This window comes from Schistocerca cancellata, chromosome 4 (genome assembly GCF_023864275.1).
Source record: "Schistocerca cancellata isolate TAMUIC-IGC-003103 chromosome 4, iqSchCanc2.1, whole genome shotgun sequence".
Taxonomy (NCBI): Eukaryota; Metazoa; Arthropoda; class Insecta; order Orthoptera; family Acrididae; genus Schistocerca; species Schistocerca cancellata.
In genome coordinates, this window is record NC_064629.1 from 462,066,351 (window position 1) to 462,210,529 (window position 144,179).

A 144,179-nucleotide genomic window follows, 5' to 3' on the forward strand; every position below is an offset into this window, starting at 1 on the left:
TTGCCTGGCGAAAGGATTTACCGAGCTTAGGGTGAGCACAATAACACAATTAATAAACATTAAAATTATATTTATTATTGGTAGCTATAGATTTCAACAAATTTTTGTTGCCTTTAATTTTTTGATAAGAGTCGTTACATGTTGTAAACTTAAAATTACAGCGAATAAATCATTCTGCGTTTACCATTTAGATACTCAGTATATTTCGAGCGCCAGACCATAAATGATATATTTGACATTCTTTCCACGTAGGTGCCTCTGCATGTAACCGCCAGTATCGTTTGATAATTTTTTATATGTTAGGCATGTATGTTGATTTTGCAAATCAATAAATAGAGAAATAAATGGAATTCGTAGAATACCGAACCACTCATACTTCACTACCGAACACGGGACTGAAATACCAAACAATTTGGTAAAAAAACCGAACACCTGGCAACCCAACTTACGACCCATCCTCAGTTTTAACTGAAAATACTGAAACATTAAAGTAACTACCCTAAGAGAAAAACAAGATTACTGCACTATCCCATGTCATGAATTCGGTGAGAATCATGCAAATACTCTATATCATAATTAAAACGGTATGAAATCATCGTTCCAATGATACGAGATAATGTTATGGAACTGCCCTGATTAAGAACAAAAAGTGAAATATTTAGTTTGAGAAAAGTGTTCAACAAAAAAGTTAACTTGCTCTTTCATAAAGAGGAACTTGAACACTTCTATCTGAAAACAACCTGCGGAAATGGTTCTGAATACGACAAATACTTATGTCTATTTCTGAAGTAGGAGCTGCACTGGGCTTCTGAGGGAAAGCATTACATATTTGATCAGTAAGTCCGAAACCTGGGAGGAATATACTGGCAGAAAAATGTAAATCTTTTAGACATGTCAACACTGTCACACGAAACAGCAAACACTGTCGTCATTGTGCAACTTCCTCTGAGATCCCCTAAGTTATCTTTCTTGCTGGAAAATACTGGCTGTTTCGAATAATGCTCAGAGGATGATGTGAGAAAATCTTAAGCTAATAGGAATATTACTTTCCTTGCAGAAACTAACGCTGAAGTAAGAATTGAAAGTTCCGCGGATGTCAGTAGTACTCCTAACAATACTGCAATATTGTGAGCTTCGAATGGCAGTCAGAATTCTGGTTTGTCATCATGTTGGGTGAAATGTGTGTTAATTATCCTGCCGAAATAATTGACTTTGTAGAAGTAATAAATGAAATAGTTCTTTTAAAAGAATGTGCCTAACAATTGAAGAACTTAGTTGTCATGGGTGCTGTCTTTTTTTCCCTACTAATATTCTAAATGTAGAATGTAGCACTGCGTCAATTCACTCGATACAATGATTTTACGAAACATTCCGATCAGTTTCCGCATTTGTTTTCAGATCTCTGCACTAATTTGCCTGTGCTGACAAGAGAGCAAGAAACCGTAGCAAGTTTAAAGCAGCGTTTTAATGTATCACGATAGCGAGAAAAATGTCTTATCTCGTAACGACGATACGCTTTCTTTGTGTTTAGCACCTGATTAGAAACAGAGTACATACTAGCGTAGACTGTGTGAGGCATATGTAGGGGATTATCCATACAGTTTGTACGAATTTGTTAGAAACCATCGCAGCATAGTGTAAGAAAGCTACACAAACCACCAAAGTAAGGCTCTTCTTATTCTTCTCGATAAGTTACCGGGTTATCATCTAATGTTCTCGGTGTCTTCCATAAATACGTAAGAGTATAAATCGTTGCCACTTGATCGATCATTCGACCAGAAAAAGAGCTCTTTACCCATATTACAATCCATTGAATTGAAACCTTACGCGTAGGCCAATGCTTAACATTTTACCGACACACGTGGGTCTGTACCTCATTTTTTAGAACGAGCGAGAAATTACTTCAGGTATATAACCATTCGTCATACAGCAATCACTACCTCGTAAATATGACGCTGTTGTAGTTCATATGAGAGATGCTCCTTCGGTTATACGTCTGCAGATACAGACTCAAGTAGTTTATAAACTTCAAGTAAGAGGATGCAAAAGTTTTGCAACCATGTAAAATATGTTGAAAGGGAGAAAGGGTTCTGAAAGTAGCTTTGTGTAGAATAAAGTAAAGAGGAATAAAGAACGTAATTATTTTGAAATGACACCATGTAACAAGCGGGCAAGATTGTCATCTGTCATACTGCGCGGTTCGCAAGGATTGCGTCGAAAGCCAGACAAGGTCGTGGCTTCCCCATGTACAGGATACTGTTAGTATCTGGCGGTTGTCTTCCGATCTCATACTTCTTATGCAACAATGGTGTGTGTGTGTGTGTGTGTGTGTGTGTGTGTGTGTGTGTGTGTGTGTGTGTGTAGCCTCACCATTCTCACTCAAACAGCGTCATGAGTAGCCGTGGGGCTTAACGTCCTTTACTGTAGAAATTGAGCAGTGCTTGGGAATTGGGACTAGGATTTTTGTGCGCACTCTGATTATCTTAGCCACCTGCATCCGAATACTCGACGAAGCAGCACAGGGTCTTACAGTGGAGATCGTGTGTTCGACTCTCATCTTGGGTGTAGATCTTCGTATTTCGAATGCGCTGTTTTAGCACATTTTTTCGCAAAAAGCTAGTAAGCATGTGTGTCCATTTGCCAAAAAGAGAAAAAAAGATAAATGCATTGAAACAAGAACATGTAACGTTAATGCGTAAAACTGATAAGTGACTGTATGGCAGTTCTCAGATAACATTCTAAAAATGAAAAATAGCTTCACGCACTACATCTTATCCGTTCGCAAGATACGTTCTCGCGAAGAAAACTACTTCCATTAGCTACCACTGGATTGATTTCTTAGCAGGATGGTAGAATTCTGACAATTTGCTAGTTTGGAATTTTAATGTTAAATTGAACCCGAATTATCTTAACACAAAGGTGTCGTGTTACCAAGAGAAAACTTATTTATATAATTTTATTAAAAAAAAAAAGCAGCCCGGAACTTGTATTCATTGTAGCGAGTGGTTTCAGCTGAATTAGATCACTTAAGGTCCAAAATGATGGCTTATGATAACCTATTTCGGCTGAACAGGTCACAACAATATAAGTGTGTGTTCTGGACTTCAGTTTATGTATAAACTCGAAGAATATGCGTTATTCGGAACCGCGCGACTGCTACGGTCGCAGGTTCGAATCCTGCCTCGGGCATGGATGTGTGTGATGTCCTTAGGTTAGTTAGGTTTAAGTAGTTCTAAGTTCTAGGGGACTGATGAGCACAGATGTTAAGTCCCATAGTGCTCAGAGCCATTTGAACCATTTGAATATGCGTTATTACACACGAGGTCAGCAAGGGGGCGCAACGCTCACGATGGATCCGTCCGCAGATTTTGCCTCCAGTGGCAGAGGAATTGACAGTGGCACTGAACATCTTGCATTTCACCCACATTAAGGACCAGGGACGTAAATCACAATGGCACTCTTCCGGCTTTAACTCACATATTCGGAAGTAAGACGAATTTCACCACTGGCTCATCATGACATCCTCTGATGGATAACAATACCTTTCCTAGAATTTTTCTCTAATTAGTCTTGAGCTGAATCCATTCACGTTGCTCTTCAGTGTTCTGTCACCTGTCCATCAACCATTACGCGGTCTTGATCTTTCTCTATCGATATGCAGCAGAGAACTTCCTTGGTCCATCTGCAGTCGATAAGTTTGCGAATAAATGCTTTTCACATTCACAATCCATGTCTCACTGTAGCAAGTGAAAATTGGTAATACACACTCATTGTAAACTTTCTAATTCATACACATCGGAACCTTCATTTTGAAAACTCATTTTAGTTCACCAAAATAACTCTAGGCCATGATTACTGTTTATTTTTTCTGCCCATCTAATCGTCCATAACATACTAAATAAAACAACTCAAGGAAATTTCAGTAATTCCAGTCACTGATCGCAGTGTCGTCAGACTATAGATTTCGCTCCATAATTACCACCTTCAGACGAAAAATATTACTTCTAAAAGCATTGCAGAGTACCGCTTAGTTGGTTTATCTCCCTCCCTCCCACCCTCCCTCCCTGAATATCGAAAGTCCTTGTGTTGGGTCATGAAGCTGTGGAGAACTTCAGCAAGTTCTCTGGCCTGTCTCTGCTGACTTGCAGACCAAACAACCAAGAATTTACGCCTGCAGTACTGCTTGAAATCTCCTTAGCACTCCAATATGTATGTGAAGTTGTCAGAATACCACTCGTATCACGTCAGCAGTGAAAATGTAGCATGTATAGGGACTTTACAGCTATACGAACCAACAAGACAATAACTTTACATATGCGAAAGGAGATAACCGCTAACTAAGCATTACCCGGGAATGCTTTTGCAAACATGTTTTTGTCTGAATATGGTGATATGAATCGAAACAGTCTAACGGCACTTTGTGGTCATTGACTATAATTTTTAAAAAAATGATAAGTCCTGGATAACGGTATTCGTTCGTGACAATGTTGCACCTTGTAACGACTTACCACATGTCTGAGAGACTTCATTGTCGATCTGCGCAGTTTTCATTGCGTTGACTATATATAATGTTAATACACTACGGCGCCCTTACAGTACAGAAGTACGTCGATGACCTTCTACGCCCCGTTTTGTTGCTCCTCATGGCAAGCCATCCTGGGCTTACATTTCCGCAAGATAATGCCGTCCGCACACGGCGGGAGTTTCTACCACCTGTATCCGTGCTTGCCAAACGCTGCCTTGGCCAACAAGGTCGCTGGATCTCTTCCCAACAGAAAACATTTGGAGCATTATGGGCAGGACTCTCCAACCAGCTCGGGTTTAGACGATCTTACCCGCGTGTTGGACAGAATTTGGCACGACATCCCTCAGGATGGCACCTAACAACTGTCAGTGAATGCCAAGCCGAAAAACCGCTTGCAGGAGGGCCAGAAGTGGACCAACGCTATAGACTGGATCAGTTTGTGAAACTGTTTCTCTTGAATAAATCATCCAATTTTTCTGAAATTGTAATCATTTGTTTGAATATGTACATCACATCTATAGATTTCTGTCCTATTATGGTAATTTCTTCGTGGTGCGTCTTCTTTCTTAACTTAGAGTGTACGTTGTAAGGCCTACTTGGAACTTCATCTGTTGAGTTGTTTCAGTCGCTGATCATCTGGTGGCGCTATAAATGGCACACAAGCGCTAGTCCTTTGCAAAGCAATGGCGAAACTGACAGTTTTCGTAATCGTAAACTGATATTGTGGCTGAAAAAATGCATTTTTTTTATCGAAAGTAGTAGTTAACGTGTCCGCAGTGTGTCCCGTACTTGCAGGAAAAGGCTATAATAATAGAGAGAAATATTGCAAGGCACTAAAATAATATGGTGAAGAACGAGGATGCTAGTATGAATTGAATGTCGACAAAAAGTCTCTACAGAAATAGGAACAATGTAATGACCTCGAGCAGAAAACTTCAGTGAATATTTCTCAGAGAATAATGGAATTAATTTGAGGAGACTGACGCTGCACGAGTAACTTCAGAGCGCAAATTGTGGTGCAGGCAACGAGTAGAATCAAACCTACCTACATACTTACTCACTCACGCTGTACTGTTCTACACAGGTACGGGTACTGGCAGTTTTCCTTGACCACACTGTCGAATGTCGGCGTGATTCCCGTCTCCACCTCAGAAAACCAACACTTAAATGTTTAAATATAGATTTTACACCTTCAGGTAACTGACATACGTGACGTTATTCGTGAATAGTAGAGAAATTTTAGTTGTCGACCATGTTACAATGGGATAACGCCTTGGAGAAGGAAGCGGCAGGGGCACGAGTGGCTCCATCTGGTATCACGCTCCCGAAGTGAATAAGAGGGATGGCAAAAACGGCTAAAGAAGTAAAACAAAATCAACCAGCTTCCGAAGTTCGGTAAAATTACGGTTATTTGCAACAGAGAAATGAGTGTTTCTTACACCTCTAAGTAGACTGAGATAAGTAAGACGTAAACAAATAAGATGGATAATCTAATTTGTCGTCGTCACGTCTTGTTCGTCGTCTTCATTCCGAAGACGAGTTTGATGCACCTCTCCAAGCTACTCCATACTGTGCATTTCTCTTCATAGCCGAATATTACTGCAACCTACATCAACTGGAACATGTTCATTGTATTCGTCTCTTGAGCTACCTCTACAATTTTATCTTTCCCCTCCCCCCATTTCTCTCCAATACTAAATGTGTAATCTTTGATGTCTCAGAATGTTTCCCCTTAACCTATCCTTTCTTACAATCAATTTGTGCCGCAAATTTTTTCCCTCCTATTCGGTACCCCCTCATTAGTTCGGAGATCTATCTATCTAATTTTCAGCATTCTTCTGTAGCATCGAATTTCAAAGCCGTCTCTTTTCTTATCGTCTCAACTGCTTACCGACCACCTTTCACTACCATATAAGGGTATACTACATACACTTTTAGAAAAGACATCGTAACACTTATTTCTCATTTTTAGAAAGCCATCTTTTGTCATTGTCAGTCTACATTTTATATTCTCTCAACTTCGGGGTCATTAGTTATTCACTGCTGAAATAGCAAAACTTACGTACTTGTCCTAGTGTCTCATTTCCTAATCTAATTCTCTCAGCATCGTCTAATTTAATTCTGCTACATTCTATTAACCTTGTTTTGCTTTAGTTAATGTTCGTGTTACAGCCTCCTTTGAAGACACTGTCCATTCCGCTCCAGCTGTTCCTCAAAGTCCTTTGCTGCCCCTGGCAAAATTACAATGTCATGGACAAACATCAAAGTTCTTATTTATTCTCCCTGAACTTTAATTCGTTCTCCAAATTTTCCTTTGGTTTCCTTTACTGCTTGCTCAATGTACCAATTTAATAAAATTGGGGATAGGCTGCAAACGTGGCTCACTCCCTTCTCATGTCCTCCGTCTCTTTTAACTGCCGTCTGCTTTGTGTAAAAGTTATAAACAGCCTTTTAGTTCCTGTATTTTACCACTGCTACTTTTAGAACTTCAAAGACAGTGTTCCAGTCAACATCGTCAAAAGGTTTCTCTACAAACGATTATATATATATAATCTGCCTTTCCTCAAAAAGTCTTCTAGGAGAAGTCGTAGGGCCAAAATTGCCTTGCGTGTTCCTACATTTCTCCGCAACAGAAACTGATTTTCCGGAGGTCAGTTTCTACCAGTTTTCCATTCTTCTGCAAGTAACTCGTGTCAGTATTTTACGATTCACAGTTGGATAATAGTCACACCCCTCAGTAACTCCTCTAGAATTGGAATTGCTACATTCTTCTTAAAATCTGAGGGTATTTCCCCGGTCTCCTAAATCTAGCACACCAGGTGGAAAAGTTTTGTTATGGCTAGCTCTTCGAAGTATAAGAATAGTTCTGAGGGTATGTGGTCTACACCTGGAGCTTTGTTTCGGCTTTTGTCTTCCAGTGCTGTCAAAGTTTTCTAGCAGTATCATATCTCCCATCTCATATGCATCTACTTCCCTTACCGTAACATTGCCTTCATGTTCAATTTATTACCACTGGGTTACCATCTGGATTCTAAATATTCATGCAACTGCTCCTCTTGCCTCCAAAGACCACCTTAATTTTCCTATTGATGGTATCGACATTTTCCCCTAGTCATACATGGATCTATTTTGTCCTGTAGCAATTTTGCACTTACTGTCTCTCATGTTTTAGAGTTCTCTATTCCCTTTCTCCTGCTTCACTTGCTGCGTTTTTATAATTTCTCCTTTCGTCAGTTAAATTCAGTATCAGAGTTTTTCAAGGATTTATACTAGCCTTGTCTTTTTTTAGCTATTTTATCACCTGCTGTCCTCCTTATTTAATCTCTGAAAGCTACCCATTCTTCTCGTACTGTATTCCTTTCCTACGGTGTCAATCGTTACTAAATGTTTCCTTACAGACCCTCAGAAACCTCTGGTTTCTTCAATGTATCCAAGTGTGCTCCCTGCCGCCGTTGGATAAGCAGCTGCAGCAGCAAGTCGTATACTCCTAGCTCACTCATTTGTTACATAGTTTAATTCTTAATTTCTTTGCGTGTTTTTGGTACTTGCATTGTTTAATTCATAAATTTCGGGCGTATTATAGTATTTGAGAGTTGTAGCATCGCGTTTTAGTACCTGAATAGTGTAAATTCGCGTAGTCGTCTGTCATCTGTTTTTGTTTTGAACGGCCAGTGTCGGTTGGTCAGTCAGTGTGCTCCCTGGCGCCGTTGGATAAGCAGCTGCAGCAGCAAGTCGTATACTCCTAGCTCACTCATTTGTTACATGGTTTAATTCTTAATTTCTTTGCGTGTTTTTGGTACTTGCATTGTTTAATTCATAAATTTCGGGCGTATTATAGTATTTGAGAGTTGTAGCATCACGTTTTAGTACTCGAATAGTGTTAAATCGCGTAGTCTCCTTCCGCCGCCGAGCAGTGTGTCAGCAGTGCACAAGTGACAGCATTACTGCATTTACTAGGCAATCTTGTATTTTAATAACCGCTTCAATTTTGTGTCGTTTTGTTTGCGCTCTCTGTAGATTAGTTCAGACGTTCTTTGCACAAGTTTTTAGCATGGATAGGGACTGCAACTGCTGTGTTCGGATGCAGGCTGAGTTGGCATCCCTTCGCTCCCAGCTTCAGGCAGTGTTGGCTTCGGTCACACAGCTTGAGGCTGTTGCCAATGGGCATCACTGTGGGGGTCCGGATGGGGGTTTGTCGGGGACGGCCAGCTCCTCCCACGCATCCCCCGATCGGACTACGACTGTGGTTGCCCGGGATACTGCCCGCATTGAGGCTGATCCCTCACCTGTGGTAGAGTGGGAGGTCGTCTCAAGGTGTGGCAGGGGGCGAAAGACATTCCGGAGGGCTGAACGGAAGGCCTCTCCAGTTTGTCTGACGAACCGGTTTCAGGCTCTGTCTCAGGCTGATACTGATCTTCAGCCTGACATGGCTGCTTGTCCTGTTCCAGAGGTTGCCCCTCAGTCTGCAAGATCCGGGCAGTCGCAGAGGGTGGGCTTACTGGTAGTTGGGAGCTCCAACGTCAGGCGCGTAATGGGGCCCCTTAGGGATATGGCAGCAAGGGAGGGGAAGAAAACCAAAGTGCACTCCGTGTGCATACCGGGGGGAGTCATTCCAGATGTGGAAAGGGTCCTTCCGGATGCCATGAAGGGTACAGGGTGCACCCATCTGCAGGTGGTCGCTCATGTCGGCACCAATGATGTGTGTCGCTATGGATCGGAGGAAATCCTCTCTGGCTTCCGGCGGCTATCTGATTTGGTGAAGACTGCCAGTCTCGCTAGCGGGATGAAAGCAGAGCTCACCATCTGCAGCATCGTCGACAGGACTGACTGCGGACCTTTGGTACAGAGCCGAGTGGAGGGTCTGAATCAGAGGCTGAGACGGTTCTGCGACCAAGTGGGCTGCAGATTCCTCGACTTGCGCCATAGGGTGGTGGGGTTTCGGGTTCCGCTGGATAGGTCAGGAGTCCACTACACGCAACAAGCGGCTACACGGGTAGCAGGGGTTGTGTGGCGTGGGCTGGGCGGTTTTTTTAGGTTAGATGGCCTCGGGCAAGTGCAGAAAGGGCAACAGCCTCAACGGGTGCGGGGCAAAGTCAGGACATGCGGGGACCAAGCAGCAATCGGTATTGTAATTGTAAACTGTCGAAGCTGCGTTGGTAAAGTACCGGAACTTCAAGCGCTGATAGAAAGCACCGAAGCTGAAATCGTTATAGGTACAGAAAGCTGGCTGAAGCCAGAGATAAATTCTGCCGAAATTTTTACAAAGGCACAGACGGTGTTTAGAAAGGATAGATTGCATGCAACCGGTGGTGGAGTGTTCGTCGCTGTTAGTAGTAGTTTATCCTGTAGTGAAGTAGAAGTGGATAGTTCCTGTGAATTATTATGGGTGGAGGTTACACTCAACAACCGAGCTAGGTTAATAATTGGCTCCTTTTACCGACCCCCCGACTCAGCAGCATTAGTGGCAGAACAACTGAGAGAAAATTTGGAATACATTTCACATAAATTTTCTCAGCATGTTATGGTCTTAGGTGGAGATTTCAATTTACCAGATATAGACTGGGACACTCAGATGTTTAGGACGGGTGGTAGGGACAGAGCATCGAGTGACACTATACTGAGTGCACTATCCGAAAATTACCTCGAGCAATTAAACAGAGAACCGACTCGTGGAGATAACATCTTGGACCTACTGATAACAAACAGACCCGAACTTTTCGACTCTGTAAGTGCAGAACAGGGAATCAGTGATCATAAGGCCGTTGCAGCATCCCTGAATATGGAAGTTAATAGGAATATAAAAAAAGGGAGGAAGGTTTATCTGTTTAGCAAGAGTAATAGAAGGCAGATTTCAGACTACCTAACAGATCAAAACGAAAATTTCTGTTTCGACACTGACAATGTTGAGTGTTTATGGAAAAAGTTCAAGGCAATCGTAAAATGCGTTTTAGACAGGTACGTGCCGAGCAAAACTGTGAGGGACGGGAAAAACCCACCGTGGTACAACAACAAAGTTAGGAAACTACTGCGAAAGCAAAGAGAGCTTCACTCCAAGTTTAAACGCAGCCAAAACCTCTCAGACAAACAGAAGCTAAACGATGTCAAAGTTAGCGTAAGGAGGGCTATGCGTGAAGCGTTCAGTGAATTCGAAAGTAAAATACTAGGTACCGACTTGACAGAAAATCCTAGGAAGTTCTGGTCTTACGTTAAATCAGTAAGTGGCTCGAAACATCATGTCCAGACACTCCGGGATGATGATGGCATTGAAACAGAGGATGACAAGCGTAAAGCTGAAATACTAAACACCTTTTTCCAAAGCTGTTTCACAGAGGAAGACCGCACTGCAGTTCCTTCTCTAAATCCTCGCACCAACGAAAAAATGGCTGACATTGAAATAAGTGTCCAAGGAATAGAAAAGCAACTGGAATCACTCAACAGAGGAAAGTCCACTGGACCTGACGGGATACCAATTCGATTCTACACAGAGTACGCGAAAGAACTTGCCCCCCTTCTAACAGCCGTGTACCGCAAGTCTCTAGAGGAACAGAAGGTTCCAAATGATTGGAAAAGAGCACAGGTAGTCCCAGTCTTCAAGAAGGGTCGTCGAGCAGATGCGCAAAACTATAGACCTATCTCTCTGACGTCGATCTGTTGTAGAATTTTAGAACATGTCTTTTGCTCGAGTATCATGTCGTTTTTGGAAACTCAGAATCTACTATGTAGGAATCAACATGGATTCCGGAAACAGCGATCGTGTGAAACCCAACTCGCTTTATTTGTTCATGAGACCCAGAAAATATTAGATACAGGCTCCCAGGTAGATGCCATTTTCCTTGACTTCCGGAAGGCGTTCGATACAGTTCCGCACTGTCGCCTGATAAACAAAGTAAGAGCCTACGGAATATCAGACCAGCTGTGTGGCTGGATTGAAGAGTTTTTAGCAAACAGAACACAGCATGTTGTTCTCAATGGAGACACATCTACAGACGTTAAAGTAACCTCTGGCGTGCCACAGGGGAGTGTTATGGGACCATTGCTTTTCACAATATATATAAATGACCTAGTAGATAGTGTCGGAAGTTCCATGCGGCTTTTCGCGGATGATGCTGTAGTATACAGAGAAGTTGCAGCATTAGAAAATTGTAGCGAAATGCAGGAAGATCTGCAGCGGATAGGCACTTGGTGCAGGGAGTGGCAACTGACCCTTAACATAGACAAATGTAATGTATTGCGAATACATAGAAAGAAGGATCCTTTATTGTATGATTATATGATAGCGGAACAAACACTGGTAGCAGTTACTTCTGTAAAATATCTGGGAGTATGCGTGCGGAACGATTTGAAGTGGAATGATCATATAAAATTAATTGTTGGTAAGGCGGGTACCAGGTTGAGATTCATTGGGAGAGTCCTTAGAAAATGTAGTCCATCAACAAAGGAGGTGGCTTACAAAACACTCGTTCGACCTATACTTGAGTATTGCTCATCAGTGTGGGATCCGTACCAGATCGGGTTGACGGAGGAGATAGAGAAGATCCAAAGAAGAGCGGCGCGTTTCGTCACAGGGTTATTTGGTAACCGTGATAGCGTTACGGAGATGTTTAACAAACTCAAGTGGCAGACTCTGCAAGAGAGGCGCTCTGCATCGCGGTGTAGCTTGCTCTCCAGGTTTCGAGAGGGTGCGTTTCTGGATTAGGTATCGAATATATTGCTTCCCCCTACTTATACCTCCCGAGGAGATCACGAATGTAAAATTAGAGAGATTAGAGCGCGCACAGAGGCTTTCAGACAGTCGTTCTTCCCGCGAACCATACGCGACTGGAACAGGAAAGGGAGATACTGACAGTGGCACGTAAAGTGCCCTCCGCCACACACCGTTGGGTGGCTTGCGGAGTATAAATGTAGATGTAGATGTAGATGTAGCCTGTCGCCTTAAGTATGTACCTTCTTCTTTGTTTCTTCAATTTTAATCTACAGTTCATAAATCTACCAATAAAGTGTGGTAGTCCACATCTGCTGCTGAAAATTTCTTACACTTTAAAATCTGGTTCTGAACTCTATCTTACCTTTATGTAATCAGCCTGAAACCTTCCAGTGTCCCCATGTGTCTTCCACGTATACAACATCTTAGCAATGTTTAAATTCTGCTCTGATCAAAATTCTACCAGTCTGTTTCGCTTTTCATTCCTGTCCCCAGGTCCATATTTTCCTACTATTTTTTACTTCTCGTCCTCTTCATACTATAGAATTCCAGTCCCTCATCACAATTAAATTTTCTTCTCCTTTATCCTTTATTAATACTGACAAATGTCCTATTCAGGTATCGGTCGAAGGTGACTGAGTTTGAAAGTGTCGGTAATGATCAGTCTGCCTCGTAATGGTTCGCAATCATCAGTTAAAAAAAACCTACCCAAAAGAAGTATCCTTCTTGCAGCATGTTTTAACAACACTGCATTAACTAGCCCACTTAATCTTCACTTTGGCTTTAGTCCTGCGATTTCAGCTATTCAGGCTCGACTTGAGGCCTACTTCAGAGTTCCTCTACCAGGTTTCGGAGATGAAATAGAAGAGAGATTAAAATACTGAAGTTATGAACTGGGACATGAGACGTTTCTGGATAGCTCAAGTTTTAGGAGAGTTCCTAGCCAGAAACAAGATTCTCGGCTGGTGTCCCATTTCTATCTTGTTGTACCCTGTGTATTTTTTACTTGGCTTTTCATCCTCGCCTGTCCTCTTCATTAGTTGTTGTCTCAGAATTTAAGACAATAAAGCAGAAAGGAGCAATTATAATTTCTTTATTCTTTATTAATAAATAATTTTTCATCAAATAGGTTTGTGTTGTACTAGGATTGATCTAAATATTTGTAGAGATAATACTCATTCCTGCGAATTTTTTGCCACAAGTCATATAATGGGAAACTATGTTAACCATCGATGTACTCTAAGCCACTGGAGTCAAATAGCTAACTTCTTGTCGAAGATAATACTTTCTCTGTTCCTAGAAGGCCATGCGCTGGAATGTTCGCGACAGTATTTCTATATTGGTGCTATCGCGAAGCGAGTTACGGGCGGCTAGAACAAGTGTAGCAAACAGCAGACGTGTAAGTTAGTTGCGAGAGCAGGATTACGCGAGGCCGTGAATATTATCGTCTCGCTTGGTGTATCAGTGTCAGCGTGTCGCAACTCTACGCAGTTATCGGGGTGAAAGTCAAATGAAGATCATCACGGACTTTTTATATCCATGCATATCAATAGCTTTTTATATCCTCGGAGACTCGCTTCTGCAACTATGTACAGCGTAAGAGTATGTATTAGAAACGTGAAATTGAAATTGGCGAATATAAAAAAAGACAGTTGCAATAATACACTGGAAGAACCATGTCTTGTGTAGAATCTTTCAACTGATAGTCCGAACACCGGGATTGTCCCTTTCAAAGGCTGCAGTCATTTTCTCCCCCCATTCTTATCCAGTCCGTGATTACTGATACTGAGTAATGACCTAAATGTCGACGACATGTAAAATTCTAAACTTAAGTCCTACGTAGTCATCTCCAAAATTAAGGTTTCCGGGAAGTTCTCGCATAATTAAAACGGACTGTTTGGTTTTACCTTTCTAGCGACCACATCAGACAGACAAAATGCAAGTTTGTGTCGCAGAGGAGTGTGGGAATGAAATCGGCCGTGTCCTATTCAAACGAGCCACCCAGCTATTCGGCTTACGTGAACAAGAGGGGATCACGGAAAACCTAAATCTAGATGATCTGACTAAGATTTTAACCGCCTTCCTTCTGAACAAGAGTCACGACTTAATCACTGCACATCATCTCTCGATGTATTATTAGTATCTGGGCTAAGGGCAGTCAAAATACGTCAAAGTAACGTATCATACGGTAACATGGAAAACTTCAGTTTATAATAAAACCGTATCCGAAATTTGACACCGTTGTACTATTAAATACCTTGAGTGTCATCATGAGTGGAAAAAAAGTTAGCGAAATAATCATTGTCGCCTGCGCCCAATGCAAACTGAATTAACAGTTTTTGCTGAGGGGTATTTTAAACTTTGTCCTGCAGAAATAGAATCTCATGGAAAGTTAACACAGATAGCCATAACAAATAGGGCTCGATCTGATAGTTCTGAGTTACTGTCTGATCAAATGTATCTGGACACCTATTAGTGGTCATTAATATAGAGGTGTATCCACCCTTCACCTTCATGACAGCACTTTTTTTTTAAGTGTCTGAGTGTATGTGAAGGAACTGCAGCCCATTGGTCATCAAAAGCCGAAACCAGAGAACGTAGTGATGTTTCACACTGGGGTCTGGAGCGAAGTTCACGCTCTCACTCATACCAAAGGTGTTCCGTTGGGTTCGGGTCGTGACTCGTTACCTCACAGATTTACGACAGCGTGCAGTGTCGTGATATACAGTCATCTTATCCGAACTGTTCCTTTACGCAGTACGCAAGTCTGTAAAATGTGTTCATATCCTTCCGTATATAGCATTTTCTTAAGCGCAATAAGAGGAGCACACCTTGCCCATGAAACGCTACCATACCGTAACATTACCTCTTCCTTGCTTCACTGTGGGGACTACACGTTCTGGCAGGAAACGTTCTTCAGGTATTCGCCAACCCCCAAATAGTTCCACTGGATTGCCGCAGGATACAGCATACTTCACCACTCCACTGGACAGTGGCGTCGCTCTTTACACCACATCAGGCGCCGCTGATTGAGTGTACAGCAAAATGTTATACAAAGAGCTGCTCAGCCACTGTACACCAGTCTTTTCTAGATCCCTAGATTCCTTCCGCTGATTTCATTAGATTTTTTACAACCACCCTCCAAAATTTTAGGCGCTTCAGTCCGGAACCGCGTTGTTGCGACCGTCGCAGATTCGAATCCTGCCTCGGGCATGGATACGTGTGATGTCCTTAGGTTAGTTAGGTTTAAGTAGTTGTAAGTCTGGGTACTGATGACCTCAGAAGTTGAGTCTCATAGTGCTCAGAGCCATTTGAACCAAAATTTTAGACGGTCCCTGTCCATCAGCACTGGTACATGGGTCAGCCTTGTCTTGGTTTAGCTGTGGTTGCTTCTTCGCGTTTCTAATTCACAATCCCATCACCAGCAGTCGTGATAAGCAGCTGTAAAAGGTTGGTAATGTCACTAATGGATTTGTCACTTGGGTGACATCCAATAAGTGATATACGTTCGAAGTCACTGAGCTCTCGTGACCGACCCATTCTGCTGTTACTGAGAGTCTACTGAAAACATAATATATCCCGCCTCATTTTATGCTGGTGGATCAGCCTCTCGTGACATCTAGTGGCCAATTCAGAGTTACATACGGGTCCTGGATACTTTCGATCAGATGGTGTTTGCGAAAAACATGATGCGTTATTAAACTTCTTAATCTGTATTAAAAATAAGGAACCAGTATTTAATTTTGATTTTCCAGATCATATGTATTCTAGAGCTATGTTTGAGTTCCTTGTCACTTCACATAACTCCCGTCGACTCTTTGCAACAAGAGTTCCTGGAACTAGCAGCACTGCTATCTATATAAATAAAAATGTAAATTTTCGCTTGTTCAGAATCCTAAATTTCTGAAAGGTCTTCACTGATTGCTTCGAAATTTTGACAACGTTGCTTTCGTATATTATGAGGATAAAGTGCACTCTGTAAATGATGATTAATTATTAAAATACGTTACAGAAATGAATGATAAGCTGTACAACTAACTATTCGCATATTACCGCAAGTTGCTATGACCAAGTGAATACAGAAATAGCGCGCTTTTCTCGTTACAGTGATAAAACAGTGACGTTTCTCTGTATCCAGTTTTCGTTTGACGCAGCTCGTGTTTTTTCTCATTGTGGAGTAGGAGTGAACAAGAATAAAACCATTTTGTTTGCATTGGACGAAATTTGTATGTTTTTCGTCTGAAGCATGAACTACAGCGTGAAATTTGTTACAAATATCGCATCTCCTATAATAGAACATACATGCAATTCTGTACTTCGCATCAATTAATTTGTCTTACACCTTCCCAGTCTCGCAAAACACAGCTTCGTTAAAGGTTACCTGATCTCGAAAATCTGTCATTTCGCCTTGTCAGTGCTTCATTACAGCAGCAGGACAGAATGGAGTCAAATAAATGGGTAACATGTTTTCAACAACCTACCAGAACATATTAAATATGTTGTAGGTAATATGTTAGAGTTTAAGTGAATTAAGAAACTTTCTGTTGAGTATCTAATTCTAATCCTTTGAACAGTATTTTTACAGAACTTCTAAAATTGCCGTGGGTATTTTATAATTACCAATAGTACTGTAGTACAATAATCTTTGGTAATGTTCTTTCGTTGCATTTCACTTAAATAAAATGCAAATCTTTGACTTCCACATCCAGAAAAAACCCTCAGAACTGGACGTATTTGGTGTGACTTATGCAAAGTGAAAATGTAATGTGCTGATGAACGTACGAAAAAGAGGAACTCACTAAGGACCCTCATGCTGAATCTAAATTATTCGAAGTCAGTTAGGGTACTGTTTTATTTATTGTGTAAAGTGAACACAACCTGCAGAGGAACTTACCAGCCTAACGTTAGTTTTAGGTTAAATAGTTACTCGACTTGTCAGCATTACCCTGAACTGACTGACCTGAAACAAGCACTTAAACATAAAGACGCACCTACAGTACCCACTCAACAAGCCAGGAAACGTCGAACTCCATTGGCAGCTACAGGGACGATTGTGCGGCTACTTTGACAGAACGTCAATACATAACTTCATAAGACTGATTGATGAATACGTTGCTGCCCTCTGGAAAGTACGACTAAACCAGTGGCAACCAACCACCTCTAACGCCAAGAAAAGATGTGACTTACATGACATAAGTGTCCCCTCCGTACAGACTTGGAAAACTAATAGCAAGATACGAAAATCACATCATCCTCAATAGACCAGTCATTGACACACTTTCCACGATCTTAGATTAACTACACGACTGAATTATAAATACATCTACAAGGCGCGTGCAGTAGCACAAAATCTTACCAAAGAATGTCCTGCACTCGGATTGACCGTGACAAATAATGCAAAACGAGAAAACTGTCACGCTTATATAAGTGTGTGACAGCCAACACTACGACATTGGCCTCCCAGCGACAAGAATAAGCAGTTAGGATTAATTAAATTTAAATAATATTAAAAACAAAAAACTTTTATAGTCTTTGAATTAACGATTTCCTAGTACTGCGCTGGCAGGAAGCGAGTAGCGTGTAAAAGTAACATTAGATTTATTAACACTATTTGTCCGTATATATCTAAAACACCGACTGAAAAGCAAATTTCACACATCAGGTCTTTGTTGTTGTTATTATTATTATTATTATTATTATTATTATTATTATTATTATTTCTTTCTTTTCTCAGACGTTATGTCTGGTCAAAAATGGAAAGTGACGCGGACCTTGATCAAGCGTGACTTACTTTTAACTGTACGGTATATGTTACATTGCATTTAGGAGCTTTCGGGTAATTGAACATGTATCAATAATTACGGATTTCTGTAGTTGTATATATAAGTTTGGATGTAGCTGTATTGCATTGATGTACTGGTGGATATTGTGTGGTATGACTCCTGTAGTTGATAGTATAATTGGTATAATGTCAAATTTATCCTGATGCCACATGTCCTTGACTTCCTCAGCCAGTTGGATGTATTTTTCAATTTTTTCTCCTGTTTTCTTTTGTATATTTGTTGTATTGGGTATGGATATTTCGATTAGTTGTGTTAATTTCTTCTTTTTATTGGTGAGTGTGATATCAGGTTTGTTATGTGGTGTTTTATCTGCTACAATGGTTCTGTTCCAGTATAATTTGTATTCATCATTCTCAAGTACATTTTGTGGTCCATACTTGTATGTGGGAACGTGTTGTTTTATAAGGTTATGTTGTAAGGCAAGCTGTTGATGTATTATTTTTGCTACATTGTCATGTATTCTGAGATATTCTGTATTTGCTAGTATTGTACATCCGCTTGTGATGTGATCTACTGTTTCTATTTGTTGTTTGCAAAGTCTGCATTTATCTGTTGTGGTTTTGGGATCTTTAATAATATGCTTGCTATAATATCTGGTGTTTGTTTGATCCTGTATTGCAATCATGAATCCTTCCGTCTCACTGTATATATTGCCTTTTCTTAGCCATGTGTTGGATGCGTCTTGATCGATGTGTGGCTGAGTTAAATGATACGGGTGCTTGCCATGTAGTGTTTTCTTTTTCCAATTTACATTCTTCGTATCTGTTGATGTTATGTGATCTAAATGGTTGTAGAAGTGTTTATTAAATTTCAGTGGTGTAGCCGATGTATTTGAGTGATTACTTTGTGTATTTTGCTAGTTTCTGCTCGTTCTAGAAAGAATTTTCTTAAATTGTCTACCTGTCCATAATGCAGGTTTTTTATATCGATAAATCCCCTTCCTTTCTGCTTAATGTGAATCTTTCTGTTGCTGAATGTATGTGATGTATTCTATCTTTGTGGCATTGTAATCGTGTAAGTGTATTGAGTGCTTCTAGGTCTGTGTTACTCCATTTCACTACTCCAAATGAGTAGGTCAATATTGGTATAGCATAAGTATTTATAGCTTTTGTCTTGTTTCTTGCTGTCAATTCTGTTTCCAGTATTTTTGTTAGCCTTTGTCTATATTTTTCTTTTAGTTCTTCTTTAATATTTGCATTATCTATTCCTATTTTTTGTCTGTATCCTAGATGTTTATAGGCATGTTTTTTCCATCGCTTCTATGCAGTCGCTGTGGTTATCCAATATGTAATCTTCTTGTTTAGTGTGTTTTCCCTTGACAATGCTATTTTTCTTACATTTGTCTGTTCCAAAAGCCATCTTTATATCATTGCTGAATACTTCGGTTATCTTTAGTAATTGGTTGAGTTGTTGATTTGTTGTTGCCAGTAGTTTTAGATCATTCATGTATAGCAAATGTGTGATTTTGTGTGGGTATGTTCCAGTAATATTGTATCCATAATTTGTATTATTTAGCATGTTGGATATTGGGTTCAGAGCAAGGCAGAACCAGAAAGGACTTAATGAGTCTCCTTGGTATATTCCACGCTTAATCTGTATTGGCTGTGATGTGATATTATTTGAATTTGTTTGGATATTAAGTGTGGTTTTCCAATTTTTCATTACTATGCTTAGGAATTGTATCAATTTAGGATCTACAGGGCTATTACAAATGATTGAAGCGATATCATAAATTCACTGTAGCTCCATTCATTGACATATGGTCACGACACACTACAGATACGTAGAAAAACTCATAAAGTTTTGTTCGGCTGAAGCCGCACTTCAGGTTTCTGCCGCCAGAGCGCTCGAGAGCGCAGTGAGACAAAATGGCGACAGGAGCCGAGAAAGCGTATGTCGTGCTTGAAATGCACTCACATCAGTCAGTCATAACGGTGCAACGACACTTCAGGACGAAGTTCAACAAAGATCCACCAACTGCTAACTCCATTCGGCGATGGTATGCGCAGTTTAAAGCTTCTGGATGCCTCTGTAAGGGGAAATCAACGGGTCGGCCTACAGTGAGCGAAGAAACGGTTGAACGCGTGTGGGCAAGTTTCACGCGTAGCCCGCGGAAGTCTACGAATAAAGCAAGCAGGGAGCTAAACGTACCACAGCCGACGGTTTGGAAAATCTTACGGAAAAGGCTAAAGCAGAAGCCTTACCGTTTACAATTGCTACAAGCCCTGACACCCGAAGACAGTCATGTCGGTCGTGGTGGAGATCGTGATCAGCAATTCATGTCATGGCCTCCACGCTCTCCCGACTTAACCCCATGCGATTTCTTTCTGTGGGGTTATGTGAAAGATTCAGTGTTTAAACCTCCTCTACCAAGAAACGTGCCAGAACTGCGAGCTCGCATCAACGATGCTTTCGAACTTATTGATGGGGACATGCTGCGCTGAGTGTGGGAGGAACTTGATTATCGGCTTGATGTCTGCCGAATCACTAAAGGGGCACATATCGAACATTTGTGAATGCCTAAAAGAACTTTTTGAGTTTTTGTATGTGTGTGCAAAGCATTGTGAAAATATCTCAAATAATAAAGTTATTGTAGAGCTGTGAAATCGCTTCAATCATTTGTAATAACCCTGTACTTTGTATATTTCCAATATTCGTAGTAACCTTGAGTGGGATACACTATCAAAAGCTTCCTTCTCATAGACAGAGACCACTTTTCTTCCAATGTCGACGTACATCTGATTCAGTGCTGTCACTAATGATCTTGCTGTCGATGGGAGGTTAAACGCTGACCTTTTTCTTCGATGCGTAACGAACCCTTTACATTCATGTAAATGAAACACTAGGACATTAGAAGCAAAGTTCATGCAGATTTAGCCACATTGTCACAACTTAGTCACGTGTAGACCACAGTAAGAACAACTTCAATACGTTTTTGTCATAAGTGCCGTGTGCAGTGCCCACCGACATAAGCATTCGCACCCAGAACGAACTTCAGTTCCGCGCAGTGCTGTATCGTCCTCGTGGTTTGAAGATCGAGTTCGGAAAAACCGACCGGTTAAAACCGATGCCGGTATTTTAGATCTGAGTAAACGGTATTTTTCGATATTTGTTTGATCACTGTTATAACAGGTGTTCTTATTTTTATTAGTAATAGGGTAAAAAGTCAAAATACTGATTAGCCGTAGCAGCAGTGCTAAAATTTTTAGTTTTTAAATAAACATTTTTAAATAAAGAGTGAGTTTTATTCGTAACGTTTCAATTTCTTTAAAATATTGCGTTATTATAGAGAATGGGAAAACCGGTCAGTGCTACTTAAATAACAATTCCGACCGAAAGGAGCAACAAACACATGGCTGGGACAATAATGTACCTGTTACGATGTGGCGTGGCGTATTAGATGGTACGCGTGTACATGCAATGTGCAAGACTTGCTCCTTCCGGGTTATATGGTCGATTGTCACTGTTGGTGTCAAACATCAGCTGTAATATAGAACGGCACCATCCCTAGTCTGGAAGCACACTAGTGTCTAAAATTAAAGTGACAAGCGGAAATATTGCAAGATTGCGTGTATTTTGCCACAAAACAGTATAAACAGGTGACAAAAAGGTAAACACAATGTAAAGAATACAGAGCTTAAACAAGTGCAAAACGCATAATAGTAGACAAAAAGGTTCTTCGTTTGTCCCAACTTACGGATTTACACACACATTCAAACAACTGGTTAATGTGCTCAGTATTGGGTGGGACCACATCTGGCAGCGATACAGACCTTTCAACGACGGGGCATGCTGTGAATGATGCCATCAATCTCATATTGAGGCAATAATGCCCATTCTTCCTGCAGAGCTGCTCACTAGTCTTAGAGAGTGGTTGGTGGACGCTAACGTGATGCAACCAGTCTCCTTAGTGCATCCCAGACATACCGTGTGCGATTCCAATTGGGAGACCAAGCAGGCAACGCCATGTGTACGTTATCTTCAGTTTCCCACGAAACGTCAACCACCCGTGCTCTATGAGGTCAAACAGTCTATCGTTACGAATTATGGGCCAACAGCAACCGCTCATGAGGGCTAAAGATCTCTTCACAATACCTGACAGCAGTTAAACCCTGCCGATTCACCTGTAAGGTTTCCTGAAGAGATGATTGAATGGTCAACGCAATCCTTGCCCACACCATTATGGGTCCTCCTCGATCTCGGTCTCTTTCCACAAAGTCTGGGTCCCCAAATCTTGTTCTGCGTTCCCTCCAGATGCGAATCCGTCGAGAATGACTCTCCAGATCAAATTGGGACTCATCTGCGAAAAGCAGATTGGCGCCCTGCTAGACCGTCCAGGTGACATGTTGAAGACTCCAGTCTAGACGTGCCCTTCTGTGAAGACGCGTCAAAGGTACACATACAGCAGCAGGTCTTAGACAGTAAAGGCCACTCTGCAGAAGCCTTCTGCACACAGTTTGCCTCGCTGTAACAGAACCATTGGATGCTGCTAGGTGATACGCCAGCTGCCATGCAGTACTAAGGCGGTACCGTCGTACCCTTAAGCCAAAAGACGGTTCACTCTTCTGATGTCAGACGTGGTCGGCCCTACCCTGGCGTTCAGGATACAGTTTCGGTCTCTATATATCGTCACCACATTCGACAAACAGAACGATTCACATTAAGCCATCAGGCCACATAAGTTTGCAACTGTTCTGCTTCCATTCTTCTTATGGCCCTCCATATTCTCTGCGCCATATTGCAGCATTTGTGACAGTGCATACAGCGATTGTGGATGTGGGACTATCGGGCAAACATTATCCAATTTTATAGTGCCATGGCATCATCTTCGGCGTGGTTTTCGCTTGACAGGAATACCGTCTTCCGTGCAGAACACGACCGTACGGACATCTGTTGACAGTTTGTATGATTATATCATGAATTATATACAGGAGAGCGAAATAGCTGTTCGTTGCTTTAACTTTGGATACAAGTGTATTTTATATAGTGCATCAATTAAGTACAATTCTCCATTTGCTTCACAAGGTTAAAAACTGGAGAAACCAAAATAAACTTGTGACATAATATAGGGGGAAAACGTAAGAGTTCATTATAGTTACAATAAAAATAGAAAGTAGCTAATCTGTTGCATGTGTCTACATAACGTGCCTTTTTTGCTAGTAGCCCATGAAAAACGGGCAACACGGAAAATACACTCCTGGAAATGGAAAAAAGAACACATTGACACCGGTGTGTCAGACCCACCATACTTGCTCCGGACACTGCGAGAGGGCTGTACAAGCAATGATCACACGCACGGCACAGCGGACACACCAGGAACCGCGGTGTTGGCCGTCGAATGGCGCTAGCTGCGCAGCATTTGTGCACCGCCGCCGTCAGTGTCAGCCAGTTTGCCGTGGCATACGGAGCTCCATCGCAGTCTTCAACACTGGTAGCATGCCGCGACAGCGTGGACGTGAACCGTATGTGCGGTTGACGGACTTTGAGCGAGGGCGTATAGTGGGCATGCGGGAGGCCGGGTGGACGTACCGCCGACTTGCTCAACACGTGGGGCGTGAGGTCTCCACAGTACATCGAAGTTGTCGCCAGTGGTCGGCGGAAGGTGCACGTGCCCGTCGACCTGGGACCGGACCGCAGCGACGCACGGATGCACGCCAAGACCGTAGGATCCTACGCAGTGCCGTAGGGGACCGCACCGCCACTTCCCAGCAAATTAGGGACACTGTTGCTCCTGGGGTATCGGCGATGACCATTCGCAACCGTCTCCATGAAGCTGGGCTACGGTCCCGCACACCGTTAGGCCGTCTTCCGCTCACGCCCCAACATCGTGCAGCCCGCCTCCAGTGGTGTCGCGACAGGCGTGAATGGAGGGACGAATGGAGACGTGTCGTCTTCAGCGATGAGAGTCGCTTCTGCCTTGGTGCCAATGATGGTCGTATGCGTGTTTGGCGCCGTGCAGGTGAGCGCCACAATCAGGACTGCATACGACCGAGGCACACAGGGCCAACACCCGGCATCATGGTGTGGGGAGCGATCTCCTACACTGGCCGTACACCACTGGTGATCGTCAAGGGGACACTGAATAGTGCACGGTACATCCAAACCGTCATCGAACCCATCATTCTACCATTCCTAGACCGGCAAGGGAACTTGCTGTTCCAACAGGACAATGCACGTCCGCATGTATCCCGTGCCACCCAACGTGCTCTAGAAGGTGTAAGTCAACTACCCTGGCCAGCAAGATCTCCGGATCTGTCCCCCATTGAGCATGTTTGGGACTGGATGAAGCGTCGTCTCACGCGGTCTGCACGTCCAGCACGAACGCTGGTCCAACTGAGGCACCAGGTGCAAATGGCATGGCAAGCCGTTCCACAGGACTACATCCAGCATCTCTACGATCGTCTCCATGGGAGAATAGCAGCCTGCATTGCTGCGAAAGTTGGATATACACTGTACTAGTGCCGACATTGTGCATGCTCTGTTGCCTGTGTCTATGTGCCTGTGGTTCTGTCAGTGTGATCATGTGATGTATCTGACCCCAGGAATGTGTCAATAAAGTTTCCCCTTCCTGGGACAATGAATTCACGGTGTTCTTATTTCAATTTCCAGGAGTGTAGTTCAACCTCAGCTTTCACGCTTTAGCACTCACTACTTGTAATGTCCAAATAGTGATATGATCCCCAATTAAAACAAGATTTTTGCGCAGAGTTTAAAAAAATTAGTATCAGTAGGAGAATTCTGGTGGATTTTTTTTTAGTCAACCACTTATCACTATTCAAGAAGAGCAGCGAACGGTGGACGGACCAAGTTTTCTATTATTTGCATGTTTAATTTTTTGATCCTATTTATCTCGAAACTGAAAGAGTCAAAATTTCTCAATCTCTTTTCGATTTCTAAGTTTCTTACAGGAAATAATAGGAATAAACCGAAAATAGGCTATTTCAGAAACCGTTATTTTACGCAGCTTTGTCTGGTTAAGCTGGCGTTGAAGAAAAAAAAAGAGAGAACTGGTTTCAGCAATAACCTCTTTACCTCTCTGAAGGTATAGACCGGTGTCAGCTAAAGGCAAAGATCTTGATTTAGTTCCCAGTTCAGCTCATTGTACACATAATCTCCCTAAATTTCCATCGAGCGATGCAGCGCAGTGGTTAACATACTGGACTCGCTTTGGGATAGACAACGGTTCAGATCCCCCAGCTGGTCTTCCTGATTGAGGTTTTCCGGCGGTTTTCTTAAATGAAGGCGAATGCTGTGATGGTAACTTAGGGAAGGACATGAGCTATTTCCTTCCCCACCTTTGTCCGATCCTAGCTTGTGGTCGGTTTCTGATAACGTCACGATCGGTGGAGGTTAAACTAATATTCTGTCCTAGCAAATCTTATTGCAAGGGGACTCATCTGTCGTGACGGGTACGACGATGAAAGACATGGTAGATTAATCCATTTCCGTCTTCTCAACTCTGTGAGTCGGCGCAGTGGTAAGCCACTGGACTCCCTTCTGGGTGAACGGCGCTTCAAATCACCGTTCGGCCATCCGGATTTAGGTTTTTCGTATTTTTAATAAATAGCTCATGGAAAGAATCCAGGATGGTTCACCGAGCGAGGTGGCGCAGTGGTTAGCACGCTGGACTCTCATTCGGGAGGAAGACGGTTCAAACCCGCCTCCGGCCATCATGATCTATGTTTTCCGTAATTTCCCTAAATCACTTCTGGCAAAGTGCACGGCACACTTCCTTTCCCATCCTTCCCTAATCTGATCGGACTGATGACCACGCTGTTTGGTCCCCTCTCCCGAATCAACCAACCAGGATGGTTTCTTCGGATAGGACATGACCGATTTCTTTAACCATCTTCTCCAATTCGTGAGCTTGCGCTCCGCCTCTGTTTAGTACGTCGTCTACGGTACGTCATATTCTAATCTCTCTTTCTTATACCGTCGATATTTCGCACGGAATGACTTCATCTTGTCTCCAGACTCCAAGTAACACCGGGTTGTGAAGACTAAGACAGTAACATAATAAACGCTGAATGATCTTGACTCCCAGATAACCTTAAATACGTATTGAAATGACAGTTTTAATTTATATGTTTCTCAAACTTCAGAAAAAATACTTGGCGACGAACTTGATCGTTCGTGATTTTTAAAAAAAAGTGAGTGGTTTTACATGGAATGAAGTAAATTGAACCGCGTGTTTCGGTAGTTTACTACCGCCTTCAAGAAGTTTGTGAACATAAGTCATTTGGTATGCGAAAAATTAAGCTCCAGACGGAAAGTCATAAGACCGACAAATTACATTTTAATTGCCTTGTGATGTTACTTCTAAACTCCCTTGAAAGTTTTTGACGTCTAAACGACACCAGATAGACAATGATCTGATCTGAAGCCAATTTTCAGAGACGAACCATTTCCATCTTCCAGGAGCAAACATGTAAAACATGTTCTCTACTATCCCGAGACTGCTGGACGATAGCAATTTACTGAGAGTCTAGGAACTGCTAAATTTGTTCCTTACCTACAGTAATTGGGTACATACAAAACGTGCAATCTTCACTGCCGCGTTACAAATTCGATGTAGTTTTCTTTAACCGATTGTCCCAATCTCAGCATCTTGTTACACTACTAAAATAGCCACAGCATTGGTCATTTTTATATCGAATTAGTTGATTACAAATGTAATAAACACCAGCAGATTATTATTGCCTTCATACAAAACACACAGAAAAGTTGAACGCGTTGCTTTATTTCTGTCTGAGGCTGGAAAACGGAACGTGTCAGTTTCCTGTTCGACCTGTTATCCACCAAGCGCCCTCTATTTCCTAAATATTTATAAGAAGCTAGTGAATCCAACATGGATAAAGTAGCATTTATAAGATGATTTTAGAAACATCCTGCCGGCCGCGGTGGTCTCGCGGTTCTAGGCGCGCAGTCCGGAACCGCGCGACTGCTACGGTCGCAGGTTCGAATCCTGCCTCGGGCATGGATGTGTGTGATGTCCTTAGGTTAGTTAGGTTTAAGTAGTTCTAAGTTCTAGGGGACTGATGACCACAGCTGTTAAGTCCCATAGTGCTCAGAGCCATTTTAGAAACACCCTGTATTTGTTATAGATATGTGGCACATACATAGAGAAAGTTACCGCAGTAGTTAGCACATTGTACTCATTAAAGAGGGTCTAAAATCCACGGGTGACCATTTAGATTTGTCGTTTCTCTTTCAAAAAGAAAAGGCTAATTCCATTTCCCAATCAGAGCTTATAATATCCCTAATGTTCTCGTCACTGATGAGTCATTAAACTCTAGTCTTACTTTGCCCATTGTAGGACCTGCAGCGTAATATAGATAGAAGTATAACATTTTAATGAATAGTTATTTCCTGTTAGCAGCTTAAATTTTATTATTTTTTCGTACCTAAGCTTATGGGAAATACGTACTCTCATGATCTGCCAGCAAGAAAATAGCAACCAGACACAGATGGAGTGTGTACATACATTATGAACAGCTTAACTTACTAGAAAACAGCAACGACGCTGAAATAAGCTTCTAGTAGGGAAAAATGATAGTTTTAGCAGGTAACAGGAAATAACTCTTCATTTAAAAGACGTACTTTAGTTTGCTCTTGTCTTGGAATCCAACGAATATAATTTCACAACAGAAACCAAAAAAGATACTCCTGCAAAATTTGTTTTTGAGGCTGACATAATAATCGCGATTACACAAATGAAGATAACCGTGGGCGGCCGGATGATTTCTGAATTTGTGTGAATCTGATTGTCATGATATAATGGTTATTATTTGTTACTTTCGTCCTAGTGGAACGCGGAAGGGCATCTTTAAAGTCATTTGATTATTGTAATGGCTTCAACGAGGCAAGACCCCCATCTTCGGCCGACTGAGTCGTTAGGACTAGTCCTGACAGATAAGCGAAAGAGAGTCGTGGGGATTTTCAGATGACTTAAGTACACACACACTTCCCGTTACGGCGACCACACAATCGTTCAATAATAGCGACGCTCGGGTCTGCGGGAGGGGATGGAAGCCGCACAAGGCAGGTAAAGTCGTTAGCGACAGTGGCTCAGTGAGTGCATGGCAGCTGGGTGGACAGCAGCACGGGGACCACACGCTAGCCATGTCGCAAGCGCCGTTGCTCACCAGGTACCGTACCGGCGTTCCAGCTCCCTGACGAATGCACGCCACAAGCTCGACAGTTGGGCATAGGCCATTAATATTGTTTTGCCGCGGCTTTACGATACTTCGCATTTCGAGCACGCGCTGTTGTTCGGAAAGTTTTTTGGGAACAGTGAGAAGATATTGGTCAGGTAACAGTTTTATACGGGTAACAAATAATTTATTTTAGTACATTACAGAAAGAGAACAGCATAGAAACATACCAAACTCGAAGTATATGTAATAATCATCTTAGTTAATTTTTAGTGTTGGGTCTTTTCTTCTCATTTATCATCAGACGAATTAGGCTTTGTTGCACCAAAGCATCATCGGGTATGTAGATAGTTTAAGATATGCATTATATTGTCGCGGTGTTATTATTATTATTATTTTCGATTTTTCCCTATTGAGAGAGCGATTGAACTTGAGTAGTCATGATTTCTTCTTCTTCTTTCTTCGTTCTTCCCAAATTCTCTTCATACGTTCACTGTTCTCTCTTGCGTTCTTCCGACCATCTTTTTCCCGTTCTGTTCTCCGTATGTTCTTGTTTGTGTGTTTCTGTATTATGTTTCTAAACTGTTCTCTATTGTTTGTTGTCTTGTGTGATCCCCAGTTCTTTGTCTTCTGCTTCAGTGAACCACTTTTTCTTGTTTTTGGTCTTTTTTACTGTCTCAAAGATTTGTCTTGTGAGCCTGCTTTAATTCATCCTGCTGATAGGTCCATAAAATTTCACCCTTCTCTTTCTAATGGTGTCTGTTACTGTTTCAGTGTCTTTGTAAATCTCTCTAGTTGGCCTCCTCATCAAAATTCCTTCAAGAAACCCTGGTCCATATATTTTCCTCAGAATTTTTCTTTCCTTTTCAATCTCTGATCTTCGTATGACCATGAATCAGTGTATTTTCTGTAGCATAAAGTGCTTCTGGTAGGACTACTGTGTTGTAATGCCTCAGTTTCACATTGACAGAAATAGATTTCTTATTATAGTGATTCCAAGTGAGCTTATATGCTTTTTGTAATCTGGAGATTCTATCTTTATTGGCTATTGAGTTCAGGCCTGATTGTTGGATTATCTCTTCCAGATATCTTAAGTGGGCAACTTGTGCCACTTCCCCATATTGAGTAGTAATGGGGAGCTTATCTACAGGTTTGTTTTCCATATACTGTGTTTTCTCGTAGGAGATTTGTAGCCCAGTTTTGAGAGATTTCGTGAAGTTTTTACAATGCAAGTTTGGCTTCCTCTCTTGTTCGTTAGAATAGCAAGATCGTCCATGAAAGCCAGACACTTCACCCTAATTCTCAGCTTTTTTTTAGTCTCAAGCTGAATTCCTTTTATTTCCTTTTCCCATGTCACAATTTTTTCCAGAACCATGTTAAACAGAAGGGGGCACATTCCATCTCCTTGGCGAACACCAGTATGGATATGAAACGCTTCTGATCTTTCTCCCATGAATTTAATTTTGGAGGTTGTATCTGTTAATTCCTGTTGAATAATTCACCTTGTTTTCCTGTCAATCCTGAACTCGCGGTGGTATATTATTGACTATTCCCGGCTGGGTCGGAGATGTTCTCCGCTCAGGGACTGGGTGTTGTGTTGTCCTAATCATCATCATCATTTCATCCCCATCGACGCGCAAGTCGCCGAAGTGGCGTCAAATCGAAAGACTTGCACCAGGCGAACGGTCTACCCGACGGGAGGCCCTCGTCACACGACATTGCATTTCAGCAGTTCGTGGGCTCACATACCTATTCTGGAAGTTAATGAAGGCTATTCGCGTTCTGTTGGTATGTGATCACTGACCGTTTCAGGTCCAATAGCACAGAATCACGAAATAATACGATCCACGATAGGACGAAACAGCAAAGCGAAACGCGCGTGATAAGTTACCTGAAAGCGAATTTGTTAAATCATTGCAGACGGAAGCGTCATACAGTTCCAACCTTCCGTAGTTTGATTGATATATTGTTTTACTGCACGTACAACTTGGAATTTCTCATATCCACAGCCGGAAATTATACAGAGTCCAGGCGTGGTTTGAGTATTTCGCTTTCGTAGTATCAAACAAAGCCTCATAAGAACATTTCAGTAGTAGACAGAATTCTTACATTTTCAGGTCCAATTTTTATGCATTTCTGACAGCTTATATGCCTATCCCCGAACCTTTAACATTGTTTAGTCTATACGTTATAATAATTGCTCATAACACCTTTCTACCGTGAAAGGCAGACAAAGTTTGGCATGTCTTCACATTACCTTACATCAGTTAAGACATGTTCGCTCTCCATATTTAAGCAAGAAATTGTAACTGTGTTTCTCGCTCTTCCGTACAGGTTTTTTTCCACGAGTCCCGCGTAATCAGTTTGAAAGGGTTCGCTATCCATTCACTAATGCTGAGTACGAGAAATATTGAACGTTTTTAACTCGTTCCCATATTTATTTTATTGTGAAAACTCATTGGTGACTGGTTTTCAGATGATAAAACTAAGATATTTTTATTCGTCCCCGATATATGCTGTTATTCCGAGATAAGCGTTTAGAATTTTGCATGCGTCTAAACCAATTCTCTAAGATACTCTTCCTCCTAATCTGCCGTCTTTTTATAAAAGTCATAGTAACAACGCTGACTAGTCGGTAAATGGTTTCACTAGCATTCTATGTGCAAGACTGTAACTCCATTCCGGCACGACTCAGTATGTGACATAGCTCTGAACTCGTAACTAGCGTATACAAGTGTCTTAGCTCCTGCAGTCCTTAATTTGGAAACTTTAGCTGCGCTCAGTCAGTGTAATTCGATTTACGTTATGAGAAATGTTTGGTCACGAGTGTGATACCATGTCCCCAGGAAAACTGACCAATACATCAAGGGGGCGCAAGAGTCAAGTTGTGAAAAAGCGTTCCTTCGATGCTGTATTAATACTGGTAACAGTAAGCTGTTTAAGATACTGTGAGCAGGATCCGAACGCAAGTTAGTTTCGTGATACATAACTACTTCGGGCACACTTGTTGCTACTCTACTTTCATTGTCTTTTTTTCAAACTGATGCTGAATTTATACATCTGACGGGCGGAGTAGGATGCGAGTTAGCTTGGCGCGCGCGGGTGTGTGGGGGGGTGTGTGTGTGGGGGTGTGTGTGTGTGTGTCTCCTCTGTCCATCTTGAGTACGCCCGCCTTTGCCAGCTACTTCTGTTCAGCTGAAAAATACTCGCATCAAAAAAAGTTCTGCATCACCTCAGTTCCGAGAGTTGCGGAACCTGTACTGAAAATTCGAGTTGAGATCAACATAAACATCATTTCCACCCTTCTTATTGCTCATGAAAACCACACATTGCATGTTGTTCCACCATACAGTGAGACCTTCAGAGGTCGTGGTCCAGATTTCTGTACACACCGGTACCTCAAATACGCAGTAGCACGTCCTCTTACAGCACTGAAGCATGCCTGTAATCGTCGTGGCATTCTATACACAATTTCATCAAGGCACTGTTGGTCCAGATTGTCCCACTCCTCAAGGGCGATTCGGCGTTGACCCCCCATAGTGGTTGGTGGGTCAACGTCGTCCATAAACAGCCCTTTTCAATTTATCCCAGACAAGTTCGAAAGGGTTCGTGTCTGGACAGCATGCTGGCCACTCTAGTCGAGCCATGTCGCTATCCTGTAGGAAGTCATTCACAAGATGTGCACGATGGGGGGTGCGAATTGTCATCCTTGATGACGAATGCCTCGCCAATATACTGCCGATATGGTTGCGCTATCTGTCAGATGATCGCATTCACGTACTGCACAGCCGATAAGCCGCCTTCCATGACCACCAGCGGCGTACGTCGGCCTCACATAATACCACCCCAAAACAGCAGGGAACCTCCACCTTGCTGCACTCGCTGGACAACGTGACTAAGGCGTTCAGCCTGACCTGGTTGGCTCCTAACCCGTCTCCAACGACTGTCTGGTTGAAGGCATATGCGATACTCATCGTTGAAGAGAACGTGATGCCAATCCTGAGCGGTCAATTCAGAATGTTATTGGGCCCATCTGTACCGAGCTGCATGGTGTCAAAGATGAACCTCGCTATGGACGTCGCGAATGAAGTTGCGCATAATGCAGCCTATTGCGCACAGTTTGAGTCGTAACTCGACATCATGCACGAAAAGTATTATTCGACATGGTGGCGTTGCTGTCAGCTTTCCTCTGAGCCATAATCCGTAGTAGTGGTCATCCAGTGCAGTAGTAGCACTTTGGCGTCCTGAGCGAGGTATGTCATCGACAGTTCCTGTCTCTCTGTATCTCCTCCATGCCAGAACAACGTCGCTTTGGTTCACTTCGAGACGCCTGGACACTTCCTTTTTGAGAGCCCTTCCTGGCACAAGGTAACAATGCGGACGCGATCGAACCGCGGTGTTGACCGTCAAGGCATGGTTCAACTACAGACAACACGAGCCGTGTACCTCCTTCCCGGTGGAATGACTGGAACTGATCGGCTGTCAGACCCCCTCCGTCTAATAGTCGCTGCTCATGCATGGTTGTTTACATCTTTGGACGGGTTTAGTGACATCTCTGAACAGTCAAAGGGACTATGTTTGTGATAAAATATCCACAATCAACGTTTATCTTCCAGAGTTTGGGGGAACTGGGGCGATGCAATAATTCATATGAGTAATTTTGTGTTGGAATCCTACTAGGAAAACAGCATTCATTTGTACTCATATAGGTGCTTAATGGAGCTGAAAATAAACTGTAGGTTTATAATGAATACTGTCGAAGTGGATCCACCTCATAGATATACTAATAACTCAGCAAGCACCTGGCGTCTCAGATAAGTTCAAGTACGTAAAAAACATGCGACAGACCATCTAAGGGGTGTAAACATTTTTCCAGTAATACCTGTTTAAAAAAAGTTTTTATGTATATTGAAGTCTAGTACCATTTTTGTTGTAAAAAGAGCGTGTAGAGGCTGACAAAACAAACCCCAGGCAGAGAAAAAAGTACATAAGGCATCAGTTGCCACTACGGGGCTAAATTTTCGTCTATTGACAGGAGGAGAGACTCTAGATGTTCACTGAAACTGTTGAAAAACTTCTCAGGATAAATCAAGGCAGTGATTTTGATCATACAACTAATGCATAGAGTTGAAAACGATGGTCCTGACTTCAAAACTGTATTGAGATGTCCTGACTTCTGTCTTGTCGATATTGTAGTAAGTATGTAATGCAGAAATTTTCATCACATCCTGATACTGTTTTAACGGAGAATAGTGGCTATATACCAGAAAATATTCCAGCACTCTATACCCGTTTCCTTTGTGCTTTCACGAACCTGCATATGAAACGCACGTCAAATTCCTCTACCAAACTATGAACATTGACCTGATATGTCTACCAGGAGTTGTTATTCTGTTATTACATGGAATGTTTCTAACCGAATAACCGAAAGTAATTTGTGTGCATCAGTAATTTGGTTCGCTACACGAGTCCCATGAGCTTTAAACTTAAACTAAAGCATGCTGAATCAAATCTGGTGTATCTAAAGAGGCGCACATCAAATGTATTTCATACTAGTGCGAAGTAAGATAACAGACCTGCCAACTGCAGCATCAAAACTGTTGTTAGTAAGAGCAAATTGTAAAGCTAAAAAAATTTATGTAAAATTTCTATCAAACTATAGTTTACGGTAATGAAAACTCCACGTGAACATTCCACACCTGTGAAATGAGTTCCCAGTTTTCCGCCTATAGCTGTTACGGCGACCACATTCTATACTAAAGGAGTAATATTCACATTTCATATAGATATCGCTTGAAAAAAAATGCCATAGTGAAATTATATGACCAATACATTTCTTCCTTCACAATCACTCAAGAAGGAACCAAGCGAGATATCTTTGTAGTATACAGTTCACCCGCATTTAGAAACAGCTGAAGTCGAGGACCCAGTCTTCCATATTTAGGTTCATACGCTCATTCACTAGATAGTTTCAGTGACGTTTGAGATGGTTCCTTCAATAAGTGACAGACATTGCACTGCATCTTTATCTAGCTGCGCTGAGGCCTCACCTCTAGTGACGCAAACTTCCCTTAACTTAGTGCGGTGTCTCTACCCAGTCATACGACGTCATTATAACGCAGCGATTCTGTTTTTCATTATTTGTAGCGAAAAACAGATTTTATCAACGTGAATTAAACTCTTTATAAAAAACAATCGCAGTTAGATTATATGGAGAAGGGACAAAGTTACTTACACTTGTTAAACAATTTTTCCATCACTCGTTCAGCGTGGATTGTACGCAGTCATGTTTAAATCTATTGAAAGCTGTTAGATTATGCAGATTAGATTTTTTCTCAAAAAAATCTACACCGTTACACTGCTGTGACCTCTTTGCACCTTTGTACAAACCATATCTCCCAAACGGAATAATGGCACTGAAATGTTGATGTCCTGAAAGCAGAGTTCTGTGAGAGCCGAACTTTATTCTATAGAGAATTAGTATTCTCGGTACAGGAAAAACAGCTCTCACATAGCACCTTTATGCAGATCCACAATAAAATTTTGAAGCTTCTCAGAAATCCGTTGTTCTTTTGATAATCAGTGAACATGAACAATAGACCATCGCGCACATACGGGAAAATATATCAATACGCTGAAGTATAGTAACCAGCGAGGCTGTTCCTCATCTAATGACCTAACTAGGTTCTTTGAACGGCAGGGAGATCACTTACAAGGGGACCACATGGCAACCTTTTTTGTGTTTGTGTTTTTATTATATTGTAGGTGAAGTTCAGAACTCAATCATAAATCAGCAAAAGCAGTTAGATAAAATTCTCAAAATTTCTCGAGGCAATCGGCTTTGAAGCTTTCAGACAGTCTTAAATATGCTAAAGCATGGTAAATGTTTCTCGACCGGCCGTTTGGCTATTCGGTATGTTCGCCGACCACGTGTGTGGCACAGGTTCGATTCCCAGCCCTGGCCATAATTTTAAAGAAAGGTGCATGTTCCACGAACATTCCCATGAAGCATATTGTTTTTTTTTCATTTCAGAATCTTTTTTATAAAAGATCAGTAATTAAGAATGTATATCAGCAATAAACACTGGATTTTTGTGTGAGATACGTAACTAGAACATGAAGACCAGCAGTTTTTCATCAAAAATTACTGTTAGATAAGTTACGTAGCATATATTTGATGAATTTCACATTCAAGGTAGGTATTCGAACTGAACGAAAAAAAAAAATGTAATGACCGAAAGGAGTCTAGAACCATCGATTACCAGTCTCGAGCGCAACTGGTTTTTCAATATTTAGGCATATGAAACTTCACGAAATTGCTATGCACCTCTGTTTAAAAAGTAGCATCAGCCAGTAATTTAACCTGAAAACACTACGTTGTAGACGAGCGTTCTACCACACAGCATGTGTAGAAAAACCGACGTTGCTTTAGCATATTGAATATTGCCGGAAAACTTTAAAAAGTCTATTTTCTTGAAAATTTTTAAGAGCTATATCGGACTATTTCAGGTAAATAATATTATAGTTCTGAACTTCACGTGCTATAAATATAAGAAATTACAAAAATTCGATTGCCGTGTGGTCCCCTTCTTCGATTTGTCGAGTGGTACTCCAATACAAGTCAGAATTAAAACAGAAGTAATGATAGTGATGTAGCGCAGTGGTGAAACACTGTACTCGTATTAGACAGACAGCCGTTCATATCCCCATCCGGCATAAAGACTAGAGTTTTTTGTGATTTCTCGAAGCAAATCGCGACGAATGCCAGAATGGTTCCTGCAAAAAGAACACGGCCCAATTCCCTACACATCTTACCCTATTTGGACGTTGTGCTCAGTCACTTAAGACTTCATCGACGGCACGTTAAACCCTTATCTTCCTTCCTGATAAATGGCTTTTTCAGATTTTCGCAGGGTTTGGGAGACATTGGCTCATACCGTGTGTGCCAAATGGCGCTTGCGCAGGTCGGGACGTACGCATTCAGCTGGGTCGCGCTCCAGAGGAGTCTGGCCCTAAACACGGGTGCTGCGGAAGCCGCAACTAAAGGCCAATTACAGCTGACGGGTAGGTTGCACACAACTCGAGGGGAGACTGGGTGGGTGCGTAATTGAGTAATGGTAGCTAAAGTGCCCTCTCGCTAGGGACACAGGAAAAGCTGTTTGTGTCTCTAGACTCCAGCTACGTGCTGAGAGTTGGCTACACAAAGCTGGATGCTGTCGACATGCTGTTCTCGTGCTATTGCTTCCAGGTAGCTGTGAAATACGAGCGCGAATTAGATCGATATTTTTGTGGAGAGAGGTCCATTTATATAACAATGACACGGATTTCAGCGAAGCATTGACACAAACACTTCTTCGTGTAAATGCTAAAAGCGACCTGAAAGTCATTGTTTTATTCCCACTGTCAATATGCCATTAAGCAATTTTAAAATTGTTTATCAACACTCTTTGATTACGTAACCAGCTTCGGAATTCCCTACGCAGTATTTTATGTTACATGTTACTGTAAAGCTTCTATCAACGTGAAGTATTGGTTGGACACAGCAGGGCTTCAGTAGACATGACCCCCACTAGAGATGGTATGCGTTTGCCATCCTCATATCTTTGGACTGACTTACCCAGCCAGTTAAAAAGCGTATGAAATCTTATGGGACTTAACTGCTAAAGTCATCAGTCCCTAAGCTTACACATCACTTAACCTAAATTATCCTAAGGACAAACACACACACCAATGCCCGAGGGAGGATTCGAACCCCCGCCGGGAACAGCCGCACAGTCCATGACTGCAGCGCCATAGACCAGCCTCCACCAGCTTGCACAATGCCTTGTTGACAACTTGGGTCCATGACTTCGTGGGGCTGCGCCACACTCGAAACATACCTTCAGGTATTGCCAACTGAAATCGGAAGTCATCCGACCAGGTCACGGTTTTCCAATCCTCTAAGAGTCCAACCGATATTTCGACGAACCCAGAACAGGCGCTACAGGTGATGTCGTGCTGTTAGCAAAGGTACACACTCGCATCGGTCGTCTGCTGCCATAGCCCATTAACACTAAATTTCGCCGCACTGTCCTAACGCATACGATCGTCGTACATCCGACATGGATTTCTAAGGTTATTTCTCGCAATGTTGCTCATCTGTTAGCATTGCATACCTCCATGCGATGAAGCTTCTTAGTGTGTGAGAGGTGCTTTACATTATGTGCATACATATACATAAAATAAAAAAAAACATCATACAGTTTTCGCTGGTGCAAGATCATAAGCAGTCTGCACTGGAACATAATAGCGCGGATTTTTCATCGGTACCACCAACCCAAGGGAGTTACAGTAGTTGGGAAAACAAAAGGCGAAAGCTAATGCAAAATGTGAACGAGCCGTCTGAAGATAAACCTGTCAGTTCGAAACCGGCAAGCGCGATATTTAAACAAATAAATAGCATTGTAAAAAGTGGCTGGTTGCTATTATCTTCTGTATGAAAGTCAACCTATATTGGAATATTGAATTCCCTAATGCTTTCCGAAATGGAATGTCCCATGCGTCTAGCTCCAGCTACCATTGCGCGTTTATAGTCTGTTAATTCGTCTCTTGCGGCCATAATGAGGTCGGAAACCTTTTGATATGAATCACCTGATTACAAATGATAGCTCCACCAATACACTACTTTCTGTACGCCATACTACTGCCATCTATATAAGTGCATATCGCTGTCCCATGACTTTCATCACCTCAGTGTAATGACAGATACATACAATACTGGTAAAGAAATGTTCATAATTTTTGTCGAAATGAACACTGAACAGTTGTATCATAAAGCCACAAATTAAGAAAATAAACTAATAGCACATTTCTCATTCGGACGTGCAAGGAAGGGTGTGTTGGCGCACTGTTTGAGACATACATCCGCTCAAGTGTAATGTCTTTCTAATACGTTTACCCTTGTAGAATCCAAAATGTCTGTGCGCTTGCAACCCGTCGCTGGTAAGCAGTTGCCGAGTTTTGGTCAACATATAAACTTAACTTACGTCTACAGTCCTTTAGAACTAACGAATCTTCATTTTTATGCTGTTCATTACAGCTTGACACCACAGCCTTTAGGTGAGTTACAGAAATGGTTCAAATGGCTTTGAGCACTATGGGACTCAACTGCTGTGGTCATCAGTCGCCTAGAACTTAGAACTACTTAAACCTAACTAACCTAAGAACATCACTCACATCCATGCCCGAGGCAGGATTCGAACCTGCGACCGTAGCGGTCACGCGGTTCCTGACCGTTACGCCTAGAACCGCACGGCCACTCCGGCCGGCAGGTGAGTTACAGGAAGATTTTAGAAAGGCACGCTGCAAGATCTATACCAAATAACTAAAGAAACTGGTACACATACCTAACATCGTGTAGGACCCCCGCGAGCACGCAGAAGAGCTACAACACGACGTGGCATGGGCTCGACTAATGGCTGAATTAACACCAGGAATTCTGCAGGGATGTCCATAAATCCGTAAGAGTACGAGGGGTGGAGATCTCTTCTGAACAGCACGTTCCAGGGCATCCCAGATGTGCTCAGTGATGTTGTCTGGGGAGTTTGGTGGGCAGCGGAAGTGTTTAAACTCAGAAGAGTGTTCCTGGAGCCGTTCTGTAGTAATTTTGGACGTGTGGGGTGTCGCATTGTCCTGCTGGAATTGCCCAAGTCAGTCGGAGTACACAATGGACTTGAATAGATGCAGGTGGTCAGACAGGATGCTTATGTACGTGTCACCTGTCAGAGTCGTATCTAGAGGCGTCAGGGGTCGCATATCGCTCAAAGTGCACGCCCCCACACCATTACGGAGCCTGTCCCCTGCTGACATGCGGGGTCCATAGATTCATGAGGTTGTCTCCATACCCGTACACGTCCATCCGCTCGATACAATTTGAAACGAGACTCCTCCGACCAGGCAACATGTTTCCAGTCATTGACAGTCCAATGTCTTTGTTGACGGGCCCAGGCAAGGCGTAAAGATTCGTGTGGTGCAGCCAACTGTACGAGAGTGGGTCTTTTGTTCCGAAAGCCCTTATCGATGATGTTTCGTTGAATGGGTCGCACGCTGACACTTGTTGATGGTACAGAATTGATATCTGCAGCAATCTGCGCAAGGGTTGCATTTGTCATGTTGAACGATTCTCTTCAGTCGTCATTGGTCCCGTTCTTGCAGGATCTCTTTCCGCCCGCAGCGATGTCGGAGATTTGATGTTTCGGCGGATTCCTGATACTCACGGGGCACTCGTGGAATGGTTTTACGGGAAAATCCCCACTTCATCGCTATCTCGAAAATGCTGTAAACCACCGCTCGTGCGCCGACTATAACACCGCTTTCAAACGCACTTAAATCTTGATAACCGGCGATTGTAGGAACAGTAACCGATCTAACTGCGCCAGGCACCTGTCTTATGTAGGTGTTGCTGACCACAGCGCCATATTCTACCTGTTTTTCTCTGTATTTGAATACGCATGACTATATCAGTTTCTTTGGCGCTTCAGTGTATGTGCGGCAGATTTCGAGACTAGCGGTTTGCCCTCTGTAAGATGAAGGGCCAAAAGTCCACCTCTTCCGTATAGTAAGGAAGCACAGCAGTAACATGTTATAGCTAAGAGGTCTGTCAGCAATGTCAACGTTAACTTAAATTTTAACACTGTCCATTATTTATTTTTCATTTATTTCCTCATTACTTTTATTAGATATTTCCTTAACGTAGTCAGATGTGCTGGTCTTTATATAAAACAGTTTTGCTTTACGATAACCTGTAATAATATCGTGTTATGCAGTCTAATCGCGCAGTTTCTCCTTATAATGTACTAATAAAACTCTTGACACTCAAAAATAAATGTTCTGAATCTATCAAAAACAGACGAGCACCCTTAAGCTCCTGAATGTATCAAACTGTTGCTCAACAAGTGAGGGTAGCTGCAACCTCTCTCTAGTTACACAATGTTGGTGGATACAGGTATTTGGAAAGCAACATTTGCAAAATACCCCGTACAAAGTGAATTTTCTCGTGTTATGGGTGCCTAACAGTTTACGGTTTATAAAATGTAGATAAATGTCCCGGACAAAGGCCGCCGCTACCGGATGTTGCCGCACGAACTTTGAACGTGAACAACACATGCACTTACGACATCGTGTTTTCAGTTAAATAATAGTGTCATACCTCTCTGTTCGTAAGATCTAGAACTTACAGTAGAAAAATGGTCCAGTTACACTTTCACAAACTAAGATCTTCGATCAAATAAGAGGTGTTAACATGGAAACCAGATTAGAGGCAAGGCGACATATTTTGTAAGCTATACTGTCACGAACTAACTTTTTACCAACGGTAGTGATATATTTACTAATGGTTTCTGTATTTCAGTATTCACGCACATTAAAGGAATAGCTGTGAAAACGTTTAACGCAATGCAGAATTATTTTTCAATGGTTGGGACAAGGGGAGTTTAGTCCGCAGCTCGTGGTCGTGCGGTAGCGTTCTCGCTTCCCACACCCGGGTTCCCCGGTTCGATTCCCGGCGGGGTCAGGGATTTTCTCTGCCTCGTGATGACTGGGTGATGTGTACTGTCCTTAGGTTAGTTAGGTTTAAGTAGTTATAAGTTCTAGGGGACTGATGACCATAGCTGTTAAGTCCCATAGTGCTCAGAGCCATTTGACCCAAGGGGAGTTTAAAACCTTAGACGAAAAGTGCCATTAAATATTGGAAACATACCACACAATAAATGTACTTTCACTCTCCTTCAAAGTAATCCCCATAGGCTAGTAACACAACTGGCAGCGCTTATCAAGCTGCGAGGAACTATCTGAGAACGGAGGAATGGGATGAATGCTGGAGGAAAGCTCAGGGATCACAGCGTGCTGAGACATCAGTTTCCATCCCTGTAGAGTACGTATAAGATGAGAGCTTGTTGCCGAAAAAATTATTAACACACGCATTAAGGAAATCATCAGCTCCTAGTAAATTGGTTTCACTAATGTGGATCTTCCTCTTAAGAAAACGTTTATGTACAATAGCGTTGACATTGTCCTTCTAATCCCTGACACCCCTTGTATGAATCTTAGAAACAGACGCCAGTTCTATGCCATCTGTCGTACTAGCTCGAAGTTGTTTATTTCGTTTCTTGGTAGTCAACCCGAACATAGCAAATAAACTGAATTCTGTCCGTCCCGTAAGACGTTTGTTTTTTAAACGCATTTTATTTTTATGGCATATTTTCAGTATACTTACCTCAATAACACTTGCGTCGGTGTCGCAGTTACTCGCAGCTTGTAAGACAACTTTGTCAGTGCGTTGCTCCATTGTGTATTGTGTTCTGACAAGAGTCATTACGTTAGACTGACCACTGGCCGTAACTGAGAAATCTTAGTGTTCTGACGCTACACGTCTCTCTCTCTCTCTCTCTCTCTCTCTCTCTCTCTCTCTCTCTCTCTCTCTCTCCCCCTCTCTGTTGTCAGAATTTCTTGCTCGTGTGGTTTCACGCCGCATAGTTACACTAGAGGCAATGTCTCTCAGAGACAAGGGTCAACTTGTATAATTTGACTAAAAACGGACTTTAGTTGTGTTAACATTCCTGCGACATCTTCGCCTATTTGACACAAAGGGGAGTCTTTATCTCCCCCTCCCTCCCCCCCCCCCCCGCCTTTCTTTAATTCATTACAATTCTTCTCAGGAGACGAACGTACAGTATGGTAAATTGTATAACTGAAAAATTCTTCAAACGCAGCAACTTGATACAGAGCGTACCATGCCTGTTAGCGTTTGATCAGCCATTCCATTTGGAACAGAGATTATGTTCTTTGTTCTTCACCTGACCGTAACGAATGGCAAACAGCAGCAGTCAAAGGTAAGAGGACAGTCTGGGTACTGATAAATGGATGATAACAGTAAAGTTAAACATTTACAGTTCGTAGCCTTATCTAAAGGAACATCATGACAATTACTTAAAGTGATTCAGAAAAATCCGAGAAGTCCCTGGTCGGAATGAGCGGATGGAGACGTAAAACAATAATTCTCTCAGTAAGACTACAGCGCCTAACAAAATAAGTCATCACACTCGGCCGGGCGTCGTCGCTGCCCTCATGTAACACCTGCCCAGAGTAGCTGTGATTCAGCTAATTGTCTGCCGCACAGATGGGTCGGCTCGTTCTCCACCCAGCGTCTATCTGGTTATATCCGGCTAGCGAGAGGACGCCTGCTGATAAGCTGAGTCAATAGTTGCGCTCTGGCTGTCAACTTCAAGGCGAGTGCTTACGCTCTTCCCGCGGGGTCTTCGCAGGCGACACGCTGGTGCAATGCCCCCTTTTTCGGCTATTGCGCTCTTCCCATCTTCCCTCCCCACCACACGCATCTCATCCCTTCATGTGAAAACAGATAACAGCTTCGTGTTACGTGGTCTCACTATTCGATACTCTCGGAGACAGCAAAATATGTTCCTAGTTTCCACAAAAATACCGTCAAATCGTTTTCGAAAGAAACAAGACATGGCGTCGCATTCCCTTCCGTATGATTATTGCGTCTGCCGTATTCAGACATTGCTTCCGCCCGTCTTCAAAGTTATTGTGGCCTGACGCGAAGTCACACTCACCGTCACGGCCAAATGCCAGTGTCCTCTTAGCGATATGCGGCACGCGAAACCAGTGGACGCGACATACAACTCGGCGGATTTGGTCGGAAACATTTTTGGATTAACTGTCCGCTGTGTCACACCATCCAATCAGCTTAAATAAGGGTTGCCAGCGTCTCTTTGACCCGCGATATAGGATTACAGTTTTCTCAGCTCCACAGGCAAAAGCCCCGACTACTTTCAGGCAAGATCCTTAGATCCTACCACTGGAATGTTTCAAAGCTAATAGTTTAACAAATCACCTTCAGTTGACAATTATCAACTACTTTTGGTAATTACCCAAACAAGCAGACGGGAACACTGTTAAATGTCTACAGGGAAAAGGGCACTGAAAACCTTTTCTCATATTTGCACAGAAAACAGTGACATTCATTGACTAGAATTAGCCCCAGCCAAGTTCGTCTAGTTCACTAAACCGTACCACCCAGCTAACTGTTAGCTCCATGCTTCCTCTGAGCTCTTAACTCACCGAAAAAGTCCACACTCATTTCTCCGTAGCACTCACAGAGAACAGAAAAATGCCTGAGCGGTAATTGGCACCCGCGCACAGGAACACTCTTTCAAATAACCTGTCGGCTTTCCGTACTGAGAACGTAACTCAGTTGATCGCGAAAGATCCTTCACTCCAGAACTCCGAAATGACAACTACGTTAAAACAGAAGCTACGTCCCAGAGAGCCCATGACTTGCCACCTCACCCTCCACAAAGGCTGGCGGCCAACTTCTAGATTTCTTGAGCTCCCCACTGCTCCACAAAGTTGTTCAAAATATAGGCCGTTCACCTTATCACAAAACAGGAAAAAAACGTAGGCATTGTCACTGGCCATTTACCTGCTTTTTACAGCACATGTGAAGTGTGCTGACAACTGACACGACTTACAGAACCATTTCTGCAACAGCCTTCATGGGGAAATTTCTGTCTATGTATATAACCAGCCGTGTAGAAGGATCAGGGAAAATACAGCCCATCCTCTCCAGGCCGAACCCCCCCCCCTTTTTCCCTGGCCAACGGAAACTCACTGAGGCGACTACCATACAGAAACTGGGCTACAAAACCTGGGCGCCTTGGAAAAATATTGCAGATCAACACTCCATATATGTTTATGGAACGTAATACATCGTTACAGTATGTCCCTTACCCCATTTCATCCACGAATGGTGCTCTGGACGAAACATTGCCTGTAAGCTTCCTTGAATGCACTAAACACATTCATTTTGTCGCTAGCACCTCTATTCGATACAAAAGCTACAATCGAATATTCTAAACGAATTTAGGTTTATCAGTTAATTCTTCATGCGATTGCATTAAGAGACTACTATAATGTTTAAGTAGTTCAATGCTGAACACAGCAATTTCGCTGCAAGGCGTGTAAAAGGTCTAAAGCCATTGGACGGATCTTTTGTAAATAAGACAGTCTTAAAAGGGAATGGTCCAATACGACATATCGAAGCCCACCCCGAACTTTTTTCTGCAAGGGGAATACAACGAAAGTAATAGACTTTCAGAATTCTAGCTGCTAAGACGCACTGCAAGTATTCTTAAAAATTGTTGAAGTTACTCGTTTTCGTCACACGAAGAACCACTTATGACAGAGGTTTGTACAGACCTTCCAGCCTAGCGCGCGATCGGCCGTGACGAAAGCGTAGCGCCACCTAGTGCGAATATCTAATTTCTGTAGCACAGTTCTTCTGATAAATCAAAAATTACTTGTATTTTACGTACAATGAAACAGTTCGTTGTTTATTCCCCATAATCGACACAATAAAGCAAAGTGTCATTTGACTGACGAAAACAAACATTTTCCTTACACTAGACATACCTAACGAAAGAAAAATTAATGCTTTCATGCACTTCACAGTAATTGCTAATTCTATTTAGACCGAATTGCGGAGGGGTAAGAAATGGTACTGGCTGCTGTTCTTGTTACGCTGCACACCAGATATATGTAAAGCAATTGGTAAAACGTGCCGTGACTGAAATTTGAGAATGCTGTTATCCTGATCAACCTCAAATGACACGGAGCTATCGGAAATTATAGTGTCAGACAATTTCCTTAAGAAAGACTTTCCACAATCGAAAAAACTTCTTTATCAAGAGTTACATTGATTGTTCGAACTGGAATCTGAATTATATCAGGTCATTTAGTTGTCCTCATCGGAGACAGAGCTGTCGCTACGTCCAGGCCAAGATTTCAACAAAATCAATAAACGGGCTACAAACTGTTTAGAATGAAATACTAAAAATTATTCTTTCCTACTTTCACGTTTTTATAGGTCAGTTATAATATTTTTGTCACTAGTCTTTATATTTGGTCCTAATATGCCTTGAGGTACCTGAATCCAGATATAAAGCTGCGAAAACAGTAATGTACTCGTACTTATCACTGCCATTATTGTATGAGAATGCGTCATAGCATTAGTCGATTGCACAACACATTTTTTCGCCTCGGAGCGATAAAGTGCGGTTTGCTCGCACTTCTTTCTCGAAACCTGAATGATAGGCATGAGCCACAGCAGATTTGGGGATAAGAGCAAGTTTCGTCATCAAGTCAGCTACGAATTAGGTGCATCTCCTCCACACCTTTACCTGAAGTAAACATCGTTATTTTGCGACTACCTATATTGTGTGACTTCTGTAATCTCTTCCACCAGATTTAAGAAGCTTTGAAAACAACAATGATCATCTCCATTGATAGTTGGAGAACCCAGTCTTTTACTTCTTCATCGGTAACGGAGCATCGCCTCTCACGAGCAATCTCATATCTCGAGAAAACGCCGCTAAATATCTGTTCATGTTATTTGCTTACGCGTAGAGATTTATGGTGGTTATTATTGGTATTTGGGGTTAACAGGACTTTGTGGCCACCCTGTACTGTAAAATCTTTCAGATAGTTTTTCGTTGCCACTAACGAGTTTCATTTTGGCGCGTATTTATTACTTCTTGTAAGTCTTTCCTCCGTTTAAACAGTTCGCGGTCAGATTTTAGGAAGCAAAGTCGGGTTTCAACACTGCTCCATATTAGGCGTTAAAAATACTGAATATCAATTCAGTTTTGTCGCCACTGTTAACACTTACGCTCCGGCAAAATCAACTGGTAATTATGACTGAATGTTAAATGAGTAGCAAATTTCAGTTTACAGTAACTACGGACATTTGTTTAAGAGAAAGTAGTAGCAAAGGATGAAATAAGTTTTACAAACCACGATCGCGCCAAGTCGTGTTACCTGTGTACCCATGCGCCATCAACCAAGGATACACGCTTGACGAGTTCCGCATGCACAGAACGCTACAGATCCGGTAGGTGTGTGTGTGTGTGTGTGTGTGTGTGTGTGTGTGTGTGTGTGTGTGTGTTTTACAGAAATACTTGCAGCGTGTCTTAGCAGCTAAAATTTTCTTTTCGGTGTATTCGTCCTATATAAAAATCTCCAGGGCATACTTCGTCGTGACGGATTGGACCATTTCCTTATTGGAAAGTGTTGTGGAGACAAGAGTTCCCAAAATGTTAATACTGTGGGATATCCCATTGAAGTGCACTGTACAGGCATGTAACACCGTTACCAACCAAGTATATTCACCAGAAACTCGTTGCTATTATTGAACTTAAATCTCTTAAATATGATATGGGTCACATGTGAATGAAAAGTATCTTAGGGTGACGTGAACGTTTTTTGAAGAAACTTCCTTTCAAAAATAGCTCCGAGCTAGGTGGTGCAGTGGTTAGCATACTGGATTCGCTTTCGATGAGAGCGATGCTCAAATCCCCGTCAAACCACCCTGATGGAAAATTCCTTGGTTCCCCTGAATCGCATTACGCAAATGCTCTTGAAAAGGACAAGGCACCAGAGTTAGTGCTCCGTCTCTAATAATTTAATTTTCCTTCCTTCAAAAATGTCTCTTCTTGCACCCTCCCACTAGTCGCCGTCGGGTGTTTGCTCCTTTCTGCTGTAAATTTCACATTTAAGTGTCTATTTATGCCTGAACTGCGCCGTAAACATAGTCAGACGACGACAGTGGCCAATCATCTGCCACAGACACTACGTTTCAATTGTTGTAGAGACTTCAATTTCTTCATGGGCATCCTTATAAATTTGCTACCATAGTGACACCAAATGCTGATCTTTGAAGACTGTAAATGAGTTTCCTGTAAATAAACGAACTTTTCGTACCTAGGTTAGTGAAGCTTGTCAGCGAAAGAATTCGTTTATACTATCATATATCAAAGAGCTGCACTTAAAAAAAAATAAAATTAAAAAAAATAAAATAGTGGCCTGTACTCCATATTTTGCCAGAGCTGGTATGTGAAATACGGGTAATAAGTCTAGCCTAGGCAGCCAGACTGTGTGTGTGTGTGTGTGTGTGTGTGTGTGTGTGTGTGTGTGTGTGTTTATTTATTTTTGGGGAGGTGGGGGTGTTCATTTCAGACGGAGGCCTCCTGGCCGAAAACTGAAGTGTTTAGTAGTCATTTTTGTTATGCCAGTCTGAGACTCAACATCTCCGCTATATAGAGAGTAGAAATCCATCCTTTTCATAACATTGTCATTGTTCCATAATGGAATTTTCTTAGGTTATTTTAACGTGCAGTGGAATGAAACACCACTGCACTGGTTATCGTTACCGACCTCTTACAGCTGCTACATAGAAGCATCAACCGCGACTGAGGCGTATTATCTGTTCAGTTGTAGCATACAATCAATCGGTGACCCACGGAGGTTCTGACGAGGGGAGCGGGGAGCGGAAACAAGCGCAGAGGAAGAGCATTGGCCGATGCGCCACCGTAGGCTTGTCGGTATGGGTGGCGCGTTCTGCATCGTCACGTGAATTTCAATGTCCGGGCGGACACTGCAGGCCGCTGCTGCTCCGGCGGGCTCCCCCAGCTATGCTTCACGCACGCGCGAGTAAGAAGAATGTTCTTAATTACCTTGGGAATACGACGTAGCTGTGTTAGCAAACATTACGACAGCTGAGATAACTACTTTCCCCACAACGAGCTAAGTGACTCAGTCGTTCAGATAATTTATGTTCGGCAGGAACTAGAATGAAATCTGTCAGTCTACCTTAATTTACGTTTTTCTTAGATCACCTGCGACTGTTGAGTTCGTTGCTTCCCAGTTCTTACGCATGAGAGATTACTATCTCTAGCGCAGCCTGGACATCGAAGTAATCGAATTCAGACGTCTTTCTATGACGGTCAAAAGATAATATACATTACATTGTAGGTTTATAATTGCAAGCGTTAATGAAATGAGACGCCGTAGGAAAAAGCTTTGGTCCTGTTGGAAGTCAGTAAACGTTTGATAGTTGGCTCATTATATAGTAGGCTCCGTTATTTACCATCACGAATGCGCGTTCACGAACACATGATGTTGATCGTTACACCACTTTTTGGGAATGGCGTACGTTCTAAAATGTTTTGCACGAAGATGTGCCTTGGTTGGCCCAGAAACATAAAAATGAAATGGGGCTGCATCGTAACTGTATGGAGGTTGTAGCACTACAGACTCCCTCAGTTGTTGACAAATGGTTCTCGCATTATCTTCGTGCCACACGATGCCCGTGGGTGCAATTATGACTTTATTGTTTATAAGGTATCATGTCTTGTTAATCAGCAATGATACGTTCATGCCCGAGGAAGCCTACGAATCTCCCAGCGATGTGAAAAGAATGTCGCAATCAAATTTGATACGTGACCTGGAAATTCGTGCGTTTTTTTCGACTCTGATGTCCTGAATGTCGCAATTCAATTAACTACATCCTCACAGAAAAATTAGGATTGAAATCGATCAGGCTTTATCATACGCTATCACTCAATGAAAACACTGAACAATCCCCACGAATTTCACACATGAAAATCTCCCTTGTGTTAGCCAAGAAGCCCAGGAGAGATCTAATTATTCCGGACTCCCCTCGTCTAATTAGCGTTGCATGTTTTACCCGAGACCGGTCACACGATGACGCATCTATCATTTTTGAGGAGTATATTAATGACAGACAAGTTTTCGTCAGTCGCATCGAAATCTCTTAAACCAAATAAAATTGCAGTGGAATTCCCACCGACTGGCAATAGATGATCGATTTGATACGAGCGTGTGGGCGTAATAGCCGCGCCGTTACAGGCGCCATGCCACTGATTGTGCGGCCCCTCCCATCGGAGGTTAGAGTCCTCCCTCGGGCATGGGTGTGTGTATTGTTCTTAGCATAAGTTAGTTTAAGTAGTGTGTAAGTCTAGGGACCGATGACCTCAGCAGTTTGGTCCCTTAGGAATTCACACACCTTTGAACCTTTGTTGGCGTAATAGCGTGCTACGTTAATCATGAACAGCAGCGTGCCTGAAAAATACGAGAAATAAAAATTAGTTAAAAGCTCCGTGGGGGAAGTACCACTGGTTTTGACTAAAAGATTTACATTTCCTTAATGCTTAACATTATCTAGGCAAGTTTGATTGTATTTTACTTCCAGTCGAACTTCTTAGTTACTTGCGTGCAAAAAAAAGTAAAGCAACAGAAGTGAAAAAAAATGTAGATGTGAGTTGCCTAAATTGTCACAATGTAGGTATTTCTGCAGGTACTGGCAATGTTTCTAGTGTATTGATCCCCAACTACTTGGTTGGAGAAGGTCGTGGATCACCAGCCACAAGGAATTAATTTCAGAGGAGATAAGCAAGGGCAGAATTAGTGGTAAATTGTTAAGGAGTACCTTAAACATGCGTAAATGATACAAAGAAAAAAGAAAGGCCCTCTCAAGACCAAGCCACAGCAGTCATTAGTTCGTCTCTCCAACGATGGTGAGCACAGCATTTAAGTTGTAGATTCACAGCAACGATAACAAATTGTACTTTTCTGTTGTTTAGTAGCTATTTTCCACAAACAGAACTGGATATTATTAAACAGGTTTGTTCACTGAAGAGCCAAAGAAACTGGTAGACCTGCCTAATATCGTGTAGGGTGCGAGCACGCAAAAGTGCCGTAGCACGACGTGGCATGGATTCGACCAATGGCTGAAGCAGTGCTGGAGGGCATTGACACCATGAATCCTGCACGGATGTCCATAAATCCGGAAGGATACGAGAGGGTGTAGTTCTGTCCTGAACAGCACGTTGCAATTGCACCTCAGATATGCTTAGTAATGTTTGTGTCCGGGGAGTTTGGTGGCCAGCGGAAGTGTTTAAACTCAGAAGAGTGTTTCTGGAGCTGCTCTGCAAAAATTTTGGATACGTGTGGTATCGCATTGTCCTGCTGGAATTGCACAAGTCAGTCTGAATGCGCACTGGACATGAATGGATGCAAGTGATCAGATAGGATGCTTACGAACGTCTCACCTGTCAGTCATATCTAGATATATCAGGGGTCCCCATTCACTCCAACTGCACACGCGCCACACCTGTACAGAGCATCCACCATCTTGAACAGTCCCCTGCTGACACGGAGGGTCCACACATTCATGAGATTGTCACAATACCCGTACACGTCCATCCGCTCGATACAATTTGAAACGAGGCTCGTCCGACCAGGCAACAAGTTTCCAGTCCTCAACAGTCCAATGTCGCGTGGCGTAAAGTTTTGAGCTTTACAGTCATCAAGGGTGGACGAGTGGGCCTTGGCTCCGAAAGGCCACATCAACGATGTGTCGTTGAATGGTTCTCACGCTGATCCTTGTTGATGGCCCAGCATTGAAATCTGCATCAATTTGCGGAAGAGTTGGACTTCTGTCACGCTGAACGATTCTCTTCAGTCGTCGTTGGTCCCGTTCTTGCAGGATATTTTTCCGGCAGCAGTGACGTTGGAGATCTTATGTTTTACCGGAGTCCTCGTATTCACGATACACACCTGAAATGGTCGTACGGGAAAATCTTCACTTCATCGCTACCTCGGAGATGCTGTGTCCCACCACTCGTGCGCCGACTGTAACACCACGCTCACTCACTTAAATCGTGATAACCTGCTATTGTGGCAGCACTAGCCGATCTAACTACTACGCTATGCACTTGTTGTCTTATATAGGCGTTGCCGACAGCAGCACCGTATTCTGCCTGTATACATACCTCTGTATTTGAATGCGCGTGCCTATACCAGTTTCTTTGGCGCTTCGGTGTAAATGGACGACGTATGTTTCTATTAAACCCAATTCTTTTGGCTGTAGGAATTTAGACACATGGTGTCCGGCATTAGTCATTCATTTCACATATGAAATACGATCATTTTTACTAACAAAGTTTTAATCGTTCACTGAAGCATGAAATGGCACATAGCATGGAAGGGGCTCATTCGTTGGCAGTCGGCAGACATTAAATTCTACCTTTGCTGTACCCGTCAAGACATCGCCCTTTTTCCACAGTAGTTCAAAATGGCTCTGAGCACTATGGGACTTAACATCTGTGGTCATCAGTCCCCTAGAACTTAGAACTACTTAAACCTAACTAACCTAAAGACAGCACACAACACCTCGTCATCACGAGGCAGAGAAAATCTGACCCCGCCGGGAATCGAACCCGGGAACCCGGGTGCGGGAATCCACAGTAGTAAATCTGTCGCCTACGGCATTACGTTGTTATCCATTTTTCACTTTTCGCATCAGGGGCAGAGTATACTTTAGTTTCCACTTCAAACTTCATCTGTGGGTCGTGAAGAAACCAGGTTTGGTTTGCCCCTCACCATGTTTCTGAGATTAACCATTCTGGAACGAGTTTCGCACAGCCTCTAAAAACCAGATCTAGAGTTGAATACGGAAACAACGATATTTGTTCACAAGACTATAAAGTGTCAAGTCGCTTGGTTCGCGTTGGATTACGCCATAAAATAGTTCGTCCCATATGCATGAGTACACTCCTCAAGATACTGTTAAACCAGCTCCGTTTTCAAAAATACTGACCACCTTTAGCCGATACCTGTTAATAATCTTTTCTAGCGAATGGGATATTTTACTTTTTCATGACGAAGATGATCCAGTGTGTTTGCTGTAGGTCTTTCCCACACCTTAATGCGGATATCGTACTTTCCATGCACAGTGGTCTACATGGTAGTTTTAATAAGGAAACAAACATGAATCACAACACGCTAAGAGGTAGTGAAGATTTTCATCTCGCACGTAAGGCGCATGATTCATCCTTTCACAGCTCCGCTCCATGAGTACTAATAACTTTAAAGGATTATTATTAAGGATATATTTACTGCTGTATTCCTCTTCGTTAGGTATAAATACGTTGAAAGACTCGTGCACATTACCTGTATTTTTTGTGTTTTCGGTTATGATATAATTTTCGTACTGTCAAAGTACTTAAGCTAATCATTAATCAGCGATCAACGGAGATAAATAATTATTTAATCCTCCAGCCGTCACCTAGGACAATTTTGCGAAACAATAGTACGTAAGTTGATCTGAGGCTGTCAGTTCCTGACTTTGATATAGAATCCTTAACATATTTCCAGTGTAATTATCCAAATGTAGCTACTTGTTCATCCATGGAGTATCAGTTAGCATGCAAAATCGATGGGACTGCTTGCGAAATTACGTCAAACGTCACGAACGTTATCATGGAATGTGGTGAACATTTATAGGTTGTCGAACGGGAACATTGTCACCTGTATCATGAACCCAAGCCGCCCATTACACTGCAAATACAAAGTACTATCGAGGATCATCTACATCTACATGCATACTCTGCAAATCACACTTAAGTGCTTAACAGGGGTCATCGGACCACCCTCACAATAATTCTCTCTTATTCCAATCTCGAACAGCGCGCGAAAAAAAGAACACCTATATCTTTTCGTGCGAGCTCTGATTTCCCTTAGTTTATTATGATGATCTTTTCTCCTTCTGTAGATCAGCGCCAACAAAATATTTTCACATTCGGAGGGGAAGTTTGTGACTCACGTTCCACTGCAACGAAAAACGCCTTCGTTTTAATGATATCCACCCCAAATGCTTTATCATGTCAGTGACACACTCTTCCCCTCTTTCTCGATAATACAAAACGTGCTGCTCTTCCTCGATGTACTCCGTTAGACCTACCTGATAAGGATCTCTCACCGCGCAGCAGTACTCCAAAAAAGAGGACGGACATCCTTAGTGTAGTCAGTCTCTTTAGTAGATCTGTTAAATCTTCTAAGCGTTCTGCCAATAAAACAGTCTTTAGTTCGCCTTCCCCGCAACATTTTCTGTGTGTTCTTCCAAATTTCAGTTGTTCGTAATTGTAATTCCTAAGTATTTAGATAAATTTACGGCATTTAGATTTGATTGTGATCACACACCGTTGGGTGGCTTGCGGAGTATAAATGTAGATGTAGATTTATCATGTAACAGAAGTTTAACGGAATTCGTTAAGCACTCGTGTGGATGACCTCACACTTTCCATTATTTATGGTCAATTGTCAATTTTCGCACCATACACCATACAGATAGATTTTCTAAACCGTTTTTCATTTTGTTTCGATCTTCTGATGACTTTACTAGACGATAAACGACAGTATCATCTGCAAAGCAACCTAAGACGGTCGCTCAGATTGTCTCCTAAATCATTTATATAGCTAAAGAACAGCAGAGGGCCAGTAATACTACCTTGGTAACGCTAGAAACAATTTTTGTTTTACTCGATGTCTTTCCATCTTTCACTACGAACTGTGACCACCGACAGGAAAGCACGAATCCAGTCGCACAATTGAGACGATATTCTGCAAGCAAGAAATCTAATTACAAGCCGCTTTTGAGGCACAGTCTCAAAAGACTTCTGGAAATCTAAAAATACGGAATAAATTCGAAATCCCTTGTCAATAACAATCAACACTTCATGTGAGAAAAGACAGTTGTTTTGCACAAGAATGATGATTTTTAAATCCGTGTTGGCTGTGTGTCAATTGACTGTTCTCTTAGAGGTAGATCATAATGTTCGATCACAATGTATGGTCCAAAATCCTGCTGCATATCGACGTTAATGATATGGACCTTTAATTTAGTGAATTACTCTTACTGTCTTTCTTGAATACTGGTGTGACCTGTGCAACTTCCCAGTCTTTGAGTACAGACCTTTGATCGAGCCAGCAATTGCATATGATTGTGAAGTACAGAGCTATTGCATCAGCATACTTTGAAAGGAACCTGGTACACAGTCTGGACAGGAACACTCGTCTTCTTTAAGTGATTTACGTTGATTCACTACTTCGTGGATACCTACTTCCAAGTTTCTCATGTTGGTAGCTGATCTTGATTCGAATTCTGGAATATTTAATTCATCATCTTTGGCGAAGGAATTTCGGAAGGCTGTGTTTAGTAACTCTGTTCTAGCAGCGCTGTAATCGATAGTATTTCCATTGCTATCGCGCAGAGAAGACACTGATTGTGTCTTGCCGCTAGCACGCTTTAAATACGACCAGAATGTCTTTGGATTTTCTGACAGGTTTCGAGACAAAGTTTCGTTGTGGAAGCTATCATAACCATCTCGCCTTGAAGTCCACTCTAAATTTCGAGCTTCTGCAAAAGAGTGCAAAGCTCTGGGATTTCGAATTCGTTTAAATTTGGCATAATTTTTTCGTAGGTTTTGCAATCGTGTTTTAACCTGTTTTGTGTACCAAGGGGGATCAGCTCAATCGTTTGTTGATTTATTTTGTATAAATCTCTCAGCTGCTGACGATGCTGTTTCTTTGCATTCAGGCCACATCTGGTCTACACTTGCATTGTTAATTTGGAAGGAGTGGAGATTGCCTCTCAGGAACTCGTCAAGAGAATTTTAACTACTCTTTTGAGTAGGTCTACTTTCCGTTCATTTTTGGAGGATTTGAGAGTTACGGTATTCAGTCTCGCTACCACAGCACTGTGTGCACTAATCCGTGTATCCGATTTGATGCTCGTTATTAGCTAAGGATTGTTTGTTGCCAAGAAGTCAAGTGTTTTCAAAACCGTTTACTATTGGAGTGGGTTCATGAACTAATTGCTTGAAATTATTTTCAGAGAATGCGTTTAGCACAGTTTCGGATCATGTTTAATCAGTGGCGGATGAAGAAAAACCTCAAGGAGGGGGCGCTAAAGATACCTTGCGCTTCCTTTACTTTTACCGTAATAAAAAATAAGTCACGTGCAAAGTTTCAGAGTTTTATTTAAACTGATTATACACATATACTAGACAATCCCATCTTACGATATGAAAAAGTTAAAATTGTGGTTTTCTTCCTTAAATGATGAATACTATGCGCGTATTCTTCCTGTCAATTTGGTTAATTACATCGTCAGTAGGACGATCAGTGTCAGGCATCAGGAGGAGTGTTCAACAGAGCTAAGCCATTACATCGAACTTCCTCCATTGTAGACCTCAGCCATGTCTTTGTACGCTGCAATGTTGAAAAACTTCCTTCTACTGTAGCAAAAGATGCAGGTAGACAAGCAAATATTTTGTACAGCGTGTGCAAAGTGTCCAGCGAATAGTCCATATTTATAACGTTACTTATCAAAGGCTTTCTGAACAAGAAAACAGTAGAATAGTCATAACTTTTTTCGAACAAATGCCAGACAGAATAACTAATTGAGATCACTAGAGTGGCTGCAACTTTCCTCGTAGGTATGTGTTTAGATATCTTTGTGCCAGACAGAAACGTATAAAATACGATGACGCGGACGCGCGTGCTATAAGGGAAAGTACAACTACTCGATAACTCAATTCAGTCGAGTCGACTGAATAAAGAAACGAACGAATAGCGTGCGGGCTGACTGGCGGGGGGAGGCGCGGGTGGCAATGCGGTCTGCCCTGCAAGGGAAGAGGGGGCGGCGCCCCCCCCCCCCCCCCCACCTATGCATCCGCCACTATGTTTAATGCGTATTTCCCGATTCAGACATGTATTTTCGCCAACATACCGAGCGTAAATTGAAGTCGCCACCAACTGTAATTGTATGAGCCGGTATTTGTATGAAATTAAAGTTTTCTTCGAACCTTGCATCAATTGTACCATCTGAGCTGAGAGGTCGGTAAAAGGATCCAATTATTAGTTTATTCCGGTTGCCAAGTATGACATCTACCCACAGTAACTCACAGGGACTATCTGCTTGAATTTCACTGAAATATAAACTACTGCTAACAACAGCTGGCCGCTGTGGCCGAGCGGTTCTAGGCGCTTCAGTGCGGAACCGCGCTGCTGCTACGGTCGCAGGTTCGAATCCTGCCTCGGGAAAGGATGTGTGTGATGTCCTTAGGTTAGTTAGTTCTAAGTCTAGGGGATTGATGACCTCAGATGTTCAGTCCCAAAGTGCTTAGAACAATTTTTTGAACAACAACAAGTGCACTACCGCCAACTGTATTTGGCCGATCCTTTCTGAATATCGTTGGATCCTTCGCAAAAATTTCGACTGTACTTATCTGCGGCTTTGGCCAGCTTTCAATATCTAAAACTATTTGAGTGTCAGTGCTTTCTATTAGCGCTTGGAGCTCTGGTACTTTCTCAACACAGCTAAGACAATTTACAACTGATTCCTAGATCTACGTTCTTCCTGTGTTCGACCTGTACCCTTTGAGACTTTCCCGAGACCGCCTAACCTATTTCGTGTATGGTGTGCATATACTGCATCACGAAAAGTCCCCTCCAGAATCAACTCTGTGAGTCGTGGAACATATGCAGAAACAGATATACGAGTGGATTTCAAAAATAAAATTACCCTTGTCGCCCCCCACGCTAAGACCGTAGTGCAAAAAGAGTGGCCCATTGTCAGAGGAAGTAAACGTTCTGGGTGTCACGCACACACGGATAACAAGTGCATCAGTGTGGACGTGGAAAGGCATGGCAACTGGAAAGGTACAAAGTTGAAGCACGTGTGACAGTACAGTTCTTGTGGGCAAAATGTCTAAATTTGCACACAGATTCGCCTTGAAATTCTGGCTGTGTACGGACCAAATGCAGTGTCGCTTCCAGGCGTAATGGAATGGGGCCAACAATTTTACCCAGACAGACGTGGATTTTTCCGATCGGGAAAGGAAGTCATCGACGTCGACCACAAGCGACAGCGTCCAGACAATGTAGGAACTGACTGGCAGCGACAGATTTTCCTATGATGAGGACTTTCACACAGTGGTTATCGAATGAATCCATGCCTAAGGAGCGAATTTCTATTGTCGAGGAATCGAACGATTGTAGAACGTTCCAACCGTGTTTATTGATACTTGGTAACAAGTGCCATGCATCTGTATCACTTTGTAGGTCAGCGCAGCATTCAATAAGTTGCTTGGCTTCGCATTGCAGTATGTAACTTGGTTTTTGATGATGTCATCTCGTATGGAATTTAAATTACTTTTATACAAGTGTTATATTATAATAGCACTGCAGGTAATAAGTTTGGGTTAATTCCCGTGTTTATGTAAATGTTAAGTTTTTAAATAGCACTTCTCAAGTCATCACGTCTCGTGTACGGAAAGTTAAGGGATACCGGTAGGACACTGTGACTCAGAATGGTTTTTCACAACTCTCTCACTTCCTGTAACGGTAGTCAGGCTTTGCTTATTTTTACACCTCATATGTAGGTTTTTTCGTCCGCTCATAGATAGAGCACTGAAGTAAACAATCACTTGCCCGAGAGAATGTGCATGATCTCTAGGGGCTTTATACGTAGGCGGATGAATTCATTTAGTTCCTGCCCTGAAAGAGAGTTTTGTAAGCAGTTTCTCGCGAGATGCGTGGCGTCTTTCTTAAAGTGTGTGTCAGTTAAGATTTATCAACACAACTCGCCAGCGAAGAAGCCTGTGATCATTTGCACTCTGCTCCTTGATATACGCTCTATGTTTCATGTTAGTGTGACCAGCAACTTGAGCAGGATTAAAGTATGGGTCTGTAACGATCTTCTGGTATTTTCTTCGCAGCTAGTTTCTTATACAAAGCTGCTAAAAATTTTGTGGACTAGTTTGCGTTACACCGAACGTCTTAACGTCCTATCGGGAGATCTTGTGATAACAGTTGCTTTTGGCTGTTGGTAGTATCACGTCGATAAGAGGCTTACTGTTTATTAATGGCGTATAATTAGTTCATTTATAGAACTGCGTCAATATTTAGCAAGATGTTTTTGCGAGCATGCTCTTGGTAATATCTCTCTCTCTCTCTCTCTCTCTCTCTCTTGTGTGTGTGTGTGTGTGTGTGTGTGTGTGTGTGTGTGTGTGTGTGTGTGTGTTTCGAGTGGCGTGGAAACGAGGACGCCGAGGTCTGAAAGCGGCAGGGGGCATCCGTGATCCATCGCGGACAAAGGTCGCGCGGCACGCCGGGGACAGGCGGCTCCGGCGTGATTTGGATGGAGGCTGGCAGGCTCGACGCCGCTGGCCGCACATCCGTTGCGAGGCAGGAGAATGCCTTCTCAATCATCTTCCGTAAACCCCGTCCCACACCCACTTACCCCGTTTCTGACGAAATAGACTACAGGCTTCCAGTTACCCGACACTGTGACAAATGAAAATGACTACATTCTTCCTTCATTAAAAGTTTTATCTTGTGCAAGTATAAGTCCGTCCTCATAACAGAGTTGTCGGCTTGCCTGACTACCACGTGGAGGTCTCCGGTTTTATTCTCGACACTGCCAAAGATTTTCTCTTGCTGGGAGGACTAGAACATGGTGCACTAAGTTTGGTTTCCTATGATGAGGACTTTCACACAGTGGTTATGACAGATACACATAGCAGAAATTTTAGTTATCAGTAACATTCTCTTCCCCTATTTACAGTCTGAGGCGCCATGTCCCGGACCGCGCGGCCTCTCCCGCCGGAGGTTAGTCATCCCTCGGTTTTGTGTGTGTGTGTGTCTGTGTCTGTGTGTGTGTGTCTGTGTGTGTGTCTGTGTCTGTGTGTGTGTCTGTGTGTGTGTGTGTGTGTGTGTGTGTGTGTGTGTGTGTGTGTGTGTCTGTCTGTCTGTCTGTTCTTAGCATAAGTTAGTGTAAGTACTGTGTAAGTCTAGGGACCGATGACCTCAGCAGTTCGGTCACACACACACACACACACACACACACACACACACACACACACCACACACACATATTTACAATAGTCTGTCATGTCCAGGGTAACTCTCCGTTGGCTCGACGAGCTATGTTCCGAGTACGTTTTCGTCCCGAAAGGAAGTTCCGTGAAGATTTTTAGGTAGAGAGAGGAAAGGCGAAAAGCTGAGGGTGCAAGACCAAGTGAAGAAGGTGGGTGCGTAATGACTTCCCAACGCATCTCCTGTATAGTGTCTATTTGTCAGTCTTGCTGAAAGCGGGCGGGTGATCGTAGAGTAGCATCACGACACGCAGTCTCTCTGGTCATTGTTCCTGGACTGCATCTGCAAAACGTCTCAGTTGTTGACAAATGTCAGCAGCGATGGTTACACCTCGGGGAAGCAATTCGTAGTACACCACACACTCGCTGTTTCACCAATGCACAACATTATCTATCGTGTTTGCGCAGAGGTCTCTTTACGGAGAGTTGCTGCTTCGTTTGGGCTCAACCATTCCTTTCTTTTGCTTGTGTTAGCATAAAGACACGATTTCTCGTCGCCAGTAACTACACGGGACAGGAGTGGTTGGTGTTCTTCACTAGCCAGTTGACAACGAGCAACCAGAGATGCACATATAACCACCCGCTGATTTTTGTGATTTTTTGTGATTTTTTTTTTTTGTGATTTTCGTTTAGAGCAGGCGGTACCCATACACAAGACTTTTTTCAAAAAAAAAGAGGTCAGATGTGTGTGAAATCTTATGGGACTTAACTGCTAAGTTCATCAGTCCCTAAGCTTGCACACTACTTAACCTAAATTATCCTAAGGACAAACACACACACCCATGCCCGAGGGAGGACTCGAACCTCCGCCGGGACCAGCCGCACAGTCCATGACTGCGGCGCCTTCGACCGCTCGGCCCGATTTTTTTATCCTTCCCCGTTGCTCGCAAATGTCTTACGATGTTGAAATGATCACAGTTAATCACAGCTGCCAGTACCAGAGTACAATGACGTGAACCATTGTGGAGTAATGCATTTAAATGATCTATATGAAACCCGGAAGGTCTTTCTCAACTTCGAGAGACTAACGTCAAAACGGCCCTCCTTAAAACAAGAAAACCATTTTTTGCTGTGCTCTGCCCATGCACGGCGAAAATGTATCTAGCTGCCTCCGCTACTGTGCCCCTCTGTTGAACACAAAAAGATAAACGCATGCTTAAAAGGATAGTCATGAAATACACTGCTCAACCGAAACATTATGACCACTGCCCACCGCGACGTTGGATGTCGCCTGGTGGCGTTGTAGGCACGTAACGCGGTAACAAAAGTAGCCTATGTAAGCCGAGCAGACACGGACGAGGGATCACCCTAGAGAAGATATGGGCTCCAAATTCGGAAATCCATTGAAAAAAGCGACTTTGACAGAGGGCAGATTATTACTATGCAGAGACTGTGATCGAGTATCTCTAAACCGGCGAAACTTGTCGAATGGTCACGCGCTACTGTCGTGAGCATCTGCGAAAAGAGGCAGCACAGTGAAACTGTCCCTAGGCGCTTCGTAGTTGGACGTCCAGGACTCGGCACAGAACGTGGGATTCGGAGGCTTGTCTGCTCTGTAAAGTGCAATAGATTGTGTTCTGTGGCATCTCTGCCGAAAGAGCACAATGATGGTGTGCACCCAAGTGTTCCGGAGCACACCGTTCATCGTACATTGTTGAGCATGGAGCTCCGCAGCAGAACACCGCTGTGTGTTCACGTGTTGACCGATCAGCATCATAATAAATTAAGATTTCATTGGGCACGGGACCATCGGGATTCGACCGTCGATCAGTGGAAATGTGCCGGCTCTTCGGGTGAGTCACATTTTTGCTAAGCTAGGTACATGATCTTCCCACAAACGGTCATCAAGGGGGACAGCGGCTCTAAACGTACAGCGCGTCACGGACGCAGGCTAATAGGTGCAGTACTATGCTGTGGGATAAATTCTCCTACTTGACCTGCCTGCGTGGGACCTGCGGAAGCAATCGAAGACACCCTGACAGCTGCGAACCACCTGGGTCCCTCCATGTTCGAAATGTTCACTAACTTATGCTAAGAAAATATATATAATGTGGGGGAGGGGGATTCGAACCTCCGACGGGAGAGGTCACGCAATCCGTTCGGCCACCTTCATGCTATGTCTTCACCGACGGCCGTGTCATCTTTCAGCAGTATAACTGTCCGTGTCTCGGAGCCAGATCCGTGCTACAGTGGTTTGTGTAGCATTACAATAAACTCACGTTGCTGTCTTGGCAACCAAATTCAATGGAATCAATCTGAATCGCTACCGGGCGTCATATCTCGTACTCTTAATCGGTGGCCAGTTATTTACGCAAAATAATGAGCTATACATAGATACCTAATGCCGCAAAGTGGACATGACGTGGGACCTTCATTAGATGCTGCTTTGATTTGCCGAACTTGCTGGGCGTAGCATTTTCTAGCAATCCAACTCGCAGTGGATTCAGTAAGACAAGATGAAACGCGGTTTTATAAATATGGTTCCTAACAGATTCCGGCATTTGCATCTCTGGTAACTTTCCAGAGTATCAAAAACATGCAAAATCACACTTCTGCTAAAGAAATGTAGTGCAGAAGACATAGAAATAAACGACAGACATAGTGCTTACAAAATGTGTACGTCATGAACCACAGAATGATGATTACTAAACTTCTTACATCCAAGACCTTCGACGTTGTTCACGATCTAGAAAGATCTAATCATTTGGAAAAAGACGAACAGCAAATGTGTCTTACCGTATCTGGAAAACATGGTATAGAGGTGAGTGAGTTTGCACCTCACAAAAGCGAAACTTTTAATAGAATATTCACCTTATCCAAAATAAAGGGATTGAACAAAAATGTGGAAAGACACTGAGAAATGCATGCTTGAACAAAAGGTAGGTGCTGGCCAAGTTTGCAGGTTGCGCTGCTGTATTTGACCACGAAAGGCGCCTCTGCAATGTCTTCAATACGTTGCAAGTGTCAGTGGTGGTCAGAACAGTGTTCTGTATGGCTCAAATGGCTCTGAGCACTATGGGACTTAACATCTGTGGTCATCAGTCCCCTAGAACTTAGAACTACTTAAACCTAACTAACCTAAGGACATCACACACATCCGTGCCCGAGGCAGGATTCGAACCTGCGACCGCAGCAGTCGCGCGGTTCCGGACTGAGCGCCTAGAACCGCTCGGCCACCGTGGCCGGCAGTGTTCTCTATGGTTGTGTGAGTGCATTATGTGGGAGCTAAGCGAATCTGAACGTGGGAAAATTTTGTGCTGGTATGGTTAGTGCTTCCGTAACCGAGGGAGCCGAAGTTTGTTGTTTCAACACGAACCGTATCGAAGATTTATACCGCACATAAGCAAAGCGGAAAAAACATCATCCTCTTAGTAACAACGCAGACGAAAATGTTTTAAATGATTGTGACGGAGCGTCACTGAAGAGGATTGTGACGAAAAAAATAGAACGACAGCTGCAGATGTCACTGCAAAACAGGATGTCGCCGGCCTTTGTGGCCGTGCGGTTCTAGAAGCATCAGTCTGGAACCGCGTGACCGCTACGGTCGCAGGTTCGAATCCTGCCTCGGGCATGGATGTGTATGATGTCCTTAGGTTAGTTAGGTTTAAGTAATTCTAAGTTCTAGGAGACTGATGACCACACATGTTAAGTCCCATAGTGCTCAGAGCCATTTGAACCATTTTGAACAGTGTGTCGCACTCGCGAACTCTCAACAAAACAACTCTAATGGAACTCCATAAGAAAGGAATTACGGGGTAGGCTGGAATTCCAAAACCACACACCGTAACAGGAAAACGTGGTACAGAATTCATAAAACCTGCACTACTTAGCTATGAAAGAAAGTCGTTAGATCGGATGAGTCGTCCCAAGACTGGAACATGGCTGGGGTTCGGGGCGATGTGGGCAGCCATATCGTGGTATTCCTTGGGCCCTCTCTGCAAGGTCGCTTTACTGCCTAGGATTATGTGACCAGTTTGGCTGATGACGTCCGTCCAATGGTAAAATGTTTGCTCCCCCAATGGTGATGTTGAGTTGCAAGGCGACAGGGTCCATGTTCACACAGTCCGCATCGTGTTAAGATTGGTTTCGTGAGCGCGAGGATTAAGTCTCGCATCGCCAATGGCCACGAGCCACCAGGTTTCGATATTATTGAGCCTTTGTGATTCTCTTCGGAGAGAAAAGTGCGTGATTGCTTCCCACCTCCATCATTATTACCTGAACTTGCCACTATTTTGCAGGCAAGGTGGTAAAAGATTCCCTTGAAAACCATACAGAACCTGTGTACTTGTCCGTTCCGAGACGACTAGTAGCTGCTTTGAACGACAGCTGGTTTCTTTTACCGTTTTAGGCACGGTAATTTTTTTGTTTTTTTGTGTTAGCATGTTTTTGTCCACCCATTATAAATTTATGAAGCAGTTAAAGTAATATCTTAGAATTAATATTGTCCTTGATATACACAAATGACTTCAGAGACAATGTTAGTCAGGAGAAGAAACCCTTCTTCTGAATCATAGCAACATTGTAATTACAGATAAAACACCAAACACGCCAGGTAAATAAAGCACATGAAACACTTAGGAATGATTACAATTAGACAATAAACAAACGCTGAAAATAAAGGAAGCGACTGGCATGAATTTTAGGGTGAAGGGAGTGAAAATAATTCAGATTAAATGTAGATAATTCTGTAATTGTTTTAACAACACTTAATTTTTGGAAATGAATATAGACTGTCAGTCAAATTGAAATGAGCACCCAAAGCTGTTAATGAAGACAATATCATGTAACACAGTCAGGCCTGTCATCAGCATATAATAGAAAATGCCTTTAAGTTACATGTTATTTCTATATACATTCAGTTCTTACCTATGGTATCACTTTTTGTAAATCAAGAACATAAAATATGGTCACAATATTTAAGTTGCAGTGAAAGTCCATACGAATACCAACTAAAACCAGTAAGTGGGCTAATAGTAAAAATCTGAATACTTGGAGGAGTGTGACTACAGTATTTGAGTATAGCTACCAATCCATTAAATACATTAAGAAAACTATAAGCAGTTATTACACTGATAACTTTATTGATCATGAAGCAAGAAAAAAGTTAAACAAAAACTCGAAACAGTACTTTCTACTAGAGAACAATTACTTAATAACAAATAGCCTCAGGAAATGGAACAGGTAACAAAATATGTTCAAAACAGCATAGGCTACATCTTAAGTAATACTTCATTGTGTAAGCTGTATGCTTTAATACAAAACTGGAATTGGATAAAATAATTCAGTTCGATAAAAACTGAACATGTCATTCTATAAATTGTTTAGAGTATAAGGCATGTAATTGTAAAATAGTAATTCCAAGATAGGTGATGGAAAAATCCACACCTTTTATCTATCTGAGCTAAACATTTTCGTTATGGGAAGATATAGGCTCTGTTTCTCAAACAGACGAATGGGGACGCGTGAGATTTAAAGAGCAGGCAGGGGTATCGCCATAATCCGTGATCCCGATCTCTCTCTCTCTCTCTCTCTCTCTCTCTCTCTCTCTCTCTCTCTCTCTCTCTCTGATGAAGGCTGTGGCCAAAAGCTTACATGTGTCTTTTAATTGTGCCTGTTGGAAACTTAACATGTCCTCTTTACGGTAAGTAGAAACCTATGTTTCCCTAAACTGTTCAACTTATATACACTGAAGTGCCAAAGAAACTGGTATAGAGAGATTCAAATACAAAGGTATGTAAACAGGTCTATATAAGACAACAAGTGCCTGGTGCAGTTGTTAAATCGGTTACTGCTGCTGCAATGGCCGGTTATCAAGATTTAAGTGAGTCTGAACATGGTGCATGAGCAATGGGACACAACATCTCTGAGGTAGCGATGAAGTGGGGCTTTTCCCATAATACCATTTCATGAATGTACTGTGAATATCAGGAATCTGGTAAAACATCAAATCTCTGGCATCATTGCGGTCGGAAAAAGATCCGTCAATAATGGGACCAACAATGACTGAAGAGAACTGCCAACGTGACAGAAGTGCAACTCTTCCACAAATTGCTGCAGATTTCAATGCTGGACGATCAACAAGTGTCATTGTGTGTGTGTGTGTGTGTGTGTGTGTGTGTGTGTGTGTGTGTGTGTGTGTGTGTGTGTGTGTGTGTGTGTGTGTGTGTGAGAGAGAGAGAGAGAGAGAGAGAGAGAGAGAGAGAGAGAGAGAGAGAGAGAGAGAGAGAGAGAGAGAGAGAGAGAGAGGGGGGGGGGGGGCTGAACCGTGGAGTGGTACACAAGATTTTGTTATGGGAACGGGTGTTTCTACGATGTTATTCAGATTAGAGCGTTAAGGTCGAGGAGAGATACGAGGAATAGTGTACGTTGATATCAGAATACATACGGCAGAGGGCATAGAAATCCTTTCTGTTCTGTCTGCAGGCTGCCAGGCTAGCTGTACATTTAATGATGAAATATGATCGAAGATTCCAGCATCTCAGATATAACGAAACTGGCATTCGTAACCAATTCCAGGCGCCGTGTGTTTTCTTGAGAAAGGCCTTGCAAGATAGCATAGATGTAATCAATTATTGGAAGTACGTGTTTTTACAAGTTTCTCGAGTCAAGAGGGAAGAGCTTCTTACATTTTGTATGGCATTGAGAAATACTGATGCCTTCTTGCACATTTCAGGTACGTGCTCAATACGATTTAGATTTTCATCTATTACTTCTAGACTCATTGCTGAATGAGAGATGTTGATATTTGTCCCATTTAGGGTTACAGGTGGTTGGGTTTCCCGATATTTCGGGCTAACGAGCCTAGAACGACCAATCAATACCGCTTCAGCTTTAAATCTATATCCTGAGCCCATTTTGATAGTGCACACGGGTCAGTATTGAGATTCTCAATAGCTGTTTCAGGTTTATTGGTGTTACACTTAGATACAACTGGAGGTCGTCAGCGTACATGTGATACCTACAGTAGGACAAAACTGATGACACATCATTGATACACACTGAGAGCTTACACCGAACCCTGGGGGACACCTGATACTACCTGCCTCCACTGTAACTTCATGGTTCCGCACATGAAGCGTTGCTGGTGAAACGTTAGGTATGAGCGTAAACATCGCACTGCACTTGGCGGAAAATTTAGGCTGCGGAGTTTGGCAAGCAAAAGGTCGAAGTCGACAGTGTCAAAGACGTCGCTGAAGTGAAAGAAACGCATGTTAGTCGAATTTTGCGCATTCACGGCAAGTTTCGTATCATCCGTTGCCTTTAACGGAAACCTGATTGTTATTCGTTATTAGGTTGTTCATGGTTAGGTAATTAGTTAGCTGGTCGTGGACTGTATATTCTAAGGTCTTGGATAGTGTAGGAAGAATGCAAATAGGTCGGTAATCTGAGGGTGCTGTGGCAAACTCCTTTTTAAGTAGTGGCTTAACTAGTCCCTTTTCTCAGGTATCAGGGAAAACGCTTGTGGTTAAGGTGTGGTTGAAGACATATTACAGTGGGTGCTGGTGGGTCAATAATAAGCTTTATCATTCGAACTGTGATGCCATCGAGCGCAGTAGATGGTGATACGCATGATGGCTTTTTTGACGATATTGAAAGTAACTTGCTTCAGATACAGTTTTTCATCACTACTGTGGGTTGATTTTTTTGTGTTAGATATTTTAAGAATGCACACAGGGAGAAATAATTAAAATGTTTACGGGTTTCTCGGGCGTCTATATAAAACTCAGTAGCTAGTATTGCCATCTTAAACAACATAAATTGGTTCATTCGTTAACACGAGCCTACTTTTTATCGTAAGAGAAAATTTTAACAAAGAAATCAGCTTGTTCCATTTAATTAAATCAACACATGCTTCAGTGACGATGTACTACATGTCATGATGGTAAGATTTCGAGCTGCCATAATTAGGCAAATACATGGAGCAGTGTTCACTCGATGGTTAACATAATAAGGGTGGAATAGTTGCAGGAGACACAGTGTGTAACCATCACACCACACAACAAGATACGGGCTAAAAGGCAGCATTGGAAGTGATCGTGCCGTAATGAAAGTGGCGCCGAATAAACGTAAAGGTGGTGTGTCCCTTGTTCCCCAGACTTACAGAAACTGTCGACGAGACTGGATTCAGGGAAGTAGTTTGCTGGCAGTTTGTTTTGTGGTTGGACGTCACGAAGAGGTGGAGATATATCAGGGATGGACGTAGAAACCCACCAGAATCTCCCTTCTGACGCAAAAGCGTAAACGAACGGGCGTTAGACCTTGTCCCCGGAAAGCCTGACGTCCGAGTGGCGCAGACTGTGTGTGAGCGTGTGTGTGTCTGTCCACGTACCCCTCTGTACTGACGCCAGTAGCTTCGCAGGCGGCGTCCGAGCGCCTGTAGGTATCGTTCGTTCTTCTCGCGTCCGTTGCGACTGCATGTAAGTAGTGTTATTTCTTCATGTTGCAGAATGGTTCATAGCTTTCGAGATTATTGCCCGTGTTCTGATGATCGCCTTTACAATCGTGCGAAATCATCAGCTATGTGATTAGCTTAAGAAAACAATATATGGGGTAATATTTAATTTTAGTTGTATTACTACCAGAATCGTTTTGTTACTTCATACCTCCACATCTTCAGTTGAGTCAGCTCCGCTGGTGTCCCCCATACTGCAGCGACAGATATGTGGTCAGTAATTTTAGACTATTTCCTTTCCTGTGGAATTTTCTATTTGTGTACTCTGCAAATATTACGAAGGACATCGGGTTGCCGAAGAACTTAATTAAATTTTCTGCAGGTGTAGGCTTTCCACAGTCCAGTTTGGAATAACGCCGGCTTTCGGTATTACCACAGGAACGATGTATATGGAGTTTTGTTTCCGCATTGCTTTTATCTCAACTTCCAGATCCTTGCAGTTGGGTGCCTTTTCATACAGTTGGTTTGCAAATTATGAGTATTAGGTACAGCAATGTCTATGAGGAAGACGAGTCTGTTTCATTGATCACTGTTAAGTCAGGTTTGTTTGCATTTGGTAGTTTACCAGTTATTAAGTTGTTACGTTGCAGCGACAATACTCTTTTTTTTTTTTCTAAAAGAGTGAAGTATGGAGGGAATGTTCAGTTTACATCTTCATACACTGTACATACTGCGCAAGCCACCATATATTGCACTGCACCTGGCGTTATTCAAACAGCTGTCCGCGTTTCTGGCGAATCGTTTTACTGTCACCTATGGTTGAGATATGGTCTCCTAATCCCCATACTTTCTGCACCTGTTATCTATTTCTTGCTCTTTCAATAAATGCAACTAGTATTTTCTCATAACAATCATCTGACTTGATTGTATCCTTCAGTTTCTGCGTGCAAATCTGCGAGTATCAACAAGACGTTCGATGCTTGCATATCGACATGATCCTGTCTGAGGTCAATCACGTGTTTCATGTGCAATTCACTTCGAAACCAACCTGTGGTCTTTCTTTAAATCATTTCTGCCTTAGAATTTAAAACTTTATCTTCGCAACAACAGGTAGTTTAGACTGCGCCCGAAATCCTAACAAATCTTCCAGATTTATTGGTGTGTAATTAATATCTGCATCTGGAGTGATGTTGCTCTTCCGAAAATACAGCTTCAGATTAAAAACTTGCTTTTCGTGCTCCTCAGTGAGTTTGTTCAGTGACCCCTTCTTCACGTCAGTCTTTAAACAGTTCGGTAAGTTTGGTTGGTACATTATTTCGTAAAAATTCTACGTGCTTGCATCCGCATTTCTTTTATGTCTGTCTTTGCACAGTTAATGAAGCAAAAAGAGTAATTTAGCATTGGAATTATGATTTTTTTTCTTCATTTAGTTTGTAGTGAGAAAATTATGGGGGTACGATATACGTACTCGTTCCATAATGTTTCTTAAATAGCCATGGTGTAGTTGCTCAGTTTCCGGCGAATTTTGACTATCGGTAAGCGCAACACATTTTCGGTCTGTTTCCGATATTTGGGGAAGTCGGAGATGCAAAATTTAGCGTGGCTATGTAGAGATTTCGACCCTGAGCTTTCCGAACAAATCCTGTATTCCACAATTCGTATCGTCCCTCAGAGTGTTCTTTTTATTTTATTCACATTTGCAGGATTTTGGTAATATTCCGCAAAAGCCACGCAGATATCTTTCAGAATTTGAAGCTTCTTGTCATCATTTCATCATGCAGAACTTAACAAGACTCGACAAACGCCGCCGAACCTGTTGGCACATAATGAAAATCTGCAAGGTATTTTCCATGCTCGGATAGTCACATTGATTTCATTCCTCGTTGCTACTACACGTTACTGTACATCTGATTTGCTACCAAGACAATTCATATTCTTCATTTTCCTCCTCGCTTTACTCTTGACGTGCGGAGAATTAATTGTGCAGTGTCATTTCTCCTCCCGTTTACGTTTAGTGATGTGAAGCTTCTTTCTGTGTTAGAAGGGACGCAATCTGCGTGATGTAGTAGCCTGATGGACATTGTTTCAAAACTCGACAAGCTTAAATGTCATTGTCGAGCTGACTAACATACTATAGGTTGCTACTTTGCATCATTCTTCTACCTATAGTGTTCTGTTTGGATGCAGTTCTGATCTCGTGTCTGGGAGAATGCAGGTTCTGTTGCCGAAGGAGGCCATCCTGACTCTCATTTTCCGCGGTTTGCTCGAATCATCCTTAGCAGCTGTGTGCTCCTTAAGATTAGCTGTGATCGATTCCTCTATCTCTGCAAAAACAGGTAGCTAACGTTTGCACATAAAACCCTAGCAGCAAGATGTCCCAAATAAAGTAAAATTATCTTCTCATTCATATATTGCTCAAAAGATTAGTCTTCAAAGAAATCTTTAGAAGAATCGAATGTTGTATATGTTCTGTTCTTGATCGTGGAAGTGTGTAACAGTCTAATACTTACTTCTGGGAAGTCTTCGTCACATTTCTTTCTTAAAGGTGATGAGCGTCGTCAGTAAGACTGCAACACGTACTATTCTTCAACGTTTTCAGAGGCTTATTCTCATTTCATTAAACCAAAACAGTCTCATCAACCAGCGAAACGTGCGTTATCTAGTGTGTGTGTTTACTGTCTAACTCATCATGCTCGTAAACGAAATACTTCCCAAAGGAAAGCTCAACACGAAAAGTCGTTATAATGCATATGCATTCTTCCAGGTCTAGACGATTAACAAAGTTATCTGTTTGCAAGGAAAGAGAGCTTGGATTTCAAATAAAGAGGTTTCTTATATTTGGCAGACGTGTTGGACCGCGATGGCTCTGCGTGCGAGGGCAAGAGCTAACACCGACCATCTGGCCCATTCTTTTTGTTCCCTAATTGAGGCTCTAGATCCACTACCTGCCTTGTTCGGTGCACAGCATTCAGCGCCTGGAAAGTCGTCAAATGCTCTTCAGTAACACGAAGATGGCAGCTGCTGCAAGAGTTTCATGTGCTGTTGCTTCAAAAAGCCTCACAGCTCCCTCTGCGAATGAAACGCATCATTTGCAACTGGACTGAAGCCCTTCGCATTGACGACGACGACACGTACCTTCAAGCAAGCGAAAGTTTCAAAGCTGGGTTGCAAAAAGGAAATATGAGAGGTATTCCATCTGCACAATTTCACATTATTTGGACTCCCATCATTGTGGAAGTAGCTGTTTTAGTTCGGTATTTCGCCTTGATAAACAAATAAGTCCTACAGCCTAATCGTGTTCTATGGGGTGAAAGAGGTTGATTACATGCCCCGTAAACATCCTCTTTGACTTGTTAAAGGACTGAATCAGAGTGGTACTGGCACATTTAAGAGAAAGCTGCAGCTATTAAACAACCGCAGCTCCAAATAAAATATTTAACTGCATTATGGAACCTTCCTTCATATGGTATCCTGGTTGACTACCTGATAAAGAACCTTTTGCTGGCATCAACAATCCAGATACTTTAATTTGTTGATTATATTCGATATTCTGAACATGGCTGCACTACAGCAATGGTTAGACAGCAGGAAAAAAAGGACGGCCAACCAGTTACAAAAAATGGTGGTTTTCAAATCACCTTGACCACGATTTCGACGGATCTAAACCCATCTTCTTCAGAAGGACAGACGGGCGTCGCGTGTCCATCGAACCAGAGATTCAGCAAATTTCTTTTCCCCACAAGTTCCCTTTCTGAAGTCTTCTTCCTTCCAAATCCAAATATACCGTAGCTGGTCTTTAGATAGCTCTACATTCACCTCTATTTCGTTAAGTCGTCTACGCATTCCGCCAAAGAAACCTCTAGAGACTTAGATTTTTCTTAGGATTTGAAATATTTGTCGTCCTTTCCTCATTCGTCCATGCCGTCTTTCTCATCCACTACAAACACCTAATTTCACTGCTGATTATATTCTGTTATATTTTTTGCATCACTATGCATCCTGCTGGCTATAAATTCAACTGCTTCACGAGTACCGCAGTACTATCTTCGAAGAACATGAGGATAACTCATTTACTGTCCTTGTCCCACTGTTAACCTCCTGGTGGGAGTGCTCTCCCCACCCCACCCCTAAAAAAAGTACTGATATTAGGGGAAAAACATTACTTGGACAGTGTCAGTAGCTAAGATGTGGCTTACATACTGTTGGATCTCATTCATTACTACATCTGCCCCAGTATGTTTGGGTTACGATACTGAAAATTGTTGATCAAAACGTCATTTGGCGTACACGTAAAGACATCAGTGTGCAATAATATACTTTCGTTAAATGTCCGGGCGGGATGGGGCAGTGGTAAGACGCTGGACTTGCATTCTGAAGGATAACGCTTCGAATGCCCCCGATTTAGGTTCTCCGTGATTTCCATAAATCTCTTGAGGCAAATGTCAGGACGGTTCTTTCGACAAAAACAAGGCCGATTTCCTTCCTCTTTCTCCCCTATTCAGTGCTTGTGCCTTGTCTCAAATGACCTCGACGTTGACGTAACGTTAAACTTTAAATCTGGAGGATATTTGAATTTCTAAATATATATTATTTAGGTGCCCCAACTGTTCGTACAGTTTGGCACAAGTCTGGTTAAGGGCTGATTTTGCCCTTAGCCAATTCTTTACTTTCTGACATCGACTTCTCACATGTTCGTACTCACTGTTTCAGCACTTGTCATGTAATGACGAAGAAACGGAAGAGGTTTGAACTTACTTTGTAGTCTCGTTTCTGCTGGAAAATTTCTTAATGTCACGGCTGAGCAATAATGTCCTTCCAGCGTATGGAGGAAGACAGCCATCCTTTGTCACTTTACGCACAGCCATCACGTTGGACGAACGGCCATATCTGCTTCGAAACAAATCATTTTAGACAGTGTCCAGGAAGAGAGATTATTTCCAAAAATGCGTTTTCGGCCGCCATTTACACATATGTAGTTCAGGCATTTTTTTGCTAAGTACATGTAGGTGTAAGCGGTCAAAAATCTCAAACTACTCTGGCATAGATGCAATGTGTGCGCAATGGTGAGCTCAAGTTTTCGTTTGTGTGTACAGAGGAACCGGGTAACAGTTTTAGGCTTCCTTAGGCATCCACTCACCCAAGTGTACAGAAAAAATTCATACCTCTGTGCGATGAAAGTTCTTAGGTAGCGCAACAAATGAATAACATTCACAAGCCTATCAAAATAAAAATTATATTTAAATTTACTGAAATCTCATTGCTATCGATGTAATATTTCAGCCAGCCATTGCTGGAGAGCAGTAAGAGGCTGGTTGGTTTATACACTCCTGGAAATTGAAATAAGAACACCGTGAATTCATTGTCCCAGGAAGGGGAAACTTTATTGACACATTCCTGGGGTCAGATACATCACATGATCACACTGACAGAACCACAGACACATAGACACAGGCAACAGAGCATGCACAATGTCGGCACTAGTACAGTGTATATCCACCTTTCGCAGCAATGCAGGCTGCTTTTCTCCCATGGAGACGATCGTAGAGATGCTGGATGTAGTCCTGTGGAACGGCTTGCCATGCCATTTCCACCTGGCGCCTCAGTTGGACCAGCGTTCGTGCTGGACGTGCAGACCGCGTGAGACGACGCTTCATCCAGTCCCAAACATGCTCAATGGGGGACAGATCCGGAGATCTTGCTGGCCAGGGTAGTTGACTTACACCTTCTAGAGCACGTTGGGTGGCACGGGATACATGCGGACGTGCATTGTCCTGTTGGAACAGCAAGTTCCCTTGCCGGTCTAGGAATGGTAGAACGATGGGTTCGATGACGGTTTGGCTGTACCGTGCACTAGTCAGTGTCCCCTCGACGATCACCAGTGGTGTACGGCCAGTGTAGGAGATCGCTCCCCACACCATGATGCCGGGTGTTGGCGCTGTGTGCCTCGGTCGTACGCAGTCCTGATTGTGGCGCTCACCTGCATGGCGCCAAACACACATACGACCATCATTGGCACCAAGGCAGAAGCGACTCTCATCGCTGAAGACGACACGTCTCCATTCGTCCCTCCATTCACGCCTGTCGCGACACCACTGGAGGCGGGCTGCACGATGTTGGGGCGTGAGCGGAAGACGGCCTAACGGTGTGCGGGACCGTAGCCCAGCTTCATGGAGACGGTTGCGAATGGTCCTCGCCGATACCCCAGGAGCAACAGTGTCCCTAATTTGCTGGGAAGTGGCGGTGCGGTCCCCTACGGCACTGCGTAGGATCCTACGGTCTTGGCGTGCATCCGTGCGTCGCTGCGGTCCGGTCCCAGGTCGACGGGCACGTGCACCTTCCGCCGACCACTGGCGACAACATCGATGTACTGTGGAGACCTCATGCCCCACGTGTTGAGCAATTCGGCGGTACGTCCACCCGGCCTCCCGCATGCCCACTATACGCCCTCGCTCAAAGTCCGTCAACTGCACATACGGTTCACGTCCACGCTGTCGCGGCATGCTACCATTGTTGAAGACTGCGATGGAGCTCCGTATGCCACGGCAAACAGGCTGACACTGACGGCGGCGGTGCACAAATGCTGCGCAGCTAGCGCCATTCGACGGCCAACACCGCGGTTCCTGGTGTGTCCGCTGTGCCGTGCGTGTGATCATTGCTTGTGCAGCCCTCTCGCAGTGTCCGGAGCAAGTATGGTGGGTCTGACACACCGGTGTCAATGTGTTCTTTTTTCCATTTCCAGGAGTGTAGATAAATTGTGGGAATCTTTGGATGTTTCTGCTGTCGGCCAGTAACCTCAAAAGGTTCTTCTCTTTTGAGACTATTTCTCGTATTCATATCAGAGTACTTCTCGTGTCTATAAAACATTTATCCTGACTTGAGTCACTTCGTGTGCAGTCAACACATACAGCTGCACGTAAGCTAATCACGGATATAATCAATATTGTGTGTCCACGGATGTTGTGGCCCGGTCCAGTGTTCGGTGGCACGTGAACCCAGGCGACAACCTGCAGTATAAAAGCGGTTTCCATAGGCCACAACGTATGGGCAGCCCCCAACGACTGCAGATAGCCGGTGTTGCACAGTTATGTTTTCACATATTACGCACTGTCTTCAGGGGTTCGGTAACGTATCTACATTTATACTCCGCAAGTCACTCAATGGTGTGTGGCGGAGGGCACTTTACGTGCCACTGTCATTACCTCCTTTCCCGTTCCAGTCGCGTATGGTTCGCGGGAAGAAAGACTGCCGGAAAGCCTCCGTGCTCTCTCGAATATCTCTAATTTTACATTCGTGATGATCTCTGGAGGTATAAGTAGGGGGAAGCAATATATTCGATACCTCATCTAGAAACGCACCCTCTCGAAACCTGGACAGCAATCTACACGGCGATGCAGAGCGCCTCTCTTGCAGAGTCTGCTACTTGAGTTTGCTAAATAATCTGTAACGCTGTAACGCTTACCAAATAACCCTGTAACGAAACGCGCCGCTCTTCTTTGGATCTTCTCTATCTCCTCCGTCAACCCGACCTGGTACGGAACCACACACAGATGAGCAATACTCAAGTATAGGTCGAACGAGTGTTTTGTAAGCCACCTTCTTTGTTGATGGACTACATTTTCTAAGGACTCTCCCAATGAATCTCAACCTGGCACCCGCCTTACCAACAATTAATTTTATATGATCATTCCACTTCAAATCGTTCCGCACGCATACTCCCAGATATTTTACAGAAGTAACTGCTACCAGTGTTTGTTCCGCTATCATGTAATCATACAATAAAGGATCCTTCTTTCTATGTATTCGCAATACATTATATTTGTCTATGTTAAGGGTCAGTTGCCACTTCCTGCACCAAATGCCTATCCGCTGCAGATCTCCCTGCATTTCGCTGCAATTTTCTAATGCTGCAACTTCTCTATATACTACGTATTATATGGCCCATAAATTTTTCAAAGTAGAATGTCTATTTGAATTGCTTACATACAAACGTAAGAGCTTAAGTCTGGGGTAATACATTGCGTAGTAACATGAAATCCTTTTCTAAATTTTATTACAAAAATAAGATCTAAAACATCATTATTTGAAATTAAGCAATAAAACATTTAATATTTGGATTGCATTGGTGTCCACAGCCAAAACAGTTTCTTTGAACAACATTAATTTGCCACAATGGCCGCCGTTAATGAAATCTAAATACGGAGTCTTTTTAATTTGTATTCTCTCCTGTTCAATTTAGGGCTTTTAACCATTGTCGAATGAATGTATCGTAGGTATAACCCATCAAAGGTACGTACTTGGATTACAGTTAATAAGTCACTTCATTAGAGTTTGGAGGGTTGGCCGGACTTCAAAAATATGACAGAAGACAGATTGTTTGAACATCTGTGACATAGCACACCAGTTACAGCCTATGCAATATGCATAACATCTGTCCCTGTACTCGAAAACGGCTATGTGCAGTAATGGAGAATCCAAAATAAAATGATAGTTCAATCCATCTAATGATAGCTAGTACGGCGAAACTTGCCATTCATTATCGATAAACATTCAAAGCTGCCTTAAACGAAATTTCCCTTTATTTCATTTGTCCATAAATCACTCATTTAAGAATACTTTTGTCGCGAATTTGGGTTAACCCAAATATGGTTACCTACTTGCATCCCAGAATATACATAGCACAAAACCCCAAAACGTACTTCGATGAACATTACATGATACACAGAGAAACACTTTCTGCTCAAATAATGGCTTGCTACTGCGTCACATGTCAAGCTATAGACATTTCAGGCAATAGGGATACCAGTGTGAACTGATGCATGTACTGAAGTTACATGTCCACATACATAAAGTATAATGGATTGGATAAATCACTTAGGTGCCGGTTTAGTCCCAAGTAACAGAACCGACGCTTGGGAGCCACAACTGTAAAATTTCTATACGGGACTTATCATAATGTAGGGTTTGCTTGAGCCGCCATGACTGCAAGTTTTGTATATAGTACGTAGGCCAATCACAGTAGCGAAAACTGACACAGATGTAAACAGTACGAGGGGCAACGTTAGAAAAGCGGCGCCCAAATGACAAGTCGCTTGTGTACAGAAATGTTTTCGGACTGGTCCTACTACCATCATGGGTGTCAACAAAGCATAATGGCAAAGTGGAAGCATCGCATTGCTTTTGTACCAACGCAGACTTTATTGAAAAGTGTGCCATTGAATTCCTATTATATCCACTGTTTCTCAGATTAGGGACTGTAATATATGCTTGTTGCATATAGAGCTGTAATGTTATTTGTGAAAGCGAAACCTGAAAAAAAAACGAAGTATTTAAATTGAAATCTGCCCTTCAGAATTATTCCTTTCACGTGGTTTTGTGCAATTCAGTGTTGAGGATTTCCTTCCAGCGTAAAATGTTGGTAGCATTGAGAAACAGTGTTGGAATAACTCGCAGGTCACACCCATCTAAAAGAAGAGTATCAAAAGTGGTAGGCAAAATCAAATTTCCAAAATAATTATGGCCGTATGTCGGAATGTATTCTAAACTCAAACATAATAAGGTATCTCACTCAGAATGATTTCCTCCATGCCAACCAGCATGTGTTACATAAATGTCATGTGAAATTTTACACCTGACACACACTTTCTCATTTCACATACCCAAAATCAAAGATCAACACAACAGAGTGGGTACAGCCCTTGTCGACTTACGAAAACTTTTTAATACTTTACAATACCAATATTCTTATTAAAAACACGATCATGTTGGGCATCAAACAAAATTTGTGACTGAATTGAAGATTTCTGAGTAGGGGGCTGCAGTATGCTGTAATTAACAGCTGTAGATTTAACTTCAGGTGTGCCCTCATGGAGGTAAGTTTGGATCTTTAAAATACATGTTGTACATTAATGACATAGCAGTCACTGTTAATAGGAAACTCAGATTTTTTACATATAATTCTGTTACCTATAATGAAATACTTTTTGAAAAAATGCACAAATATTCAGTCAAATCTTAATAAAATTTCAAAAGTGGTTCAAAGAAAGGCAACTTGCTTTATGTGTATATAAAATGCAAAACTGCTCCTTAAATGAAATTCAAAAACACAGTACTCTGGCTATGATATCAGGAAGTTATGGTAGGAATCTTTCAATTCACAGAAATATCAGGGTGTAGAAATTTGTGCAGATATGACGACATGGTTTCAGCTGTAGCTACAGCAGGTGACAGTTCCATAGGTAGGATAATGGCAAAATGCAGTCAGTCTACAAAGGAGATTCCTTACAAACACCCCTGTCCCTTGCTAAAATACTGCTGAAGTGTGGTGGTCCCATGTCTAACAAGGAAGTTAACAAAGAAGGCAAGCTCAAATGGGCACAGATTTGTTTCACCCGCAGCAGAGTATCATAGAATACCTGAATTGGCAGATACTTACAGATAGATGTCAACAACCCCCACAAATATCTAATTCAGAAGTTAAAAGAACCAGTATTAAGGAGGAATCTAAGAATAAAACATAGCATGATATGTATCACTCTTGTAGGACCACAAAGACAAGACAAATACAGCAGGCATGGAGTCACTGAAGCATTCATTTATCCCACACTCAGTATTCAAATCCTTGTTGATATTCTTGCAGTTCTTGTTCGTAATTTCTAGTGTGAACAATTTTGGGTAAAATGACATATAATGTCAAGTAGTCAGCCACGTCCTCCATAATTGTTCCGATATGACTTGGCAGCCATTTGGTGAAGTGGGTGGATTATCACTATTCCACTCTTTGCTCACTTTTATTTTATCATCTTTCTTTAATAATCCAAATGTCAAAAATGGGTTTATGTAGGTTTTGAACATTGGCATGCTTCCATACTTGTACTGCTACTTTGTACTCATAGTTTTTCGGTTACTTAATTGCATGGTAAATTTATTGTAACTTTGTGGTGTAATCTTTTCTAGTAGTTTTTAATTTTTTAGACTAGGATCAAACTTACATGTTCTGTTGGGTCTTCAGTGGAATAATTTGAAGAAGTCTGACACAATTTTAGCATTGTCTTGATCGTTATGTGCTATCATCACTGTTTCATTTTTCGTCATAAGTGTAAGTGAAATACAGTTATGCTGATTGTATTTAAACATTCCTACATCGTTTGCTTTATGCTGATTTAATGTGTTTATTCTGCAATACAGAAAGTGCAAACATTTACTGGGTACTTTATTACTGGCATTTAATAGAAATTGATGTCAGCATGAAGAAACAGCAAATGAAAGTGTTAGCTTAGCAACAGCCCAGAGTGCATGTAAATTCACCTCTTCCATGCACCACCTTTATTAAATGAAGGTTCTTTCCACTAATAATTGTGTTCACTGTCCAGAATAACATCAATATAGTTTGGCTAGCTTCAGTTAATTTAGCACATTCCAGTATCAAAAGTATAATTCTGCATTTCACTGTTTACTCCTTTGAATGGATATTGGGTGACTGTTCACCTGCACTGCTTTAAGTTGATAAAATTTGCAAACACTTTTGAGGTGGTTGTCATAAGTTTTTCCAGTATAGTATCATATTATATTGTAAGCAAACCATTGTTTTGGCTGTGGTTATATTAGCCTCCTCCTGAATCTACTGGTGTGTTTTAGCTGTGCAAAGTCACTTACATTTTGTTATTACTGCTCAGTGAACATGACATTATTTGTACATCACAATTTTAAAATATTGTTGTTACAATTGATCTACTAAGGTAGAAGGAGTGGGAACTTCATTGTAATAAGTTACTATGGTGAAGGAAGTGGGGAACTGCTGTTACTTATTTCTTCTTCGATTGTCTGCTATGATTGGTGATGTGGACTCCTGTTTTCCTCCTCCAGGACACAGGCAGTGACGTGGCAGTTACTTGCTGGTAGTGCTCCCATCTCATGTTGCTGGTGTAGCCTGATGGATTCTGAGGGCTGGCAGCGAAACTAGTGCAACCCTGAGCCCATCCTCTATTCGTGTTAGGGTGTTACAGTATTTAGATGGCTTCCCTCATCTTGCATTTTACCAAAACTGTTTGCTTGACAAGTACACTGGCTTTGTTAAATTGTATTTCCTTGCCACAGTTTTGTTGGTAGTTAGCCAGTGCAGATTTGCTGTGTTGCCCTAGATGAATGTAGCACTCATGTTCCCATATGTGCATTACTATTGGCCTGCGAATTTCACCAATGTGTACTTCTTCTCAGTGGCATTCTAACTTTTACACACCTACAGTTTAAAGAGTCTACATTGTCTTGGTGGAGCCTAGCACTTTCTGGATCTTGTGGCTGTTGCAGAAGACAGGCTGAACCCAGCAAAGGTGTTTACCAATCCAGTCGGAGACAAGCTTCACATCGGGTAACGTGCTTCTGTGTACAGTTTGTCAATTTCTTGTCTATCGTGCTGTTGTTTGTTCCTTGCATGGCTATGTGGATCAGTTTATGATTGTAACCATTGGTGAAGAATATTGTACACAGCCTTTTGAGCTCATGAGCATCACTTCGGCACTGTGTGTGGATAGCCAAAGTTTGGAGAAATGAGTTGTTCTGCTCTGTGGTGGTTGGATTTTGCGTGCAGATACCTGTCTATGTGTAGACTTCTGATCTACTGTGTCATAATGTGTGCTCCATTATTCTATATACTTAAATTTCTAAGAAAGGCATTGTGCCATTCCTTTGAGGTGATTTCTTGATTCCTTGCGCATACAGTTATCTCTTTACCTTACAAACTAACAAATCCTCTTTCTTATGACATCTGACTGAATGGATTAAGTACAACAAATCGAAATACGTAAAAAAAGGTTTTATAGTTATGCATTTATTATATGTACTCTGTAACTTAGTTCTTCATGCAGGGACTGTTGGGAGAAAAAGTAAGGGTTCCTCTATTCCTTAATTCCCAGCATGTCCTGTGTGAACTCTCAAGTTACAGTTCATGTATTAAAAAAATGTATAACTCCTGTATTAAAAACATTTTCTTCACTTTCAGGATGGTGGGATCATTTTCTATTCAGCAAGTGCTGGTAGACCAGGTGCAGGTGCTAAGCAAGCAGTCAGATCAATTGCTGAAGACAATGGCAACTTCATCACCACCTTCTAAACGACCTGGTAAAAAATCAAGACCAGTTGTTAATTTAAAATTGTGAAATTCCAAAAATTTCTAAGTTAAAGTGCAGAAATTATATTTTAGAAGAAAAAACACTGCATTTCCATACAGATTTAACAGTTGAGTAATTTATTGGTAACAACAGTTAGTCCCATACCTACCACTTCTTTTCCTAAAATGTACTGAACAATCCTCTGTTAAAGTGTCATGTATGCAGAATAAAGGAATACTTGATCCAGTCGACAATAGGTAGTGTGGCAGAATGTTACCATCCACAAAAAAACATTCTGGTAGAAACTAGATAGGCTTGAAGTGTGACACAAGTGAAGTGTAACTCCCTTCTTTGGTTTTTTGGCAACACCTGTTGATGTAATGGCACTTGAATATTCCATAAAAATGGTGTTTTCACTACTCTCTGCCTAGTAAAAGATGAAGCAACTATTTTATTTGAATTGGAATATATAGCCATTTTCTTTAGGAACATTGCAGAGTAATTTCCTCACCATTCTCTTAGCTTGACAGCTGGGTGTCCAAGCAACACACCTACTACGCAACAATGTTTTTGATAGAAATCAAAGTAAATCACATCCTCTAGTAACTATGTTAACTCATCCCCACTTAGTAACTCATTACTAGCAGCTTCATTGGTAAGCCCACCCAAGTGGAATGGCTATAAAGTGATGAAGCTTCTGAATTTCTTCAAGAGATTAGAAGACAAGTTATTCAGAATTTCAGAACTCATTCAACTCACTCTTTTAGTTTGTATGCCAGTTTTTATTATTGATGTAGAAATAAATATCACGGAATGGCATTGCTGTTCTAATAAGATTGAGAAAGTTCAAAGAAGGGTAGCTCATTTTGCATTACTGTGAAATAGGGGAGAGTGTGCCACTGACGTAATATATGAATTGGGATGGCAATAATTAAAACAAAGACATTTTTCATTGCAGAATGACCTCCTGAAATTTCAGTCACAAACTTTCTCCTCCAATTCAGAGAATATTTTTTTGGCACACACCTACATGGGGAGAAATAATCATCATAATAAACTGAGAGATATCAGAGGTGGCACAGAAAGATGTAAGTGCTTGTTTTTCCCATGTGTTGTATGAGAGTGACGCACACACTTAATTGTGAATTACAGAGTAATCATGTAGCTGCAGATTCATAATGCTCATAAATTTTGTTCCTATCACTATTAAAGACCCTGTATTGCAGTCAAATCAGTTGCATGATATAGGGGTTAGGCAAAACTGTGGAAACACCAACAGAAATGAATGCTTGAACACAAATGCAGATGCCAGTGAAGCCTGCAGGTTTCTCTGTTGTATTAGACTATGAACAGCAACTATGCAATGTCCTCAGGACATCAAAGGAGATCACAGCTGCAAAATGGCTGAAAAATCAAATTCCACCCTCCCAAACACTCAGACTACCAAAACAGCATAAAGTGAACTCTATAATCAGAGAAATGTGGAATTTCAAAACCACTTGCAAATGATGCAGAAGCTCGTAACAGGAAAAAGTGGTGACAGAGACAGAAAACTTGGACTATGGAGCTATGAAGGAAAGTCATTTGGCCAGATGAGTCTTGTTTCATACAGTTTCCAGCTTCTGGCAGAGGCTATGTCCCAAGACTCAAACATGGAGAGTGTTTGGCTATGATTTTGGCACCCATATCATTGTATTCCAAGGGTCTAATCGTTGCTTTGCAAGCTTTATCTGACAATTCTGGCTGATCAGGTCCATCCCGTGGTACAGTGTTTGGTTCTCAATGGTGAAGCTGTGTTCCAAGGTGACTGAGCACCTATTCACACAGCTTGCACAGTCCAAGACTAGTTTTGTGAGTGTGAAGATGGATACAAATCTCCTTTGCGCCCCCAGTCCCAAGATTTCAATACTGTTGAACCTTTGTGGTCTGCTTTGGAGGGAAGGCAGCATGATAGCTATCCATTGATCATAGTTATGTGAACATGCCACTATTTTTGCAGGAAGATGATGACCCTGACAACCATACTGGACCTCATGTTTATCCACTCTGAGATGGCTGGAAACTGTTTTGAATGGAAACGGTTTTGTACATTGTATTAGGCATGGTAATGTGTTATACAAAATTATTGTGGCTTTGGAGGCCACTTGTTGACTTACTGCCTGTTGGCTTCTGTCTCCGGTACTTTGGCCAATTTTTGTGTGACAATTTCCCTGATGTTTCCCTAGCACAAGTTGGTGTCATTGTCAGAACTTCCCCCTCTATTGCTGTAGTGCAACAATGGGGCCAGAGATTACATGTACGTGTCTTGCACCATCTCCCGAGAACGTTTCCGTGGTCATTTCTGCTGTGGTTCTCCCTTCGCTACCTGCAATGTTAGTTCACTGCTGCACAAGAATCTGTGTACCATTACATTGTTACTGTGTGTTATAATGAGAGAGAGGTGTTTGTTGTCACTTTTTTTTTTAATTAACCCCTGCTCGGAGTTCTCTAATTTTTGTAGTAGCATTAAACAGGTGTGCTTTGACTGCCTTTTTTAAGCCCTAAGAGGTGGTAGATATTGTGTGTTAAGATTGTACAATAATGTCTGTAGGTAATTCTTGTGATCTATGGATATTAATTCAACTGAGGAAATGATGTATAGTGGAGTCAAGTTAATCAAATCGGTCTGTTAGCCCTAGGAAATTAACTGATAGGGACAACCACTCTGTAAAGTATACTGTTCAAATAAGTTGTCATACACTCTTTTCATTGCTTTGAAAGTGCAGTCGTTAGTGGCAGAATGGTCATGACTCTTCGTAGAGCATTATAATGCCACCAAAAAGCTATTGAGAGCAAGAATAAATACAATGTCACTTAGTGATACAAAGAACAGCAGCATTGGTTTGTGGTGCGGTGGAAGAAAGTATATTTGTAAACAAATCACAGGATAAGGTTTGGTGTTATGGTATGGTGCTCATTTCTTGTGGAGGGTTGGGCCATTACGTTTAACGTATGGCAGAATGAATAGAAATGATGCAAAAACACATTTGACAGTTGCACACTTCTTGCGAAGGGGCAACAGCTTGAAGAAAAGGCTTCCTTGTATCAGCAGATCAATGCTGCTGTCCACAAAATATGTCCCACTGCACCATGAAATTTCTAGACTGACCTCATTGATGCCTTGATTACAGCTGTCGGGCATCTCTTACATCAAATAGAGCAACTGTTGTGTGTGAGATACATTTTCCCAACAATCTGGCAACAAGTACTCGAAAAGCTTTGGGAAGAAGGGAAGCAAATTCCACATCCCTTGCGTCAAACTTAAAAGGGAAATTCTTCCCTGAAGATGAAATACTGTAATAGTAGCAAGAGGAGATAAACAGTTAGTTTTGTGGCTGGAGTCCCTGATACCAACAGGAGGTGGTGCCTGGAAGCTTTATTGGTGACTCTGTATACACCTTCTAAAATTTCAAAATTTTTATATCCCATCATCTTATGAAAATATAGTTACAGGATTCTGAAAACTCGTACTTGAACAAACCTCAGTACATATCATTGTGTTGCCTGAAATTTTTCATTACTTAAATTCTTTATGTATATATGTATGTATGTATATTTAATATATTTATTAATAGGTTGGTTCATAAATGACTGGTAGCAGGTGAGTTAAGATTTTCTTTATTTTATTTTTCTTACGACATGTTTCAGGAAATGATTCCCATTTTCATGTGCGTCGTGCAAAAAATAAAATATAGAAAATCGTGACTGGTAGCAGATCAGTTATTTATAAACAAACATGTTGATGTCAGTGTTGCAGGCTTTCAGAACAATTTATAATGGATCAAATCAGTGTATATTTATTACTTTTAACTGATAGAGATTTGGTTACCCCACATTTTTCATTTGACTGATGGACTTCTAATTTTTTTTCTCCAGGAATTCAGAGTGGAAAACGAGATACTTTCACCCGCAGTAGTTCTTTCGTCCGTCTGAAGCAGTTTCCTGCATACTTGTGCACAAGAAGCTGTGATGCTTTCCCCAATGTGCTTTTGTTCCTGAGCACTGCACTTACATTTATTCAGGGCTATACACAACAGCTTTCCGTGCTTTACAAGAAGTATGGAATTTCAGTATCATTATGTGGTGCCCTGATTGTCTTACTGGGTCAAGTTATTGGGTGTTGTATGGGTCTTGTTCTGGGCAACAAGCCACCTGGCTTAATTTTCTTACTGTGTTGCATTATTTTCATAGCTGTAATAGGTTACCAGATCTGTTTGCAGACAAAAGTTGTGAGAATAAGGCACAGGAAATTGAAAACACATTGATGTGCAAATAAGCAAATGCTTCAATTCTGTATGAATTGTCATGTGTATAGAACAAATAAATACATCATAAATTACATATCAGTGAGAGTAATTAGTGAAAAAATGTATAGCTGTTTGTATATTGAGTGTATTCTCATTCTAGAAATGAGTAATACCTAAATCATAATGTTTTGAATATATTTGACTGTGTTGACGTGATAGCTCCAGGAATTTCCCTGAAGAAACTAGACTGTTGCAAAAATGGTGACTTCAGAATTTTAAATACTGGCACTTAAAAAGTGATTAGGTTAGAATACTAAGAATGAGGTGCCCAAAGTGCCTTAATATAAAATAAGTGTTGCTGTGCATATATATATATGTGTGTGTGTGTGTGTGTGTGTGTGTGTGTGTGTGTGTGTGTGTGTGTCCTTTTTTTTCATAAAATATGCTGGTTTGTGTGTAGCAGGTTTGTTTATTGTGAATTGTGAAGCAAATGATGATGCACTTGGTATGAGTGCCGAAATTCCCGTATTAAGACTGAATTATCATAGTTGCTATTTTCTCATACCTCTGCAATAGTACTTAACCATCTGACGTGTACAGAAATTATCTATGTATCCAGCATTACTGGTAAAATATTTCAAAATCTTGCCATTAAAATATCATTTGTATATTGATCACTGTCAGTACTTGTCTCGCATTCTACTAAATTGTACTGTAGATGATACAACAAACTCTGTACTTGGTAATTGGTTTATTTACTGTATGCAGTGAAAAAACTGTTAAATATAGATTACAAATAAAAGTATTTCAGAGGTGAAAAAGGTTTGTAAACTTTTTCATTTGAAAGTGTTGAAGAACATGTGCAATACAGGTTATTGTTGAGGAATTATGATGTCAGCAATATAATTTAGTTACCACTGTGATTTATTAAATATTTTATTTGACGACCTGTATAACTGTGCCAAAGTGAAGTCTGAAGAAATTACTAAATTATGTAGCACTTTACTGCATGGTAAATGCCTTCACTTATTCAATTTCCTGAGAACTTTTACTTTGTACTTGCATGGAAAATTTGTGCATAAAATTTTATGTGATGGTTTTTCATTAAATGACGAAATTGTTGGAACTCTTGGAATAGTGTCAAATAAGTTTAATGAGTTGCATTCCCTTCTTCCTACTCTCTCCGTTTCCACACCATCCATTTCCATGATAACTTTTAGTGTATCAGTCCACCTGTCTGGTGTGTACTCCTCCATAGTACATGTTCTATAGATAAAATTCTTAAATTATTCTTCTGATTATCTGTCAGTACAGATATCTCACTATCCAGTCCTTATTCTAAAACTATTACCATATTAGCCTTTAGCAATATAAAAGAACCAAATATATATGTGTTTTGCAAAAAATCTTAAACAGCTGTAATTATTTCATTCTCTCAGTTTTTGTACTGGCTACCATCTTGGCAGGGGACGATAATGTACATCAATTAGTCAAAAATAAGTCTTTGCCAAATATGGCAACATCAGGTATAACACGTGATGAATTAGTAAAACTGTTCCATTGAGTGTGTGGTGGTTATTTGATGCTGAGATAGTGTGTGATCATGTTGTCACATTTAGTTTGTGTAATTCAACAACAACTGAAATTCAATTAAACAGTTACTATTTACTGGCCGTAGGTAATGAGTTGAAGAAAGCCTAGAAAATATACACAGCAGTACTTCCATTTTGCACATAAGAACACAGGCTATTTCCTTATTTCTCTGAGTCTGTGGCTGTCAGTGAAAAACAGTATTATAATAAAGTGGGACACTTTGTCAGATTTGACAAGGGATTGTCTTAAGCTGATGTACATGATTGCATTCTTGTCGTGTGCTATAGAAATGGCACAAAATCTAAAATGGAATAACTGAACACTGATTGATATCAGTATCTTTTTCAGTCAGAATGCTACCTGCAGAGTTTTTCTTTTTATCTTCTGATCTTCCTTAGGTTACCTCTTCATCAAAGAACCACCACAGCTTGACAGCTTGCAAAAGCTAGATCACAGATATCACTGTTTTTACTCATCTTCACATTGACTCTGTAGCAATATACAAGTTATGTTAATGTGTCATTAATTATGAAGAAAATTGTTTTCTTTCCAAAATATCTGAGCCACTTTTGAATATCTCCAGTATGTCTTCACATAGTAAAGTACAGTGTGTTAACTACTCCTTCACCAGTGTGTGTGGTACCCACTAATAAAATTCATACTTACTTTATATCATTCCATCCAACCATAGTGAATTGCAAATGGAGAAAGGTAAAGGGCTGCTCCCTCTTCCTGTATCTGATGGCATGACACACTGTTCTCCTTTCATTAAACTCCACACTGCAGCAGCATTCTCTCCAGTGCATGTGTGGGTGTTGAGTCCAAGTCAAGAAGCAGTGCATCATTGAGACTAAAGTTAGTATCAGAAATACTTAGAATCATATCAACATGTTGGAATAATATGGACAATTAGCTCCAAAGTGCTACTGGTACTTAAAATATAGTCGTTCTGCCATTGAGATAAAATGTAATGGGGGAATTTCTAGCCCCCCTTTTATTGAGAAGTCGGCTGATACTAATAATTTAGTGGCTAAGGGAGAAATGATATGATTGACTGGAGTACTAGCTTACAGAGCCTGTATAGAGAAGTGCAACTGTACACGAGTTGGTACAAACATTGTCACCTTGAGCCTTGCAAGCAAATATTTTTCCAGAGCCTATTACAGAGTGCTTCAACATAACCGCACCTTTTGGTTCTTGAAAGTGGTGACATGGACTTGGTAGCATCAGGGAAACATCACATTCACGCTATTCTTCATGTTACATACTAACATCGTGTAAGATATTAGCAGAAGCCTCAGAATTTCATGCATGATGTGATTACATAATGTTTCCCTTAAAAGATGGCAGTAGTCAGAGTAATACTGTTGATGTGATATGTTGGAGGTAAAATATGGATATATTTGGTTTATGCGATTTTCCGAACACTCATATGTGGCGAAAAGTCTTTCAAACCCAACAACTGTCTTCTGTATTAGAAACAGGAAGTTATTACTAAAATTTGTTCTACAGGAGGTCTGTCAATGTTGACTGACACACAAGCTTTGTCAAGTGGCTTGTTTTAAATTAAACAAAATTATATTTTCATTTATTTAAAATTTAAAAAATTGCAAAGTTTATTAATTATGCAAAACATATTTTTAAAAAAAACACTCAATATATGAACTCCATTTGCAGACTGTGGGCCTCATCAGTATTGACCAACCGCCACGCAATTGTCCACAAATGGTGTCACTGGATATGGTATGGAGGGGCATAAGTTCAGCACACCACTCTTGTGGGGCTGTTGCCAGTTTTTGTGACGTCGAGCCGCTGGTCCTCATTCGCTATCAGGACGCTGAGTGCACCCTGTCAGTCCTCCCACCAAGGGAAAATCCTTGGCAGTACTAGGAATGGAACCTGAATTCCCTGAATGGCAGTCAGCTGTGCTGGCCACTCACCTGTGGAGGCAGATGGAGTTTGTTTATATACAAACAAAAAATATAAATTCATGTGGAAATTCCCCCCTAATGCTGAAGATGTGCTAAAGGCTGTGTAACATTTGCTTCCAAAGCTGAAGTCTGCAAACCCTCGACAGAAGGTGAATTTTCATAAAAATGAGGGCTATCTAATTTTTATACATATGTAGTGGTCTGCACTAAAATTCAAACATTAATTTCAATGTTTGTGTGGCAGCCCATTTTGTAGAACCTTTCTATAAAGTAAACACGATCCTGTCGCCAGCCTTTGAAAATGCAATCTCAGCTGTGATGAAAATCTGTGTGTCAGTAATGTTATCTTGTCAAAGCATAGTGCCATATATATATGCTTGAGATTTTCTCACATCAGTAAAAGATATTTGGTAATTGATGGCTGCAGGTATTGACACAGACAGAATATTTCTGCTCAATCAAGATTTGCAGCACAGAACAAACGCACTTCAATTTGCTTGGCACCATGAGAGCATTTTAATGTAACCATTTTGTTTGATGAATCTGTTGTGTTAATTTCAGTCTCTGACTCTGATGATACCTTTTCTGACTGCACTGCAGTGAGATTTTTAAATCTAGGCAAGAGCTTTTGCAAATTTGAATCCAAATGTTTGGGTTGTTTAACCTTTGGTCCAAGGACTCGGAGCAAGTCAGCGTTGCTGTTTGTCTTAAAATCTTACTTCAGAATGGTTAAAAGGTATAACTTTCAAGCTGATGGTGAAGTTCAATTTTGAAAAGTATGCATTTGACAGGAGGAAACAATTTTGCACACCATCCTGCTATGTAAACTTTTGCAAAGGCTTTGCATGACATTTCTCTTTTCAAACACTATGAATATTGCCAAAAAATGCTTCACTTCTGTAGCATTTTCTGCTTTCACAACATCCAGTGTGGCTTGTTATCCAGAGAGTGGATTTCCGATACAACCACAGACAGGTCCAGAACAAATTTGAAGGTTTCTCCTTGTAGAATTCCTCCCACGTTCTGCTCATCTCAAATGACAGCTGGCATTTACTGACTTCAATCTTTAATTTTCTCTTTGTGTCATCTTGTCATGTATTTTGGATGGCAGCTTCTACCAGTAAATTTCCTGTATGAGCTGTATAAAAAACATTTAATTTTGCTAATACATTGTGCACATTTTTTGGAATATTCCATTGGTTCTACACTGACAGAACATGGTAGTTCAGATAATGTGTAGCAAGTGAATCAACTCAAATACACCAAGTGATACCAAATTGATAGTCCACCAATGAAATTATCAGTTGCATCCAAAATGCTTGGTGTGGTAATCAAATTTGAGGAAGAATCTGGAGGAATTCAGAAGTGTTTCTCATTTTTCAATAGCTGTTTAAGTTCATGCTTAATAATTCAGACTTCTGGACCATCAGATTGTTTACCACAATTCTTATTAGTGATTTGTTGAGTAATACAGCCTTTTTCCTGAGATAGCTAGAAGCAGCTATACTGACAATTGACAAAGGCATGCCATCCTTCCAGGTGGAAGAAAAACGCCCCTTGTGTGAAGCTGCAACTCCACACAGTGATGCTCAAGAAGAGGGCAGATAAGTATAGTGCAGGCATCTTCTAAGTATTCTGCCGATAAAATGGCCTTTGGTTCAGCTTCTCAATAACGTTTTCTATGTGATTATTTCAATTTAAGTTGTTTGTCACTGTAATCTCTAGGTATCTAGTTGAATGTAAAAACCTTTAAATTCATATTATCTATCTTGTAATCAAAATTTAATGGAATTTTTTATTAATCATGTTGTGGACTCTCACACTCTTTATTGTTTGGGATCAGTTGCACCTTTCGCACCATGCAGATACCTTGTCAATCATTTTCAATCCTATGATGACTTTACTGGGCAGTAAATGGCAATATCTGCAAACAGTCTAAGAGGGCTGCTCAGATTGTCTCCTAAAATGTTTATAGAGATTAAGAACAACAAAAGGCCTATAGCACTTCATTGAGGAACACATGATATTACTTCAATTTTACTAGACAACTCTGTCATTTATTACAAACTGTGACATTTCTGACAGGAAATCATAAATCCAGTTTTACTGAGACAATACTCAACAGGCACACAATTTTATTAGAATCCTCCTGTGAGGAAGGAGAAAGATTGAAATATTGAATCAACTTGGGATCCCTTGTCAAGAGCACTTTGTGTGAATAAAGAGCCAGTTGAATTTCACAAGAATATTTTCTGAATCTGTTCTGGTTGTGTGTCAATAAATTGTTTTCTTCAACGTATTCAATAATGTTGGAAGACAGTACGTGTTCCAAAATCTGATTAGAAACTGACATCAGTCATGGGTCTATAATTCGTCAGATTACTTTCGTTTACTTTTATATATTGGTGTTACCTGTGCATTTTTGCAGTTTGTAGATATGGGTCTTATGTCAAGGGAGTCGTTGTACACGATTATTAAAAAAATGGAGCTATTTCACTACCATATTCCATTGGGAACCCAAATAGTTTACACTCTGGACAGGAATACTTGTTTTATTGATTGATTTGAGTTGCTTCATTAAATGAGGCTATCAACTTTAGAATTGTTGCTGCTGGCAGCTGTTCTCAATTTGAATTCTTGCATATTTACTGCATCATCTTTGATGGTATTTTAGAAAACAATGATTAGTTTTTTTATTTTTATTTATTTATTTATTTATTTATTTATTTATTTTTATGGCGCTGTCATTTGAAACATTGCCATTGCTCTCTCTCAGTGTACCAGAATATGACCAGAATCTCTTCGTAATGTTTTCCAGGCTCTGAGACAGAATTTTGTTGTGAGAACTATTAAAAGTATCTAGCACTGAAGTTCACACTTTGCGAAGTTTTGAGAATCTGAAATGGAGACTGCATCTTAATAAGGAATCGTGCAAATTTTTGTTGGCTTTTTTAATTAAACAGATATTTCTTGCAATGAATTTTGGTGAATTGAAGGTCCTGTCCTGTTGCTGAACCTTGCCAAAGCATGGTTCCTCTTCCTCCCCAGTCATCTCACTACAAAAATCTTGTAGCGACTAATTTCTACATCCATGATTTGCTCAGGATTGTTTGTCACTAACAGGTTTAGTATGTTACCCAAACATTTACACTTTGTACAGGCTTCTGTAATAATTACTCAAAATAATCATCAGAGGAAGTACTCAATACAGTTTTGGACAATAGTGTACGCTCACTATAATGTTTAAATACATGTTTCTGCCAGCATATGAAGGGCCAATTGAGGACAGCACCAACTGCAAGCCCGCATCTCGTGGTCGTGCGGTAGTGTTCTCGCTTCCCACGCCCGGGTTCCTGGGTTCGATTCCCGGCGGGGTCAGGGATTTTCTCTGCCTCGTGATGGCTGGGTGTTGTGTGCTGTCCTTAGGTTAGTTAGGTTTAAGTAGTTCTAAGTTCTAGTGGACTTACGACCACAGCAGTTGAGTCCCATAGTGCTCAGAGCCATTTGAACCAACTGCAAACCCCCTCCCCGTGGGCTCGCCACTCTTTGGCAGGTACGTGCTTAGCTACCACGGGGCCCCAGTCTTTGCAGCACTTTTTCCCTTCCATGCTGTAGGTCTATCTTCTTGCTGTTCTTTTTCCCTTCCTTTGGGGAACATGTCTGGAGTATTATTGGGAATGTTCTCCATTCTGTCACCGACCTGCGAACAGTCTCAACTTTCTTTTTGGTTCCCTTTTCCCTTTCTTTGTTTCCCTTCTCCTCTCGTTCCTCTGCTTCGGTGTTTGAGGGTCTTCTTTTTTCTTCTTGCTCCCTGTGCACTCCTGAAGGCTGGCCCACATGTCTGACACACAAAAAGTGACTGGGTAAAATATAATTCCCAGCCCCGGATCAACAGGCAGTCTGCACGTACCCCCTGGTATGGGCCAGGCCCAGCGAAGGGTGATTGCCTGTTCTGTAACCTTCCCAAATTGCGAATTGGTCCCTCTGTTGGGTGTTCGGGAGGTGTGACCTGAGGTGTGAACAATTGCCTAAGGTGGGTGCACCCCCTTGTGAAGGGGGTCCCCAGTTGGAAGGAGCGTGCCATCAGAGACGCTGGCAATCGTGGGGGATTTCCTTGCGATGAGTCAATCATTCTCTCTGTTGATGTCGATGAAACGTAAATGTAATGAGGCTACTGATCCAAAGACCCTTCCCGCTACACCGAGGTTCCTTGTGGTATCACGTACTGAAGACGTTCAGTCCTTCACCACAGTCAGTACGTTTATTACTCAGAAGGGTGTTGATGCCATTGCTGGCCCTGTGATATCCTGCTCTCATTTATGGAATGGCACTTTGCTTTTGGAGACCACTTCTAATTCTCAAGCATAACTGTTTGCTGCCTTGCTTATCCACGGTTACCCTGTTCGTGTCGAGGCCCATAGATCATTGAATTCTTCCTGTGGTGTAATTTACACCAGACTGTTCAACGGTCTTTCTCACATTTGATAGAATGATGCTTCTCTTCAAGATCAAAGCAGGCTATAAAATCACCACAGTCTGGCCATACATTCCAAACCTGATGCACTGCTACCAGTGTAATCGTTTCAACCACACTTGAACATCTTGTCGACATCCAGCCAAATGTGTAACCTGTGGCAGGGATGCACACGAGGTCCGTCTCCTTCTCCCCATTGTATCAACTGCAATGGCGACCATGCTGCCTCCTCCCATGATTGTTCCCCATATCTAGATGAGCAGGCTGTTCAAGAAATTTGGGTAAAGGAAAAATTTCCTAACCCAGTAGCTCACAAGTTACTGGCTAGTTGCAAACCATGTGTTCTCCCAGCTGGTACCTACAGTTCTGTTCTTGTTATCCCTCACCCCATGAAGGACATGGCCACGCAGACATGCGACCTCAAATTTGGCTCTGAGGTTGTGAAGTCACTCAGTGTCAAGGTAGCATCACTGTGCCCCCATCCTGCTGTGCAACAATCCGTCAAACTCTCACCTAAAGGGGCGAAGCAACCCACTACACAACTGGCAGGCAGGAAAGGACAGAAGGAGTACTCCCGAGAAGACTTCCTCCATTCCTCCAGCCAAACAACCCCCAAGTCTTCCTCCATTCCTCCAGCCAAACAACCCCCAAGTCTTCCTCTAACCAGAAGGGCTCAAAGAAGTCCACTAAAGACAAATGGTCTTCTCCTTCACCAACTCGAAGATCTAGCTGGACAGTGTCTCCACGTGGTTACTTAGCCCGGCCGGTGTCTATCTCACCGTTGTGTACCACCAACCATTTTTCAGCATACAACTCCACAGGCTGACCACACAAGCACGCCAATGCTTCTGTGGACCCCATGGAGCAGGATCCTCCCACTTCTGTGCCCTGTAGTAGCGATGCTACACCGTATGTCCCTCAGCAGCCTCCAAGTTGACACCCCTACATCTCTTCCTCCTCATGACTGTCCTCCAATGGAATGTTCGCAGTCTTTGGGTCCACAAAGAGGATTTATGGCTTCTTCTAGCATCGCAGCATCTCCTTGTACTCTGCCTTCAGGAAACAAAATTGTGCCCTCAAGACCGCTTTGAGCTTTCATGTTACTTACCAATTCGTTTTCACCTTCACCCCTGATGTCGGCATTCCATCTCATGGGGTTGTCATGCTGCTCATACAGGATGACCTTAATAGTCAACCCATCTCCCTGACTACCCATCTTCAAGCTGTTGCCATTCACCTGACTTTCTCCCTCTGTACCATTTATGTACCTCCGTCCTTTGGTGTCACCAGGGCAGACTTCCTTCAGCTTATTGGGAAGCCACCTCTCCCATTTTTGCTACTCTGTGACTTTAATGCACATCATCCCCTTTGGGATTCTCACAGGACTTGCCAGAGAGGTGCCCTCTTGGATGACCTTCTTAACCAACTCAACCTCTTCTGCCTTAACACTGGAGCACCCACTTTCCTTTCTGACTCCTCACACACCTGTTCCCATTTGGACCTATCTTTTTGCATTGCCCAGCTTGCCCATCGTCTTGAGTGGTCTGTTCTTTCTGACACCTACTCAAGTGACCATTTCCTGTGCACTCTCCATCTGCTGACTCCTACCCCATCCACATACATGCCCAAATGGCAGCTTACTAAGGCTGACGAGCAGCTTTACTCCTCCCTGGCGACCTTTGCAGAACAAGATTTCCCCAGTTGCGATGGCCAGGTGGACTATCTCACTGACGTTATCATTACTGCTGCAGAATGTTCCATTCCTCGCACTTCCTCTTTACCACGTTGTGTACCAGTCCCTTGGTTGACTGAGGCATACCACGGCACAATTCGCACATGCAGATGTGCTCTCCATGTTTTTAACCACCACTCTACGCTAGAAAACTGCATTCATTATAAACAGATGTGTGAAAAGTGTCGTCTAGTTCTTCAGGATAGCAAAAGAGCTAGTTGGATTTCATTCACTGGTTCTTTTTAACAGTTCTTCACCTTCCTCTGTCGTGTGGGCCAACCTCTGATGGCTCTCTGAAACCAAGATCCATTCCCCCATTTCCAGCCTGACAGTAGGTACTGAAGTCATTGTAGATCCTGTTGCTATTTCCACCACCTTGGGCCGCCATTTTGAGGAAGTTTCAAGCTCTTCCCACTATCACCCTGCCTTCATCCATCAGAAATGAGTGGAGGAGGCTCAGGCAATACCCTTCTCTTCTCTGAATCGCGAGTGCTACAGTGCCACCTTCACTATGAGGGAGCTAGATCATGCTCTCAGTTCATCCCAGTCCTCCGCCCCAGGGCCAGATGCTATCCACATTCAGATGTTGCAGCACCTCTCTCTTGCGAGCATGCACTTTCTGCTTAACACATACAACCGCATCTGGGCTGAGGGCTCATTTCCTGGACATTGGCGTGAAGCCACCGTCATAATTGTACTCAAGCCCGGTAAGGATGAAAGCCTTCCTTCTAGCTACCGGTCCATCTGTTACCAGCTACATTTGCAAGGTGATGGAATGTACGATTCATGCCCGGCTGGTGTGGTTGCTCGAGTCTTGCAATTTACTCACGAATGCACAGTGTGGATTTAGAGTGCGGCGTTCTGCAGTTGACCATCTCGTTACTTTGTCCACCCATGCCATGAATGGTTTTCTGTGGAAATCCCAGACTGTTGCCATGGTTTTCGATTTGGAGAAGGCTTACGACACCTGCTGGAGAACTGGTAACCTCGGTATTCTTTACACGTGGGGCTTCTGTGGGCGCCTACCCTGTTTTCTTCAGGCATTTTTACAAGACCAAGTTTTCAAGGTGCGTGAAGGTTCTGCCTTGTTGGATACCTTTATTCAGGAAAATGGTGTGCCTCAGGGTTGTGTCCTGAATGTCATCCTCTTTGCTATCACCATTAACTCTACAATGGCCTTTCTCCCGCCAGGTGTCTCCGACTCCCTTTTTGTCAATGATTTTGCCATCAGTTGCAGTTCTCCAAAGACATGTCTCACTGAGCAACATCTGCAGCACTGTCTTGATCGTCTTCACTCCTGGAGCATCCCCAATGGCTTTCGCTTTTCCACTGACAAAACTGTCTGTATGAATTTCTGGTGGTGCAAATGGTTCCTCCCACCATCTCTACATCTTGCACCTGTTGCCTTTCCAGTCATTGACACTATGAAATTCCTGTGGCTCATGCTTGATAGGAGGGTCTCTTGGTCTTCCCATGTCTCTTACCTGGCAGCCTGCTGTATACAGTCCTTCAATCTCCTACATGTCCTCTATGGTACTTCTTGGGGTGCCGATGAACCATCCTCCTCCATTTGTGCTGGTCCCTTGTCCATTCAAAACTCGACTATGGGTGCTTTGTTTATGCATCTGCACACCCATACCTTTTACACTGTCTCAACACTATCCATAATCATGGCATCCATTTGGCCACGGGCACCTTTCACACCAGCCCAGTTGAGAGTCTGTATGCTGAAGCTGCTGAATTACCACTGTTCTGCTGCCGTGACTTTCTCCTCAGCAAGTATGGATGCCATTTGTCTGCTATGCATGGCCACCCCTCCTATGCCTCCTTCTTTGATTGTCAGTATGGGGCTTGCCCCTCTTCTGTTACCTCCTGAAGTCCGCTTTTGCCACTTGCTACAGCGGCTTAACTTCACGCTACCTGCAACTTTCCCAGTGGTTGTGAACCCTTTACCACCTTGGCTTTGTGAAGTGGCCTATGTTAACCTTGGCCTTCATTCACTTCCTAAGGACACTACTCTGGCCTCGGTCTAACACCTTCAGTTTCACGACCTTCGCATGGAACTTAGTGATGCTAACTTTGTATACACTGATGGCTCTTGAACTGACCATGGGGTCGGGTGTGCCTTCGTCATTGGCAGCTGTGTCTCTCAATATCAGCTTCTGGCACACTGCTCAGTATTTACGGCTGAGCTCTTCGCCCTGTATTAGGCCACGGAATACATCCGGCGACACAGCCTTTTCAATTGTGTTCTCTGCTCAGACTCACTCAGTGCCCTTGAAAGTCTATGCGCGCTGTACACTGCCCATCCCTTAGTGCAGCAGGTCCAAGAAAACTGTCACTTGCTCACTCTTGGTGGAGCCAGTGTCATGTTTCTGTGGGTTCCTGGTCATGTCGGTCTGCCAGGAAATGAGGCTGCTGATGCTGCTGTCAAGGCTGCAGTCCTCGTACCTCAGCCTGTGAGTACCTATATTCCCTTCGATGATCTCTGCATTGCCATCAGGAGGTGATGTCCCTTTGGCATCGCCAATGGTCCTCCCTTCATAACAATAAGCTTCAGCTTATTAAGCCTGTCCCAGTGCCTTGGATGACCACCTCTCAGCCCTCCCACCAGGAGGAGATTATTTTAACTTGGCTGCATATTGGGCACTGTCTTTTCAGCCATTGTTATTTGCTCAGTGGCGCTGCCCCATCACTTTGTATGCATTGCGCCCAAATTTCAACTGTGTGCCACTTCCTGCTGGAATCCCCCCTTTTTTACCAATTTACATTCCAGTTTGGGTTTGCCATCTATTTTATCAGCCATTTGAGCAAATGACGTGTGGGGTGTTGACCACGTTTTATGTTTTATCCGCCAAAGCAATATGATGAAGGCCATTTAATCTTTAATTTTGGACCTCCATTTTTGTATGGCATTTTTTAGCCCTTTTTTCACATGCCTTTTTTAGCTGTCTCCTATTCTGCCCATTGGGATTGTGTTCTATAGTTTTGACTTGGGTGCGTATGACCCCAGTTGTTTTTTGCACCCTAAAACAAATCAAACAAACAAACCAACCAACCATCTATAAATGTATTAGTTGCATACCTGTTCAAAATGAGATGTAAATTTCCATACACTTTTAAGAATCTGCAAGCTGTCAGTGTGGGGGATGGTAAAAGGAACCAATAATTAATTTAATTCATGCTATTGAGTGCAACATGTATGCCTACTAACTCGTAGCAGCTACCTACATCAGTCTCACCACAAGATCAACTACTTTTAACTGCAACAAAAATACCACTACCAATTGAATTTAGTCTGTTTAACTGAATTTAGTCTGTCTCTCTTAGACCATTGGCAGTGGTGGTTCATCCCCATCAAAATATTCACATCTGGGAGAATGTTACAGTGCATGAAGATTTTAAATTTAAAATCTCCCATTTGCCTGCCTATCTGGAGGATAATTATTGCTTCCCATCTACATCTACAGTCATGACAGAAACTGGCAGTCAGCTTCATGAGCTCAGATAAACGCATGTGCAAAATCCTGTGTGAATTGACATAGTGAGCAAGGAAGTAACTCATATTTCCAACACAACATGGAATTTTAAACCCAGAACTGTGTAAGTTATGTATGAAAAGTCAGTCACTTGTAGAATTCCTGGAGAAAACCGAGCATACATCTTGACAAACCACTAGAATTACTCAAGCTGCAGGGCACTGTATGAAATTAAGGCACCCAGAATTTCAGTTTTGCTTGTCTGTAATTAATCATAATGTGGTACACATTGCTATATTTTACAGTCGATTATGAAAAATGAGTAGTTGACCCATTGACTGTACAACAAGGGGTCAAACATTTTGAAACTGATTCCAAGGTAGCATCATTGACAGGATTTGCACATCCAGAAAGCTGCTGCATCCTGCGAAGTGACTGAGAAGTGAATTCCAAAAATTGTTGTTGCAAAAAAAGGGAGAGAGAAAATTATCACTCAGGTTGCTGAACACTTTCACTTTACAGGGTATCTTGTTGCTGCAAATTTATTTAATTCTGAAAAGTTTGTCTTGTATTCAAGTCAATTTCCACAAACGTTGCTGCAGAGGTCTTGCAAAATATATTACTTCCTTAACTGCAATAAGCTGAGAACAGAATTTCAGATACTATACATGAGGAATGAGTTTGGAACTCTCACAGGTGCTGTTCCACTTCTTGTTCGAAAATAATTGGCAGAGGCCTTTCAGTGAAATGATCAAACTCCTCCAAGTGATAGTTACCATGTTGGTGACATCATCTGAGGCACAGTGATCTTTGAGAAAAAGAGCTGTTCTGCAAAATACTGTGTCTCAGGAGTGGCTAACAGCAGTAATAGTGCTCTCCATTGAGAAAGGTTTCATACACAGCACCATAGACTTTAATGAATGCTTCAGTAACAGAGTCCCTGCTCTTAATCAGTGGAGAATTGAATTTTTCATACAAACATTCATCATATATTAAGCGTATTTTTATATATTATTAGCCTTTTATGTTAGTTATTAGGAACTTTGTAGACCACCTTTTAGTGAACGCCCTTGGAAAAACTCCACGAACTGCCATGGTCCTTAGTAAAAACTTCAGCAGAATTTATCTACAACTTTAGTCAGCTTTCAGTACCTATAAGGATTATTTGTTTCAGTGCTTTGTACAAGCACCTGGATCTCTGGTTCTTTTCTAAGAAAGCTATGATAATTTGCAATGAGGGGTAGTATCATGTAGACAAGGTATAAAAGAGCTGTCACTTGTGCTCAGGTGGTTCATGTAAAATGGTTGGTGACATGATTATGGCCGCATGACAGGAATTACCAGACTTTGAATATGGAATGGTAATTGTAGCTAGACATATGGGACATTCCATTTTACAGATTGTTAGGGAATTCAATATTCTGAGATCCACAGTGTCAAGAGTGTGCCAAATATACCAAATTTTAGGCATTACCCTCTCACCAAGGACAAGGCAGTGGCCGACAACCTTCCTTAACGACCGAGAGCAACGGTGTTTGGTCGAGTTGTCAGTGCTGACATGCAAGCAACTCTGGGTGAAATAACCCCAGAAATCAATGTGGCATGTACAATGAACATATCCGTCAGGACAGTGTGGCAAAATCTGGCATTAATGGGCTATAGCAGCAGATGGCCGATGCAAGAGCCTTTTCTAACAGCATGACATTGCCTACAGTGCCTGTCCTGGGCATTTGACCATAGATGACCCTAGGTGACTGGATTCTAAATGACTAGAAAACTCTGGCCTAGCCAGATGAGTCCCAATTTCACTTGGTAAGAGCTGATGATAGGGTTCAAATGTGGCACAGGCCCCACGAAGCCATGGAGACAAGTTGTCAGCAAGGCACTTTGCAAGCTGGTGGTGGCTCCATAATGTTGGGGCTGTATTTACATGTATCATTGACTGGAAATGGTTATGTTTGGTTACTTAGAGACCACTTTCAGCCATTCATGGACTTCATAGCCCCAAACAATGTTTGAATTTCCAGCAGGCCACTAGGAGGTTTGAAGAACATTCTGGACAATTTGAGCAAATCTATTTGCCACCCAGATCACTCAATATGATTCCCATTGAACACTTATGAGACATATTTGAGGGGTCAGTTTATGCACAGTATCCTGCACTAGCAACACTTTCATAATTATGGAGACAGCATGGCTCAGTATTTCTGCAGGGGACTTGCAATGACTTGTCAGGTCCACCCAACATTGAGTTGCTGCACTACATTGGGCACAGGAGGTTCAGCACATTATTAGGAGATAGCCCATGACTTCAGTCACCTCGGCGTATGCTGATTAAAAAGTGCATTTAGTTTTTCTAGTAACAATGATCATGAAAAGATATTAATGACTGATCATTTTATTACAGTACAGAATGGGGAATTTTGTCTGATACAGTCAGTCATGTTGAATGTATGGATATATTGCACCTGAGATCTATGACTTGAAATTTTAGAGTAACATGTTTTAATTTTCTAAACTAATGAACTTATCGGATAATTATTATTGACGTCTGCATCCACCTAAAATTGCTGTTGACTTTTGGATCATTATATCTGTTTAATTCCCAAGTTTAACACTATACTTTTGTTGCCCTAAATTTTCTGGACCATACAACACCCTTCAACAATAAGTTAAAACACTAATTAAGAAAATGCATAATTAATCATAATTTCAAATATGGCAGCTGTACTCATAAACAGATAATTCACAACATAGTAATACAAAGTAGTTATGTAAACCTTTTTAATTTATTAGGTAACTACCTATCTTGTAAAACAAATTATTGTCTGAACATATAGCTCCTCTACTTAATTAAATTTCAACCAAGTAATTTTGTGGACAAATATATACCTTCCTAAATCCAAAAATATATAAATATCCCCACCAGCCCTAAACTCTTGTCTATGTTCCAAAAGCACACAAGCAGCATCTATATGAAAGTCATGGGCAAGCTTGTACACAATTAATACCTCCATGATATTTTGCTCATCATCATCTTTGTAGTAACTTGTACTACTTGTTATAAAGTTCTTTGAGTCAGTCTGGGAGCAAGTTGCATGCCAGCTGTGTCTCGCTGTTTTTGTATCAACAACATGGACATGTATTTATTTCTATAAGTGATCAGAAAGTTTATCATTTTCAATGACTGTGTAATTGAAAGGCAACTCTGATAGTCAACTGTGGGACTTCATACATGAAAGTGTACTGTAGATAATCTGCAGCTGCCACACTGATTAACACGATGCTGAAAGTCTCTGCCTGTGAAAAACATTTAATGTGAGAGCTAAAACTGGCCATCATATTGCTAATAGTGACAATAAATGTGGAACAAGTCACATTAATTAAAAACTGTGTGGTATACCTTATTAGAATATTTCCCATAAATCCAGTTCTATGACAATCCAATAAATTTTCTCTAATGAGGCACAAGACTAGTTTACGCAGGTAGGTAATCTTTCATAGTGCCAATATACAGGGTGGTCCATTGATCGCGAAATAAGCACCAAACGAAAAAACTACAAAGAACGAGACTTGTCTAGCTTGAAGGAGGAAACCAGACGGTGCTATGGTTGGCCCACTAGATGGCACTGCCATAGGTCAAATGGATATCAACTGCATTTTTAAAAATAGCAACCCCCATTTTTTATTACATATACATGTAGTTTGTAAAGAAATATGAATGTTTTGGTTGGACCACTTTTTCACTTTGCGATAGATGGCACTGTAATAGTCACAAACATATGGCTAACAATTCTAGATGAACAGTTGGTAACAGGTAGGTTTTTTAAATTAAATGCAGAACGTTGGACATTTGAACATTTTATTTCGGTTGTTCCAATGTGATACATGTACCTTTGTGAACTTATCATTTCTGAGAATGCATGCTGTTACAGTGTGATTACCTGTGAATACCACATTAATGCAATAAATGCTCAAAATGATGTCCATCAACCTCAATGCATTTGGAAATACGTGTAATGACATTCCTCTCAACAGCGAGTAGTTCACCTTCTGTAATGTTCACACATGCATTGACAATGCTCTGACGCATGTTGTCAGGCATCATGATAGCAAATATCCTTCAACTTTCCCCACAGATAGAAATCCAGGGACATCAGATCTTGTGAAAGTGCAGACCATGGTATGGCGCTTCAACAACCAATCCACCTGTCATGAAATATGCTATTCAATACCACTTCAACCGCATGCGAGCTATGTGCCAGACATCCATCATGTTGGAAGTACATCGCCATTCTGTCATGCAGTGAAACATTTTGTAGTAACATCGGTAGAAAATTACGTAGGAAATCAGCACATTGCACCATTTAGATTGCCATAGATAAAATTGGGGCCAATTATCCTTCCTCCCATAATGCCGCACCATACATTAACCTGCCAAGGTCACTGATGTTCCACTTGTCACAGCCATCGTGGATCTTCCGTTGCCCAATAGTGCATATTATGCCAGTTTACATTACCACTGTTGGTGAATGACACTTCATCGCTAAATAGAACGTGTGCAAAAAATCTGTCATCATCCCGTAATTTCTCTTGTGCCCAGTGGCAGAACTGTACACGATGTTCAAAGTCATTGCCACGAAATTCCTGGTGCATAGAAATATGGTACTGGTGCAATCGACGTTGGTGTAGCATTCTCAACACCAACGTTTTTGAGATTCCCGATTCTCGCGCAATTTGTCTGCTACTGATGTGTGGATTAGCCGCGACAGCAGCTAAAACACCTACTTTGGCATCATCATTTGTTGCAGGTCATGGTTGACATTTCATATGTGGCTGAACACTTCCTGTTTCCTTAAATAACGTAACTATCTGGTGAACGGCCCGGACACTTGGATGATGTCATCCAGGATACCGAGCAGCATACATAGCACACACCCATTGGGCATTTTGATCACAATAGCCATACATCAACACAATATCGACCTTTTCTGCAATTGGTAAATGGTCCATTTTAACACGGGTAATGTATCACGAAGCAAATACCATCCGCACTGGTGGAATGTTGTGTGATACCACGTACTTATATGTTTGTGACTATTACAGCGCCATCTATCACAAAGCAAAAAAAGTGGTCCAACTGAAACATTCATATTTCTTTACATACTACATTAATATGTAATAAAAATGGGGGTTCCTATTTTAAAAAATGCAGTTGATATCCATTTGACCTATGGCAGCGCCATCTAACGGGCCAACCATAGTGCCATCTGGTTCCCCCTTCAAGCTAGATGAGTTTCGTACTTTGTAGTTTTTTCATTTGATGCTTATTTCGTGAGATATTTGGCCCGGTCACTATCAATGGACGACCCTGTATAATGCTCATGAACTACAAATGAAAGGAACTTTCCAGGCTGAAGTTTTGTATAAGTTTGTAGTGAAATGAATTTCTTTATTGGTTATCAGTTCACCATATGCTGACAATACAGATACTTTCAACCAACTCAGTTTATCAGTTAATGGAAAAATTCATGCAGTTTGCATTGAGATTCCATTTAATATGTTGGTAAACTGTATACTAAACTTTCCAATCTCTGTTCTACAGTACTAGCCTATGAAAAGAACATGAAGCATCACATACACACTGGGAAACCATCATTCGCCATTTTCCCAAGCCTGGCCAATACCTTACTTTTTGTATGATGTGGCCAAGACAGAAATGGACCACCTAAAAGAAGTAAATGTCATCATAGCCATTTTGTCCAGGTTCCAAGCATCTCCATTAGCTGTTTTTAGAAAGGCAAATGGCCTACTTAATGTGTATGGGGACTTCAAAGCAGTAAATGCCCAAGTTGTGTGGATACATTTATATTCCTTGATTAGAAGATGAATGCTTCACTACAACTAATTTGTCTGATGATCATCTGCAACTCACCCTGCAACCACAGTACAGACAGCTTCTAGTTTAGAACACACCATTCAGTTTGTACCAATACCTGAGTCTGCCTTTTGTAATTTCCAGTGATTTCACTACTTTTAGCCGCGTGGGATTAGCCGAGCGGTCTAAGGTGCTGCTGCAGTCATGGACTGTGCGACTGATCCCAGTAGAGGTTCAACTCCTTCCTCGGGCATGGGTGTGTGTGTGTGTGTGTGTGTGTTTGTGTGTTTGTCCTTAGGATAATTTAGGTTAAGTAGTGTGTAAGCTTAGGGACTGATGACCTTAGCAGTTAAGTTCCATAAGATTTCACACACATTTTAACAGTTTTGAATTTCATTACTTTTCAGTGCTGTTTAGAATAGCTAATGTGCAAAGTTCTGGCTTGTTGCAGTTATCTGGATGACATAATTGTTATGGGAGTGAATACACATGAATGTTTACAGAATCTTCACAAGCAACTTACAGCATTACAGGAAGGCCCAAAATACAATCTTAATGTTACGTAAATTGAAGGTGGAAGGGGAAGAAAGGAAAGGAAAGGGACTACTGGTGTCATCTGCAATGGAACACTATGTGGAATCAGGGACAATGAGTGAAAATGTGTGCTGGGCTGCGATTTGAACCTGGGATCTCCTGCTTACTAGGCAGTTGTGTTAACCACCACACCATCCAGACACAGTGTTTATCACAATGTGTGGACTATCTTGGCACAACTCTAGGCCAACCCCCATTCCTACGTAGCACCACTCATCCAGTTCCAGTCCCTATCCATGTCCTCCACACTCGCTGCTTTGAGATTCCTGCAGGAGGTTAGATGTAATTTTGCATCCACGCTGAAGGTGGTGGATTTATTGCCGATTGAAACCACTTGCATGAAAGAACAGACACCACACATCCATATAATCTTAAGATGGTTAGTTCTTTCAACAGTTGGTGGACTATCTTGCTTTTTAGTCAGTAAGAAAGGTATTCCGCCTACTTATCAGCACTTATGAGCCCTTGACAGCATGCCTCCTCTTCACAGTCTCAAGGAACTGCAGTTATTCTTGGGAAAGATCAGTTACTAACTGATCTGTGAAACAAAGGAGCTAAATTTATATGGTTTCAGAGTGTGGTGAGGAATTCTGCACCCTTAAATAAGTACTCTAGAGAACACCTTACTTAGTCCCACACTCTTCAGGATTACAGGAAAACCATTAACTCTAGCTGCAGATGTGTCTTAGTATGATATCAGTACAGTTTTATTGCACTGTGAATGAGATGGGTCTAAATATCTCAGTGCATTTGTGTCAAGTACTCTGAACTCAGCTCAGCAAAACTACAGTCAGACAAAAAAGTAGGCACTGTCTGTATCTAAGGTGTTTGAAAGTTCCATACAAATATACGCGAGGTAAGTTTTCATTTAGTGACAAACCACAAACCAGTGTTGGTTTTTTTCAGTCACCAAATGTCACTACAAGATAAAACAGTAAGCATTGGGCCCTCTTCCTTTCAGCTTACAATTATCATACTCTAGGCAAACCTACCAGTGATCATGCCAATGCAAATGCATTATATAGGCACCAAGCTGGTTCAGGCTCAGTCTGACAAACAAGAGGTTCATTTCTTTCAAGATACATGCCACTCTGTGGAAGATTTCTTGATTACCAATCAGTCATCACAGCAGAACAAAAGGAGGATCCATCCCTTTGGCACATTCTAGAGTGGATGAGGTTAGACTGGCCCGCATGGGCTACCCCAATATTGCGAACTTCTTTTTCATGAGGCAGTCTGAGATGGCATGCTACTCCTTGTATGGCAGATGAATTCCGCTGGATAGTAGTTCCACCTACACTATGTAGCAAAGTGATTTCACTACTTCATGCAGTACACTAGAACATCACCTGAATGGAGACGTCAGCCTCTAACAGTGCACAAAGAAATTGAATGCCTTCATACATGCATGTTCAAAATGTGCACCTCACCAGGCTGGTCCTCCTAAGATCCGTTTCCTGTGGACCCAATCATCTGATCTTTTGGAAAGTGTAAATGTTGAATTTGCAGGACCTTTTTAGAATTTTATCTAGCTTTTAGTGCTAAATGCTATTTCTAAGTTCCCCTGTGTAATGTGAATGTATACAACAAAAGCAGAAACAACAGTCAAGGTATTAACACAAATTTTCACCATTTTAGGGCTTCCTGTGCAATGCTCATGGACATCCAGGTTTATGAATTTTTGAGACCAAAATGGAATTCAACACATCTGTATTGCTCCTTCCCACCCTCAGTCCAATGAAGAGGTTGAGTAAATGGCTCACAATTTGAAAGAAAAACTAGAGCTTATGAGACTAAATTTTGCCTGTTGTACACTTACAATGACTGCAATGAGTGTTAAATTGCAAAGTTTGGTTGCAGCAAGAAGTGCCACCATGTCTATCAAATTGCAATGCCAAGTTGCACTTTGGCTCTCTATTTGTTGGTAAACATTGTGGCAACTTTCTTTCAGTTTTTACTGTTGCCAACTCTAGTGATTTAACAGTGGCAGCATTGTAGTAGCACAGCAAACTCGTGTTGTGTGTGTCAACTGAAATATAAACAGTGTAACATGTGTGGCTGAATAAGAACAACTCTACTACATGCTTTCACATAACCTTGTTACTTCCATGTGTAATTAGTACAATAGCTGCTGATTATCGGTGCACATGCACGCCTGAAGTGGCATCACTGTAAGGCAGACAGATAACATTCTGCCACGTATGTCCCCCCCCCCCCCCCCCCTCAGCCTGGGGAAAAAATCCTTCTTTTCTATAGAGCAGACTATGGTGTCTGAAATCACTACTACTTGAAAAAAAAAATTTTTTTTTGTAGCAATGTAATAACAGTATCTGCATAGGCATCTGCAAAGGGGGACAATAGGGGGCAGAGGTACAGAATATTTATTCATATAGTAAGTGGATAACTGTCAGTTCTATGTGATATATGTTTTTGTGCCATGTATTGAGTTTAGCCTGTATGCCTTGACTTGCCTCAAAACTGTCCAACTCACTTATATAAAAAAATTCTGAATGTTTGATCCCTTCTCCTCAAAAAAATCTGGGAACAACCATGAATATGCCTAATACTCTAAAGAGCCGAAGAAACTGGTACACCTGCCTAACATTGCGAGAATGCAGAAGTGCCGCAACATAGTGTGGCATGGACTTGACTATTGTCTGATAAAATGCTGGGGGAGATAGACACCATGAATCCTGCAGGGCTGTCCACAAATCCATAATAGTACAAGGGGTGGAAATCTCTTCTGAACAGCACGTTTCAAGGCATCCAAAATATGCTCAATAATGTTCATGTCTGGATAATCTGGTGGCCAGTGGAAGCATTTTAGCTCAGAAGAGTGTTCCTGGAGCCACTCTGTAACAATTCTCAAAATGTGGGGTGTCGCATTGTCCTGCTGGGATTGCCCAAGTCTATCAGAATGCACATTGGACATGAAGGGATGCAGGTGGTCAGACAGGATGCTTACGTTCATGTCACCCGCCAGTCATATCTAGACTTATCAGGGGTCCCATATCACTCCAACTGCACATGACCTACAGCAGGGCTTCCCAAAGTGTGGTCTGCGGACCCCTTAGGGGTCCGCCGGCTCCTTCTAGGGGGTCCGTGGCCACCTTTCATCAAATGGTGTAAAATAATGAGTAAAATTATTGAATAAAAATGTGAAAATCAAATTCATCACTTTTTTTTGTGTGTGTGTGAAAATCATGTGTACTTTTACTTCAGGTCGTATTCCCAAGCAGCCTTTGCAGTTCCTAAGTCAGAACGCAAACACAATTTAGTGCCAGAGAACGCGGCTTCTCTGATCGACTGTTTCGCAACAATATGGGGGTTGTTTGTGCGCCGGCTCATGGCATTAGATGCCCTGAAACCTTTTACGCATGCATGGAGCGAGCTTTGTGGGCCAATCACAGTGCTCGCTGGCATGTATGCGGCCCCAGGCATCATTAAATGTTAAACTTGCTTTGTCATTGCACTACCTATTTCATAAGTCGATTTTTGACCAGTTTATTACTTCTAACATGGATCATTCACTGAAGTCAGGATCATTGAAGAAGGGTGCAGTTTCTCCATCACCTTCACAACAAGGGAAGTTTCCAATTGAAATGAATGAGGAGGGAGGACGACCAAAGGAAGAACAATCACAAGAAACTCCACAGCCAGATTTATTGTGTGTAAATGCTGCAAGTACTCCATTGGTTGCAATATCCTGTGGAAGTGGAATAACCAAGAAGTGTAAGTACAATGAAAGCTATTTGAGTCCTTCCGAACAGTTCAATGGTTCCAGTTAAATTGCATCGTCATTTTGAAGGTACTCACCTGGACTTCCAGGCTAAAGACATTGATTTTTTCAAAAGGAAGAGTGCTGAACTAGCTCCTTCTCAGCATTGCATGAAAACTCATGCAAAAATAATTAATGAAAATTCATTAAAAGCTTCTTTCTTGGTTAGTTATTGAGTGACAAAAATAGGCAAAGCTCGTACCATTGCAGAAAATCTAATAAATCCGTGTGATAATGATATTGCTTCTTGCATGCTAGACAAAATGGCAGTAAAGCTTGTATCTTCGGTGCCATTATCAAACAATACTGTCAAGAGGTGCATTGCTGACATGTAAAATGATGTGAAAGGCACTTGTTTCTTGCATCCAACACAGTTCATTTTCTTTGCAGGTAGATGAATCCAGTGATGTTGCAGGATTAGTGATTTTATTGGCTTTTGTCCATTATGAATATTCTGGATGTTTTGAGGAGGACTTCTTATTGTGCAGACCACTACCTGCCAACACAACAGTTGCTGAAATATTCCATCTATTGGATGATTTTTAAAAGACTAACAAAGTTTCATGGTCTAATTGCATAGATGTGTGCACAGATGGTGCATAAGCTGTGATGGGCCCTACAGTCAGAGCAATAACAAAAATAAAAGAAAACGCCAAGAATTGCAGCATAGTCATTGTGCTCTCCACACATACGCTTTAGCCACAAAACAAATGCCTCTTTCATTCAAGAAAGTTTTAGACGAATCCATTCATATCATTAACTACATAAAATCAAGGCAGTCGAAGTCAAGACTTTTCACAATACTGTGTGAAGATATGGGAAGCCTTCATCGTTCCCTGCTTCTCCACACAGAAGTGAGGGGGCTCTCATGTGTGAATGCACTGTCTCAGTTGTACGAATTAAGATTGGAAGTCTTAGCTTTCCTTTTGGAGCATAACACCAAATTATCAGACCTTATTAATGACGAAAATTGGCAGTGTATACTTGCCTATTTGTCAGATATTTTCTCCAAAATGAATGAAATGAATATTTCACTCCAAGGGCAAAGTGAAACAAAGGTCACTGCTATTGACAAAGTTCAAGCATTCAAGAGGAAAATCAATTTTTGGGCAGAGTGTGTCGAGGAGGGGGAGGTTGAGTGTTTTCCTCTTCTCAAGGAGTTTTTGAAAAACAAAACATTGGCAATTGGGAAGAATTTGTTTCACCAAATCCTGGAACATCTCCGAAGCTTGATGTCATTGTTGGAGCATTATTTCCCAACAGCTGAAGATGAGAAGCTGCAGAAATACAAATGGGTGGTCAACCCATTTACTGTATCCAAAAAGCCGAACATTCTATCATCAAATGAATACGAGTTGTTGATAGAAATTGCCGCAGGCCGTACCTTGAAATCAAGTTTTGACATTGACGGTTACTCACACTTTTGGATCTGTTTGGATAACAAGAAATACTACCCCCTTGTTGAAAAGGCAAAATGTGTACTACTTCCGTTTGCCACAACATACATGTGTGAATCTGGATTCTCAATCTATGCTACCCACAAAACTAAGTACCAAAGCTGTCTAGATGCAGAACTAGAAATCCGTCTCCAGTTGTCAAGAACTGAACCAAACTTTTCAAAATTGTGTCAGCGGAATCATCCTCAACCATCACATTAGGATTCCATTATTATTCCTACAGACTCATCTATAGTAAAGAAGAAAGCATTTTTCTTCATAGATGCTCAGTGAATGTACCTGAACTATAACTCTATAGGAATTTTGTTTCTGTCTTCTATCATTTACAAAATAATTATTAATTGAATTCTGTTGGCATTGATGTTTTTGTTACGAAAATTCAAATGATCTCCAAAGCTAATTTCTTTTCTTTAAAATATATTCCGTCCTCTCAGTTAAAAATATGGCCTGCCCGTACTTCAATTACAATTACTTGCTATTACTCTGACACTATATTGTGGCAACTGGCTGCGAGTGTAAACAAATGAGGACTTTTCATGTGCCACCTTGGAAAAGGTAAGCCTCCACTGCCAGAATTGTTTCCTTTGAGAAAAAAAAGTCTTACATTCTGTGAAATGCTTTGTCGTCTTATATAAAAATAAAAGAGTCTGTTTGTTTGTTTTCCTAATTTGTTTACAGTCGAGGCTGACTGCCACGATATAGTGTCCAAGTAGTAGTTGAAGTTGTCAGCTGTGGCTAAACTGTTGCCATGCCACCTGCCAGTTGCCAGCTACCAACTGACAGTACACTGTTGCAATGCCGCCTGCTAGCTGCCAGCTATGGACTGACAGCTGCCGTTTGGTAGATACGCAAAGGCGTAAAAATAACTAGACTTTCTGAGCTGTTTACATGGGCACAAAAATCGATTGTGGAACTGGGAAACGGCTTTATAAAAGCAGATTTCCAGAATCTATTCAGATTTCCAGAATCGATTTTGAAGTGTTTACCTCACCAACCAAAAGCGGAACTGGGACATCAGCGTACGAAATCCGGTTTTGGTAATGCATGTAAACCGGGTGAATGTATTCCCACACATTGCACAACAGATGTCACAATAGTCCTTTAAAGGCAATTCCTTGGCCTCTTTTCTTTCGTGATGTGTTTGTATCCCGAATCATGGGTCTGCCTCTTTTCTTCACAGCCGAAGCACTAGCTTGTCAACAGTGAACAGTTTGGATGTGACGTTGATTGCTCTTGGAGGAAGGCAGCTCCAACGTGAGTCATGTCAGTTACCAAGTAATTTTAATCAGGCTATGGTCTGTTGAAAAAAGGGAGTAAATCCACTAGTAAGTGTCTGGATACAGTGGGAATTCAAATTGGATCATTAATTTCAAGTTGTTTTCATTCATCTCTAAAGCAAAGACTATTGACAATTCGGGAGGGGGGGGGGGGGGGGAGGGAGGGTCATTGGAAACATGGCAGTTGTATTAAGAAGCTTTCAGTTCCCATGGGTTTGGCTCTGAAATTTAAAGTTACTGTGCTCTTGACTGACTAGGGTCCGCCACGGATTTTCGACTGAAGAAGGGGTCCACCAGCTGAAAAGGTTGGAAGCCCTGACCTACAGCATTAAAGAGCCTCCCACAGCTTGAACAGTCCCTTGCTGACATGCAGGGTCCATGGATTCATGAGTTTGTCTCCATACCTGTACATGTCCATCTGCTTGATACAATTTGAAATGAGACTTGTCCAACCAGGCAATATGTCTCCAGTCCTCAACAGTTCAATGTTGGTGTGACGGGCCCAGCTGAGGTGTAAAGCTTTGTGTCGTGCAGCCATGAAGGGTACACAAAAAGTCCTTTGGCTCTGAAAGCCCATACGATGATGTTTTGTTGAATGTTTCACACAATGACACTTGTTGATCGTCCAGCATTGAAATCTGCAGCAATTTGTGGAAGAGTTGCACTTCTGTCACGTTGGCAGTTCTCTTCAGTCATTGTTGGTCCCATTATTGACGGATCTTTTTCCGACCGCAATGATGCCAGAGATTTGATGTTTTACCAGATTCCTGATATTCACAGTACATTCATGAAATGGTATTATGGGAAAAGCCCCACTTCATCGCTACCTCAGAGATGTTGTGTCCCATTGCTCATGCACCATGTTCAGACTCACTTAAATCTTGATAACCGGCCATTGCAGCAGCAGTAACCGATTTAACAACTGCACCAGGCACTTGTTGTCTTATATAGACCTGTTTACATACCTTTGTATTTGAATCTCTCTATACCAGTTTCTTTGGCACTTCAGTGTATATAAGTTGAACAGTTTAGGGAAACATAGGTTTCTACTTACCGTAAAGAGGACATGTTAAGTTTCCAACAGGCACAATTAAAAGACACATGTAAACTTTTGGCCACAGCCTTCATCAGAGAGAGAGAGAGAGAGAGAGAGAGAGAGAGAGAGAGAGAGAGAGAGACATACGCCATTCATTTACACAAGCAAGAATACCACAAGCAAACATGACAACCAACTCTGGTAGCTCGGGCCCAAATGCAACTGTGACATGGGATGGAAGCAGCAATCAAGTAGGGGTGGGAAAGGGGAAGGGATTGCATGGGTGGGTGGATAGAAGGGCACTGTCTGGAGGAGTGTGCAGGGGCTATAATACCAACATGTGCAGCATCAGTAGGAAAATGGACCAAAAAAGGAGAGGTGTAAGGGAAGAGGGTCAGGTTAGTTGGCAGAGGACAGCAAAGAAACAGAGTGGGAGACGAGGATGGGGAAGAGGTAACACAAGAGACGGGGTGGAAACTGTTGGATGGGGGGTGTAGAGACAGTACGTTACTGTTGGTTGAGTCTGGGATAATTACAGAAGCACAGAATGCGTTGTAAGGATAACTCCCATTAGCACAGTTAAGAAAAGCTGGTGGTAGAGGTGAGGATCTAGATGGCTCAAGTGATGAAGCAGCCATTGAAATCAAGCATGTAATATTCAGTTACATGTTGTGCGTAGTACCACAGGGTGGTCTACTTTGGCCTTGGCCACAGTTTGGCAGTGGCTGTGGTTAGATTGATGGAATTTATGCCAATATGGAAAGCTGTGCAATGATTGCATCAGAACTAGTAAATGACATGGCTACTTTCACAGGTGGCCCAGCTCCTGATGGGGTAAGATAAACCTGTGACAGGACTGGAGTAGGAAGTGCTGCATGGGTGGATTGGCCAGGTATTGCACCTGAGTGCTCCATGATCCTTGTGGCAAGGGCTTGGGATTAGGAGTGGTACGGGGATGGACTAGGATGTTGTGGAGGTTGGGTGGGTGATGGAACACCACTTTAGGAGGGGTTGGAAGGATCTCTGATAGGATCTCTCTCATTTCATGGCAAAATGCTAGTTAATCAAACCCCTGGTGAAGGATGTCATTCACTTGTTCTAGTCCGGGGTGGTAATGGGTGACAAAGGGGGTGCTCCTTTATGGCGGGTTCTAGGGGGTGGCGGAAGGATTAGGGGTGTGAGGGGAAATAGCATGGGAGATCTGTTCATGGACTAGGTCTGGGGGATAGTGCCTGTCTGTGAAGGCGTTGGTGAGACCCTCAGTGGAGTGGGCCAGGAATTTTTTTGTCACTGCAGATATGCAGTACCCAAGTGGCCAGCTGGTATGAGAGGGATTTTTTGGTGTGAAAGGGTCCTCTTCAGTCACATTTGTTAGCCATGCATGATTTGCCAGTTCTTCACAATGGCACAGAATTACAGTCAGTTTTACGGAAAATGCAGATACTGTTGGTGGCTGGTGGCTTTAATGTGGATGGAGGTGTGGATGGAGCCATCAGAGAGGAGGAGGTTAACGTTGTTGTATCCTTCCTAGCCTCTACCACATTGACTTGTTGGTCATAATAGTTAGTTAGTGAATCTGTAACCTGGTTGTAGGGAAGTTCACACAGAGTTGCACGAGGGAATAATTACTGAATGAGGGGAAACACTGCACTTCCTACTGTTGACAAAAAATAATGGCGTTCACAGTGCCTGGTACGTTGTGAGCAATTAGGTGGGCTTCAAACTATTGCAGCCACTCGAGTCATTCCTCTTGTTGTTCATTAAACTGGGGAAAAAGGCGATATGTCACTAGGAGCTACAGTAGGTGTAGTTTGCGCTGCATTATTAGATTGGTTCACCAGTAGCTGCAGTACTGTGTTTAGCAGTATAGATATTTGCTGTACCTGAAACTGAAACATCTATGTTAGCTGCATTGCGTGTAACGGTTGTAGCTGTGGCACCTGAGCACAGGGTGCGAGAGGCAAACACAAGAAGCAGACAAGGCAAGCAATAAAAATAAGCACACAAGAAAAGAAAATTTCTGCAACACCTATCTGAAAACACCGATTAGCAAAAACACTATTATAAAAACTGTTAAAGCAAGTAAACACCCCTTAAATGGAAAGTAAAATGTAGAATTAAGGTGCCAGCAAAATGGAAAAGAAAATCCGTGGCCATCAGGCACTGGGTTCTTCTTAATATGTGTTGCCATTTCCTCTTCGTACCCTGCAAATCTGTTACCCACTCACAATAGGTTTATTCTGACCCTTTCTTGCAATTAAAGAACTTGTACCTAATTTGTACTGGTCTATCTTTTGCCTCGAAGGTTTGCCTGAGATCATAGTATTGGACAATGGCTCTTAGTTCATGTCAAATGAATTTGAAACATTCTGCAAATGAAATGGCATAAGGCATTTAACTAGTACACTTTTCCATCCACAGTCAAACGGCAAAGCAAAACTTTTTGTCAGAACCTTCACACGGCCAAACTTCACACTGCAGCTGTTTCTCACCTCCTATCATTCATATCCATGAGATGGATGATCACCAGCAGAATTGCTTCATGGGCATTAGCAAAACTAGCAAGCTAACAGTTTCTTCAGTGCTATGCCAGTCCAACAAACTTTTTGTTCATTTGCATGTTGGTGGACTACGTGTGAAATTTCAGTTGGACAGGGATGCCTCTGTTACACTGCGGAATCTTAACACATACGAACCGTTAGGCTTTACACCCCTGTCTAAAACTAGCATGTACCTGACAGCTTATAATGGACAATGACCATTCTCAGGAAATGTACTTTGCCTGCCCTGTATCACTCGTATATGTGTACTGTAATATATTTGGCCTTGATTCGTTTGGCTTTAAAATTCTGGAGGTTTAGGCAAGACTAACAATTTTGTTGCACACATTACTATAAAAGACAATGCTCAGCTGAAATTTTGCCAGGCCATAACTGTTCCCATTGCATTATGGGACAAATTTGCTGTTGAACGTAAAGAATTGCAAGATGGTGGAGCTATTGCACCCATACAACCTAGTCAATGGGTAAATCCACTGGTTTTGCTCCCCAAACCTTCAGGTCACTTTCACCTCTGTGTTGAATTTGAGTCTACAGCCAACCCACAAACTGTAATTGATACTTATCCATTGTCACACCCAGAGGATCTTATGACAGGTTAGACCCTGGTCTTTACTTTCCAGAAATTGATTTGTGCGACACATATCTTCAAATACCACTAGCTGATGAATCGCAAAAAGTGTTTTGTGAACACTCATTAGGGCTTGTTTAATATATTTTCATTTGCCTTTTGTCAGTGCTCCAGCACCCACCACTTTTCAACAGTATTTGGAACAGCTGATTGCTCACATACCAAACTGTTCAAACTATTTGGACGATATAGTCATAGCAGGTCATACAACTGAAGAACACGTGGCAAATTTGCATGCTTTGTTTCATGTGTTATCTGATGTGGGACTAAAGTGTAGACTGGAAGAGTGTCATTTTTTTAAACCTGAGTTGCAGTATCTTGGCCACGTCATGAACAGTCAAAGTGTATGTCCCCTTCAGTCACATTTGTTAGCCATAAGCGATCTGCCAGTTCCTTGCAGTGTCACAGAATTACAGTCAGTTTTGGGGAAAATGAACTATTATATTCAGTTCATTCTCAATGCTGCTCAAATTGCAGCTCCATTGCATCCCTTGCATCACAAGAGCATTCCCTTTGTTTGGACAGATGAGTGACAAGAAGCTTTTCAGAAACTTAAAGGTGCATTGCTCAGTGATCAATGTTTGGTGCACTTTAATCCTGATAAACCAGAAGTGTTGCAAGTTGACACTTCCTCTTGTGGAATCAGTGTAGTGCTTTCATACAGAATTGGTGGTAAAGACTGGCCTATTGCTTTCACATCAAAAGTGTTGTCAAAACCTGTAACTATTCATAAATAGAGAAAGAGGCATTGGCTATTGTGCATGATATCACCAAATACCACCACTATTTATGTGGCAGAAAATTCTACTTAGTAAAGGATCACAAGCCATTGCAATCCTTGTTCCATCTAATCAAGCCAATTCCTGTATGAACTGCCCAAAAATTGTAAAGATGGGCTTTATTGTTGTCTCAATACAAGTACAAGGTTGTGTGTTGTCCGACAGCTCAACATGGTAATGTGGATGCACTTTCATGTCCTCTGGTTGGTCCTGATACAGACTTTGACACTTATGCTGCATCTTGTTGTCACATCGATGCACAGGATTCAACAAACATTTAGGAAGGTGGCATGCGGGGTTGAGGAGGACCAGGTCAAGTGGATGGGAGAGAAGGTGTGACATTGTGATGGAATGAAGATAGGGTGGCTTGACCCTGGGTCCATATCATGAAGATATCATCAATGAACCTGGACCAGACTAGGGGTTTAGCATTTTGGGAGGCTAGGAAGGTCTCCTCTAGATGGCCCATGAGCAGGTTGGCGTAGGATGATGCCATGCAGGTGCCTGTGGCTGTGCTGCAGATTTGTTTGTATACCTTCCCTTAAAAGGAGAAGTAGTTGTGTGTTAGGATAAAGTTAGTAAGGAGTAATGAGTATAGTGAGCAGGGACACTACAAATGTAGTATGTGGACGGTAAGTTGGAAACATGAGTCTCACGGGAAGCGTGCCAAGGATAAGTCCCTGCAGTTGCACTATCCTCTGTGTCCTCGATGGCTCAGTCAGATAGAGCATCTGCCATGCAAGCAGGAGATCCCTGGTTCAAAGCCTGGTTGAGGCACACATTTTCAACTGTCCCCATTGATAACTCCTCCCCTTCTTTGTTGTGTTTTCCTCACCTCCCTACTCCACAGCCTGCTCATGCTGCACCTCTTGGTATTCTAATCCCTGTGCACTTTTCCAGACAGTGTCCCTTTATCCACCCACCTGTACGCTTCTATCCCTTCCCCTTCGCCACCCCCTCCAGATTGCTGCTTCCATCCCACGTCATAGTTGAATTCGGGCCCAAGCTGCCAGAGTTGGTGGTCATGTTTGCATGTGGTGTTCTTCCTTGTGTGAATGAATGGTGTATGTCTCTCTTTCCCTGATGAGGGCTGAGGCTGAAAGCTTATGTGTAAGGGTCTTTTAATTGTGCCTGTCAGCAACTTAATATGCCCTCTTTACAGTAAGTAGCAATGTACCTTTTCCTACGTTGTTGATATTCCTACCTAAGGTTCCCATTGTTTAATACATAAGTTGGGCCTATTTCCAGTGGCATAACAATACATAGTGGGCTGTGTCCTATGGTTACTGACAAGTCACTGAGGCTGTGTTTGTTTACATGAGAGTTCAATGACAAATATGAGTATAGTTGGTGGAACTTTTAAAAAAAATTGTCACACTGATAGCAAAAAGGGAGTTGCAGTATATTGTAATGTATAGAATAGTGTTTGTAACCAAATGAAAAGCATTTAATTACTCAGTTATAGAGATGTAATTACCATGCCCACAAGGGGCAGGGGGAAGCCACAGAGAAGCGATGCTATAGTCTGGTAAACCTAATATACAATTTTGCTTTTGATTCATATTTCATTTTGGTAACAGTCCTAAAGGGCTGCTGACCCTCCCTGATATGCCACACCTACAAATTATGCTTAAAATAGAAGACAAATTTTTGAGAGTATTTTCCAGTTGCGTTCATCCAGAAAACAGCAAACACTGATAACATGGTGAAGGAATTTTTTTTGAAAGATTTCATGATGCCTTCAGCTGTGGTTCTTTTTATTTGAAATATGATTGTATCCTTTGCCTGGTTGGACAATGATTCTATAATTTTCAGTGTGATAATTAATAAAAAGAATGGCAGCTGAAGGCATCATGAAATCTTTAAAAAAATTAATTGCAGCTGCAGACCATATGAAATTGAAAAAATGGTAAAGGAAATCTAAAACTGTGGAATATGGCAAAATCACATAAATCCAGCATGGTGGACTTGTTTTTCTTTTTTTGCCATAAGCTAATAGCAGTATAGCTTGTTCAGTGGAATTTTATGGTAGGCAATCTACCACAATGTTGGCATTTCCAACTCGCATTGCAATGCAGCCACTGCTGTGATGGAGGTGATGCAAGGAAGTAACAATGTTTCATGAATGCATCTTAGGGCTATATTTATGTTCACATCTAGTACTTACTTGTAGCTATGAATATGAAATGAAGCTAAATTAATGAAACAGCTCAAGGTTGAGCAGTTCACTGCATAATGGCTAGTGAAGTGCCTCTTACAATTACTGCCAACTAGTGTAGATTGGCAAGCACAGTTACAAGTGTCACAAAAATTTCCAAATTCTATTGATCAATTCTAAGCCTTATTGAGGGCATTACCTCAAGATAAGTTGGACAAGCTGTATGGTTTGGACACATTATACAAATGCAGTTGCCCTTAATGTACAAAGTAAGAAGCTCCTAAGTTACTTGACGCAAACATTTAAGTGTGGTGTGGGTCAATTGCTTGAAGCATCACTACACGAGTGTGAAAGAAAGGGGAATGGTATGTTGCATGTTCACTACTTTCCATTAAATAGAGAAACCTTTCAATTTTAGGAAGAAAATACAGGGACTTACATGTGAACAGTGGCAAAGCAAGCACACTTTTTCATTTAAAGCCACAAAACTTTTTGGAAGACAATGAACTAGCTCCCATGAAAGATTTATTTCAAGAGATAATTACACATTTTGAGGAGCACAACATTCCAAAAGATTGGAAAAGGGCACAGGTCATCCCTGTTTTCAAGAAAGGACATCAAACACATGTGCAGATCAGTTGTAGAATTTTGGAACATGTATTATGTTCGAGTATAATGACTTTTCTGGAAACTAGAAATCTACTCTGTAGGAATCAGCATGGATTTCAAAAAAGATGATCATGTGAAACCCAGCTCGCGCTATTCGTCCACGAGACTCAGAGGGCCATAGACATGGGTTCCCAGGTAGATGCTATGTTTCTTGACTTCCACAAGGCGTTTGATACAGTTCCACACAGTCGTTTAATGAACAAAGTAAGAGTATATGGACTATCAGACCAATTGTGTGATTGGATTGAAGAGTTCCTAGATAACAGAACTCAGCATGTCATTCTCAATGGAGAGAAGTCTTCTGAAGTAAGAGTGATTTCAGATGTGCCATAGGGGAGTGTTGTAGGACCATTCCTATTCACAATATATACAAATGACCTTGTGGATAACATCAAAAGTTCACTGAGGCTTTTTGTGGATGATGCTGTAGTATATCAAGAGGTTGTAACAACGGAAAATTGTACTGAAATGCAGGAGGATCTGCAACGAATTGACACGTGGTGCAGGGAATGGCAATTGAATCTCAATATAGACAAGTGTAATGTGCTGTGAATATATAGAAAGAAAGATCCATTATCATTTAGCTACAATATAGCAGGTCAGCAACTGGAAGCAGTTAATTCCATAAATTATCTGGGAGTAGGCATTAGGAGTGATTTAAAATGGAATGACCATATAAAATTAATTGTCAGTAAAGCAGATGCCAGACTGAGATTCATTGGAAGAATCCTAAGGAAATGCAGTCCATAAACAAAGGAAGTAGGTTACAGTACACTTGTTCGCCCACTGCTTGAATACTGCTCACAGGTGTGGGATCCGTACCAAATAGGGTTGATAGAAGAGATACAGAAGATCCAATGGAGAGCAGCGCGCTTTGTTACAGGATCATTTAGTAACCACAAAAACATTACGGAGATGATAGATAAACTACAGTGGAAGACTCTGCAAGAGAGACACTCAGTAGCTCAGTACAGGCTTTTGTTGAAGTTTCGAGAAAATACCTTCACAGAGAAGTCAGGCAGTATATTGCTCCCTCCTATGTACATCTCGCGAAGATATCATGAGGATAAAATCAGAGAGATTAGAGCCCACACAGAGGCCTACCGACAATCTTTCTTTCCACGAACAATATGAGACTGGGATAGAAGGGAGAACTGATAGAGGTACTCAAGGTACCCTCCACCACACACTGTCAGGTAGCTTGCAGAGTATGGATGTATATGTATATGTAGATGTAGACTCTAATTTACTATACTTGATGTTATTACTCTTTTGCACAACTGGTTTATGTTATCTATGATATAAAAGATTAATATATATTTTAAACGTTATTCCTCTCTTACTCATTGGATATTTGCTTCAGAAGTGGCTTAATTTAATTTCATACTATTTGTCATGAATAAGTACCACATTTGAGCATGAACAACTCTGCAAAAAAGTGCTTCCCCAAAACATCATTACTTGTGTGTGTCACATTTCTACCATGCACAGAAGTTGATTGGCACAATGCAAAAACCACACATGTTGTCAGCACTGAGCAATATGCCAAGAACTGTTACTCCTGTACCGTTCCTTACCCCTGCAGCAGTCATTGCTCAACCTTTCACACCCACACTGCCCCCTCCCCTACACCAGGATTCACTATAAAGTGAACAGGCTATAGTTGTACACTCAGTTTTTAAAAATACCATGTGGTATGCATTGGCAAAAAGTCAGGGAATTCCTGTTCTAGAGGATTACCAAAGTCAGTCTGTGGAATTTTTAAACATTTCACTATATGTAATTTGTCATGTTTCTGATTACATGTTAGAAAACACATGCTCTAGAAAATCAGCTTACTTAGACTACTTTCATTCTTTTTCCTTAACACACAACATTTATGGTTTACATTGCCACAACAGTTAAACACGGAATATTTCACATGTTCATTGCCTCTTTTTAGGAATATCGTGGAGCCAACAGCTCAAAAAGGAGCTCTGCAAGCAAAATTAAATCATTTTAGTCAAAGTAAAGTACCAAAACTGGAATCGCCCAATGAAAACCTTAAAGAAAATGGAGAAGATGTTACAAATACAGGAAAATAGTTCTAGTTGCACTTCTTGTTCTCAGTCTGATATTAGTTCAGAAGATAGATACAACTGTGTTAACCACTCTCCATTTCCAACTCCACCAGGAAAAAGTGACATTTCTTCATTTTTTGTCAGAAATACCTTAAGCAATACTGACTAACTTCAAATAGTAAACAATATATGGGCAACTATGCTGAGAAAGAAAGCATTTGAAATGGACTGTGGTATAGCACGCAGCCTACAGGTGCCAAGTACTAGTGATTTATGGAGTGATTTACATCAGCATCAATAAGCACTTTTTTTTTTCCTACTGCAGTGCCTTCACTTACATTCATTTGTATCAGAATTTTCAGCAGATACAACTTGTGTTCCAATTCTAAATGTTGAAACAGTTTATGACAGTTCGGCTGCAATTATTCTGGGGTACTGGCCGGAATGAACATTTTGTATATGAACAGAACTGAACCATCCCCCACCCCAGAAGAAAAAATTATCTATGCCCCTGGGGGTTCCACATGGCCACCACAGTGTGGGTGCAAATACTTGTCCAGCAGCCAGAATGGGTACCAACAACTAGTACCCAGGGCCCATGAATGATGTCTCTATAATGTGGACATAGTAATTCTCAGTTTCTGAAAAGCATTTGATTTAGTACCACACCAATGATTATTATCAAAAGTATAAATGTAGGAGGTATCAAGTGAAAACTGTGAGTGAATTGATGATTGCCTGGTAGGAAGGATGCAACAAGTTTCTTTCAATAGAGTGTCCTCAATAGATGTAGCTCTGGATGAGCCCCAGGAAAGTGTGTTAGACCCCTTGCTGTTTGTGTTGTATGTTAATGACCTTGTGAACAATATTAATAGTAACTTCAGCCTTTTTGCAGGTGATGCAGTAATCTACAGTAGAGTTTCAAAGAGAATGAACAAATATTCAGTCAGATCTCAGTAAGATTTCAAAGTAGTGTGAAGATTGGCGACTTTCTTTCAGTGTTCAGAAATGTAAAATTGGTGCTTCACAAAACAAAATAACATGTAACAGCCTATGACCATAATATCTGTGAGTCACAGTTGGAATCGTTTATTTCACAGAAATACCTGGGTGTAATACTTTGTAGTGACATGAAATGGAACGACACATACGTTCATTTGTAGGTAAAGCAAGTAGGAGTCTTCATTTTTTGGTAGAATACTAGGAAACTGCATTTAGCGTACAAAGGAGATTGCTTACAAATCACTTATGCAACCCATCATAGAAAATTGCCCACATATGAGGAACCCATACCAAATAGGACTAACAAAGGATATTGAATGTATGCAGAGAAGGGCAGTACAAATCATCACAGTTTTGTTTGGGTTGGCCCAGGAGAGAGCGTCACAGAGACACTGAAGGAACTGAACAGACAAACTGCTGAAGACAGATGTGAACTATCCCAAGAAAGCCCTCTTACAAAGATTCAAGAACTGGCTTTAAATGATTCCTCTAGGAATATACAACCTCCTTCATATCGCTCCCATACAGACCACAAGAACAAAATTAGATTAATTATATCACGCACAGAGGCATTTTAACAGTCATTCTTCCTGCACGCCAAACAGGAATGGAATGAGAAAAAGCCCTAATAACTGTTACAATGGGGACTTACCATCAGTCATGCACTTTCAGTGGTTTGCAGAGTATGTATTTAGATGTAGATGTATGAGCAGATGTCTGCCAGTGGTGTTGCCATCAGCATCAGCTTTGGTCTAGGCAACCCTCCAGGACTTTCTATCATACTACCTACAAGCTATGCTCCAGATGGCTCGACCTCCTCCACTGCATCCTCTATAGTTGCAGCAGCAAGAACCATGCAGGTGCCAGTTCTCTGAAGTTTCCATGGATGGTTCCTGTATGCTCTCCACAGCGAGAAGCAGCGGTCTCCATTGACAAGATGGACTCATTGACCTTTCATGGCAAAAACAGTACTAATACGGTGCTACTCCCAGTGACAACATTAGCTAGTGGGATTACAGAGTCAGCAGCAGCCTTTCAGTAGCCAGCCTTAGTGGACAGAAACATTGAGATGGAGGAAGTGCATCCCCCCTCCCCCTTCCATCCCTTTTCCATCTTTGGAGCGAGTGTAAGTTGGGTCAGTACTGTCCCTACGTGCCATCTCATGGGGGAGGGATGCTGTATCCAGTAGCTCAGATATTAATACTTATGATCACTATTGCAGGGCCCGTGGTACAGAAATCACCACTTTTACAACAAGAATGGCACTACAAGCTAGCAACATGCCTCCCACCTACATGTAGGATCACATGGTACTACTCAGCTTTTTCCAGCTCAGAATAAATTCAGTTGTGTGTTGTTCTCAATCAATGCTAAGGCCCTGTTATCTGGCTGTTATTTATATGATAACCACTGTGATGGACTTGGATTTTGTGAGGTTTACTATGTCAGCCAGATTCTCACCTACAGCTCATCGTTGACAATTTTTGGACTTTATTTTGAGTTTTACTTGTTTTTTTGTGAAATCAGGGTATTGTACTTAATAAATAAGCCATGTACCACTAGTCAACATAAAGTTTATGGGATTTTTCTTCATAGATTTCAGTCAGTATATCTATAAACCTTTTGACTGACTCATTAGCTTCCACTTGCGTGCAGTTAGTTCATTCCAGTACATTAAGCTGTATCTAGCTTTTTAGTTTGTATAGCTTCTGTTGCTTAATGCATCTGATTACTCTTGTCTGACTTGCATCTACTTTGTTATCTAGGGGAATTCTGAGCTGCAGCCCTTAATAGTCAGAAATACCTAGTTTAATTGTACAAGACTCCATTCTGCTGAACTGAAATTTGTAGTTAATATCATCCAAACATGTGTACAGCCTGTTAGGTTTGTCATTTATACAGTAAAAATTTACCAATTCTAATGTTTTAAGTAAATAGCTTACAGTTCTAAGTTTAAACGTAATATTGATGATATTAATGTCGACAAACATTGTCACTCTGCAATATTTATTCTTGAGAAGCAGGACTACCAGTATCTTGACACCCTCTATGAACAAGGGTAGTATACAGGGACAGCTAAAATTTCCACTTTTGTAAACAGTAGAGCAGCAGTTTCAAAGTTAGATTCTGTTCAGAGCTCACTTGCATCTATAATTTAATAACTTACTCTGTTTTATTAATGTACACAAACACACCACCATGTTTCGTACTTTTTCTTCTGTTATCTGTTACTAATTCATTGTTATTTGTCTACTTAATTCTAATTCTCCATATGTTAGTTTTCATCAACCATAAGAACACAACAGTTTCACTTTTCCAGGCAGTATTAGAGTTACATAAGTTTATTTGCAGAAGGGTTGTACATCAGTTTTACATTACAAGCTGGTATTAATGATTATATTTCAGAATTATAATGACTGTGCACTGCATTTATCTCTTCTAGTTGTTGTGAATTCAGAGTCATCATTACAGTGCCATTGATCTTCAGTTTAAAATCTGTTCTTTGTGTGTATTTGTTCATTATCTGCAATTTTTCATTGTTTCCAGGTATATTCTGGTAGGGTTTGGCCCACTTTAACTGCTTCCTTGAGAAAGAGCACCTAACACAGTTACAGACTTGCTTCTAGTATTGTTTTTGCAGAACATTTCTTCGCTAGCCTAGTCTACATTAGTGACATGTTCCCTTTTGTTGCACTGATTTGGTGGCATACCATATGCAGTGAAACTGTTCCTTTTGTAGCTACTAATGACTAATAACTTTAGATTCAAAACTTAAGTACAAAAGTATTTTAGTTTATCATCAGTTTAAGTCTCCCAGGAAATCTTCTTTGTGTGATTGGCATATTAAAAAATAGTGCAAGGATTGCCATATCAAGTTAACACAAGATTTAAAAGCTGTACAAGAAACACCACCATAGCTAGAAGAATTGTCATTCTTACTGATAAAATATGTAAAATAAGCAAAAGACAACCATTTACCAATAGTGCCAGATTGGTGCGTCATGTACAGATACATGTGGCAGAAAACAGTTAACACTGAAAGTATTTGCCTGGGTAGATGGAGGTGGGAAGCATGTAGAGACGGTTGCACAAGGCAAGGAGGAGTACCAGGGTAGTGTTAGGCAGGTTTTTTGCTAGATGACTTAGCAGATGCACAACAGAATGAAAGGAGTTCAGAGGGTACAGCATATTATAAGGGGTAGAGAAAGGAAGGATTATAGAGGAAATGAAAGGAGAGGAAAGTGGTGGTGAAGAGGGAGACAGGTAGAGGAGAGAGTAAGGGAGATGATTGGTAAAAAAGGTGGAGAGGGGGGGAAAAGGTGGGGAGAGAGGGAGGGGGGGGAGGGAGGGAGGGAGGGAGGGAGGGAGGGAGGGAGGGAGGGAGAGAGGGAGAGAGGGAGAGAGAGAGAGAGAGAGAGAGAGAAATGTGTCTGCATTTGGCGAGGGAGGGAGGTGGAGAAAGAGTAGTGGGAGAAAGCAGTATATGATTCAATGGGGAAGGAGTTGTATTGACATAAGATAGAAGGGGAAAGATGAGGTGAGGCAGTGAGAAATAAATTAGTGGAGTTTTATGCCATGGGGGTCGCAAGAGGCAGTATATGCTGAAAAGACAACTCCCACCTGCACAGTTCAGAGAAACCTGTCCTGGAAGGGAGTCTCCAAAGGGCCTGTGTAGTGAAGTAGCTGTTGAAATCATTACAGTTGTGATGTGCAGCATGTTCGGCAACTGATTGGTCAAGTTTGGTGGTGGCCACTCATATGAGTTGACAGTTGGTTGCTTCATATAATCCTGACAGGGGAACAGACACAACTAAGCATAAGAGTAGAAGTTGAAAATACGGTTTCAGTTGTAAGATTTTCTTATTTTTCAATGCTTAGACCATGGCCAGTCTTGGGCTATTACATGCTCATCATCAGGTGTGAAACATAAAATAAACAGACTGAAGCTAAAAACAGTTTTTACACACACACATGAGAAAACAAAAAAGAAGTACCATATAAAATTTTCGGAAAACAGCATTTGGGCTAGGCAGTAAAACATAAAGCAATGCCAAAGCGACACCAAACGGTGCAAAGGATAACTGCCTGGATAAAGGAGGAGGAGGAGATTAGAGTTTAATGTCCCGTCGACAACAAGGTCATTAGAGACGGAGCACAAGCTCAGATTAGGCAAGGACGGGGAAGGAAATCGGCCATGCCCTTTCAAAGGAACCATCCTGGCATTTACCTGAAATGATTTAGGACAATCACAGAAAACCTAAATCAGGATGGCCGGAGATGGGTTTGAACCATCGTTGTCCTGGATAAATAAGAATAGAATGACACCACGACATTTACATTTTGTACAGTGACCTGACTGCCACAGTGGAGAGTCAAGGACATGGTGAACCACCAGCGAGCACAGAGCACAGAGTAGCGAGCATGATGGAGGAAGTACACTAGTAAACCAGATTGGCAAAAGTACTGCTTTATGTTGATGGGAAGAATAACATGGCGCTAACTAGCCAAGCCATTCACAATTTGAATTAGAGATTTAAAGACTCATGCCCTTCAACAGTTGGAACAAAATTCCAGCATCATTTGAGCAACCTATCCCAGCTACTCCTGCCAGCATGGAATTACCTACAACTAAGAAAGAGCTCACCACTCTGATCCTCTTAAACCCTTCCTAGCTCCCCGGCCATGACTTGCTGACTTAATCTGCCTTCCGTACCCCCAAAAACTTCGTCCACTCTCTGTGAAACAGATTACTCCTAAACATCCATTCCTTAATACTGTTGTCAAACTTTCCACAAAACTCTGACTCCTGTGGAAGTCTCAGTACTTTCTAAAAGCCTCACCCTTAGCCCCAAACCTTAATTCAATTGTGCTTGACTTGTAAAGGACCTTTTTTTTATATATGCTCTGCATTGGAAATATTTCTTCACCACTCATCCCACTGATGACAATCAACCAAAACTCCACAGAGAACCTTGTTTAAAACAGTTCCAACTAATTTATCACAGTTGCTGACAGGGCTGCAACATGTTAAAAATTCTTAGTTCCAACATCCCATCAATGGTGACCCTCCTTCCCTTTCACCAAGTCATCCTCTGGATATTTTTTTAGGGATTCCACACTTCTAACCTGGCATCATCTTTCTTTCCTAAATCTCTCCCTAGTGAGTTCAACATCACTCCTATGGAACACACAATTATCCATAATCTGAAAACAAATTCAGACTTTATCGTCCTTCCTGCAAACAAAAGCACCAACTCAGTGTTCATGAATCAGAGAGACTATGTGGCTGAGGGGCTCTGCAAACTTTCTGACACCTCTGCATATAAACCTTATGACCATGATCCCATCCCACAAATCGAATAAGCTCTCTGGCAGCTTCTGACGGCCTCAGGTCTATCCCAAAATCTGACTCCTGAATCCATTTCTCTCCTCATACTAGCAACCCCCAGAATGCTGACTATTACCTACTCCCACACAAACCCATCCCCACACGTCTCCCCACTGGTCATACCATTGTGGTTGGGTAATATGCTCCAACTGAATTAACCTCTGCCTTTGTTGACCAACACATCCAAATCATTGCCTGTAATCACCCAACCTACATTCAAAACACTGCTCACTTCCTTCATCACCTTTCCATAGTTTCTGTCCCATTACCACAAGACTCCCTGTTGGTCACTTTGGATGTGATGACGTTATATACCAACATTCCCTATGCCCATGAACTTGCAACCATGGAATACACAACCATTCCCAACGTCTTCCAGATATCAATCTCGTCAACTCTTTCCTAATCCTCCTGACCCATAATTATTTCACAGCAAGATCTATAAACAAATCCATGGTACTACCATGGGTGCATGGCACCTTCCTATGCCAATTTAGTTATGAGTAATCTGGAGGATGTCTGGTTCAGATTCACTGATGATGTTCTCATGATCTGGACACATGGCATCGAAAACTAGTGCTCCTTCCTCCATAACCTTAACACATATTCCCAAATCTGCTTCATCTGGTCCTTCTCAGCTCAGTGAGCCCCTTCCTAGACGTTGATCTCCACATTCCAGATGGCTCCATAAATATGTCGATTCATGTCAAGCACATCGACACCAACAGTAGCTTCACTTTGACTGTTGTCACCCATTCCATGCCAAAAAGTCTCTTCCATGCAGCTTGGCCACCAAGGGATGCTGCATCTGCATTGGAAAGCAGAAGTTGTCGAAGTATACTGCTAACTGTACAACAGCTTTTATCAGCAGACAGTATCATATCCAACCCATTCATAGTCAGATCTCCTATGCCATCTCCTCCTCTGACACCAGTAACCCTGTTCAACTGCCACTGACCAGCACTCCTCTAATCACCTACTGTCACCCTATTCTTGAAAAGCTCAAAAACATCCTTCACTGGGACTTTGACAAGCTCTAATTGTCCCCTGAGATGAGGGATATCCTACCCAAAAACCTACCCACATCACACAAAGTTGTGTCCTGACACCACACAGCTTACAGAATATCCTTGTCCATCTATACTCCAATCCTGCTCCCAATCCTGCACCCCACTGGTCATTCCACTGAGGTCATCAAAGGTCAAAGATCTGTCCTACACTTTCACCAACCACCTCCTACTGCATTCCAGTCACAGTCATCATTATATATCAGCTATGCTGTAATTACTGTACAACTTTCTATGTGGGTATGACAAAAGTGGCAAACTGTAAACTTAACCATACAGTTGCCAAACATGCTGCACTCCACAATGACTTCAACAGCTGCCTCACTACATGGGCCATTTGGATGCCTCCTGCAGCACAATTTTCTCTTAAATATGCAGGTGGCAGTTGTCTCTCCAGCATATCCTGCACTCTTATCAATCCCTCACTGCTAACTTTTTTCCCACTGCCTCACCTTACTTTTTTCTTCTGTCCACCCCCACCCATCTCTCTCTCTCTCTCTCTCTCTCTCTCTCTAAACTTCTTTCATCTTGTTATGCAGCTTCTGAGCAATTTGGTGAATGACCTGCCTCACACTGCTCTGCTACACCTTCTTGCCTCATGGATCCTTCCCTGTCCCCTCCCCATCTATCCATGCCACAGCATTTAATAATCGATATTGAATAATAATCAGTCTCGCTGCTACCACGAGCATGCACATTTTGTGTGTGTTTGTGTGTGTGTTGTGTTTAGGTGCATGTATTCCTATTAAAAATAGAGCAAGAGCCCAAAAGCTAAAGTTAACTGTGTCTATCACATCTTTCTGTGCACCATGCACCAGTCCTCTGGAGGTAAATTGTTGTCTTTCCCTTATTTTACATATTTTTCCATCAAGGTTTTGCCATTATTGTTACTGGCAAAATAGTTTTCTTGTCTCCTTAGGATCTGTGTTTATTAAACTAATGCCAATAGTTAGTATCCAGTAGTTTGTTAATAGACAAAATGTTTACTGCCTCTGTGAGGAAGTAATCATTGAAACTGATCACAAATAACTTCAGTGTGTCATCATTTCTGCCATTGCTACTCTCTAGGCATACAGTTTTGTTTACATTGCTGTTTTCATCTTAATAATGCTGCAAATTGATTTATTATTCCCCCTGAGTGACTTATATTTGTGTATACCACATGTGTTTCTTTTTTTTTCTTTTTTGATATAAGACCTAAGGATTTGGCAATACTTATTGTAATGTTGCGTTTTAGCTCTTGGTTACAGCTTTTTTTCTTAAGTACATTTAAATTTCTCTTCCCAGTGAAGGATAGTTACCCAGGATTCATAGGGTAGATCCTGCAGAAATGTAGAGATTCTACAAAGGGAGTAAACTGCAAGACTCTCACTGAAATATCTTCAAATATTATTTGTTTGTCTAAGATTCATAACAGGCCATATTGGCTGAAAAACTTAAAATAATTGAAATAGAGCTGAACAATTTCTACCATGTTTATTTGAACACTACAAGAGTCTCAAAGAGAGACTTATTGGGCTCCAAAGAAATACACAATAAGAAACTTATTTCTGAAAACATGGAAAAAGCTACCAACCCTTCTGCGTCAAGCATGCTCTCTCCTACACCCTAGTTCTACACAGAAGAAAAGTGTCTTTATACCATCTTGCTGATGCCATTACTGTATTTAATTATTTACTAGTTACAATTACACAAATATATATTTGTGTGCTAGGAGCTGAGGAAGGAAGTTCTGTCCCACACATACAGCACTGCTGAGAGAGAAGAGATGTGGATATTTCCTTCTTGCAGAATTCAGGATTGATACAAAATAAATGGAACTGTCGTTTTATAATTTTTACATAACATCACAAAAGGTAAAACTCTCACTGAGAGTTAATAATGATTAAAATACACTGTGTAATTGAAGATGAAGGTAAAAGTAGTTCCCTTTTCCTCTTTTTTGATTGCACAGCAGTCTGAAATATTTAATAAATAAATAAAACCCTATGTAGCATTTGATAGAGCCACCAGAACATATCTAATGATGAGCAACACACTCAGCTGACAGCTGAAACTAATTTAAAGACAGACAAATATTTAGTTGATAAAAATGGTGCATGAAATTACGTCCTCTATCTCAGCTGACAACCATTAAATACTAATTTCTCCCCTGTCAGTTTAATGTAATATTATCCAATTATTTATTTAATTTCCCACAATTTTTCTTGTTATCAGTGCATGTATGTATCTATGTAATATATGTAGTGTAATTGTTTCACTAATTATGCATGCACCAGTGTAGTAATTGAGTAATATTTTTGGAATCAGTGTAAAAAGGTGTATTTACTGATATACACTGATGGCAATGATGTCTCATACTTATCAAACTTTGTGGAGATGCTCATCACATAGTGGTTGTTAAATTACATTTGAAACCAATGCCCATCAGGAATATCAGTATGATATGCTCCCCTCATGGGCATAAATACAGTCTAGTATTTGTTGTGGCATAGAATCAGACATCCTCTGAATGTAATATAAAAGAATTTCCCGCAATGCCTGAAACACATGCAGTGTCAATTCATTAATATAGCTGGCTGGAGCCTGATACAAAAGTATACGTGTCCCATCACAATCCAGACATATTCTAGGGATGAAAAATCAGGGACTGGGCAAGTCAATCAAGATTCTGTACATTCCTCAAGATGTTTGTGGTGTGAATGGAGTATAGGGTCTTACAGTACCCTGCAGGAATATGAGTATGCCATTTGTTATCCTGGTAATGAAGTGTATGACAACAGGAATTACCATCCATCCCATATATTGATGAGCATTTGGCCTTCCTTAAACAACTGTTGTCTTGAATCCATCTTGTCAGGTTTCATTTTACAGTCATTGCACGACAGCTAGCTATCTGTACAAGGTAAGAGTTATCATATACAACAGCTCCTCACAGAATAATTCAAGTTGTTGGAGAGGTATGGGTCTTGAGAACTGCTGCTACCTGTGGCTTTTCACCAAGTTGTCTGCAGACACATTGGTGTCAATCTGGCTTCCATAAACAGAAGTGAAACTCTTCACTAAACACCACAGAATGCCAATCAATGTCCCGTTTCACTCTGGATCTGCAACATGCAGGTCTCTGTTGTCTGAAATATAGTATCACTGGTAAATATCACATCATAACTCAAAATCTCAACCGAGCTCTCAACAATCTGTCATGAAGGTTTGTGGTGACATTCTACATTTAACTTCTGCCCAGATTTCAGCTGTTCTCATTGATCTATTTACCAGAGTCAGTCGAACAATCCTACAATCTTCACATGGTGTGGTCTTTCAGGACCCATCCAAACCCCTTGTGCCTTACTGTTATCTTGACTCCATCTTGTCAGAACTCATTTTCCAGTCATTGCATGACAGCTAGCTATCTGAACAATCTGTTGGTATGATGCTCCCATACCACTGATGCCAATGATCTGACCTTTCTCAATGACTGAAGGATGCCAATATGCTCCATATGCACATCATCTGGGCATACTGTGCTGCAATCTCCACCTGAAAATTTCAGTGATATCATGCAAACACAGTAGACATCATGCACTCTCACCAGCCTTAATATTTAGGAACAGGTTGTTTTTTTCTTCACTGAAAGTATGGTCACATAAGGAAGAAACTTTAATCAACAAATTCCACAGGCATCAACACACAAGATGTGGCAAAAAAGGAAGGGATTTTTTTTAAAGCATCTTTATTTATTCATCAACAGTAACTTTGTCCTCTTCAAAGTAATCCCTCTGAGATGTAATACATTTGTGTCAGCACTTTTTCCTATCTTGGAAGCACTTCTGGAACTCAACTTTTGTTATGGTGTTCAGCTCTGTCAGCGATTCTGTTTTTATCTCATCAATAGTGGCAAAATGACATCCTTTCATGGTTCTCTTCAGCCTCAGATATGGAAAGAAGTCTCAGGGTCCATGTCCAGTGAATAAAGTCGCTGAGGCAACATAACAGTTGTGTTTTTTGCTAAAATATCACGGACAAGCATTGAGGTGTAAGTGGGAGCATTATCATGATGCAATTTCCATGGGTGGTTTTGCCACCATTTCTCATTAGTTTCTTCACATTGCTTGATGCAAACAGTGTAGAACTTCCAGGTAGTATACCTTATTGACAATACAACCATAAGGCAGGAAGTTGTATGCACTATGCACTATCCAACTGCAATTGATGAACACGGTGAGAAGAACCTTCATGTGTGATCAAACGTGGCCACCCCCCCCCCCCCCCCCCCCTTGGCAGTTACCACTGGGATGGCCGGGTCTTGGTTTTGACGTCACACCCTTATTTTGTCACCTGTTATAGCCTTCTTTAGAAGTTCTGGATCATTGTTGACTTCATTCAGCAATTCCTGAATGATGTCTACACAATGTTGTTTTTGGTTGAAATTCAACAATTTTGGAGCAGACTTTGCTGTTACATGTTTCATGCCAATAAAAAACTAAAAATAAAAAAAAACTGCCTGGAATGAACCAAAGGATATGCTGATATAATCAGCAATCTCTCTGATAATGACATGTCATTTTCCAGAACCATTTTCTTTGCCTTTTCCACATTGTCATAGTAATTGAAGTGCTGGGCATCCAGGGCAGTTGTCCTCAATGTTTTCTTGGGCCTCTTTGAAACATTTATGCCACTTATAAATTCTTTTCTAATTCATAGTATATTCACCAAAAGCCACAATCAACATTTTGAATACAGTGCTGCACTTTATTCCATTTTTCAAGCAAATTGTAATGCAAATACTTTGATCCATCTTTTTCATAAGTATAAATTGCTAAGCACTCAAAAACATGTACAAAATTTTTGATATAATGTTTTTGACTGTCAAAAAGAAACTAATATTCGAAACAGCTGAAAATGTAAATAGTCATCGGCAACATGTTTACCAACAAGATAAAGAAAATGTTTTGAAACTGGTTGTGTAAAGCCCACGGGATTAAAAAAATCCGTTACTTTTTTTAATTACACCTCATACTTGAGTATCACTTTGGTAGTATTCAGTGAAGGTGTTCAAGGTGTAACATTTTCCATTACCATGAATGTATTTATATATTTATTGCTATATTTATTAAACCTGTTACCTTCTTGTCTACAACAGGTTGCAATCTTTGAAAAATGTATAACCTTAGTTTAATCAATTTACAGTCAACAGTACTTTTAAAAACAAGAAAAGACCTTATAATACTATGAAATGACAATTTATAACCAGAAACCAAGATCTAAAAATCATACTAAAAAATACAAAATTAACTGGATTATGAATAGAGGGCAAAATAAGAAAAAGCTAATCTTATTTTCACTATCAGCCAACTGGTTATGTGAGTATCTTGATAAAAACTTCAGAACTGCTAACACCCAAGCTGGTGCCTGCTCCTTGTGTTCATAGCAGTGGCATGTCCATACAAACATACCAATGTTTGACTGTCATACAGAGTCCTGTGTGAAGGACATAGTAAAATGCATCCATGGTATAGAAAAACAACTGAAAGAGTTGAAAAAATAAGTCATGAGGTCCAAATGGAATCCCTATTCATTTTTACAAAGAGTACCCTGCAGCGTTGGTCCCTTACTTAACTTGCATTTACCAACAATCTCTTGTCGAGCCCAAAGTCGCAAGCAAATGGAAAAACACACAGGTGGCTCCTGTATATAAGAAAGGTAAGAAATCAGACCCACAGAATTACAGACCAGTATCCTTAACAGTAGTCTGGTGCATAATTCTTGAACACATTCAAGTTCAAATATAGTAAATTTACTTGAGGTGGAAAAGCTTCTATCCACAAATCGGTACTGGTTTGGAAGACATCACACATGCAAAACACAGCTCCCCCTTTTCTCACATGATATCCTACACACCATGGATGGAGCAAAATGGGCACATTATATACTCATATATTTCTGGAAAGTATTTGACATGGTGCATCGCTGCAGACTGCTGAGGAGGGTCCAAGCATAAGGTTTATGTTCCCAGATATGTGAGTGGCTCACAGACTTCATAAGTGATAGAACACATAATGTTGTCCTCAACAGTGAGTGTTCATCAGGGGCAAGAGTCTCATTGGGAGTGCTCCAGGAAATTGTGATAGGACTGCTCTTATTTTCTATGTACATAAATGAACTGATGGACTAGGTGAGCAGTGATTTACGGCAGTTTTGTGATGATGCTGTGCTGTACAGGAATATTTCATGGTTGAGTGACTGTAGGGGTATTCAAGATGGCTTAGACAAAATTTATAGTTGGCGATGAATGACCTCTTGCTCTAAAACCATAAAAATGTGAGTTAATGCAGATGAGTAGGAAAAACAAACCTAAAATATCTGAATACACCACTAGTAGTGTACTGCTTCACACAGATGCATCAATTACATTTATAAGACATAACATTGCAAAGTGATATGAAATGGAATAAACACATCAGGTTAGCAGTAGGGAAGCTAATGCTCAGTTTCATTTTATTCACAAAGTTTTGTGAAAGTGTAGCTTGACTATAAAGGAGACTGCATACTGGATGCTAGCATGACCCACTTTTGAGTACTGTTCAAATGTTTTAGATACCTACCAGATTCAGTGGCATGCTGCTAGATTTGTTACTGGTGTGTACAATCAGCATGCAAGCATTACAGATGCTTCGTGAACTCAAATGTGAATCCATAGAGTGGTGACAACAGTATTTTCACAAAGCATTATTGCAGAAATTTAGGGAAACAGCAATGGACACCAAATGAAGAAGGATTTTATTGCCTTCAACATACATTTTGCATAGGAACAATAAAGATAAGATGTGAGAAATTAGGACTCTTACAGAGGCTTTTAGAAGGTCATTTTTATCTCACTCTATTTGCAGATGGCACAGGAAAGGAAATGACTAGTAATGGTATGTGGTATCCTCTACCATGCACTGTAGAGGAGGCTGTGGAGTACATATGTAGTTGTAAATGTAGAGCTATTGTTAGTACAACTATGTTTACTGCCATTGGTATTTACACCATGTCAATGGAATTCTGAAATGATTTCAAAAGCAAACTACAATAACAAAGAATGCAATAGTTATAACCTTCTGAAGAAGGGCACTAAGTGCCTGAAACCTATTAAGTAAATTGAATTTCTTTCATGCAACTGGTTGTTCGTAATTTCTATGCATAATTTTAATTGCCATGTAATCTATGCTGCTTGTGTTTTCTAAATAAATGATGCAACTATAATGCATAAAAAGTGGTGACATCCTCTAGATTGCTTGTCACTATTAATATCAACAGTGGACACAAGAAATGGTCATGATAATGTGTGTGATGCTGACAAAGGTGACAGTCTACTCCAATCCACTGAATCTGCTGCACGTAGTACTTTATACATTCCTCCATCACTTGCATCAATTGCACTTATACAGACACTATGTGTACTTTAAGCATGTTTTTTGGATTTCTTTGATGCTTGTAGAAGTATTTATCGTACAGTTATAAGGAAATGGCATTTACCATGCTGTTCACAATTTCCCCCAACTCAAATCTTTAACACATACTTTTAACAGATTGTCTAGCATCATTTCTGGTTTTTATAATTTGAATAATGGACACTCAAATATAAAGTGTTCTGGGGAATCAGCCATTCTGCAAGCACATACTCCTCCCTACTAGCATTTCCTTCTAGATAGATGCTGTGAAGAAAGGCTGTATCCAGTCAACTGACAAACCATGACTAGATTGGGTGAATGTGGTGTAGTTTTGGCATTTTTCAGATGTTTGGGAAGATTCCCTAGATAAGTCTGAGTCATTTGGCCTGATATCCAAACACCAGCAGATGTTACTGCAAATTCATTAGTGGTCGGCACATGGACCTTGTCCAACTTGACTATCTTGATCCAGTATGAGTGTGTCACATATCTGTCAGTAATATATATTGGGTATATGCTTAAAATCACAAGCAGACTCTACTGGAGTGGTTCCAAGTACTCTGGTAAGCCTTACTAGCATGACTCTCTGTGCCCTGAATAAGATAATACTACATCGAGCATAGCAAGGCTGGTGCGCCAACACACTGGCCATGAAGCTACTGATGCCCATAAATATAGCATTGTGTTATGCATTAGGTGCCATGTAACAATCTGCTACAGAATGGTGTGATAAACTGATGATTAAATTTAAATTTTGTGTTTTGCTTCTAATTAAAGGAGTTTTTTTACAAATACTGACATAATTGGTATCAGATAATTACTTAGCTCTAGCCCTTGTTTCATATTAGGGGCAATAAGCTTGCTTTGCTTCAATACACATAACACAGGTTCTTCATGCATTCAGGATGTTGTATGTGCAATCCAGTTAAAAAATGTAGACTGATATCTGATCAGTTTTCACTCTGGATTATATTTATTCACAAATACACCAATTTTGACAAACAAACTTGTTTGCTTGGTGCGTAGATTTTTTTAATCTTTTGATTTACATTATATTATCAATAATTGATTATTTTCGTTGTTAAATTAACTTTTATAGCTTTGCAAGAAACCAGTTACACAATTCTGTTCCTAAAAATGTGTTGACATATTTTGTGTGAACCCAATTTTGACAGGTATGCATTTTTAATATGAAATTTAGTAAAATGTCTATTTAAAACAATCACAGAAGTTCTAATTTCTATTTTAATTAAAATACAGGTTTTTATACTATCATATTCAAATAATCATGGTATGGTAACTGACATTATACAAGAGTTGTTTTTGAAATAAATAATTTGGGAATGCTATAAAAAGAACATGTTAGTCCAACATTCTAGAATTTTCTATGAGATTAGTTTTACAAAAAATAATAATGATTTGATGCCTAGAAATAAGCTTACCAGAAAGATGTTTATTGGCATGTGCAAGATTATAAACAGTAAGAAAAACTAAATGTGAAATATGTGGGTGACAAGTTGCCTAAAGTAGTAACAGTAACATTAACATAAACATAATAAATGAATCTAGTGAATCAACAGAATTTATTGATCTGATTCAACCACTTGGTTTCAAGCTAAACTTCATAGAATTCACAAGAGAGGGTAAGCAGACTGACAAATTATTCATTTGATGATAGAAAATAATTTGCAATGATTTTCTGAACTCTACCCCTTACAGTCAGTCATAAAAAAGTTACATGAAAACTGAAATGAGGAACTGCTGGTACATAAGAAGGTATAAATGTAAATTTAGAAGAAAAGGTATAAAACCATATTTTGAAGGGTGGTAAAGGCAGCAAAAGAAATGGCACACAAAAAATTCATTCCGAACTGTACAAATAAACCAAATGCAGTATGGTCAGTTGTAAAATCTGAACTTGGTGTCATAGCTGGCAGTCCACAAATCTCCAGAATTAATATAGGTGACAAATCCATTGTAAATCCTCCAGACATATCAGAATACCTCAGTGAGCTTTTGTAAATATACCATAATCAGGTGTTGATTGAAGTGGTTACCTAGATAATGTCCAACCCTTCAGTTTTAGTCAGGATACCAGGGAAGTTCTAACTAAATTTAAATAAGTTACAGCTAAAGATGTAGAAAAAGTAGTATTATACCTCAAAAACAAAAATTGATCTGGATGGGATGAAGAGCCCACTATTGTAATAAAAACAGTTTCTGTTAAAATATCAGGACCCTTATCTGAAAAACCAGCAGTTTGAAGAAGGATGCATCTCAGATGCTCTAAAGTATGCAATAATACAGCCACTATTCAAGAAAGGCTCAAAGGAAGATGTAGGAAACTACCAACTATTAAGTCTTCTTCTTCTTCTTCCTCCAATATCCTCAAACGTATTTTTAAAAAAGTTGCTGCAAATCAAATGTAAAATTTCATATTAAAACCTAACATCACCACATGAAATCAGTTTGGCTTCCAGAAAGGGAAGAGTACAATAAGTGGTATTAAAAAATTTGTTGAGAAAATTTGCATATCTCTGGACAAATCCCAAAAAGTCACAAGAATATTCTGTGACCTTATGAAGGCTTTTGAATCTACCATTACTTCTTATTATTCTTTTCAGTGATCACAGACCCTGTAGACAATCCTCTGCATCAATGATCTGCTTCCATCTTCTTCTGTCTCTCTCCACCCTGCACTGACTCCTAATGCTGTAACGTTTTTCTCTATGTCATCTTGCCACTGTGTGCAAGGTCAGTCCAGTAGTATTGTTGCTTGGAGAGTGCCCTCAAATGCCTTCTTAGGAATTCTGTTGGTTTCCATTTTAGCCACATGCCCTGCCCATTGCATTTTCAAATTCTGGATGATAGTGGGTTGCTTCATTAATTGATAAATTTCTGTGTTCTTTCAAAATCTCCACGTGACATTCTCCAACAGAGGTCCCCAATTTTTTCTGATCACTTTTCTTTAAAAAACATTCAGTTTTTCTCTTCATTTCTTGGTAAGCATCCAGCTTTCCAAACCGATTAACCATTAATACATGCTCACCTTAAGGTAGATTGGTTCGAAAGTTAAACAAAGGGTAGCAGTTTGAAGGGCAGAGGAAAAAAAGTGCCATGGCAAGAGCCAAGGACAAAAAACCTCTGCGATAGCTGGGTTTGGTTGTAGTGGCTAGTGACTAGGACACATGGCTCTCACATTATATGTATCTAAGTCATATTGTTGATACTGACATGTCTCCTGTCAATCGATGATTTATGTGTGTACACAATGATCCAATAAAATTCAGATTCTGATGTCTTTTTCAGACATCATGACAATTGTGAACTCACATATTACTGAAATTAAGAATGACAATGTTATCAGTAATTTACGAAATATTTGTTCTAGTTACAACCTGTGTATCAAGATTTGCATCATTTCTGGCACTAATCACTTCACTATCATGTTTCATGGTCTACCACATTACAACCAGCTGTGCCAGTCTGTAGGTTGTACCTCCTGTTGTTTTAACCACACATCATTTCACACACTCTTGGGGCTGCATTGGTCATGTGCTGTTGGGACACTAATTTTTTTGTCTAGCGTTACCCCACATATTTGCACACTACCTAACTGCAGATAGAATTGCCTCCCAACCTAATAGTCTTGTTCCTTTTAGTGGAAAATCTACCTTTCAGCAGAACCTGTGTCATCTTGTTCACTGCTACTGATGTCCCCCTCCCCCCCTCCAACTACTTCATTCAGTCAAGGACTGTACTTACAATCTTCTTCAAAACTGTCCTTGAGCCAGCTGAAACTACTTCCAGGGACTCATTTATATATACCTCTGCACCTTCACTTAATTCATCCCCAACAATAATCGTGAGTCATGAGGAGGGGTTAAATGTATTTATCCCACAAAATAGAATCACAGATCAATCATTGTTGGTATCCTTGCTAATACATTTGATCCTCCTGTGATTGCTTGAATTACATTCTACTACCCTCCCCAAAGAGTAATCGCAGAGACTAAAGCACAGCATGTTGGAAATCTGGAGGTCTCTCAAACATGGAAACATTGCAAGCCATCTCAAGTTGTTGATCAATATTACAACTTAGTATCTGAAGCCATATTGACTGTTCACCAGCTGTGAATGTTTAAAAAATATGAAAAGGTTTTACAAATACCACTACCAGGCACAAAATTTGTTGAGTGCTTAAATTAGTGAAACCCCGCTTTTACACTTTTCATGGGACTTCAAAAAAGATGGTGTGAAACGCAGGAAAATACAAATGTGGGAAATAACGTTTTAAGGTATAAAATTTACGTCTAGGTTACTCCCTCGCATTTTCGCACTTGCTTTATGATATATGTACATAACAAGCATCAAAAAGCTTGTCAGTGTCTTGTTTATTACCTAATAAAGCTTTATTATCTGATGAAAACCGCTGATGTAACTGGAACTGACAATTGTTTGGGAAGTAGGACCGTTTGGCTCAATTACATACGTCATAATCGTTGTTTTTCCAAGCCTGTAGCTGTCACTCATTATTTACATAATAAAAATACTGCACTATTTACGTATTTTTTCATGCTTAGCACAATGCGTTTCGAGAATTTTTTCTCATTGTCAAGTGCACATATGTACGTAAGTATTTTGTGTGGGTTTGAATACGTGTTAGTCTGCATCTCTTGCGCTGTAGTCGTCTTATTTGAGGTTATCAGGTACAGTGCCTCCTCGCTGATGTCGCAAACCACACACATACATACTTACTATACTCACACTTTTTGTTTGTGTAACATCACAAAAAATACATATGTTAATACTGACTTGACAACAAGAATAAATTCTCGAAACACTTTTTGCCCGTCATGCAGAGAATCATAACTAGCGCTGTGCTAAACTAACTTACTAACCATTTGAGGAATGCAAAGTGAATGACGTTGTCTACTAGCGCTCCAAGTGGCGTAACGCCAAAACGCTCTAAATATGGTTCGACAAAGGTGTGACGACGATCACAACAATCACGAAACTGCGTTTGCGCAGTAGAGACAGTTTGGAAATGGTTGTGATTGGTCATGACATCTTTAAGCTGCGTTCACACTACCGGCCGGTCCGGGCCGGGATGAAGTGTACTGTCTCGGTTCGTGCCAAGCCAGCTCAGGCCGACGTGTAGTGCATTCACATTGCGCGCCGCGCCGAGCCGGGACGGCGAAATGGGGGAAATCCACTTCTCCGATTTTCATGTTTTAAAAATTCTTAGCGGTATATAAGACTTCGCCACATCGTTTTATGGACTTATTTTTTCCTTAAAAGCGTTACTTACGTCGTGAAGAAAGAAAAAGTCTACTTTTCGTTTCGCGTGATTTCTTAGTTTCGTAACGCTTCCCAACCGATTTTGAAGAAAGTATGCGGCTAAAAAATCTGATTTTTGTACTCGTGGTAGTGTAACATCTTAGCTTCGTATTGAATCATTTATCTTTCCATATTTCTTAACAGTCATTGTGAAATGATGCTATTTGCGAACGTTGTGCACTTGATTTACGAATCTTGTAGTGAAAAAGTTATGTAGCGTGTAGCTTACTGTTAGATCCGTTTTAGACCTACATCGTTGGGAATGAAATGAAGCTAAAAGTACCAAAAAGTTTTTGAAATGATAATGATACTGATATCTGTCTCTGGTCACAAGTAATGCGAGCTATTCAGTGGCGTCAGTGCCGCGTCCACAAGCCACGGAATTCGCGCGGTTACAGCTTGGTTTAGTACATGTACAGGTAGAAGTGTCAATGACATAGGTCTGATAAAATTTGGTGTAAAACTAATCACAAAAACAAACTGGAGATCTGTGATACGTTTACTGCAGAAACTGAAGCGCAATTCTGTAGTCTCGTTATCTACTTTGACAGAAAAAATAATGGAGAGTTAATGAAACTACTTTAGATCGACACAGATGTGCGTTTCATTGTTCTTCATTGTTTTTTTTTTTTTCTTCCTTGGCGGGCTGCGCTGCACTGTCAAGGTAATCCCCACTCTTTGGCTAAATGGCTGTTAGTTGCCGGAGGTCAAATAAATAAATTTTAAAAAATCCGCACCCTTCGACAGCTGACAAGCAAGTCAGTAGAAAACACAGCTGCAGTCAACAGCTGCTCGCCTTTAGCTAGTATGTGCTGTCGTGTAGAACAATGTCTTCACTCTTTTATTGGTATTGTTTTGACTCTGCAGTAACTCGTCGAGGTTTGAAGTACAGAAGAACTAGGAGGTTATGGATTCATCCCATAAATAGCGACAGGCATTTAGGAGAGTTTTTTTTTCACATGAAGAACTGAAAAACTATCCTGAAAAATTTTATTCATATTACAGAATGAATCATAATACATTTCAGTGTGTGCTGCAGAACATTCAAGACAAAATTTAGAAACAGAACACAAATTTTCGCAGAAGTATAACAGCAGAAGAAAAATTGTGTATAACAATAAGGTAAGATTCGTTAGTACACACTTTTTGGTTTGCAGTAGAACTTTGTGCAGCATTCACTACCTCCAATTAATTGTAGTCATGCTTTTGTATTTTAAATTTCACAAACGCTTACCTCTGAAGGGAAGAGAGTTTATGAGAGTCCTGAGAACCATTAATAAGTAATTAGCTCGTCATTTTGGGTAATGTCTTGCTGTGCCTTCAACGAAGAATCGCAGAAATACTCCTTCACAATTTTCCAACTTTTTTCTTCATGATGCAGCTCTTGGCAGTGGTGATGGTTCATCACGTGGAGCCACTGATGACCTCACAGAATTCTTTTCATTACCTTGTAAGACAGACAGGTTGATAGGTGAAGAGTTTTGAGATAATGCCCTTTGACTCAGTGGTTCTATTTCCACTGATAAGGAACTGTGCACAGCTCTTGGAACTTAGGAAAATCATATGACAGAACGAAGCCCGAGTGGAATTGCATTTTAATATACTGTTCCCTGGATCACATGACCTTATTTTGCCAAGTTATACAAGTTATTCTCTGTAACTGTCTTCAGGTCTTTGCATTTCGATTTCATTATTTTAATTGAAAGAATATAGAAGGGTGCAAGAAAATGTCTCTTTAATTATTTATTGTTGTATAACTGTGAAATGACATGGACTAAGTAAATATCTGCTGTGCAAACAAAACTGTAAAAACCTCGCCCAACACCACACTTGAGTAACACATTTTCCGATTTTTTTCCTCAGGTATATGTCCACTGGCATCTCCTTTCATGCACTAGCATCGTCATTCCGATTAGGAGTGTCCACCGTATCAGTGGTGGTGAAAGACGTTTGTATGGCCATATGGGAGTCACTTGCTCCCATTCATTTACCAAAGCCAACTGTTTTTCGATTTAAAGAAAGTGCCAGTGAAATGCATACGATATGGGGATTTCCAAACTGTGTTGGATGTATAGACGGGAAGCACATACGTGTCCAATGTCCTAAGCTTTCTGGCAGCATGTTTTACAATTACAAACAGTATTATTTGATTGTACTCCAAGCAGTTGCTGATGCAAATTACAAATTTATAGCTGTAGATGTTGGTGCCTACGGTAAACAGTCTTATGCAGGCGTGTTTAAAGAAAGTATGTTATATAAGAAACTTACAAATGGGGAGCTGTTATTACCGCCACCAACAAGACTTGAAGGAATGTGTCAGGAACTACCGTACGCCATTTTTGGAGATGAAGCTTACCCCTTATTAGAGATTTTGATGAGACCTTTTCCTCGCAGAAATTTGGACAACGAGAAGATTCTATACAATGATATGCATTCCAGAGCAAGAAAAGTTGTCGATTGTGCATTTGGTATAATGACCAATAAATGGAGACTACTGAGGAATGAAATTGAAACATCCATTGACGTAGCTGATCACATAGTCAAGTGCATTTGTCTACTTCACAATATTGTCATTGACAGAGAAGGATGCAATATTGAAGCTGAAAAGTTTTGTAACAATGCTGATATGCAGACAGCTGGTGCCACATTCAAAAGAAATTCGACATTACGTTCGAAAACTGTCAGCAACACTTTTGTTGAATATTTCGTTAAAAATGCAACTTAAAATAATTAAAAACCTTTGAAAAATAAATTTTAGAATTGAAAGTACTTAGCTATTTACTGTATTTTTGTGTATCTCATTTCACTGTAAATAAAAAAAAATAAAATTATAAAGGAAAATAATTTATATTTGCGTGTACTATCTGAAATACACTCCTTGGTTACTTCGTTCCATAATCTGGAAACTGCATAATTACTGTCATACTAGCCCAATTTCTGATACCAAATTGATGGACACAAGTTAATGTCATGTATATGTTATTCTGCATTCATTAAAGTAAGAACATCGCAAAAAGATGTCACAGACAACAGCTTATAGTAACGTGCTGATGATACATCAGTTCTAATTGAAAATGAGGCATCTGAAAATATTCCAGAAAAAGCCAAAAATACTTTAGAAAAACTTGAATCTTGGTTCTATCAAAATGGACTAAAACTAAATGTAACTAAAACCAAAGTGATGCAATTTGAAGCTAAATCAGTAGAAAGGAGTGAAATAAAGATAA

General features: G+C 41.3%; 1 protein-coding gene across 1 annotated transcript; it reads left to right on the plus strand.

Annotated features, from left to right (window-relative positions):
- Positions 1-28,156: 28,156 nt before the first annotated feature.
- On the plus strand, positions 28,157-85,772 carry LOC126183704 (uncharacterized). Its single transcript, XM_049925887.1, has 3 exons — positions 28,157-28,218; positions 80,243-80,361; positions 84,267-85,772. Exons 1-3 carry the CDS (start codon positions 28,193-28,195, stop codon positions 84,653-84,655), a joined length of 534 nt encoding a protein of 177 aa, XP_049781844.1. The 5' UTR covers positions 28,157-28,192; the 3' UTR covers positions 84,656-85,772.
- Positions 85,773-144,179: the final 58,407 nt, after the last annotated feature.

Coding starts and splice junctions, on each gene's coding strand:
- LOC126183704 (XM_049925887.1), top strand. CDS start 28,193: ATGTCGCAAGCGCCGTTGCTCACCAG. Junction 28,219..80,242: donor CAAGCGCCGTTGCTCACCAG/GTACCGTACCGG, acceptor CTTCACTTTCAG/GATGGTGGGATCATTTTCTA. Junction 80,362..84,266: donor ACCACCTTCTAAACGACCTG/GTAAAAAATCAA, acceptor TTTTTTCTCCAG/GAATTCAGAGTGGAAAACGA.